Consider the following 144,179-nt stretch of genomic DNA (forward strand, 5'->3'; position numbering starts at 1 on the left):
CTCCATCACAAAGACCACCGGCTTCCATATCCGTAACATAGCCTGCCTCTGCCTCAGCCCATCTGCCACTGAAACCCTCATCTGTGCCTTTGTAACTTCCAGACTCTACTATTCCTATGCTGCCCTGGATGACCTCCCATTCTCCACCCTCTGTAAACTACAGCTCATCCAAAACTCTGCCTATCCTGCACCAAGTCCTGCTCACCCATCAGCGTCAACAGGAGTTGTATATCCACCATGGGAAGTAAGGGTAAATATATTGTTTTAAGTCATGCAAATATCTGAGAAAAGGGAAGGTTTTAAAGAGGGAGGAAAGAACAATAGAAGAACTTGCATCTTAAACAATTATTGCAAATCCATGGGAAGTGAAGTAAAAAAAATGTAAATAACTGGGAATAAGAGGTTTTGGGGAGGGAAGAACACATTTGCTTACCTGTTAACTAAATTTGTTACGTGCTGGGAAATCATACCATAAATATATCTGCATGGCCTGTATCTTTCAGTATCAGTGAGATATACGATAGTTTACCTTCAGCCCTTTGTGTCATAGATTGTTGCAGTAAATTTGCTGCATTGGATGGGCAAACACTTGTCGCATTTAGGCTGCTGCAGGACCACAGTAAATGGCCAAAAAACTACTCGTCCTGCACTATCGGCGAGCGATGCCACAGGATATCTAACAGTGGATGTAATTTTATTCTGCAATGGACAACTAGACAGTCCCATGTTCTTCTCACAGAATTGCTGGCTTGAGTGTCACTTCTGAACAGTGGCTGTTGTCTTTGAGCACTGCGATTGGCTCAGGCTCAATCAACCAGAAGGACTAACAATTGTGCTGCAATTGAATGGCATCACAAAGAGGCCTCAAAGCCACTGTTTTTGTCCCGTTAAATACTTACCAGTTCTCCCCAAGTTTGACAACAAAAATCTAAAGTAAGCAGTGTGCCAATCTGTTTCTGACAAACTTCACAAAATATTTCACTCTTGCTCAGCATAGTGATACCAGAAAGATTTTATTTTAATTTATTTACCTTTTTACTGCCATTCCCATGTCCTTGTGGGTTCGAGGCCCCAGAGTAGAGATTTTATTTTATTGAAATTGAAAGAAAGAATAGAAGAACTTGCATTTAAGTGGTGTCTTTCATGGCCTCAGGATGCCCTAAAGTGTTTCACAGTCAATGAATTACTTTTGAAGTGTAGTCACTGTTGTTTTGTAGACTAATGTGACAACCACAAACAGCAATGAGATGAATATCCAGTTAAATTGTTTTTGGTGGTGGTGTTGGGAGAGGACACCATGACAACATCCGGTTCTCCATCAAATAGTGCCATGAGATCTTTAACATCCACCTGACCAGGCAGACGGGGCCTCAGTTTTACGCCTCATCTGGAAGTACTTTTTAAACACTTCGGGGCCGAGTTTCCCCTCCTTTACGCCAGTAATATCAGCGCAGATCCGGGCGGAATCGGCCGAACCAGCGCAAAAAGATCGGGGAATTTTAAACGTGAGTGAGTTACGCCCAGAACCACTTGCATTCGTGCTTTCCGCGATCTTTAACGTTGGTTTAAGATTCAATTCGCCGGATCAGGCCCCGCCCCCAAAACTGGCCACGCCCCCAGGTTGACATTGCGAGTTTCCGGGAAGTCTCTTCAAATTGCACTCATTTTATTAGGCACTTAGGCAGTAAATGTTGGCACATTTTTAAAAAGTTTTTTCATACCAAAAAATATTTAATTTACTAAGAAACCAACTAGTGTACACCAACGAAAGTAGTAAATACTTCAGTATAGTTTTTTTAAGTCATTTTAAATCAGGTTACTCACGTGGAGGACTGTACACTTATTAAAAATGCTTATTTTGTGATTAACCCATTTTCAGCTGTATTAATAAAAGTGGACCAGGTCACCACTCTTAATTACATAATGAATAATTTTTAATAGAAAGGAGAAAAAAAGAAACAGTTACGTTCTGTTACGCTGCCCAATTTACGCTGGATCATGGAAAATTTTACGTTTGTGATTATGCAAATAATTTTTGTCGGAAACTTGAGCTGTACCCTAACCAGTGTAATTTAGAGCGCATTTTGGACAAAATTTCCCGGTTGTGCGCAAAGTGGAATCTCCACCCCCGGTCTTTCTAATTATCTAAACTGAAGGTTCACCATCCTGACTTGGAAATATATCACCGTTCCTTCATCGTCGCTGGGTCAAAATCCTGGAACTCCCTACCTAACAGCACTGTGGGAGAACCTTCACCACGCGGACTGCAGCGGTTCAAGAAGGCGGCTCACCACCACCTTCTCAAGGGCAATTAGGAATGGGCAATAAATGCTGGCCTTGCCAGCGGCGCCCACATCCCATGAATGAATAAAAAAAAAGGTTGTGTACTCCAAGCCGCTTTTTCTCATTTTTTTCTGTGTGAGGAAGCCTTGGGAGATCAACCAATGAGAATACGAAAAGCAAGAATGCAGATCAACATAACTGTCGGCTACTTCGATAGGTCAGCAAGTTGATCCATTGATCAGGTAAGCCATACAGACCCAGGTTCAATCCCCTGCCTATAGCTGAATTAATGGATCTTAACCAAAGTGGTAATAGGGAAAATCAACCAGGGTTCTCACTCCTGAGCAATCCCTGCCTGCTGAAAGAGCATCTATGTGCACATTCGATGAGGGCAGTTTGGGTTGCCTGTAATGCCCCCAAGGGTCAAATACCCTGTTAACACTCACTGTCGACACTCATACATGTAAGGTCCTGAGGGGACTAGAAGGGGTAGATGTTGAAGGGATGTTTCCCCTTGTGGGAGAGACTAGAACTAGGGGCCACAGTTTAAAAATAAGGGGTCTACCATTTAATGTAAGGAATCTTACAACACCAGGTTATAGTCCAACAATTTTATTTTAAAATCACAAGCTTTTGGAGATTATCTTCTTCGTCAGGTGAGTGAGTGAGTGAAAGGTTCTCAAATCGCATATCTTATATTAGGCTGGGACACGCTCACACCAATCAAAGGTGTTGTTGGTGTTCAGACAGGTTAGCCACAGAAAACAGTTATCTGAATACACAATGGGTCAGGTTGGTGACCTGGTGTTGTAAGATTCCTTACATTTGTCCACCCCAGTCCATCAACTGCATCTCCACATCATGTCTCCCATTTAAGACAGAGATGAGAAGAATTTTTTTCTCTCAGAAGGTTGTGAGTCTGTGGAACTCCCTTCCCAGAGAGCGGTGGAGGCAGGGTCATTGAATATTTTTAAGGCTGAATTAGATAGATTCCTCATTAACAAAGGAGTCAAAGGTTATAGTAGGTAGACTGGAAAGTAGGGTTGAGATCACAATCAGATCAGCCATGAGCTTATCAAATGGTAGAGCAGGCTCGAGGGGCCAAATGGCCTACTCCGGCTGTTAATTCGTATGTTTGTATGTACACGAAAAATAGCCAGTTGAGAAATGTAGCAGACGGTGGCCATTGCCCACAGAACCAGCACGGAGTCAATGCCTTCAGGAAAGCAGGGGAGAAAATCGTCAAGAGAAAAAAATTAACTATAGGAAATAATGACCAAGTCCAATTCATTATTTAATATTTAACCAGACTGCACAATGCATGTTTACTGCTGAGCTAAAGTACAGTACTGTTCACATTCCTGCATACAGATTTATTGCTGATGCAAAATGAAGGTGATAAATCAAAATGCAATTTCCAATAATTGATTTACGATGCGGTTTGTACTGCCAGTTTCAAATCGATGTTTTTGATTCCAAACCAATGCTAAAGTAGCACTGTTATGAATTTGGGTCTGCTACAGATATCTACTCAGGTTCAGTGGTGACAATCGGACCGTTAAACGGTCTTTTCTTTTACAGAAATTGACTCCTACTACCCTGCATCTAGGTGTGGTGTTCTTTGGTTTGGTTTGTAGGCTGCTTTATTCCATGGTAGACAAAACACTGAACATGATGAGGGTCACTTGTTTTTTTTTATTCGTTCACGGGATGTGGGCGTCGCTGGCAAGGCCAGCATTTATTGCCCATCCCTAATTGCCCTTGAGAAGGTGGTGGTGAGCCGCCTTCTTGAACCGCTGCAGTCCATGTGGTGAAGGTTCTCTCACAGTGCTGTTAGGTAGGGAGTTCCAGGATTTTGACCCAGCGACAATGAAGGAACGGCGATATATTTCCAAGTCAGGATGGCGTGTGACTTGGAGGGGAACGTGCAGGTGGTGGTGTTCCCATGTGCCTGCTGCCCTTGACCTTCTAGGTGGTAGAGGTCGCTGGTTTGGGAGGTGCTGTCGAAGAAGCCTTGGCGAGTTGCTGCAGTGTATCCTGTAGACGGTACACACTGCGCCGGTGGTGAAGGGAATTAACGTTTAGGGTAGTGGATGGGGTGCCAATCAAGTGGGCTGCTTTGTCCTGGATGGTGTCGAGCTTCTTGAGTGTTGATGGAGCTGCACTCATCCAGGCAAGTGGCGAGTATTCCATCACACTCCTGACTTGTGCCTTGTAGATGGTGGAAAGGCTTTGGGGAGTCAAGAAGTGAGTCACTCGCCACAGAATACCCAGCCTCTGACCTGCTTTTGTAGCCACTGTATTTATGTGGCTGGTCCAATTAAGTTTCTGGTCAATGGTGACCCCCAGGATGTTGATGGTGGGGGATCATCAGTTCAACTTCTGTTCATTGTACTGTTACAAAATAAATAAAGAACACGTGTATGCTAGCCCACTTTGGTAGGTCCTTTACTTAACATGAAAAATCGAACAGTCCTTGAACAGGGCTGAGGTTCTACACTTGCTCTCTGCTGCCTCTTTTGCAACCTTTCTGCTGCATCTGTTCCAATGTTAATAAGGAGCATGAAACATTTATTCAGAGGAGCTGACCTCAGGATTTATGGTGAGATCAGTTCTCCATTGAACAAGAGTGTGGAGCGCACGCTCAAATTCCAACTCGCTGGAAGTGCACTCGGTCCAGAATTTTTATCCTATGGTCAATATGAAATTGAGATGTAGACACATCATGTGGAAAACTCCCTAATAGACTTGGTGCATTGGAATCACATTTGGCAGGGATTCAGTCCACTCTGCAAGTTACTGCAGTAGTCCAATCAATTATTCAAGTTAATTCAGATGACATGGTAATGGTTTTCAAGCTACTCTCACTGTTGGTTTTAGCAGTCTAAATGCTGCAGTGCAATTTGATCTGCAATTTGGCTTTGCTGACAAGAGCTGTAATATATTCAGCTCAGAGCTGGTTTGGTTAAGATCAGAGATGGCTCACAGTGGGGGTGTAGGTCCTACATCACAACAGTGACTACGCTACAAAAAGTACTTAATTGGCTGTAAAATGCTTTGGGGCGTCCCGAGGTTGGCAAAGGCGCTATATAAATGTATGTTCTTTCTAGTGGATGGTAGACTGCGGGATACCTAGTTTACCCACTTTTCATATTCAGAGTCTAAGGTATGAATGAGGATTAAACCTAGCACTTTACAGTTAGTTCTCATGCACATATCTTCCATATACATCACTAGGGCTGATCTTACAAATTCACCTTTCCGGCATACAGCTTTGCATTCCTAGTGTGAAGCTTTCTGTGCTACAAATACATATCAGTAGGCCCCACAGGATTAACTGTCTATTCATAAGGCTCTAGGCAGATTCTGTAACAAAGAGGGTTTTTTATTCCATAACTGTTATATCATCATTGATTCATTATGTAATGAAAGCATAGATGCTATTATTAAGAAATCACCTGCTTTACAATAGCAGTCAGAGGAATGATACACACATATTAAGCGTTTGTCTGCTAATATCGTCCAGTCATTTTTAGGTTCAAAACAGTTACTGGTAATAGTAAGAATAAATCTGAAAGGAGAGTCAAGAAGCATTAATTTTACTAACAGTGGATTACCACTGTGCATTATTCACAATTTTAGTTGTTTTTGTCTGTCTTAATGGGATAAATTTTCTCATATCAAATAGTATGTATACACGACAGAACATAAAGTCTACACCAAAATGCTGATAAACGTACCAAATAAAGTTTCAAAAATCAAACTTTTCTTGTGGGCACTCACTCAGACCCTTAGAAAATAAATGCCATACATGACGTGCAGTGTACTCACTTGTAAAATTGCTGCTGCACTACTGCTTGCAGTCTACACTGTGTGGAGGATCAATAGGCATTTGGAGTATTAAGCACAGTTAGATAACCACTTGGCTACTCAGCAAAATGCTGCACAATTTGATTTGAAACGCTTAGGGTGAGACTGGTCAATGCTGTGCCTGTGTTGGCATCAAATCTATGCCTTTATCAGAAGTCTTTCTGGTCTCCAGTGAGATGAAAGCAGCAACAGTTGAATGGGACATTGTCACTAACTACCTCAGTTCATAGTATCATTCTCCATATAGTTGTGTCTATTCCCTCTAGTAATAAACACAGCCCACAAACAATATACATTCAGGAAGCAATACATGGACCTCACAGGGTAGGCATAGCAATACAACAGACAGGGTACAAGCCACAACATATTTCACAATACCAATGCTCTTCCAATATTTAAAGGTAATTAATGCAGATGTTGTGGTTCTTGAAACCAGAATCATAGTTCCTAAAACCCATCTATTCATCAGTTCCCTGTTGTTCAAAGAGCCCAGGCCAGAACTGATTTAAAGTGAAAGCATTTATTTCAGTTAAGGATATTTACATTCACCAGAAGGAATCTCAGGTTCTGCATTTGAAACTACCTGTATTTAAAATGAGTGGTATCCCTTGCAGTTGATGCAGATTGTGGAGCGATGCCTTGATGCTGTTATTTCCATGTGGGTGTAGCCCACTATTCTAAGAATATAATGCAACCAGCAAATCTGTAAGTGGATTGGTCAGTGTCAACTGATACCTCTGGTGAACTGGGGAAGTGGAGTTATCTCCCTCCTCCACCAATGAAAATGTATTACCTCCTCAATATTGTGTAATGACACAAACATTCCTCCCTGGTGAGCGGAAGAATACAGTTGCAGTAGTCTCTATATAGTTCTCTCTCTCTCTCTCTCTCTCTCTCGCTTTCTCACATTCTCTCCACTACCTCTCTCTCTCTACTCTCCCCTCTCTCTCTCTCCACCCCTCCTTGTCTCTATTATATATGGCAGATGTTTTCTTTGATTTAAAAAAGAAAACTGCAAATATTGTTAGCCACTCAGAAATCAAGAAATTGCTTATTGGTCCCTCTACCCTCCTTCCTAATTCCCTGCGATGGATAAAACCAGCAACCAATCTAAACACTCACGCAAGACATATGTGAAAACGCAAGGTAGATACGGATGAGGAGGCCCATTCAAGCTCATCTATTCAGAAAGAAAACTTACAGTCCCCCATATTCTCACAGCATTCAACTGTTTGTAAAATTATTCCAGAGGTTTTGTCTCACGACCCTACTCAGAAGTCCATTTGTGTGAAAAAGAACTTTGAGACATCGGTCCTAAATTTGCCTTTGCCACTTTGAATCTGTGTTCACTTTTCCTAGTGTCATGGGTTAACCTGAAATAGTATTTAATTCTACTTCAATTATGATGATAACATATGGAATTTGAGGTTATTTCACACAGACAACACATTTAATTATTGTATTTTAGTCAGATCTGCAACTTAATTCATGTTAGATAGACCAGTTAAGCAACACAGTTGTTTTCAAAGTTGAAACTGCTACACAACCATGCAAACTATTATGTAACTAATGAAGGTGTTACATAGCCCATATCAAATTTAGGCAAGCAAGTTGAAAAAGTCTTAAATGTTAGCAGAGAACCATCAGCTCTGTAACCTTTAAATTTTAACTGGCATTTGCATACGAACACAAATGCACAAACCTGATTGCCGTGGCCACAGTGATCCAAAGCCAGTAATAGAACTTGGGTCAGAATTTTTAAGTGTGGGTCTCAAACCAATATCTGCAGTGCAACAAAACCCCAAGGGTGTATTAACACTGCAAGTTTGGTATTGATGAGAAGCAATTTCCAGTTTACACTGATACCAATTTTTCAGTGTAAGTCCAGAGTCAGGGTGCAACTGTGGAATGAAGCGGAATGAGTGTACCAGGAAGTGTGTAGCCTTACTCCAATTTGGTTTGACACCACATGGAGTGCATATCTAGTGAGGTGCCAAACCTGGTTTACAAAATGCCCAGGCATTCTACTGGGATTCCTGAGCAATCTTTCATACTTCTTTGAGCTGAATTTAAGTGTTTGGAGAGCAAGGGTTCTCCCCTCTGTAAACATTTAAATTTTTAATATTGGGAGAGTGTTCTGCACATGGGTGCATCCAGGCGAGCACACAGCTCTCACCCAAGGACGGTTAGAACTCCAGCGATATAAAACAGGGTACTGTGTGATTGGAACCTGAACTGCAACTACCAGTTCAGATCAGCAGCTGCAATATAAATACACCCTACATTGTATTCTAATAATATTTATAGACAGTAACTATAATTACCCTGTTGTACTACTGTGAATGGTAACAGAAACATTCAGTGGTAAAATTACCCACACAAGGCAATCTAGATTTTATCACCACAAACAAAAAGTACCCATTTAAAAAATTGGGAAAATACCATATAAATTGCCCAATTACATGTGGTGTACAAACACAGACCAAAAGCAGTTGCAACAGCTATTTGCACTATGCTTAGGATATTTTATTAAAATTTTGAGGCACAGGACAAATCATTTTTTTTCCTACCCTCAAACTACTAGTGAAGAATACATCAGGGGCACGGAGTCAATTTAGTGATACAAAAACATACATGTTCTGAATAAAAGGTAAAAACAGAAAATTCTGGAAATACACAGTAGGTCCTTCAACATCTATAAGGAGCAAAGACAGGTTAACATTTCAGGTGTGGACCCTTCATCGGAACTGAAAACTGATAGTTAAGCAAGCTGCTTAGTTGGGTTGAGAAAGGGAGGAAGGACAAACAGATCACAGAAGGTTAATGGGTTGAATATCCTGCAAACTGCTTAAATCAAAAACCAGGAAACTATTAGATGATATAAAAGATTATCTCAGTGTGGTAGTGAAAAGGCAACAAAAGAACAAAACAGCGTGCAAGTAGCTAAGATGATGAAAAGGCATGGGAAACATCCACACAGGGAAAACGGTAAGAGAGTGGGAACATGGAAAAAACAACTGCACACGCAGGAGGTCTCAAGTGAAAGCACAAGATTTTGTAAACATACAGTATGTGCGTCTGTCCCAAAAAAGGCCACCACCCCTGAGCAGACCCCCTTGACAGAACTGGGGTCTATCTCTCCTCCCCCTGACACTGACATATTCTACTCAACACCCCCTGCTGTGAGGAAAATTAAGGATTATAGCCAAGGTCTGAAATTACTGAAGTCAAAATTCAGACCAGAGGACTGCAGAATATGCAAAAGAGGAAACAGATACTGTTCCTGTAGAACACTTTAAATATTATTCATATTTGAAAACATTGATTTGCATGCTAACACTGCATTTTTTCACAATGTGTTGAAAATTAGTGTAACAATATTTCTGTACTATTTCAAATTTAAATTTTAAATGTTGCCATGAACTCAAATTCAAGTTTGCAACTCATTTAAAAAAAAGCATTTCACATAATGTCTGGTATTTTTGCTCTCAGTATCTGGTTAGTTTTATTGTCCATTATTATTAGTGCTGATCTTTATAACTGAGTCGAATCACAGAAACAACAAAGATCGCCCAGACAGTATTCACACAGTGAATAACCGGTCTCAAAAAGGAGTAAGAATATTTTAAAATCCACAGAGGCGTTGTATAAAGATGTTCTAATCATCCGAACTTTAAACGGATTAACTTTCTGAAAAGAGTACCGAAAATGCACGTTTAGGTTATATTGGCCAAAGTTGAATAATCTTTCATCTTTGTGATCCGGTCAACCACATCTGCTTCTGATAATAATCACGTACCTTCTAAACGTACAGGACAGATATTATCAAACCAGTTTATTATTATTATTCTCGTTAATTCCTTTTCGAATTTACATCAAAAAAGAAACACAACAGTGATCCTAATCCGGTGTTCCGCCCAAACTCCAGCTACTTAGTGAAAGTATATGCGTGACAGATTTGAATGAACATCATTCTGCAGCGATTCTTCCGCGTATGTCAAAAACGTAACAGGGCTTTCCCCGAATAGACCATTTGAAAAAGGGAAAACACGTTTCGGGGAAAAAAAAAATCACTAAAATGATATTAAAACGTACCAAAATCTGGAGGACAGATTGTTAAAATGATTTTAGGAATGACTTTTGTTTTTTTTTTAAAAATATGCACTTAGGATTATACATATATGACCAAGTCCCAGTTAAATACAGTCCATATGGTGCCTGGGTTTCAGTCTATTATTTATCAGTGGAGCTTGAGCGTACGGTCAACCTCTTCGCTTCTCCTCCTCCACCAGTAGGACAGTTTAAACAGTCTGTGTAGTGAGGCCACTCTGGACAATTTCGCTGGACCGTCCACTTGATCGTCCGCCGCCGGGAGCCCAGCCTGTCTCTGGGGGTGTCGGACTGTCCTCCTCCCCCTCCTCCTCTTGTCCTCCCCCTCGGGCACAGCCTGGGTCTCCTGCTGTTCCTCCTGAGCCCCGGCCAGCTGCCTGAGCTGACTGGGCACGTTGCCGCCCAGGTACTGCCAGGCTTTCCTGCCGCCGTAATCACGGGCGTCCACGTCGGCGCTGTAGGCGCCCACCAGCAGCTTGATGACCATCTGGTGCCCCTGCATGGCGGCCAGGTGGAGGGCCGTGTAGCCCCCGCCGCTCGCCCGGGCGTTGATGTCGACGGGCCAGCCCCGTCTTTGCGCCAAATCCACCAGCCTGGCGAGCGTCTCGTCCTTGCCCTGCTTGGCCAGCCAGTGGGCGGCCGTCAGCCCCGTCACGAAGTCCTTCTTGTTGAGCAGGCCGGGGTCCGAGAGCAGCAGCGACGCCATCTTCTCCCAGTCGCCCCCCGCCACGGCCAACATCCACGCGTGCTCCCCGGGGTCCAGAGCCGCGCAGCCCGGGGGGCCGCTCGACTCGTCGGTGCCCGCGGAGGGCAAGGACGCCGCCGCCGCCTCCTCCTCCTCCGGCTCCGGCTCCCCGGCGCTGTCGGTCTTTCTGGTGCCCAAGGCGCTCCACATGCCGCTGAAACCGTCCCAGCCATTGCCGATCATCAGCTCCTTCAGGCATTTCTTCCTCGTGTTGGGCGAGGGGTCCGAGGCCGGGTCCGGGGCACTTTCCCCGCCGTCTCCCCGCAAACTCTCCCGCTTTCTCACGGCCGAGCGACCTCCAGCGTCTCGGCTCCTGCCCGATGAGGTCCACCGCCGACCCACTCCCCCCTCGCCCCGCCCCGCCCGCGGGCTGGTGCCGACTGTCGCCGGGCGGCCGGCCTCGAGTCTCTCGGAGATCTCCGCCGTTTCCAGGAACCGGCCCAACAGGTGGGAGAGGCGGTTCACGTCCCCCAGCACCTCGCCGTAGCTGAGAGGCTTGCAGCCTGGCGACGGCGTGAGGCTCCGGTCGCGCTCGGAGGCGGGCAGCGCATCTCCCACCGGGCGGTAAGGGGCACCCGGACCGGCCGCCGCCAGGAACCGGCTGTGGCTCATCTCACCGACCTTCTCAAACATCCTCAGCCTTCTCTCCCCAGTTTACCCCCTCTCTCTCTCCCCAGTTTACCCTCTCTCTCTCTCCCCAGTTTACCCCCTCTCTCTCTCTCCCCAGTTTACCCCCTCTCTCTCTCCCCAGTTTACCCCCCTCTCTCTCTCCCCAGTTTACCCCCCTCTCTCTCTCCCCAGTTTACCCCCCTCTCTCTCTCCCCAGTTTACCCCCTCTCTCTCTCCCCAGTTTACCCCCTCTCTCTCTCCCCAGTTTACCCTCTCTCTCTCTCCCCAGTTTACCCTCTCTCTCTCCCCAGTTTACCCCCCTCTCTCTCTCCCCAGTTTACCCCCTCTCTCTCTCTCTAGTTTACCCTCTCTCTCTCTCCCCAGTTTACCCCCTCTCTCTCTCCCCAGTTTACCCCCCTCTCTCTCTCCCTAGTTTACCCCCTCTCTCTCTCCCCAGTTTACCCCCCTCTCTCTCTCCCTAGTTTACCCCCCTCTCTCTCTCCCCAGTTTACCCCCCTCTCTCTCTCTCCCCAGTTTACCCCCCTCTCTCTCTCCCCAGTTTACCCCCTCTCTCTCTCTCCCCAGTTTACCCCCCTCTCTCTCTCCCCAGTTTACCCCCTCTCTCTCTCTCCCCAGTTTACCCCCCTCTCTCTCTCTCCCCAGTTTACCCCCTCTCTCTCTCTCTCTCTTCCTCGAGTCCTGGCCCCGATCCTGGTTGGAAGGACCAAGGTCCGTTTCAGAGCTGTACCGAGATTAACTGATACACAAATCAACTCTCTTGCTCTCCTCCTCACGCCCCTTTATAAACCACGCCCCGTGGAATTTCCTCGCGTATCTATAAAAATAATCATTTTGTTCACACCCATTGGTCATTGACTTGTTTTTTTTAATAAAAATCTATCTTTTTAAAATAAAAATAATCATTTTGTTCACACCCATTGGTCATTGACTTGTTTTTTTAATAAAAATATATATTTTTAAAAATAAAAATAATCATTTTATTCACAGTCAGTAGTCATTGACTTGTTTTTTTAATAAAAATCTATCTTTTAAAAATAAAAATAATCATTTTGTTCACACCCATTGGTTATTGACTTGTTCTTTTTAATAATATATATTTTAAAAATAAAAATTATCATTTTATTCACAGCCAGTGGTCATTGACTTGTTTTTTTAATAAATATATATATTAAATAAAAATAATCATTTTGTTCACACCCAGTGGTCATTGACTTGTTCTTTTTAATAAAAATATATATTTTAAAATAAAAATAATCATTTTGTTCACACCCAGTGGTCATTGCACCACTGGGTGTGAACAAAATGATTATTTTTATTTTTAAAAATATATATTTTTATTGAAAAAAAACTTTAGCCCGACATTTGGAGTGTCCCTTTTTGCCCTGTTTTCTTCTCCTCTGTGTTTCTAAGTTAGACGTACAGCGGCTGGAGCAGCCTGACCTTTGCCTTCTAATTCAGGGAGTGTTTCATTGCTCGTTGCCCCTTCTGCTACACGTCATCATAACTCTATTCATTTGCTGCTGACTTGCTGTCAAAACTTCCCCATGTCAATAAATATGTTTAAAATAATCTGCTGCGTCGACCCTTAAAGTGGAACTCAGTCACGTGTTTTTGTTCTCGTTAGTTGCAAAAGCAGAATAGAAATGTCACCAAAAAAACCCCACAAGCTCAGATCAGGAAGAAACATTAAAATAAATCTCCACTGTTAATAAAGCTATCAGAATCTCTCTTCTATTTTTAAATAAAAACAAATCTAAAATTCAAAGACTAGCTTTGAGTTGATTAAACAAATATTGTTCTGATTAAATTATCCGTGAATTAAGCAAGAAGGGGTATCTGGTTTGAAATAAAATAAATGGGAAATTACAGAATCGATCTTGGATGTGTCGCTCACGTCCAAGCTTTGCTCCTACAATCAGTTACGGCGCATTTACCTGTTATTATTTAGCATATGCAGGTCCTTGAAGTTCATAAGATACTGGAAGTATTTGCAAGGATTAAGAAAGTTTAAACATTAAAATTAGGTTACTGGAAACAATTAGTTTCTTTTTATTTTCATTGAAACCATTGACACAAATTGAAAGCCCTTTGGGAACCCAAAACACGTCCTATGTCCTTAAAGGTAGTAATCTCTGGATTACCCCCAGTACCACACGCTAATGAGTATAGGAATAGTAGAATAAGACAGGTTAATGCGTGGCTGGAGAAATGGTGCAGGATGGAGGGCTTCCGATTGCTGGGGCATTGGGACCAGTTCTGGGACAGGAGGGATCTGTTCAAGATGGACAGGTTGCACCTCAACAGAGCTGGGACCAATGTCCTCATGGGGAGGTTAACTAGTGCAGTAGCGGAACATTTAAGCTAATTTGGCAGGGGTTGGGCACCAGGATGAAACATTAGTGAGGAGAAACAAGGTGCGCAGAGGACTGAAAGGGACAATTAACACAAGAGTAGGGAATAGTTCAGAATTAGGATGGATCAGACAGGGGGCAAATGTGAGGCAGTCTAAGATGAGTTTGGAGTGTATATGCATAAATGAACATAGCATGGTGAATACGGTTGGTGAACTGCAAACTCAAGTCGCCACATGGAACTATGATATAATGGCAATAACAGAGACCTGGCTCAAAGAAGGAGAGGATTGGGAACCTAATATTCCTGGCTACAAGTTATTCAGGAAAGATAGAGAAGGAAAGGAAGACTGGGGGGAGGTGGGGCAGTATTGATCAAAGAAACTATTATAGCATTGGAAAGGGATGATGTAGTTGAGGGGTCAAAGACAGAATCTATGGACCTGATTTTAGCAGGCCTGCGGGTTTCGGGAGCGTGGTCAACACGCTCGGTGAAATTAGTGGGTTGCCCGCGCGATCGTAGCAGGCAAACCACCAATGGGATCCAATTACCTGCTCCTCCGGGCTCCGTGCTGCTGGTCTGCGCGTCGGGCGGGCTGCGCATGCGCAGTACGATCTGTCAGCTGGAGGCTCTCTGGTTAAAGGGGCAGTCCTCCACTGGCAGATGCTGCAACCAATAGAACACATTACAGCATGGAGCAGCCCAGGGGGAAGGCTGCTCCCAGTTTAATGATGCCTCACCCCAGGTATCACCAGATGGGGTGAGGAGGGGGAGGACAGAGATCTTCCACCCGGCGGGCGGGAGGAAGCGGCCTGCCTCTGCCACCAAGAAGGCCTGGCTCGAGGTGGCAGAGGAGGTCACCTGCACCACCAACATATCGCCCACCTGCATACAGTGCAGGAGGCGCTCCAATGACCGCAGTAGGTCAGCCACAGTGAGAACACGTAGTCTTTCCCCTACACTCCGTCTGCCACAACACTGCCCCCACCCCACATCTCCTTCGGCACCGCCAACACCACTGTCATATCACCCCTCATACCCACTCAAACCCCATCCTCATCTTACCTCCACCTACTCACCTCGCGAGTACTCACCCCGCCACTAACACGCAACCCAATCCTCATATAATCTCATGGCTCTATCCCATATGCACCCTCTCGTGCATCTCTCTCATGGCCAGCCTCACTCAACCTGCCACCACCTGTGCTGCAGCCACAGGGCATACATCACATATGTGCAGTAGGCAGCGTAAGGCAAACGTGTCGTGAGCATGAAGGGGATGCACAAGGGTGTTTGAGAGTTTGTCATGGGTGTTACCTATATTGAATTTCAGAACAACTCACATCACACATTATATTGGCACCACCACTGCCATGTCTCCACGAATCCTGTCTGTTTTGTGCAATAATGCCCGCTCCTGGGTATCACTATGAGGACCCACCACTGATGCCACCCATTGTGTCACTGCAGAGTAGGTGCAGGTGTATTTGCAGGGCTCTTCCGCGCAGACGACTGAGAGACATCGGCGGTGTACCCGGCTGCACCCTGGAAGGATGCGGAGGAGAAGTTGTGGAGGGCAGTGGTGACTTTGGCAGCGACAGGTAAGCAGATGGTGCTGGGGCCAGCCAGGAGCAGCTCGGCATGAAAGAGGCTGCAGATGTCCACGACTACATGTCAAGTGAATCTGCGCCTCCGTATGCACTGCTGCTCAGAGAGGTCCGGGGAGCTGCGCCTCGGTCTGTGGACCCTGTGGCGAGGGTAGTGCCCTCTGCGACGCGTCTCTCTCTGCGGTAGCCCTCCCTCCTGCTGTACAGGTGGATGTGTCACAGCACTCTGTTGTGGAGCTCCACGTGTCAGAGGTGGATGGCGTGGATGGCGAGGCTGGTGATGCTGTTCGCCCTCCGAGGGGGTCATGACTGCAGCTACGGTGGCCCCCATCCGCAATATGTACATCTGAGGGGGTCCGCAAGGTAGGCACATGTCTCCGGACCCCGGGGTGAGTGTGCAGGTTGGTGACTTTGACCGTCAGGAGGGGGGTGGTGGAGGCCACACTTTGTCCCAAGTGACAGAGCGGCCTCCTGCAATGGCTGAGGGTCTCCCCCCCCCCCACCTGTCAAATGGACCTTTGCAGCTGCCACAGGCTGACGGCTGCAACACGTCCAGTTCAACTAGGACTGTTTCCCCCAGTGTGTGAAACAGTCCTATGTTTCTCCAAAATCACACACAGTCCCTTAATCAGGTCAGTTAATGACCTGAACAAGCGAAATAAATACTGTCAAGTGGCATCCCGCTGGCTTTAATTGCCTGCGGGATTCCCACCAGCGGGGGCTACGCACGCACCCCCGCACCCCCGCACGTCATCAGGGAACCCGGAAGTGGGCGGGATCGTGGCGCGATCCAGTCACGTGCCTGGAGATCGGGATTTTCGGGGCCCCCCCCCGCTGGAAACGCACAGGAAACCCGCCGGTAAAATCGAGCCCTATTTGTTTAGAATTACGAAACAACAGAGGATCTATTATGCTTCTGGGTGTATACTACAGGCCACCAAATAATGGAAAGAAAATAGAGAAGCAAATTTGCAGGCGTTACACAAAGATGCAAGAACTATAGAGTCATGATAATGGGGGACTTCAATTATCCCAATATAGGATGGGACAGTAACAGCGTAAAGGGCAAAGAGGGGAGGAATTCCTGAAATGTGTACAAGAGAACTTTCTGGAACAGTGTGTTTCCAGCCAACGAGGAAGGAAGCAGTGCTGGATTTAGTTCTGGGGAATGAGGTGGGGCAAGTGGAGCATGTTTTAGTGAGGGAGCATTTGGGGAACAGTGATCATAATATTAGTAGGTTTAGAATAGTTACGGAAAAGGTCAAGGAACAATCAAATGTGAAAATACTTAACTGGATGAGGGCTAATTTCAGAGAGTTAAAAAGGGATCTTATGGTGGATTGGAATCAAAAATTGGTAGGCAAAACAGTAATTGAACAATGGGAGGCCTTCAAGGAGATGGTTTGGGTACAGAGTAGACACATTCCCACGAGGGGGAAAGGAAGGGCATCCAAAGCTAGAGCTCCCTGGATGACTAAAGGTATAGAGATTAAAATGAAACAAAAAAAGGAGGCTTATGACAATGGAAGGCTCATAATACAGTAGAGAACCAGGCTGAATAGAGAAAGTACAGAGGAGAACTAAAAAAGGGGAATAAGAGGGGCAAAGAGAGAGTATGACAATAGATTAGTAGCTAACATAAAAGGGAACCCAAAAGTCTTTTATAAACATTTAAATAGTAAAAGGGTAGTCAAAGGAAGAGTAAGACTGAATAGGAGCAAAAAAGGAGATCTTTTTGTGAAGGCAGAGGGCATGGCTGAGGTACTAAATGAATACTTCGCATCGGTCTTCACTAGAGAAGAGGATGTTGTCAATGTAGCAGTTAAAGGAGAAGATAGTAGCGATATTGGATAGGATAAAAATGATAGAGGAGGTACTTAAAAGATTGGCTGTACTCAACATAGAAAAGCCACCCAGTCCAGATGGGATGCATCCTAGGTTGTTGAGGGAAGTAAGGGTAGAAATTGCGGAGACTCTGGCCACAATCTTCCAATCCTCCATTGATATGGGGACAGTGTTAGAGGATTGAAGGATTGCAAATGTTCTACCCCTGTTCAAGAAAGAGGAAAGGGATAAACCCGGCAACTACAGAGCAGTCAGCGTAACATTGGTGGTGGGCAAACTTTTAGAGACAATAATCCGGGACAAAATTAGCACTTGGAAAGGTATAGGCTAATAAATGAAAATCAGCACGGATTTGTTATAGGAAAGTGATGTTTGACTAACTTGATTGAGCTCTTTGATGAAATAACAGAAAGGGTTGATGAGGGTAGTGCAGTTGATGTCATGTATATGGACTTTCAAAAGGCATTTGATAAAGTACCACATAATGGACTTGTGAGCAAAATTAAAACCCATAGGAATAAAGGGACAGTGGCAGTGTGAATACAAAATTGGCTAAGGAACAGAAAGGAGAGTGTAGTGGTGAACATTTGTTTTTCAGACGGGAAGGAAGTATACAGTGGTGTTCCCCAGGGGTCAGTATTAGGACCACTGCTCTTTTTGACATACATTAATGACCTGATCTGGAGTATACAGGGTATAATTTCAAAGTTTGTAGATGACACAAAAGCAAGGATGTTATGCCAAACTCTTATAAAACAGTGGTTAGGCCTCAGCTCCGAGTATTATGCTCAATTCTGAGCACCGCATTTTAGGAAGGATGTCAAGGCCTTAGAAGGGGTGCAGAAGAGAGTTACTAGAATGGTATCAGGGATGAGGGACTTCAGTTATGTGGACAGACTGGAGAAGCTGGGGTTGTTCTCCTTAGAACAGAGAAGGTTAAGGGGAGATTTGATAGAGGTGTTCAAAATCATGAATGGTTTTGATAGAGTAAATAAAGTGAAACTGTCTCCAGTGGCAGAAGGGTCGGTAACCAGAGGACACAGATTTAAGGTGATTGGCAAAGAGCCAGAGGCGACATGAGGAAATATTTTTTTACGCAGTGAGTTGTAATGATCTGGAATGCACGGCCTGAAAGGGTGGTGGAAGCAGATTCAATAACAACTTTCAAAAGGAAATTGATAAATACTTGAAGGGAAAAAATTTACAGCACTATGGGAAAAGAGCAGGGGTATAGGACTAATTGGATAGCTCTTTCAAAGAGCCGGCACAGGCATGATGGGCCAAATGGCCTCCTCCTGTGCTGTACCGTACTATGATACTATGAAATGAATGTTTTTGTGCCAGCTTTTTCCCTGCATTCCTAAAGGTTTTTATTCCTCTGCTACAGTGCTACAGGTGCCAGCACCGGATGTCAATCGGCTATTCGACTGTGGAGGGCATCATTGTTGAATCAAATTCATACCTGATACAACATTCACCTCTCCTGATGGTGCTTGTTCATGGTACCTTTAAATGTGCTGTCCCTGCATCTCTATGTAAATGTTCTGCCTAACCTTGGTGGAACTATTGATCACTGCAGAATAATCTTTTTGTAAGTACACTTTACAAACTCATTGGTATACACTCTGCACCAAATTCACATCCAAATCTAGAAGTGGAACATCTGATGCTGAAGTGGCGCTTTGTCAGATCAGCACTCAAAACCGATGAGTGTCATGATATTACGACATGCTTTGAGAGAAGTGTATTTGCTTCCTGGTGCAAGATTGGTGGACTCAAGGGTCATGTGCAGCTGTATGCAACAGGCCTCACACATTATTAAGCACAGCTGTGCATGTCATCACCGTATATACATATATTTTAATGTAAATTGTGACTTCAGGTTTTGGAGGAAACCAGAGTGCCACCACTATGAGAATTCATAACCATGTATGTGTGAAAAAGATGGCACTGTTTAAACATGCCACATTCACACAGCAGCCTGAGGCAATTGCTGCGTAATAGCAACTTGCTTTTCAATTTTCTCCCTGCCTCTGCTGATGGTGCTGACCTGCCGGGGGACAGTTCCAGTACCTCAACCAAATGACCACCCTTTAGGTGTGAGAGTAGACAGTCCATGTCAGCAGGCTATTCAACTCTGCCAGGCATTGTGGCTAAACCCAATCCTCTCATTTACAACTAACAACACGTGGGTGATCGGATAGCCAACCTGGAAGGGGAAATCTCCCTTTCTCAGCTACAACCCAGGCCAATCTGAGTTATAGCTGAGAAAGAGGGATTCTCCTTTCAGATTGGCTATCTAACCTTCCCCCCTCCCCCACTAGCTGCTCCCCTGGCTGGCAACAGCTAACTCAGTACAGATTGGAGTTTGAATCTGGTACCTTCCCGATCTGTATTACTCCAGGTAGTGCCTTTGGCCACTGGGAGAATTATTATAATAGCAACATTTAACTCTAAGCGTTCAATTTATAATTTAAACTCTGTTGGCTGCTACCACAAGGAGTAGTTGCAGCGACGAGCATAGATGCATTTAAGGGGAAGCTAGATAAACACATGAGGGAGAAAGGAATAGAAGGATATGCTGATAGGGTTAGATGAAGTATGGAGGGAGGAGGCTCGTGTGGAGTGCAAATACCGGCATGGACCAGTTGGGCCGAATGGCTTGTTTTGGTTCTGTACATTCTATGTAAGGTAACGTGCAGTTGAGGCATACAGTCTTAAATAAAAACAGAAAATGCTGGAGAAGCTCAGCAAGTCAGGCAGCATCTGTGGAGAATAGCTCAGCACTGTGTCGATACAGTCTTAAGTTTGATTGTGGTTGGTGTTGAGTTAGCTGACCTCACCTAGGCTGGCAGTAGGGGTTTGGCACAAGTGCCCTGAGCTACGGAGGAGAAAATCAGACAGTTACAACTCACTACCCAGTGAACAGTGCTTGAAAGTTCAATTGTAATGCCTCCTGGAGTTGAATAGTCTTTCAATGTCCACTGATTAGGCACACAGGAAAGAATGGCCATTTGGCAAGGTACTGGAGAGCATCTCGTGTCAATGGAATGATATCCCTGTATGAGTGGATGCCTTCAGGAGTGGACCCGGGAAAATAACAAGGAGAAAATTGTTTTAAATCCAGTCAGAATAGTATGCATGTGTTACCAGCCAACGAAAAAGTAGTTTACAGCTTTACCAGCAGAGCGGTGTGGGTGGTACTCCCCACACACGATATTTAGTTTGAACTGGAACCTCATGGAAATTACAACCGTTCACATTTGTGGCCGCAATTTAAAAATAAATGAAACCAAATACTTGGGTCATTTGTATACAGTAGGATTAGTCGCTGTGTACGGTATGGGGTTAGTCATTGTTTACAGTAGGAGGTACACCCAGTCGCATATAACACTACATACTGCAGTTTGCGTCAATCCAGTCAGACACCTAAAGGTTATCTACCTTAGAAATAAATGTGGGTGCTCTCTGCTCCATTGCCGCCTGCAGGTAGCACCCACCGGTTCAGTGGGAGGGGAAAAGACAACTTTGACACACTTAGTTGCAATGACGCAACCAATATGGCATTAAAATGCCGAAATTTCCGCACCTGCTATACAGCAACAATAGACTCAAGCGGTTGCACGGTAATTTCTGAAAACAAAACGCAGCAATAGTTAAAAAACATGCGCCAATCGAACGTTTCCTTGCAAATATTTTCTAGTTTGAAATTAGTTTGCGACTTTATAAAATATATATAAATACCGAAAATGCTGAAAGTTTTAAGGCGTTGGGGAAATAATTAATTTACTGCAATTAAAGAAATGCATTCACACAAAACTGCAAGAGTTTGTTGTTAATGAGCGAACTGCACGCAATCCCTCAGGGCCGATGAGGGAATATTTGTGAAAATCGATCAGAAGAAAAAAAAGACACTTTTCGTTTCCGCTGCTCGCATGGGAGATCCTACCATTATGAAAAGAGGGGCTACCACTCACGAGACGGTGAAGGATTGTCTACACAGGGGAAAGCAACGGGTAGTCAGCATCCCAGATTAACATTTGACAATGCATAATAATCGCGTACGGACTGGGAAAGAATAACTACCGAAATCTCTGAGGGAGGAGGGGAACGGTTGTAGTTGCTTCACCCCCCCCCCCCCCCATCCTCCTCTTGGTAGCGGCGAATATGTATCTAGTGCCTGTGGCCGGATCCCGGGACTTTCTTGTCACCAGCGGATCGACAATGGCGGCGGCTGAAATAGCTCGGCAGATGGTGAGCAGCTACACACAAACACACTCACACACAGCTTCTTATCCTCCCTCATTTACTATTTCATTTACCGGAAAAATGCACTCGGTTCTTTCGTTTGCCAGTCGCCCCCCGCTGCATTTCTCCTTTTTTTTTTGCAAACGAGGAGCCGCTGGTCCGCTCCGCTATTGTTTGCTGAGGGTGGGTGGATGCGAAGACGCTGGGCGTTGGCTTCTGAACGGAATCTTTGAAATTGTAATTACATTAAATCTTTTTTTAAAAAAAACCATAAGGGGTGGAGACAAATCTGCTCAATGCCTCCCTCCCGCCATTTTCAGCACCGGTAGCTCAGAGCCATTGTAAGGGGGAGAGGGAACCGTGCATATACACACAGGTGTGCACTGGCTCCGTTATGTACGTGCCACCTGCAACCTCCGCTTATATATATATTTTTTAAAAGGGTTATGGCTTTAAATTCAAATCTCCGCTGGTTATGAGCAGCCCAGGGTGAGCATGACGTGCAGTGTAGTGAAGCGAGTCCTGTCCTAACAGTTCACAGTGCTGTAACGGTTTCATTTATTGTATTTTACCTAAATGTTAAAGGGGAAACGATCTAAACCCATGTCCTGTGCATTATTTCACCGTTATGGTTAGCATTGTATTGATTCATTAAAATACAGCTTTGCGTACTGCTAATGCAGCACACCAGAGATGCTTCACTGAGATTCACGATGACAGCTGGGAGTGTGTTACATGTCGGATAATGTGTGCTACAGTACTAGAAAATATTGTATGAAGAGCTTCAACGGTTGATAAACCTGTCGAGGCATTGCTTTTGCAGTTTAAGGCGTTATCCGGATTCCGAGATATTGTATTACCAATTTTGCTGTTTGACTAGTGCTTTTCGTTGTCGCCAGAGGTTTTTTTTCTGTGCACATCTGGCATATTTTGGTGGTTGGGTTGTGATGAAAGTTCCTCTCTGCTATGAGATTGGAAGGCCCAGTGAACTCCTTTTCATGTGATATTTTTCAGCTTCTTATGAAGAGAATAGCAGATGGCTGTCAGTAAGGTGCAAGAGGTGGTGTGAGTGATGTGATAAACTTGTGAGGTTCTCTAGCTGTTAATGTTTTGGTGACATTTTAGTGCTCATCAAGGTGAGGGATGTTAATGTTGAGAAATGTAATATCGCTGCACGTTTCCTTTGTTCTTGGGATGTGGGTGATTCTGACAAGGCTCCATTTATTGCCCATCTCTAGTTGCCTACGGAAGTTGGTGGTAGGCCTTCTCTTTAAACTGCTGCAGTCCCTTTTGATGATGCCCCAATGATGGTCAATGCCCTGGAATTCCCTATCTGACACCAAGTGATAATGCAGGGATATGCGTCCAGGTCACGACGATGTGTGAATTGGTGATCATAGTGTTCCCACAACATTGTTGCTGTCGTCCTTCTCAGTGATAAAGATCGTGGGGGAGTGAGGTGCTGACGAACTAGGCTGATGAGTTGCTGCAGTGCTTCCTGTAGACTACACCAGTGACGGAGGGAGTGGAAATTGAGTTCAGGGGCACTGATCAAGTGAACTGCTCTGCCCTGGATGGTGTTGAGCTTCTTGAGTGTTGTTGCGGCTGCACCTATCCAGGCAGTGATGAGCATTCCATTACATTCCTGACGAGCCTTGTAGGTGGTGGAGAGGCTTGTCAGTCATTGTCAGCATTACGCTAAGTCAGATATAGTCGAGCCAAATGCACAGCAAAACCTCTTGTCTGTCCCAACATGCTTCATTCCCAATTGCAGAAGTGCACCTCTCATTACACTAGTGCCAATTTTATTCTGCTATCCATTTATTTTATCTCTAATTGGGGTTGTATTCTGTAGAGTTTAGAATGTTAAGGGGTGATCTGATCGAAGTTTATAAGATATTAAGGGGAACAGATAGGGTGGATAGAGAGAAACTATTTCCGCTGGTTGGGGATTCTAGGAGTAGGGGGCACAGTCTAAAAATTAGAGCCAGACCTTTCATGAGCGAGATTAGAAAACACACATTTCTACACAAAGGGTGGTAGAAGTTTGGAACTCTCTTCTGCAAACGGCAATTTATACTAGCTCAATTGCTAAATTTAAATCTGAGGTAGCTAGTTTTTTGGCAACCAAAGGTATTAAGGGATATGGGCCAAAGGCAGGTATATGGAGTTAGATCACAGATCAGCCGTGATCTTATCAAATGGCGGAGCAGGCACGAGGGGCTGAATGGCCTACTCCTGTTCCTATGTTTCTATGGCCATTCTGGGTGAGACTGCCGATCCAGTATCAAAATATTACTGTAGTATGAATCATTTTGTAGTGTGAGTTTATACTGACAAGGTGCTCAGTTGAGACTGCCAAGTTTATTTCACATAGCGCCAGGAAAAGTGTAGACTTTCATTCCATCACTCTAGGCTGCATTAAGATTTGGGTCACAGATGCTAAACCCATTGTGTTGCCCAGTCCCTCTTGCTCAAGCAGTTTCTGTATGTCATCTGAACTCCAGGGATGTGTTGCAGCCTTGTAACAGACTCCTAGATAATCATTTTTACCATTAGTTCATGAGATTTATTTTAATTTTATCATTAATATTTGACTCTTCTGTTGGTTCTGCCAAGTTTTCCATTACAACCACTAATCCTTTGCCTTTAAAGTATTGGTAAGTGATTTTGCATTATATAACAGGAAGAGCATGGTTGTAATGGCATCAGCTGACAGGGATAGCTCACTTGGAAAGAACGCTTACTGAGTTATGCTTTTGTATGTATTGTATTAAAATATTCACTGTCCTCAATTTATTATTTTAATCTTTCACAATACTGTGGACCTTTGACTGGCTGTGGGTTTCCAATGTGACATAATTAAATTAATAAGTCATTGTACCCCTTAAGTTGCTTAATTGGGTACACTTCTTAATGTGTTGAAGTTTGCATCGCTGTCTTTGGAGGGGTGAAGATGATATTGGACGTGTTGAAATAGCAGAGCCATACAGGAGATTCCCAAGTTTGGTGGTTTCCCTAGTCTGTTCTGAGTGAGCAAATTTGAGCTGTGGCAGCTATACGGGAACTACTTTTGGCCCATACACCCTCCAGTAAAGGAGTGAAAAATTGGCTTCATTGCTATCATGTGATTCCTGCTGGAAGTGTGTGTGTATATGTGGATGTTTGGTCAGAACAGGATTGGGTTCTGTTGTTTTGTCCCATGTATTGAATAGTCTGCTGTTGTGTTAATTTCCCACATGATTGCCCCCTTGGTTAAGCTACTAGAGTGCTCCCATTGCCACACACTGCACCCTGCAAGGAGCCAAAACCTTTGAAAAAGGAGGGGGAGGGAATGGAAAAAAGTACTTTTAGAAAAGAAAAATTCAAGATGATGTGTCTGGATATCCTATACCACAATTTTAATGGCTGTTAAGTAGAGTGGGATTAAATGGTTTCCTCCATCAAGGAGGTAAATGCAATTCTCAAAGTGACTCTTGCAGTCACTCATAGGAATTGCACATACCTTTTAACTTGATAAACGCCCAAGCATGTCAGAAATATATAGTTGGACATAAAGATGCTTCAGAAATATCGAGTTGAAATCTAATCTCTGGTAGTTCGTGTATTTTCTGTTACCAGTGAGGAACATGTTTAAGCTATTGTTTTTAACTCCATCGTATAGTAGTTTGTTCATTAAGCTAAAGTTCTATTCATCTGCTGCCAAGTATCCTGTTTTCAGTTCTCTTCCCACATTTAATTAACAATAATTACATACGTGTATTGTTTCAATCAACAGTTTTGTTTTTGTTGCTGTGTACAGTACTTAATGCCGTCTCCCTCCCTCGTGCAGTATTACACAATCCCATTTCACAAAATAGGGTGATCAATCAGCACATTAGCCTAAACAACATGGTTACAGAGGCAGTGGAAAAACACATATAACCTTTATGAATAATGTAAGAGGAGTTTTACTCTAATAGCACCATGTTTCAGTGCTTTAACATTCTTTTGCTTTTGCACTGGTATACCTAATGTGTGCATAAGGATGCCACTTTTTCCCCCAATACAGTTGTGTATTCAGCCTTCTACAGTATAAGGTTTATTAGAACATTGACTAGCTCCTAATACAAAGAACATGCTATGATGGCTAGCTGATTTTCTTCCCACTTAAAAAAAACTGGTCTGCAAGCAACACTTAATCACCCTTCCTGCCTCTAATCTAAGTTTACAGTTTTCTCTCTGTCTCCAGATTATGCTGATTTCTTGAATTTGTTTGCTTTTGCATTTGCATCACTCTCTCAGTCCCACTTTGCACCCATCCCACTTTCTCCTATCTCTTTCTGGCCAGCTGTTAGATCCATTCTAGTCTCCCTATGATCTCTTGCAACAAAATCAGAAGCCAACACAATACATTTATTTTCATGTCCAAGATCTTGATACATGTGATGGGACTGTAGTGATGGATACCTACTGTGCATGTAAACCTGGTTACTTGTAACTGTTAAATGGCTTGTGCTGTGCTCTTTTAACCACTCCTATGTACATCTAACGACTCATTCACGCTGTGTCACTGGAAGAAGACCTTTATTCACCCTATGCTGACTTTGGCTTCGCCCTTGTCCAGCATTAGCATCTAAGGTGATCCAGATGTGAGTATTTTAGCACAAATGCACTGAGCCATACAAGCATATCTATTTCTTGGTTTCAGATGAACAAAATTACTCATGAGTACTTGGCTGAGAAATTCTGTTTTCTCCTTTTTAAAAAAAAACAGGTTATGGTACCTGCATTTTGCCAAATTCTGGAATAAACTTGGAAGATATTTGTATTGGAAGTTTGCACTGGCTGATGATTCATTCAGTCTTATTTCAGACTAGAATAAACATTACTGCATTTGTGAAAATTCTCAATCTTGACAGCACGCAGTTTCTGTGTAAAGAACAACATTTCCAAAGTACAGTAGAACTGTTGAGAAGCTGGTTCTGGGCAGAATACAAAGTGCATGTTGTTCGTCCATAGAAAACCACATAGGGTAGGGAACTGGGTACACAGAGTTGGATACCTTAGCTTTTCTCATCTGGAAGCCGGCTGTAAGGGTCCTTACACGAAGTGAGTTTGGGCAGTCCTGATTTGGTAAACTTGACGTGGGGGTGCTTGATGCTGACGCTGGGTGCCTGAATTGGAAAGTGTTCCATTTTCCAACACTGACATCCCTCGCCTTAATGAGTATAAAACAAAATTAAATACATGTGCTAACTTATCTGAATTTTGAAAGGTGGCTTCATAAATCAAATATAATACAAAAGTTTTGAGTGTATTCATCAGTCTACAGACTTCATGCTTCTAAGTATCAAAGCTGGAAATTTACAAGCACCTGGCAATCTGCAAAGTTCTTTCACCAAACAGCAATCAAACTTACTGACCTCATGGTTTGTTTGGACCACTTCCTCCAGAGGGCACAACTGAGCACTGGCCTTAAAGGGGCAGTCATGGTTAGCAGTTAAACTCAGTAATGCCAGGGATAATCAGCCAATGAATATATAGTGCTCGTTACTTTTGAAAGTCATACATGCAAAGTATGTGTTACACTTGCACGTGATTGTCTCAAATGTCATGAATAAAATGGCAACAAATCGCAACTTAGCTGTCATTTTTGGAAAAACAGAAAGCCAGTGATTTCCTGCATGCTTTACTAACCTTGCTGTAAGTTGGCCTTTCTCCAAGAGAAAGAGAGCAGAATTTACAAGTGGCTGCCAATTTGCAGAACCTCACCCAGCAATCAGCCTCTAATAGACCTCAGAATGTGATTATTCAGACTACTTCCCAGAGCAAATACCTGAGCAATAGCCCTAGAAACAGGCTGGGTTACATACAGTTCCACTTTAGCAGCTTAAAAACCTCGCTCCAGATAAACCATGGGCAATGCCATGGGAGAGTATCTGATGAAACCAAAATGTAATTTTCAGATTTTCCATGCTATATAAATTCAGGTCTACTGCTTAAGGAAATAGCTTTGTATGGAAATTTAGCTTTTTCTTAAGTCGGAAGCAAATTGTAATGACGAATACTGTTTAAATCAGAAACTGAAGGAGTGAAGAAAGGAAACAGGAAACCACATACAAACTGTCTTTCTGTCTAGTCTGCTCCTACTCTAATTCTGCTTTGAAACCACCTTGTATAAAGTCTTGTGGTACAATGTTTGCAAATCTATTTTGCATGTAAAACTTATACTGAGTGAAATTTTGTGCTCGTGTAATGGAAGATTGCTGCTTCCAGTACCAGCCTAACACCAAGGCTAGTAAAGGTACCTGCAGAATCACACTTTTATTTTTTAAATTGATTTCGATCCCACTGGGTGGAATGGACTGGGAGATAGAGTTCTACATTGCTTCAGATTGGCTCAAAAGGAGTTACACCTCCCAATATAGGATAGTATTCTCTCTGGGCCAGTGGAGGGTTCTGCTACCACAACGCATTCCACGTAGTGACACTGCTGAGGGATTTCAAAATGCACCAATCTGGGTCAACTGAAGTTAAATAGCCACAGGGGATGGTCTTTCTGATTAGGAGAGAGAGGTTATACTTTGTTGATGATCTGTAGTACATGATGCTGATTAACGTTTCAGTCTCGTCAATCGTCCATTGGTAAAGTTTGTAATTCAACTTGGCTGTTTGTATATTTAATTCTCATATATATTCCATAGTGTTTCCAATTACAGAACATAAGAGCAGACCTTACGGTTCCTCGAGTCTGCTCTGCCATTCAATACGATCATAGCTGATCATCTACCTCACCTCCACTTACCCACCCTATCCCTATATCTCTTGATTACCTTAGTGTACAAATATCTATCATCTCAGTTTTGAATATACTCAATGACTTGGCATCCACAGCCTTCCAGGGTAGAGAATTCCAAAGATCCACAACTGAGTGAAGAAATTTTTCCCCATCTCAGTTCTAAATGGCCAACCCCTTATGCTGAGACCATGAGCCCTAGTTCTAGATTCTCCCGCCTGAGGAAACAGCATCTCAGCATCAACCCTGTCAAGCCCTGTAAGAATTTTATGTTTCAATGAGATCACCGCTCAGTCTTCTAAACTCCAGAGACTATAAACCCATTCTTTTTTTTTTACTCGTTCATGGGATGTGGGCGTCGCTGGCGAGGCCGGCATTTACTGCCCATCCCTAATTGCCCTTAAGAAGGTGGTGGTGAGCCGCCTTCTTGAACCGCTGCAGTCCGTGTGGTGAAGATTCTCCTACAGTGCTTTTAGGAAGGGAGTTCCAGGATTTTAACCCAGTGACGATGAAGGAACGGCGATATATTTCCAAGTTGGGATGGTGTGTGACTTGGAGGGGAACGTGCAGGTGGTGTTGTTCCCATGTACCTGCTGCTCTTGTCCTTCTAGGTGGTAGAGGTCGCGGGTTTGGGAGGTGCTGTCGAAGAAGCCTTGGCGAGTTGCTGCAGTGCATCCTGTGGACGGTACACACTGCAGCCACTGCGCTGGTGGTGGATGGGGTGCCAATCAAGTGGGCTGCTTTGTCCTGGATGGTGTCGAGCTTCATGAGTGCTGTTGGAGCTGCACTCATCCAGGCAAGTGGAGAGTATTCCATTACACTCCTGACTTGTGCCTTGTAGATGGTGGAAAGGATTTGGGGAGTCAGGAGGTGAGTCACTCGCCGCAGAATACCCAGCCTCTGACCTGCTCTTGTAGCCACAGTATTTATGTGGCTGGTCCAGTTAAGTTTCTGGTTAATGGTGACCCCCAGGATGTTGATGGTGGGGGATTCGGCGATGTTAATGCCGTTGAATGTCGAGGGGCGGTGGTTAGACTCTCTTGTTGGAGATGGTAATTGCCTGGCACTTGTCTGGCGCGAATGTTACTTGCCACTTATGAGCTCAAGTCTGGATGTTGTCCAGGTCTTGCTGCATGGAGGCTCGGACTGCTTCATTATCTGAGGGGTTGCAAATGGAACTGAGCACAGTGCAATCATCAGCGAACATCCCCATTTCTGACCTTATGATGGAGGGAAGGTCATTGATGAAGCAGCTGAAGATGGTTGGGCCTCGGACACTGCCTTGAGGAATTCCTGCTGCAATGTCCTGGGGCTGAGATGATTGACCTCCAACAGCCACTACCATCTTCCTCAATCTCACCTCATAGGACAACCCTCTCATCCCAGGAATCAATCTAGTGACCCTTCATTGCACCCCCTCTAAGGCAAGTATATCCTTCCTTGGGTAAGGAGACCAAAACTGTACACAGTACTCCAGGTGTGGCCTCACCAAAGCCCTATATAATTGCAGCAAGACTTCCTTACTCGTATACTCCAACCTCCTTGCAATAAAGGCTAACACACCATTTGCTTTTCCAATTGGTTCCTGTACCTGCATGTTAACTGTGTTTCTGAATACCAACATTTACTAGTCTCCTTTTAAAAAATATTCTGCTTTTGTATTCTTCCTACCAAAGTGGATAATTTGACATTTCCCTGCTTTATACTCCATCTGCCACCTTCTTGCCCACTCATTTAACCTGTCTATATCCCTTTGTAGCCTCTTTGCATCCTCCTCACAACTTACTTTCCCACCTAGCTTTGTTATCAGCAAACCTGGATACGTTACACTCGGTCCCCTCATCTATGTCATTGATATAGATTGTAAATAGCTGAGGCCCAAGCACTGATCCTTGCGGCACCCCACTAGTTACAACCTGCCAACCCGAAAATGACCCGTTTATTCCTACTCCATTTTCTCTGTCTGTCAACCAATCCTCAATTCATGCTAATATATTACTCCCAATCCCATGAGTCCTAATCTTGCGTAATAACCTCTTGTGTGGCACCTTATCGAATGCCTTTTGAAAATCCAAATATACTACATCCGTTGGTTCCCCTTATCTACCCTGCTAGTCACACCCTCAAAAAAAAACCCTAATAGAATTGTCAAACACGATTTCCCTTTTATAAAACCATGTTGACTCCGCCTAATCGTATTGTGATTTTCTAAGTGCCCTGTTCCTATGTCCTTGATAGATTCTAGCATTTTCTCCACTACTGATGTCAGGCTAACTGTGCCAGTTTCACACGGTGCCAGTTTTATTCTTGCCATGCTAGCTTCTGCTTTCCTATCAGATTGATATTCTACAGGTCATACCTTAATGTATAACTGTGCCAGTGCTGCTAGTCACCGTGATGTGTGTTCTAAGTTGCTGCTGAAGTCAGTCTACACTCAATCATCAGCAAAGTGATGGAAGGTGTCGTCGACAGTGCTATTAAGCGGCACTTACTCACCAATAACCTGCTCAGTTCAGGTTCTGCCAGGACCACTTGGCTCCAGACTCCATTACAGCCTTGGCCCAAACATGGACAAAAGAGCTGAATTCCAGAGGTGAGGTGAGAGTGACTGCCCTTGACATCAAGGCAGCATTTGACCGAATGTGGCACCAAGGAGCCCTAGTAAAATTGAAGTCAATGGGATTCGGGGGGAAAACTCTCCTGTAGCTGGAGTCATACCTAGCACAAAGGAAGATGGTAGTGGTTGTTGGAGGCCAACCATCTCTGCCCCAGGACATTGCAGCAGGAGTTCCTCAGGGCAGTGTCCTAGGCCCAGTCGTCTTCAGCTGCTTCATCAATGACCTTCCCTCCATCATAAGGTCAGAAATGGGGATTTTCGCTGATGATTGCACGGTGTTCAGTTCCATTTGCAACCCTTCAGATAATGAAACGGTCCGTGCCCGCATGCAGCAAGACCTGGACAACATCCAGGCTTAGGTTGATAAGTGGCAAGTAACATTCGCGCCAGACAAGTGCCAGGCAATTACCATCTCCAACAAGAGAGAGTCTAACCACCTTCCCTCGACATTCAACGACATTAACATCGCCGAATCCCCCACCATCAACATCCTGGGGGTCACCATTGACCAGAAACTTAACTGGACCAGCCACATAAATACAATTGCTACAAGAGCAGGTCAGAGGCTGGGTATTCTGCGGCGAGTGGCTCACCTCCTGACTTCCCAAAGCCTTTCCACCATCTACAAGGCACAAGTCAGGAGTGTGATGGAATACTCTCCACTTGCCTGGATGATGCAGCTCCAACAACACTCAAGAAGCTTGACACCATCCAGGACAAAGCAGCCTGCTTAATTGGCACCCCATCCACACCCTAAACATTCACTCCCTTCACCACCGGCGCACCGTGGCTGCAGTGTGTACCATCCATAGGATGCACTGCAGCAACTCGCCAAGGCTTCTTCGACAGCATCTCCCAAACCCGCGACCTCTACCACCTAGAAGGACAAGGGCAGCAGGCACATGGGAACAACACCACCTGCACGTTCCCCTCCAAGTCACACACCATCCCAACTTGGAAATATATCGCCGTTCCTTCATCGTCGCTGGGTCAAAATCCTGGAACTCCCTTCCTAACAGCACTGTGGAGAACCTTCACCACACGGACTGCAGTGGTTCAAGAAGGTGGCTCACCACCACCTTCTCAAGGTCAATTGGGGATGGGCAATAAATGCTGGCCTCGCCAGCGACGCCCACGTCCCATGAACGAATTTTTTAAAAAGTTCTTTTTTTTTCTTTCAGTTTTGTGTTGGCTGTAGCTGCTGTATTTCTCAGTCGATCATGGAGCCAGGAGGCCTTGTTCTAGATTGACGTCTCCTGTGATGACACTCTACTGAAAGGCACTTGTTGTGAAAAGTTGAAATATTTTGAATACAAAATACAGCTATTTTGTTGCAAACAGCCAAGTGCTGAATGTTAAAATGCTCAAAAATAGCTACATTAAAATGGCTTAAAAGTAAGAGTAAAGAACAGCGTGAATTCGGAATCACTGCGCCAGTGGCTGTGCTTTTATATGTGTTGGTCTGTGCTGTAAAAAGCTAATTCAAGAGTCAACAGGTGTTAAATTTGAAATATTCATCACACCATTTGCACTCCCATAGACCCCAGTCGTTACCAAATTTATTGATCCTTCTCTTGTCGATCAATATGGTTCTGTAAATACTTTGCTAGTGACAGGAGGACATTTTTTTTCAGTACTGGATGTGTGTGTAATTGATTTAATTGTAGTTGATTGCAGGGCATTAGTCAGTCAGCTAGGTGCTACAGTTTGGCATGACTTGGCAACAAGGCATCCCCGGCCATTTGTAAGAAGTAGTAGTCAAAGTCTTTGCAGTAAGGTTTGGACTAAATGACACAATGTTAAACCACTGATGTGGGGTTGCACTCCAGAACCAGTCACGCTGACTAAGTAGTGAACCTAATGGTTTCCTATGAAAATTTGCATTTATTTAAAATTCTAGGATAGGGGAGGATGGTGGGAATTGGGCAGATGTGCAGTAATAGTGTTGCTCTACATTGGATATTGCGATTGCTGTCCACAGGAGTTGCCACATATTCACGCCATTTAGAGAAGGAAATATTTTAAATTGCCTTGGGTAGGATGAAGGCTGGGCCTTGGCTCTTAGCTAGGCCACTGTGGAAGTCAGCGAGAGGAAGCCAGATGCTGTCCCATAGGATGGAGAGTTGTCCTGCAAAGAGGAAGAGATCTGCCTAAACTTCCCTTTTGGGTTTGACTTTGACTAGCTTTTTAGAACACTTTTACTTTCAATAAAGAGCAACTCCTGTAGTCTTTCAGTGGCAGCCCTTACTAGATCAGGCAAGGATGTAAAGCACGTATAATATATTTATGCGTATAGGCTGGAAATGAGGCAAGAAAACACAATTCAGACGATTTACAGTGAAAAACAAAAATCAAATTGCCTTAACAGAGTGATCCAAAATGTTTTGTCGCATCTGGGCAATGCATTCCAGTTTTATTCAGTTGATGAATGCTGCTGGATACCACAGTGTATCGTAATCTGAACTGACTGACATGATATCAACTTTTCATTTTGCTGTATGATATGTGGTTATGGCAAACCTTGTGTATGATATCAATATCAATCTGAGGGGCTAGCACTCCACTCTGATCCTTGAAGCCCATTCTAACTTCCTGTTGTGATGTAATGAATTGTTACAGTTCTAACTGCGTGATGCTGTAACAGTTCAGATTCCTAACTGACCCGCCAGCTGAGTAATCGATGTAACCATAACGACAGAATATGCTTGATTTAAACCACACTCCTTCAAACTGTAATAGTTCCTTTTTTATACACCCCGAGGGGACCGAGTCATCTGGTTGTGAAAACATCCGTCTTTCAATAGGCCACGCCATTAAAGGTATCGTGTTCAGCACAAGAACATTATTATTCTGTGGTAGTAATATGACAAATTTTATTTATAATCACTAGAGTAAACTATATTTTTGAATGTAATAGTATGAATCCTGGAAAGTAGTGAAATTGGTCTTGTCTCAAAGTATATTTAAAGGACCCGTTTTAAATGGCATTCCTTGATGTTGAGCGTCTTCTGACTGCCACGTGATGGTTAAATGGTCAGTTTTAAGAAATTGTTATGCTAACCTGTTAGCTGATGAAAATCAGTTTTTAAAGTCACTAAATAGATTTAAAAACAAAATTATTGCTGTATGTTAGTGGAGGAGATGTCATAATATGTTAATTATCTGCAGTACCAAGGACTATGACGTGATGTAACTTGGACATTCTGATTGGCTGGCTTACTTCTGGGGATATCCAGTTAGAGCCAATAACCTCCAGTCATGTGTTATACGTAACTTCTGTCTGGACAGTCGTTATAAGATTAATAAACTATCGTCACTAATTATGTCCTTATGATAATGTGCCTTCACTTTTATCCTTTGAAGTACTATATTGGTAAATAATTAGCAATAAACCTCTAAATATGACTAATAACATTTTAGCTCAATACAACTTGTGTGACCCCCTCTCCTAATTTTGTTTTTTCTATTTTCCAGACCGAAGGTGCCCGCAACCTTTCGCTGTCTGGGCACGTTGGCTTTGACGGTATGCCAGACCAGTTAGTCAACAAGTCAGTATGTCAGGGCTTCTGCTTCAACATCTTGTGTGTGGGTGAGTACTTAACAGGTGGAATTCCCACATAAGCATCTCTTATTAAAGGCTGACTGACTCCATGGTGTATGTCTTAATGACTTTTATGCTCATCAAGGTGATGTGGTAGACATTTGCTTTTTTTCTGCCCAGTATTGAACATTTTCCCAGGTATGTATGCTGATGGGTCGGATGCATTAGAGAACACTCTTCACTGCCACAACAGTAACTATTGAAAGGTCACTCTACCACCCTTCAGCCAATGGCATTGTATGTTTGCATTGTTCTTGTCTTATTATTGGACTCACTGACCACTGTTTATAAAGAATGGAAACGTTAACAGTTCTGTGCCCTGGACTTGCATCCACTGAAAATGGAGTAAGACTGAACTGTGCTTGGCTTTCAGGGCAATCATGAAGGAAATCCCTTGTCTCACTGATTGAAACCCTAACGCTAATAAGACTGTTTTTCATTTCACTACCATCTAAGCCCTTGCCCCATAGGGAGTTTCAATTACAATACTTTTTCCCCTTGGGGTCTTTATAATTCCAAACATTCTGAAAATAATTATACTTCTGAATTTCTGTAATTATTCTTCAGTTAAGCTATGCAAATGTAGGTTAACTCTAATTACTGTCTGCCATCTTCCATATCCCGGCTACATAGTATTTATAGCACCAGAAACAGGCCATTCAGCCCAACTGGTCTATGCCAGTGTTTATACTCCAAACGAGCCTCCTCCCTCCCTATTTCATCTAACCCTCTCTACATGTCCTTCTATTCCTTTCTCCCTCATGTACTTGTCTAGCTTCTCCTTAAAGGCATCTATGCTATTCGCCTCAACTACTCCATGTGATAGCAAGTTCCATAGTATGGGTAAAGAAGTTTCTCCTGAATTCTTTATTGGATTTATTAGTGACTATCTTATGTTTATAGCCCCTAGTTTTGGACTCCCACAAGTAGAAACATCATCTCTACTTCTACACTATGAAAACCCTTTATAATTTTAAAGACTTCTATTAGATCGCTCCTCAGCCTAATCTTTCCTGAGAAAAGAGCCCCTGTTGAGTGTTTGCCTCTCAGTTCTGGTAATATTCTTGTAAATCTTTTTTGCACCTTCTCTAGTGCCTCTATCTACTTTTTGAAATATGGAGACCAGAAGTGTGCACAGTATTCTAAGTGACTGGGACCGTGGTAAATTATCCCTCCTCATCCTTCTCGACATGTGTGCAGCCTTGACACGGTTGATCACACCATCCTCCTCCAATGCCTCTCCTCCGTCGTCCAGCTGTGTAGGACTGCCCTCGCCTGGTTCCATTCCTATCTATCCAGTTATGTGGCTTCTCTTCCCGCTCTCACACAGTTGCCTCTGGAGTCCCCTAAGGATCTATCCTTAGCCCCCTCTATTTCTCATCTACATGCTGTCCCTCGGTGACATCATCCGAAAACAAGTCAGGTTCCACGTGTATGCTGATGACACCCAGCTCTACCTCACCACCACCTCTCTCGACCGCTCCCATTGCTTTTGATTTCTCACACTGCTTGTCTGACATCCAGTACTGAATGAACGGAAATTTCCTCTAACTAAATATTGGGAAGACCAAAGCCATTGTCTTCGGTCCCTGCCACAAGCTCCGTTCCCCAGCCACCGACTCCATCCCTCTCCCTGGCTACAGTCTGAGTCTGAACCAGACTATTTGCAACCTTGACATCCTACTTGACCCTGAGATGAGCTTCCGACCCCTTATCCGCTCCATCACCAAGACCGCCTACTTCCACCTCCGTAACATCGTCCATCTCCGCCCCTGCCTCAGCTCAACTGCTGCTGAAACCCTCATCCGTGCCTTTGTCACCTCCAGACTTGACTATTCTATTGCGCTCCTGGCTGGCCACCCATCTTCCACCCTCCATAAACTTGAGCTCATCCAAAACTTTTGCCCATATCCTAACTGGCACCAAGTCCCATTCACCCATCACCCCCGTGCTCACTGACGTACATTGGCTTCTGGTCCAGCAACGCCTCCATTTTAAAATCCCTCCATGGCCTTGTCCCTCCCTATCTCTGTAACCTCCAGTTCTACAACCCTCTGAGATCTCTGCTTCTCCAATTCTGGCCTCTTGCGCATTCCCGATTTTAATCGCTCCACCATTGGCAGCCGTGCCTTCAGCTGCCTAGGCCCTAAGCTCTGGAATTCCCTCCCTAAACCCCTCTGCCCCCTTCTCCTTTTTAAGACTCTTCTGAAAGCCTGCCTCTTTGAGCAAGCTTTTGGTCATCTGTCCTAATATCTCCTTTTGTGGCTCGGGCGCACCTGTGAAGCACCTTGGAGGGGGAGGGGGGGTGGTTTTACTATGTTAAAGGTGCTATATAAATACAAGTTGTCGTCGTCTAACCAAGGTTCTATACAAGTTTGACATAACTTTTCTGCTTTTCAATTCTATCCCTGTAGAAATGAATCCCATTGCTTTTTGTTTTTTGTTTTGGCCTTATTAACCCGCATTGCTACTTTGTGATTTGTGTATCTGTACCCTTAGATTCCTCTACCCCATTTGGACTTGTGTATAAATTGGCTGCCACATTTCCCTACATTACGAAAAGATTTGCATTTATATAGCGCCTTTCACGACCTCGGGATGTCCCAAAGCACTTTACAGCCAATGAAGTACTTTTGAAGTCTAATCACTTATGTTATGTGGGAAACACAGTAGCCAAATTGCGCACAGCAATGTCCCACAAACAGCAATGTCCCACAAACAGCAATGTGATAACCAGATAATCTGTTTTAGTGGTTATTGGTTGAGGGATAAATATTGGTCAGGACACCGGGAAGAACTCCCCGCTCTTCAAAATAGAGCCATGGGGTCTTTGACATCCACGTGAGAGGGCAGACGGGCCTCAGTTTAACATCTCATCCGAAAGACGAGGTCTTTTGGATACTATAGTGACTACACTTTAAAATTCTTAATTGGCTGTGAAACGTTTTGGAATTTTCTGATGCCGTGAACAGTGCTATATAAATTCATCTTTTGTTCTGAAGCATTGAATAACATAGCAGTAAAGGTGCCTAGCTTGAGTGAAAGGCCTTCAGTGATACTCCTGATTGTGCATCTTTCACCATTAATGTTGTTTGCAAGGTAAAACATTCAAAGTTTCCACTATTCTTGTCTTTATGTAAATTGAATTTTTCGGAGAATGGTCTCTGTGGTATTACCTCACTACCAATTTTGGGGATGGTTTCCACTATCTCTCTACTAAACCTCGAGATGTTGCCATCGAAAGTGCAAAATAATGTTGTTAGAACTGATAGTATTGATAGATGGCACTGATAGATGTTACAGTTAATGGCTTAAACGGATAGCATTGTGGAGAGGTGCCAGTTCAATGGACTTTACAGTTTTGCAGAATGCCTCCATTAAAGCTGACGGTGTAAGAAATTTTTGCAAGGCATTTTTGCTTCTGCTAATGCAGTCCAGAAATATCTTGAATTTATTATAATCCACATGGGCCAAAATCTGATTTAGTTTTCCATGCCACCATCATCACAGTGTATTAACTTCTCATTGTTAGATCACTGAAGGACACACACTTAAATTTAAAGTACTATAACTCTCTCAAAGAATTATAGTAATCCTATTGCACAATTAGGATTAAAGTTGATACATTCTCTGCATTAAGCGTGATCTACAATCGGATAAAATAGAATAGTTGTGGTGGTTTGATCTTGCAAATGACAGCACCGAGTCTTGTTTGTTTTATATAAATGAGCAAGTTCAAATATTTGCAGTGCAAAGAAAGAATTGGGTCTCCGAGAAAGGGAGAGTGTTACATTTGCATGGATCTGCCTAACCACTCTGGCTTATTGAGGTAAGGTACCCAAGAAAAGTCCAACCACGCTGCAGTGATCCTTCAGGGAAAGAAGGTTCAAATGCTTAGGTTATTTTTGACTTTGTATGAAACGTAAGTAACTTATTAAATGGTAAGTGGAATCCTGCTGCCTATATTTGTTTTAATACACTTGCCATTTTAGCTTCAAAAATGAGGACAGGAGATTGGAAGTTCCCTTTGATCCAGTACAATAGAGCGGATGTGACCGTTCATTTTGATTTCCTGGATGATTGATTTACTGGAATTTTAGCTATTAGCATTCATTTACTTTTACTTTTCTTACCTGGGTTGTCAGCAGGTCATAAGGCTGCTGGGCTGGTAATCGAAGCCACTGGCTGCGTATACCGACCGTGACTGAGTCCTGAGCTGAGCCGGGCCATCTAAAAGAAGGCACGGGCATTTTCTGGGTGGGAGAGAAAGGCAAAAGAGTGTTTCAATATGTAGGGTGGTCTGGTGCCCCCTAATGGCTTGCTAGATGATGTTGATATTGTCATGGCAACAACCTACTTGTCTGCCCACTTAGACTAGGAACAATGAGTTGAGGGGAGGAAACCTAATCAGTATCTATCAAGATATTTAACCTATTGGTACTAGTACATTGTAAGCAAAACTGCATTTTAAACTGATGGACTTTAATGTGTCATAGGCTTGTTGTGTGACTCTTAACTTCACCTGAAATTGTACCCATCACTAGCACCATTAATGCTTCACCCTAACATTGCATACTGGTTTTTCCAGATCAAAAAAAGTAACTAAGCTAGCCCCAAAAGTCACAGACTCATTAATCTTGCATCAGTAATTAATTGGTAAAATAGTGGAATTGTTCATTGGGAACAAACTTGAGGATTAGCTGTACGAACATAACCACAGAACTAGCAGCCATTCTAGTTTCAGATGGGGGAGATCCTGCCTGACCAACCTCCACAACTTTTTTGTTGAGGAAGTGACATCCTAAGTGGAATTGGAAACCCCTATGATGTAGTATGCAAGCTTTCCAGAATGCCTTCAATTTAGTGTTTAATAAAGTTCTACATGCAAGGCTGCTTCATAAGTATAGGACTTGGACATGGATAAGGAATTAACTGAGAGTGTAAACCTCGGGTACTAATTATGGGAGTGACAGCAGACTGGGAAATTGTACTGAGTGGCGTGTCCCAGAGATCGGTGCTGGGGCCCTACTGTTTCTAATCTACATAAACAACCTGATTCAGAAACTCATGCAAGTTGGTGACATTTGCAGATAATACTAAACTGGGGAAGGCAATTTGATGAAGCAGCCATGGAACTAAAGAAGGACCTTGACGACATCTGTACGTAGATAACATTCAGTACAGATAAGTGCTGGGTATCAGCCTTGTGTCTCTTACCTGCACCACTTCCAGAGCTGCTTTTATTTATTCTTGGGATGTAGGCAACGCAGCATTTATTGACCATCCCTAGTTGCCTGGAGATCATTGAGTTAACCATGTGGGCGGAAGTAATATATAGGGATAGCAGGTTCCCTTCCTTGAAAGAATTATTCAGCTAGGCTTTCATGACAATCTGGCAGCTTTCATGGTCATATTTTCTAGTGCCAGCTCTCAAACTTACAGAATTAATTTTCCCAATTTGCCACAGTGGGATTTGAACTCGAGACCTCTGGATTGCTAGTCCAGTACCAGAGCCACTACAATACCATACTCCATTGATGTTTTCCTTGTACTTTGGTCACCAGAACTGAATGCAGTATTCCAGGTGTAGCCTGACTAGCTTCAGCATGGTGGCTGAAAGAAAAAAGTGATGTACTTAATGAATCATGTAAAATCAACTTTGGGGGTGGGGTGGGGTGGGGAGGGGGGTGCTGCTGCTGCATGAGATCAGAGGGTGATAAACCCATAGGAAGATGGGAACAGGAGTAAGTAATTCAGCCCTTCTAGCCTGTTCTGCCATTCAGTTAGATCATGACAGATCTGCACCTCAACTCAGTTTACCTGCCGTCTAAGTTGATCCAGCATCCACAGCTTTTTGGAGGACAGAGTTCCAGATTCCCACTACCCTCTGTGCTTCCTGATTTTGCTCCTAAGTGGCTTTTTGTCCTGGATTCCCCCACCAGAGGAAATAGTTTATCTGTATCTACCCTATCGAATCCCTTTATCATTTTAAACATCTCTATTAGATCACCCCTCAACCTTCTAAGCTCAAGGGAATACAAACCAGATTTATGCAACCTGGCCTCATAAGTTAACCCTTTTAATCCCTGGTATAATTCTGGTGAATTTGCACTGTATACCCTTCGAGGCCAATACATCTTTTGTAAGGTTCACTGTCCAACATTGAACGCAGTACTGCAGATGGGGTCTGACTAAGGCTTTGTACAACTGAAGCATCACTTTTTTTTTAATTTTTGTGTTCCAGCCCTCTTGAGATAAAGGCCAACGTTCCATTTGCCTTTTTGTACTTGTGCACCAGCTATTAGTGATTTGTATGCCTGGACACCCAAACCCTTTTGCTCCTCCTCAGCTCCTAGTGTCTCTCCATTTAAAAAAAAATTTGGAATTGTCTTTCTCTCTCCGATCCAAAGTGGATGACCTCACACTTCCACACATTAAACTCCATCGACTCAAAACTTTACTACTCTGCAACAAACCAGCATAAATCAACAAAGCAAACTGAATGCTAAGATACATTTGTCAAATATATTAGATCTGAAGTCACTGTGCTGAAGCTGTGGCATGCTCTTGCCAGATTGCGTCTTGAGTACTGTGTTTGATTCTGGTCACCAAGATCATCCAATCCCTGGAAGCAGTGCAGAGAAGAGCAACAAAACTGATCCCCACTGTTAGGAGACTGAGTTATTGAGAAATGGGAGGATTGTTAAGATATAATCCGTATCAATAGAGTTAAGGAACAGGATGGGAAAATGGTGCACTACTTGCGGTGTATTATAAGCCACCAAACCATGGAGATAAGATAGAAGGGAGATTTGTAGACTGTTCAGCGATATATGCAAGAACAGCAGGGTAATTATATTTGATTTCAAATATCCCAAATTACGAACATACGAAATTGATGGGCAGGAAAAGACCAGCTGGTCCATCAAGCCTGGCCCACATCATGATGGCCAGATTACCAAGACGAGACACTTCCTCTCTCCTCAACCCCCCCCACCCCCCTTTTTTACAGCCATGTAATCTCCTGGGACAGGCAAAAAATTAGACTGGGATAAAGGTAATTTATGTGGTCAAAGTGGAGAATTCATTTTAGAACGCTCAGGGCCGCTTCCTAGATTAGTATGTTTCTAGTCTGATAAGGATATAAATCTTGCTTCTTCTAGTTTGGGGAAAATGGAAGTGGAACAAATAACTGATGAGAGTAGCCAAATAATTGGGAAATAGCGACTGCAATAAAGTATGTTAAAATAGAACAGAATAATGAGGAGTTATAGATAAGGATGCTGGACTGGAAAAAGGCAAACTTCAATGAGCTACGGTGGGATTTGGCCCAAATTAACTGGGCAAAAAAGTTGAGTTTTCAAATACGAGTTAAGAATACAAAATATATATATTCCCACAAGACAAAAAGGGGCTCCGTCAAACAGAGTACTGGTGATCAATAGAATGATCAAAACTAAAATAAAACTTAAAAGGTAGGCATATGATAAAATTAGGGTTAAACATACTAAAGAAAGTAATGAGGAATATAGAAAGTGGAGAAGTGACAAGAGATGAGATGGGTTAAAAGGAAATATCTTTTTTTAAAAATAAAGCCCCTCATAATGTAAAAGGAATAATAAGGGCTTTATAAACATTAAAAGTAATAGAATAAGTAGAGAGCCACTCAAGGATGAAGAGGGCGGGGGTGGGATCTGGTGGAGGATGGTGTCGTCATCGAGATAATCACAAACGATGGCAGAAGTGAAAATGTAGGTGTATCAAAGGAGGATGTGAAAAAACTGAAGAGATAACTATAGAAAAGCAGAACTCAAAGTGGATATGTCACGAGCCCTGATGGCGTGCACTCCAGGCTGTTGAAGGAAATCGGAAGAGAGGGAGCCGAGGCTCTAACCACAAATATTAGATAGGCAAGTTGTGTTGGCCTGAAGAGCAGTGAATACAACATCTCTGTTCAAGAAGGGAGAGAAAGATAAATAGGGTAACAGTAGTTAGTCTAACATGATTTGTGGTCAAACTCTTGGAATCCTTTTTTTGAGATTATTGAAGATGCAAGGAATAGTCAAAGAACCCACTATGGATTTATTAAAGGCAAGTCATATTTGACATGAGTTATTTTTTGAAGAAGTGACTGACCGTATAAATGAAGAGATTGGAGGAGAAGTATCTATATTTGCAATGTCTTGTTACATAAATTCAGTGATGGTACAAGACGAAATGCAGCGGTATGAGTAAAAAGTTGGTCGTAGGACAGGAAACGGAGGGTTAGGGTTAATCATTGCTCGATTTGAAGAAGAGATGGAACTGGTTGGTTTGGACCTGGGCATTGGGAGCCTGATATTGAAATTTACTGACTTAAAAGTAGGGGGTTTGGCAAGCAGTAAGGAGTATTTTTTTAAAAAAAACTTTGAGGTGTAGCACAGCAACCGAGGGCCCAGATCCCTGAGCACGGGTGTGGCCCTTTTTAAGAAACTTCTCCTTTTAAGAGGAGGCGTATGGCCCCTTTTAAGAGACCTCACCTTTTTAAGAAGTAATTAAGACCGGAGGGAGTGGAGACCTTCCCCAGTCAGGTGAGAGTTAAAAGGGCAAGGCACAAGAGAAACTGGGCTGTTGCTGAGACCGAGCCCTCTGAACACAGCCCAAAGAGGAAGCTGGAAAGCAACTGGGGCTGGCCTGGCTTCTGAGACCTGTGAGGAAGCTGATGAGCTGAAAGGCAACTGCAGACAGCTGAAAGAGCCTGGGACTGGGAAAGTCACACTACAGTACTAGGCATTGCTAAACAATTGAAGGACAAGGAAATATCGGTGCAAACTGGGAAAAGGTAAGTTTGGGGACTGATGTCATGAAGTGCTTTATCACGCAGAGTGATTTATTATGTGGAATGGCTTTCTGAGTAGAGTAGTGGAGACAAAAGCTCTGGTATCATTTAGGAGGCAGTTGCTGGGATGAAGGAGCTATACATGTCTCTGTAAAATTTAGATAGATGGGTTAAATTGGCTCTCATCTGTACTTTGACTCAAAATGCTCTCTTCAGACAATTCAAATTTGAAAACCAAAATCTGTAATGTTCTTCTGGATGTGTTTTTTTAAAAGTACATTTGGCTTGTTTGCTCGCACACCATTATGCTTCATTGAAGTTCTAATTAACACACTATAAAGGTAAAAACGGATTCAGTGTTTAAAATGCTGCAGGCTGATCGCACGGCAGTGACCTTTTACAGTAATAGCTGCGGAAATGAGAACGATTCCAAGCCCGTGTCCAGTTTCACTTGTATGATTTGTTGCGCAAGTCATTTGTGTTTTTTTTTAGAAAAGGGTAACTGGTTGGGACTGTGTGGGAGGCAGAAAAATAATCCATTCCAATCCTGGGGATTTCCATGAGTCCGACTTCTCTTTAGACTTTAAGCCACAAATCTGATGTGACGTACTTCAGCTTGACTGAAAATAAATCAACCTAAAGAATTACCTCATTTAGGAAAACATTTAAAGAAACTGTTTTTGTTTGACACTGGTGGTGTATCTTGTATATCATGATTCTACCACCAACAGTTTGCCAAATGAATATGTAATTAGATCGCTGCCTCCTTACGAGCAGCGATCCCAATTACCCCATCCTCCCCTCTTGCTGCCTGCCTTGCTCGGCACTAATTTCACCAGCGGCCTCCCTGTCCCACTCATCCATCTCACGCTGCCGCGCCCTTGGGCTCTTCACCGGATCAGCAATCGCTGCCCTATGCTGCATTTCCCTCCAGAATGTCCATTCGTTGGCGAACGAGGTCCTCGCCATCCACAACCTTATCGTGAATGATTGCATTTGACATCCTAGCTTTGACTGAAACGTGGCTCAGGGGTGACGACGTCTTGCCCCTTACTGAAGCCTCCTCACCTGGCTCTGCTTTTCACCACCTGCCCTGCCCAAATCACTGTGGTGGCGGTGTGGCCTTTATTGCCAAAACAAACTGTGGTCTCTTTCCTTACTCCTTTTAGTACCCTCTCCTCCTTCAAGCATCTCCCTTTGTTCCACCCCTCTCACCTCTTCTTTAAAATCATAGATTATTTACTGCCCTCAGTGATATCCTCCTTCAGTGTCTGCACTGAATGAAATCTCAGAGCATGAGAGTCAAATTCTCTCCTGGCTGGCCTTCCATCCGTTGGCAACTTCATGTCATCCAAAACTCCAAGTCCTGCTCAGCCATCACTGCTGTCATCTTCACTGGCCTGTATTGGCTCCTGGTCCCCTAACACCTGCAATTTAAAATTCTCTTCCTCGTGTTTAAGTCCATTTATGGCCTTGCCTCCTTGTCTCTGTAACCTCCTCCAGTCCTACAATCCCTCCCAAACTCTGTTCCTCCGACACTGACCTCGCTCACCTTTTGGCCATCCATACCTTCAGCTGCCTCTGGCCTCACAAAGGGGGTCCTGAATGAACGTGGGGGTATTGCTGGAGGTTAACCAAACACTGCTGTGCAGCTGCTTCTCTGGCCCGGACCACCTTGCTTGTTAGGGCTTTGGCTTGGAGGCTTATCCGTAGCTGAATGCGCCGAGTTCCAGCCTCGAGTGACTCTGTTGGTAGAGTTGCTAAAATTACTTTTTTTTTTAACTAGTTTCAACCAATTTTTAAAAAAAAGAATCTTTTACAGTGAATTGGTGATGAGATTTCCTCCCCAATCTGAGAACCTTCCCTCCCCGCACTCCCTCCCCTTCCCCCCCCCCCCTCCCCCCCTCCCCCCCGAGATTTCCCATTGTTTCCTTACCCTGAAATTGGGCCCGGAGACGTGGCTGCATCTCATCTATGATGTCATCATACATGTGATACTTCACATGCCGTGCTGATGTCATGGGTCCAATGCATGTGCACCTCTGGACCTGTGGGAAAATAAACTATTTGGATTTGATACTGCAGTGAGGGCTGTATTCTTACTGTAGCAAAAGCCATGTCTTTCATTCCCAGTTAGGTATAGAGCAAGCACAGGGTGCATTGATACTTACCACACAGATAATCCCCTGAAGACTCGGGTCAGTGATCAAAGTCTGACTTGTGTGTCACATGCCAAGTCTTTTTTTAAAACTAAAACCAATGTTGCAATAGCTCCCCTGTGCATAATCTCTAACCATTTTTATTACTCCACCATCATATGGCAGTTAAGTTGTTAGAGCTGCAATAATAAACATAAGTTCTTTCACTTCAGTTTTTGTTTCAAAAAAAGGATTTAGGAGTTAAATGAGAGTCTGATGGTGAATGAGTGGTGCCCATGAACTGTGAGATTAATTGTGAGTTGTCATTTAGCTTGACTGTATTTCTTTTTAAAAGTCCCGTGCCTATTATCTTGAGTTTTAACAATGTTCAAAATAAAAAGTGATTTTTTTTTGGAGCCTGAATTTTCCCACTGATTTTTCTCCCTTTTTTTTTGTTTGACACAAAAAAATAAAAATGGAAAAAGAAAGTGCTTTTTAAAAAAATGTTCTTTTAATGATCTTTTAGCTATTGGATGTAACTCCTGAATTGCTACTTTGCCATATAGTAGTTACAATGTCAGTGTGCCCCATGGGAAATCAGTTAAAAATGGAGCAGTGACCAGTAAAATGGCCAGAAATGCCAAATATTTCTTTAGAGCAACTACTGCCGTTTACACATTTTATGAATTGACAGTTCAAATAGACTGAGCCTTACAAAGGCTGCTTTTGCCAACTGTTTCTAAACGGTTAGTCATACTAAAATCCAATTGATATTTGAATGTGTTGGCCCTCATAGCACTAGTTAATGCGCACAGAGGGGACTAGCTTTTAGTTGCAGTAAAATGCACTTTAAATGAGGTGTAGGGAAAATGGAACTGTTTGAAGCTCCCTGCTATTACAAGTTCACACCTTGCTGTGTGTTTGACAAACCACCAGGTGGTATTTTTAGACCTTGAGATTGCTTCAGTCTCTACATTCTCCACTCCATAGCCCACTCTATTCCTATCTCAGCCACCCACCTCTCTAGTATGGTTTCTACGACGATGGGGTCTTGCTTCTGCCTACTTACGTTCCCTTATTTCAGTTTTTTTTAAACTTGACACATGTTTTGAAATTCATAACTTCATTTTGATTTCTTAATTTTGAAACTAATTGCTAAGATCAACGTTGGTCTGAATCGAGACTACAAAATTTAGTAACAGATGTGATAAAAACAGAAAATGCTGGACGTACTCAGCAAGTCAGGCAGCATCTGTGGAGATAGAATCAGTGTTAAATGTTTCAGGTCAATGACCTTTCTGCCTGACTTGCTGAGTATTTCCAACATTTTTTATTTCAGATTTCCAGCATCCGCAGTATTTTGCTTTTTTATTTAGTAACAGATGAGTGTCATTGATCCAATCAGGCCAGTGAATGCACTTGAACACCAACAGCTGCCCACTGCACTGTACTGAGGAAGCTTCTTAATCCCTGTCCCACAATGAGAAATGTGGTTGAAATATGGGCAACATTTATAGAATGAAAGACTTACCAATTCTGGGGCGAACAAGGTCTTTTTTTCATGAACATTTGAACCTACGTCATCACATGGTGCGATACTTGGTTCATTCTGTAGGTCTTGTTAGGCTTAAGTTTCCAGTTATTCCTGACCCCTGTTTGTGGCTATGGAGACTCTTCGATGACCTTTGTACTTGTGTGTAATACATAATTAGTGGATAGTTGGGCATAGGTATGATTGAGTTCTGACAGTGCTGGAGTCTGGAGGAGGGGGGGGGGGGTTAATGGATAACCAGTAAATCCAGAGATTAAATTAATGCCTTATACTTGCATACAAACATTTCTTATAACTTGTAGAAGAATCCACTTAACTATGTTTTACTGACACTGGAAGGATTGTGGAGGTTCAATGTTTGGGGGTTCATTTATTGAAGAATAACTGCATCATCATTAATGGGAGAGTTTACCAGGAAACAAATTTGTGTGTGTGTATATGTAGTAAGGTTAATCTCAGTTCCTGATGTTATTAAGGATTGTGTGAGACTCAGTTTTCATAAACATTCCCTGAACTCTGAGATTAAAGGGCGTCTTTGTGTTCACTCTCTCCCATCCTTTTGGTCTCAATGGAATGAAGCCTGTGCTTGTGAATTAATGCTGGATCACATTGATTGGAATCTGAGAGCCTACCTCTGATCTCATCACTACAGATCAATCATAATCTGTGATTCACTGGTGAGCCTAGTGGATTTATTTAGCACTGAAAGCACAAATATAAATATAAGCCGAATGTACATTTTTTTTTATCTTCACCGGTGTAGGACTGTAGATGGAAACTGCAGCTCTAAAACAAATGAAGGCTTCACCATATCAGAATTGTAGGAGATTTTTTTAAATCCAATTAATTCTTAAAAGTGTAAAGATGCTATTTTAATGTAAATTCTACCCTTTAAAATTAGAATACAGCAGCTAGAAACCTCAGCTCCTTTGAACGTGACTGAGCTGTTGCAGAAACTTGGATATATTTTAATTCATAAACATGCTGGCTTATTCATACCTAGTAATAACCCCAATTTTCAGGAATTCAGCAGGCGAATTGTACCATTCTCTCTGCAGATTGTGCTGAGTGACGACTATGAAAATCTTTAGGCTTTTAAACAAATGCGGCTCTGTGCACTGCAACAACATGGTGGTGAATGCACAAGGTTTGGCAGCGTGCGCGTAGCTGGAGCCTGCGAACAAACTCCCGCACTGTCCGATCGCCATTCACTCACAGCGCTGCATTCATTGGATGTCACTACCACTCACTCTGGCTCTTGGTCTGAAATGTGTCTTTGTTGGGCAACCCATTAAAAATCAAAGGCAACAAATCTGTCCCAGTATGAACAAAATCTGAGTCTTGGGTAGAAAACGCAGACTTTTTAAAAAAAAAAAAAAAAAATTTTTGCTCCTGTTATGTTTAGAGTTTCGGTCCAACACAGTTGGATGAATGCTCTTGTCCTCTCAGCTGTGAATAGAGGCCTGTGAAATAAATGGAGGACTCCTTGACGATAAGTGATCACAGGCTTTCATTCATGTGTGCCAGCGGCTCCTAACCTACAAGCCCTCCAATAGCGACACATCTGTTTGCAAGTTAAAGAACACCAGTGACAGCTTTAGATTAAGAACAGAAATTGCTGGAAATAGACAGCATCTGTAAAAAGAAAAGACAAGTCCACACTTTGGGAGTATATCCTTCAGAACTGGTAGCTACTTCAGTTTTGAAGGACACCCGAAATATTAACCTGTCTTTACAGATGGTGACTGACCTACTGTGTTGTTTCTAGCAGTTCTTTTTTCCTGTTTTTATTTCAGACTTTTAGCATTTGCTGTTTTTTTTTTCCCCTCGTTTTAGCATTAATGGCTTGTTCCCTAGAGATTTTTCCTCAAATTCACTTGGTGTGTTTCCTATTTAAATTGTCAGCTAGTTCTGATAGTTCGGTGAGAATGTGCTTGCTGGGTGCTGAGGAGGGGGTGGGGGTGGGAGGAGGATTGGTGGTGGCGGGGGGCATTGCTGTTCCTTCAAGTAGTGTATTCTGGACACAGTGACCTAAGATCACCTCATTTTAGCTTGCTTGTGTTCTGCAGCTCTGTTACAAATTTTTCCACAGAACTTTGGCTCCTAAACAAAAGCTATTCAGTTTTTTTTTAAAGCGCTAATTTCTGTGGAAAGATTTCCAGCCACATTCCCAGAACATGCTTCATGGAGGAGAAATCCCTCCAGATTCACTGAACTTGTGGTTAACACACATTCACAATTCACAGAAAGGCAGTTACTATTCTGATCCAAGCACAAACAAAAAAAAAAAAAAAAATTCTGGCCTGAATGGACGGAAAACTCGGAGTTTGTATCTTTTCCTGTCATCGCTGCTTTTTGCCATTTGTACCGTTGAAAGGAATAACGAGAGGTCTTGGCTTAGGGGTTAGAGGCCTGGCCTGGTGTAGGACTCGGCCATACAGATCAGCAGGTTCCCAGGTTCTATCCTGACCTGCGCTGAGTTAGCTCAGGAACTGGGGTGCTATCATTGTCTTAAATTCCCAGCAAGAGACATCGCTTTCAGGAGAAGAGGGAAAACTGGCAAAGAAGGAAGTACATGGTCCAAAGGGCAGACTTATTTCCCCCCCCCCCACCTCCCCTCCAAGTATGTTAGCAGAATATTGGAAACAGAAACGGCAAATGCTATAAATACACAGCAGGGCGGTCAGCACCTACAGGGAGAAAAGACAAATTAATGTTTTGGGCAGAAGAACCCTTCAGGATAAGCGAGCACTTTAATTGAATTGGGCGGGTGGGGGAGTGGATGATTTTTTAAAAAAAAACATGCTCTGGTCACAAAGCATGTTAATGGGTTAGAATGAAATCTTTTTTTTAAAAAAAAAGCAGGAACTTTTTAAAAATATAAGATATTCTCAGTGAGCCGATGAAAAGACATTTGTAAAAGGAAAAGAAAATAAAAGCATGCAAATAGTTTATGCTGAAAGAGGCCCATCCCAGGGGAGGAGAGGAGGAGATGCCTGAGAGAGCCTGCAGATACAGGCCTGAAATGCACAAAACACACTGGAAAGGAGTTTTTTGGACCCTGGACAATGGCGTTGGAGGAGGTGAATGGGCAGATATTGTCGTTGGACAGGAAGATGCTGGGGAATGGGAATGGAAATTGGGGTGGTGAACAAGGGTATCTTGGATGGAACTGTCCTTCTGAAAAGTGAAGAGGGGAGGGGAAGATATGAATGTTGGTGGGATCATGTGGATGATCTTATGAATGCAGATGCTGATGGGATGGGGGTGGGGGGGTAGGAGGACCTGTCATTGTTGAAGACAGCTGAGAACAGCCTCAGGAAATAGCACAGACGTGGTCAAAAGATCCTGTTGACCACTGTTGAAATAAAACCTTAGTTGAGAAGAGAGACTTCAGAAGTTCTGGAGAGGAAAATGGAATCATTGGTGCCGATGCCACAGATGTAGAAACTATGTGGGAGTCGTTGCAGGAAGCAGAATTAGAGGCAGCGTACTTCAGGTAGCTGTTGGGGTGGGGGGTGCTTGTAGTGGCTGTCTGTGGGATGGGGGTGTCCAGGAAGGGAAGAGTTATATAGATGGACCACGTGAAAGTATGGGATGGGTGAAAATTGGAAGCACAGTAAATGAAATGCTTGTGATCAGGAAGCTGCGCGAATATTTTCAGTCCTACGTAAAGGTGATTACAGGTGACTGAAGAGCGGCCTTTACAGAAACAGTGACGGCAGCAGTCCTGTGAATCTTTCATGGGGGTGAGGTGAGGAAGAACATTTGTAGATGAGCAACTTAAAATTCAGCCACTTCAAAGCTAAACCGCAAATGCTACCAACCCAAGCAAAGGGTTTGCTGTTTCAGTTTATATCCTGTCGCTAATTAAATTTAGTAAGTGTTCCATCTCAAATGCTGGCTGCATATTCTCTCTCTGCCAGAAATGGCCATTTTATTACAAGTTTTCTTTTCAATGGAGTTGTTAATTTATTTTTCTCTTTGAGGAGTCACGATGTGCATAACCAATCAATAAAGGTTCTTCTGTCAACAAAGCAACAGCCAGACAGTGTATTACCAGTCCAGGAACATAACCACTACACCACTGTGCCCCAGTGTATAACTCATTCAAACATGCTGTTTGACATCAGCACCATTAACATCAGGTCATTGCTTGAATGATTGGAAAGGAATGTAAACATTCTGCAAGGGTGATCAAATTATACCTGAAAACAGTTGGGAACTGCAGCTTTACCAGTTCACTCGCGGAGAGTGGTTCAGGCCAGGTGACTGGGCTTATTCAAGAAATGGCTAGATGATCTACTGGGAAGGCAGTAGGATTTGTATTCTGGAAAGATAACAACAACTTGCATTTATATAGCACCTTTTAACATAGTAAAACGTCCCACGGTGCTACACAGGAGCGATTATCAAATAAAATTTCACACCGAGCCGCATAAGGAGATATTAGGATAGGTGACCAAAAGCTTGTCAGAGGTAGGTTTTAAGGAGCGTCTTAAAGGAGGAGAGAGAGGCGGAGAAGTTTAGGGAGGGAATTCCAGTGCTTAGTGCCTAGGCAGCTGAAGGCATGGCCACCAATGATGGGGCAATTGAAATTGGGGATGCGCAAGAGGCAAGAATTGGAGGAGCACAGAGACCTCTGAGTTGTAGGGCTGGAGGAGTTTGCACAGATAGGGAGGGACGAGGGCATGGAGGGATTTGAAAACTAGGATGAGAATTTTAAAATCAAGGCGTTCCCGGACCGGGAGCCAATGTAGTTCAGTGAGCACAGGGGTGATGGGTGATCGGGACTTGGTGTGAGTTAGGGTATGGGCAGCATAGTTTTGGATGAGCTCAAGTTCAAATGGACTAAAAGGCCATCTTCATCTGAATTTAAACTTGTGAAATAACAAGTTTCTGAGAGCAGCAGCAGTCATTTCAGGTACCTGAGAGGTTATACCAATCAGGAAAGATTGAACAGGCTGGGGTCTTTAGAATAGAGAAGACTGAGGGGTAACCCGATAGAGGTCTTTAAGATTGAGAGGGTTTAACAGGGTAGACGTAGAGAAGATGTTTCAACTTGCAAGGGAGACCAGGACTAGGGGGTATAAATATAAGATAGTCACTAATAAATCCACTAGGGAAACTTCTTTATCCAGAGAGTTGTTAGAATGTGGAACTCGCTACCACAATGAGTAGTTGAGGCGACTAGCATAGACTTATTTAAGGGGAAGCTCGATAAACACATGAGGGAGAAAGGAATAGAAGGATATGTCGATGGGGTTAGATGAAGGGTGGGAGGAGGCTTGTGTTCAGCATAAATACTGGCATGGACCTGTTGGGCTGAATGGTGTTTTTTTTGTGCTGTACATTCTGTGTAATTTTATGTAGATTGGAGAATAATTGGGATAAATAGGCCAAACACAGCTTGAGTTGTAATGAGAAAGGAGGGGAGAGGTTGACTTCAGAGAACATTATAGTGCAGCTGCAGTTGGTTTTTTCATCTTCTGAAGACTTGATTTGGATTTAATTTTGTATGTAAGGGATTATCCAAATGAGTAAATTAGCCCTTCTGATATGAGGTCAGAATTGTAGTAAAAAGCAGCTTTAGTCCAATTGCAACTCTCTAATAAGCAGCAGATTAATCTCTTTGTGCAGTGATGTGTAAACTCTGCCCACTTTTTTGTGTGCCTGCTTTATCAGGGCTATATTTCCTTTGTTGACAAATTATTCCCTGTTTTTTTGAGACTCCGTGTTCTGCAAAATGCCCATTTGTGTGTCCTTGTTTGTAACAATAAGCTGATAATTGTTGAATTGGTAATTATGACCCCATTGCAGGATTATTGAGAAGTCCCTTCCACATGACTTAGTCTATATATGCTGCAGCTGTATATCAGATACAATGAGTGTCAGACATGACTGCAGTAAACTGGACACCTTCAAACTACTAAACATGTTCATGTTTAATAACAAATATACAGGTGACATAATTTGCACTGGCTAGGGGTTTTTGGTTCTAACTCCACAAAAGTTCAAATGCTGTAGTTGTTTGCCCATTTTCCCTCCCATTCTTTCATGATGTAATTAGTGTCGTAGTGAAAAGCATAAAAATGACATTTTCTTCCTAACATGGGATGGCCTTTGTCATGGATGAGCTCGATCCTTTCCCTAGCTCAACAGGCATCTTGTTCTGTTCCATCCAGAAACTCCACACCATAACCAGTAACGCCATCCCCCTGTTCTGTCAGGCTGAACCTGTTGGCATGTACCCTCGGTGTCCTATTTTAACCCTGAGCTAAGCTTCATACCCTGCATCTGGTCCATCACCAGAATGGCCCACTTCCACCTTCGTGCCATCAGATACACCTTCCCCCCCCCCCCCCATCTCACCCCACCACTGTTGAAACTTCATCCGTGCCTTTGATGTCTTCAGACTCTTTCTTCAAGCTTCTCCTCAACAATCTCCAGAGCTCCACCCTACACAAACGGTAACTTGTCCAGAACTTCGCCCATGTCGTATCATGTGGTAAGTCCCATTTGTGTATCATTGTCCTTATTGACTTTGTCGTCTCCTCCTTTTTCCACCTCCACCACCCCCCCCACCCACCCCCCAACCCCAAACAAGTGTGTTCAAAGTCCTCATAATTGGCAACTCCCTCCATGGTCTCGCATCACCCTAGCTCTGCAACCTCCTCCAGTTCTGTGCCCCAGCACACATCCGCCACTCTTCTGATCTGTGGCTCTTTACCTTTTGGAGGCGGAGCTTCAGAATCACAGCTGTGCTCTCTGAAGTTCCTTTTCTAAACCTCTCTGCCATTGCTGCACTCTTCCAACTTCAAAAGCCTTCTGAAAGCCCACTTCTTTGAACCCCCAAACTCGCGCTCAGTGCCCGAACCGCTGCCCCTTTTATGAAATACCTCAGGACATTTCACTACATAAAAGAAAGAACCTGCATTTATTTACATAGTCAAAAGCAAAGTACTGCGGATGCTGGGAATCTGAAATAAAAACAGAAAATACTGGAGATACTCAGCAAGTCAGGCAGCATCTGTGGAGAAAGAAACAGAGTTCACGTTTATCTACATAGTGTCTGATCGTGCTGTCAAGATATCGTAAAGCATTTTAGAGGCAGTGGATTATTTTTGAAGTGCAGTCACTGTTGTGTGGGCAAATGCGGCAGCCAATTTGCACGCAGCAAGGTCCCACGAGCAGCAAATGAACGATCAGATCATTTTCTTTTTCTTAGCAGTTGAGGGAGGAATATTGGCCAGGTCGCTGTGAGAGCGCCTTATTCCTCTTCAAAGTGTGCTGTGGGATCCTTTATGTCCACCTGTGCAGGCAGGCAGAGTCTTTGTTCCCTTTCTCATCTGAAAGATGCTGCCTCTAACACCGTGACACGTGCTCAACACGGTACTGAAATGTCGGCCCAGATTGTGTGCTTAAGCCCACAGTGGAGCTTGAACCCGTAACCTTCTGATGCTGGGGTGAGATTGCTACCAACTGAGCCAGGCTGGCACTTATAAGTATATTCTTTTGGAGCTGCTGCAACAGTAACAGTGTGACAGCATGCAGTCACTGCAATAAATGATCCACATTACATTACACCTCAGCGAGCTAGCATTGGGCCAGTTTTTTTGATTCCTCCACACAGTTAGCAGTACGGGGACCCGTGTTAACGCTGTCTCCTCTCATTCCGTGAAGTTTCATCTCTCACCTCAGCGTCGTCAGACGACTCGGTTGTCCTCACTGTGCGCACACGGGCACTTGCCAGCAGGACCCTCTGAATAGCAATCGTGCACAGAAGCTCTTGCTGATTTCCCCCCGCCCAGTGCGTTCAATTGTAGTATCTCCACTGCCACTTCAGCTTAATCGTATTGCTGTTGGGAAGCGAGCAATGGAGATGATTCTGGTTTCAGTAATTTTTAATTTGAAGAAAAGTTAAAGTTTAGCTCATTTTCTTTGGAAAAGTTGGACCGTTTGAGGTGGGCCAAAAGGAAGTTGATCCGATCAAATTGTGTTCGCCAGTGAAATGTTCAAAGAGCTGGGACCCAAATTTTAAAATGAGGACGTTGGGAGTAAGAAGAAAGCTTTTTCACTTAAAAGGCAAATGGTGTTTAGGAACAACTTACCTGGGAAGGTCATTGAAGTGGATTGTGAAAATTGTTTCAAGACAATTAAATTCACTTTTGTTAAGAGAAGGGAATGAAGGATAAGGTGGGAAGGTGGATGGGTAGAGTTGAGCTATGAAAAAGGAATGGGCTTCATTGCCTTTTCCTGTTCCTTTTTAAAAATTCTTGTGTTCTTGAAATCGGCTGACAGGCCAGGATAGCACTGGGGGCGTTCTGCTCACTGCGAGATGCACTTACTCACTGCCCCCCTGTTATGGAACCATTTATAGTTACTTGTAAATTGGTAGGGGCTCAGACTATAGCAGCCTGATGTTTAAAGTGAAGTAAAGAGCAATGAATTACCACTAGTGAGTAAGCAGCCACATTCCCTTTGTACTTGGTGAAACCAGTTTCACTAATTGGCATTGGTGCCTCCAAATGCAGCTCTGGGCATAAACAAGATATGAATGCAGATCTAATAATGTGGGCACCGACCGAATCCTTTGCCCAGAGTTCTGAACAGCATGCAGTTAAATTGTGGAGAAGTTTAGTTCGTCGGTTAGTGACACTAAATTTTGACACTTCTCTTGTGTGCGAGTGTTCACTTTGTCATAGCACAGTTTCACAGTAAACCTCGTCACAAATGGGATCCAGTGCACTGGGTGGCATGAAAGTATTGTCGCTCTCAACTAATTTGCTCCAAGATTGGCCCTCCTAGTATTTATTAGTCGGCCGTTAAAAACACACAGGGCGTTAAAACGGGCTATGTAGCGCTCGTTGTTTCGGCGCTGCGCGGCCTCTCAAACATCGCAGGGCAATGTGCGTGCGGGCAATGTGCGTGCAGTCAATGGCACCCTGCACCATGGGGAAGCCAGAAATGCGAGCGAACCCCTGTGCTCGCTCGTTCTGCTTGTCTCTGTCAAGAGGGAAGGTGACCGAGCGTGCCCCGCACATCAACTCGGCCGTCTTCGTCAACCGACAGTCCACTCCCTGAACGTGCAGTTAGTGTGCGACCACACGCATCAAATCATGGAGGCCCATGCTCTGGGAGCAGTCACTACACCTTCGTCACGCGGCAGTCCAACATGCCAGATATCTTTCACCCAACTCGGCAAGTCAAAGGCTGGCTACTGGACGACAAAGGCTATCTCCTCACGCCATGGCTCATGAGTCCAGTCAGGAACTCATGCACACAGCAGGTCTATAAGACCCACACTGGCACACACCATAGGCCTCCTCAAACAACGCTTCTGCTGCCTGGACCGGTCTGGAGGAGCCCTCCTGTACTCCCCGGAGCAGATGGGCAGATTTGTGGTGATATGCTGCACAATCGCACCATCATGACCGATCAGCCTTTGCCACCAATGATCGGAGAAGACCCTGAGCCAGAGTCTGAGGTGGGGGGGGGGGGGGCGCGGGAAATGGAGAGGAAGCTTCTGAGGTGGCGGGGGGGGGGAAGGGAGAAAGAGTCAAGGGTGCAACAGGGGCGACACGTCTTGTCTGCAAGGGCTCTGCATGCTCGCCTGATCCGTATCCGGTATCAGTAATGTCAACTACATCCCCCAACTCACCAACAGTCCTACACTCCCCACCTTTCCGCTCCCACAAGACAATCAAATCACCCTCCATCTGATTGTACATTGGTGTCCCCCTCAGCTCATCACACAAATAAAAACCACCATCAAATGCAAATTCAAAGTCACGTTTATCAATGAATAAATGAAATTATAGTAACAGAACAGAACTATTCACCCTTGTGCATTCCCTTAGTGCCTGTTGTCCGTGTGCCTTTACCTATCCCAGTGCTCCTACGAGGCGCTTCCCCAGTGGCTGGAGCATGGGTGGTGGGAGGCTGCTGGCTTTCAATGGAGGAGCGTGCAGATGGCCTTGGAGGATGACCTCGAGCAACTGTGGGCCAGGAGGGCCCGGCTTCAGACTGCACCATCTCAGTATGGGCTGCAGCAGTCTGGCCTGGCTGGCCGATGGGCATCAACAAGGGCACTGTCGGGGTGTCTGGGTGGGAGCAGGAATGCTGTCCTCCTGAGAGAGGACAGTAGGTCCGCCTGCCATGGTGCCACTGCCACACTCCCGGGGGAGGTGGGGGGGGGCGGGTGTCTCTGTAATCCTGGTGATCAGCTGGAGAATGGATTGCTGGAGTGCTGTGATGCCCTAGAAGCCCCGTTCCACAGTGGTCCTCCGAGCCACATAAGCAGCAGTCTGAGCAGGATCTGTAGTTTGCAGACCTTTTGACGTCTGTTTGTGCTGCAATGGAACCGTGACATCGGCCATCAGACGCTGCTTCATGGTGGGTTCCACAGGTATGCTGATGGAACGGGTGGTCACCTCCATGTTGGAAAGGATGGGCCCCAAGCTCTGCGTAAAGCCCTGTGCCAAATTGGAGCTGGACTCCTCTATGCCCCTTGTCATTGTGCGCAGACTTTCCAGTGCCCCAAGCATTTGGTGGGGAACGCCCATCAGCCGTCTTCTGTAGCCTGGCCCGTCAAAGTCCTCATCTGACTCCTCTTCAGCAGAACTAGTGAACGACCTCGCCCTCCGGCTGGCACCTGCGTTATCCGTTCCCTCCGCCCCGGCTCCTGCGCACTTGTACCCGATGTCTGACCACGTGCAGATCCCTCCTCGAAAGTAACTTCTAAACGACACGCAGTGTCAGTCTCTGAGCTGGTGGAAGCAAGTATCAGATCGAGTGACGGGGTGGCTTCAGTATCCCCCTCCTCCTCCTCGGGTGCCGCCACATGTTCTTGGGTATCTGCAATGACAAAGGGAAACAGGTTGAGTTGTGGAGTGGGGAGAGGAGCAAGTAATACGTGCGTGCTGACCGCATCTACGGCACGTGAGTGAGAAAAGATTATGGGAGGAGGGAGATGCGGGAAACGAAAAGGAGTATTAAAAATGCAGAGACCCCCTTCATCGGGACATCCAGCGCAGCATGTTGTCACGGCTGCAGCGACGGCCTGCCCAATGATCCGAAGCACCGTCTCCTCCATGGGGGTGAGGACGTGTAGGCATCCCTGTCCACCCTCGAGTGTCTCCTGCCAGCTGTTATGCGCCACCTTCTGCAAAACAGAGGACAGTGTGTCAGTGAGTATCCTGCAAGGTGTATGGATGATGTGCCTGTCGTGGTCGAATAGCTGCCAGTGTGTGTGACCTGTGAGTGGTGGTTGTGTGGCCTGCAAGTGTGGTACGATGTGCGGGCGAGATGCGGTGTGCCAAGTGCAGCATTGCGTATGGATGGGCAGTGTTTGTTGGTGGGTGTGATGTGTGGAGCAGTGGTGCAGTTGTTTGGATGTGGCACTTGATGCTTGCATTCACTCACCTTGACCACTTGTAACAAAGCATTGAACTTCTTTCAGCATTGCACCCACGTGTGTGGTGTCATGCTCCTGGCGTTCACTTCCTGCACCACAGCCTGCCAATGCCTGCGGAGCTGCAGTCTGGAGGGTCTGCTGCCACCCTGTGGGTACATGTTGGCCCTCCTTTCATTCGCCCCTTTCACCAGTGTCTCCAGTGCATCACCTGAGAAGCGTGGGGCCCTCTCTCATGTCGTGCCGGATCTGCCATCCTTACGGCCATCTCTCCTCATGGACTGTGTATGTCCCATTTAAAATGTGCACTTGCAGGCTGCTGATGACGTGCGCTGTGCACGCCCCATTTTCAACTTCCTCATTCTCCATGCAGCCTCTCAGCAGTGCAGGTAGTGCTGGCTGCACTGAGATATCATGGTAAGTAGCAGGCAGCTCGAAATTCACGTGCTGCCTGCATACAGGCCATCAGGCATGGGGTAATAGTAGAGGCGGGTACAATTTTGTCTTTTAAAAAGCATTTGGACAGTTACATGGGTAAGATGGGTATAGAGGGATATGGGCCAAGCGCAGGCAATTGGGACTAGCTTAGTGGTATAAACTGGGCGACATGGACATGTTGGGCCGAAGGGCCTGTTTCCATGTTGTAAACTTCTATGATTCTATAATAGCAGATCACGCTACCCCCGCCCGAAAATGGGCCCTATCGAATTTTTTTTCCCCCACAAGGTTAGAAAACTGAGCCAAATATTCTGTTTGAGAGTTGTTTGTTTCATTATTATTTTAGATATGGAACGAGTTTCCCTTTAAGTGCCCAAAGGACTTTTGTTCGTTCCTCTTGTAAAGGGAATTGGGGGGAGGGAATAAGAGGAGGGAGCAAAAAACATGCACGTGGGTGCTGGGTGAGGACAGGGTCAGGCTCTGCTGTGATGCCTTCTATGGTTGAATACCTCAACTCATGAATGATGGCCTCTTGGACAAGGATTGTCCATGGTTGTTTTTTTTTTTAAACACAAAAATTGAAATGTGCTGGTGTGAGTACAGACCTAGTGCCACATGCAGCTTCCCAGGTCTGTCTTACACATGCTCCGTGGAGTCCTTAAGGGGGGGGGGGAACACTGCACTCTTTCAAAGAGCAGGCACGATGAGCCAAATGGCGTCCTTCTGTGCTGTACCATTCTATGGTACTATGAGTGTGGTCGCACGCAATAAATGTTTATTGTTTTATTTGTTCTGTCTTGGCCAAATAAGCGATATTGGAGCACCAACTGGTACCCTGACCACATCCTCTTGTAGCACATGGAATCGTACTGCACGGAAGGTGGCCATTCCGCCTATTGTGCATGTGCAGGATTTTTGAAAGACATATCCCATTAGCCTCACTCCACTGCTCTTTTCCCCCATAGCCCTGCAAATTTTTCCTTTTTCAAGTATATATCCAAATCGCTTTTGAAAGTTACTATGGAATCTGCTTCCACCGCCCTTTCATGTCCCAGTCTCCTTCAGCTGGCACTTTCCTTAATGTAATTTATCATTACCCAATTGGGGATTTGTTTCTTTCTCTCAGTACACACACACGGCAGAGGAAGGCTGCATTGTAGTAATGAGATTTTCCGTAAGATTAGCAGAGAAAGGTGCACCATTATGTTGTAAATACAGTTCCCTTAAATGATCATTTCTCTTAATTTTCATAATATCAGGATCTAATGGAGAATTACTGACCAGTTAAAAGATTTTGGGCAAATAGTCCCTTTTCACCACTTTCATCCCGTCGCATTCCAAGTCCAAAAGGCTCACGTGCAGGACTGACTGAGACAGTTTTTGTCTTCACTTTTTGCCTTGGTACATGGCCTGTATCTTTATAGGAACAACTGCAATAACTCAATGTGGGTCTTTTTCGAATGTCTCAAACAAGCCTCCGTTCACCATGCTAGATGGTAACCACTTCATAATCCAGCAGTTTTTGAATGTGAGTAGTTATCTTCTGCTTGTGAATTCATAATCCTGTCTTTAGCTGTCTTGGTTCTGTGCAAAGGACATCATTCACCCCACCCCACTCTTTATGACTTTGAAACCCCCCCCCCCCCATACTCAATTGATGAAAGCAGCGTGTAATTGGAAGGTCTTGGGTTCACTTCCCTAGTCAGTGCTGGATTAGCTGATCTTACGACACACAACCAGCCCTGGGTTAAGGTTGCTAATTTATTTGACTCCTGCTTAAAAAAAAAAGTGCATGAGGATAGGATTGGTCTCAGCTAAGATCCTCCTCCTCCAACCTCCCTTTCTTCCTCTTTTCTTCCTCCATTCTTTCCTCTGCTCCTCCTCCTCCTTTCTTCCTGCCCCACCAGTGTTGAGTAACTGCTTGGGTGAGATACCAGAGAGTTGACTAATCAGTGCCTAGGGAACCACACCCCAGCATGAATTGGGACCTGGCAGGAGAGGAGATGGGAGCTTGACCCCCTGCGTAAGTCACTTCTTTGCTTGCTGCGCTCTCTGTCTCTCGGACACACGCACAAGGTCTGCTCACCGCCTCCACCCCAACTGTGTCATTTAATGATTAGCTTGACAAATGTTTTCAATCAGTTCATTTTGATTATTAAAATGTGAAAGGTGGGTTGCCAGGTGGCCTTGGCCATATTGCCCCCTGTGTTTCTGCCTCAACCGGAAATGGACATAATGTCAACATTCAAGACTAAATTGGATAGGTGAATGAAGGAAAAAGAGTTGAAGGGATATGGGAGCAGGGTGGGTAAATGTGATTAGAACTACTTGCTCGTGTGGCGGGTAAACACTGACACGGACTGATTCAGCCGAATGGCCTGTTTCAGTGTTGTAACTTCTTTGTGTTTCTCGTGTCCCTTTTTGTAAGTGCAGTGAGCAAAACAACAAATGGGTCATCCTACCAGTGTTACATCTGTCGTTTTGTTGCCTAGTGCTCTGTGCGTGTTACTTATTATGCATGTTCTGTATTGTTTGCTTTGGCAACTAATGCCAACATTTAGCCCGCTTACACACCCTACCTAACCTTGGTGGCCAATACTGCCCTCTGTCCTGACTCGAGTCAGTAATTCTTTGTCCGTTACTAGCAGGGGTAAAGCTCTTCAAAGAAAATTTGATGTAAACTGAACAGCTGTTCACCATGTTGGGGCAAGTCACAACTAATTGTTGGACTCTGCCCAGTTTTGGACACCATAATTGTAGTGTGGTTGGTAGGTAGATTGGAGTGCTGGTTTCTAAGGATTCATAAAAGATCATTGACAGTATCTTGCTTTGGGCTATTGCTTATTTCACAATTTGAACCTGCTTTGATTTTAGGTGAAACTGGTCTTGGAAAGTCCACTTTAATGGACACCCTGTTCAACACCAGGTTCGAAGGCGATCCATCACCTCACAATCAGCCGGGAGTCCATATAAAGTCTAGCAGCTACGAACTACAGGAAAGTAGTGTCCGCCTGAAGCTGTCCATCGTAAACAGTGTGGGATTTGGGGACCAGATTAACAAGGAAGAAAGGTCAGAAACAACTTTCTCACATTTTTGTAATTTCTGTGCCTTGCTCTGCTGGGTTGAATCTTTGCGCTGGTGTGGTTTGCGCTGGTGTGGTTTGAACCAGGCCCCACTTCAGGACCTCGGCACACAATCTAGGCTGATACGCAAGTGCAGGACTGTGGGAGTGCTGGGTTGGCGGAGGGTGCTGTCTTTTGAATGCAATGTTTAACCGAGGCCCTGTCTGCCTGTTCTGGTAGATGTAAAAGACCATTGGTGATTTGCGTATAGGACTTGTGGGAATTTGCAGATGATGCTAGAATGGGAGGCGTAGTAAATAATTCTGAGGACCAAAGGAAACTGCAAGGGGATATTGATAAAATCATGAAATGGGCAATAAAGTGGCAGATGGAATTCAATGTCAGTAAATGTGAGGTGGTGCGTTTTTGGCAAAAGAATAAACAATGGAATACTGGATTTTATAGCATGAGGTATAGAATGTAAAAGTTAAGATATAATGGTGAATCTGTATAAAACTGTACCAAGATCATAGATGGGAGTATTCTGTGCAGTTTTGGGCTCCACACTAGATGAAGGATGTTGAGACAATAGAGAGGATGTTGCCCAGATTCACCAGGGTGCTGCCTGACAGGAGAAAACACAAATATGAAGAAAGACTTTGAAAAATCGAGATTGTTTTCATTTAGAACAGAGGAGATTAAGGGCTGATTTGATGGAGGTGTTTAAAATTAAAAACGGATGGGACAGAGTAGATGGAAACAGATTGTTTCCAGTGATTGAGGGGTTGTCGAGAACCACATACGAGATTTAAAAATAAGAGATTAGGACAGTGAGCAGGAAAGACACAGATGTTTGAGGCTGTGGATTGCACAGAGTTAGTGATCAAAGCAGAGACCATGTCAACATTTAAGAATGGGTTAGATAGGTGTTTGAAGGAAAGGGGAATAAAGAAATATGGGAACAGAGGGCAATTGGGATTAGGATTGCTGCTCGACCGAAGGATAAACAGCACGTACTGGTAGTTGTTAGAACTACATAGAAATTACATGTAAAAAAAAATCCTGTGGCACCATTCAAAGAGCAGGAAGGTTCTCCTGGTGTCCTGACCAATATTTATTCCTCAATCAACACTGAGAGGTTATAACTATCAGGAAAGACTGAACAGGCTGGGACTCTTTTCTCAAGAAAACAGAAGGCCATTGGGTGACCTGATAGAGGTCTCTAAGATTAAGAAAAGGTTTGATAGCGTAGACTTGGAGATGATGTTTCCACTTGTGGGGGAATCCAAAACTAGAGGTCGTAAATATAAGACAGTCACTAGTAAATCCAATGGAGAATTCAGGAGAAACTTCACTACTCAGGTAGTGGTTAGAATGTGGAACTTGCTACCACAAGAAGTAGTTGAGGTGGATAGCATGGATACATTTAAGGGGAAGCTAGATGAGTACATGCGGGAGAAAGGAATAGAAGGGTATGTTGATAGGATTAGATGAAATAGGAAGGGAGGAGGCTCACATGGAGCGTAAACACGGGCATAGACCTGTTGGGCCGAATGGCCAATGCTCTGTGCTGTAAATTCTATGTAATATGTAACACCACCAAAAACAAACTGGTCCTTTGTTTCATTCCTATTTGTGGGACCTTGCTGTGTGCTAATTGGCTGCATTTGCCTGCATAATTCTGGACACTCGGAATGTGTAAGAGTCACTCGGTTGTAGGTATCGGCACTGCATTCATTGCCTGTCTGTGGAGGATCCAAAACTCTCAAGCACCTGTGGACTTCACATGATGAAAGAATGCCCAGAACTGGCTGTCACATACAAGATGCTCTGGGCCGCCAAGTGTTCTGCAGCTGTTGAATTTTTCTCCTGTTTTTTTTTTCCTCCCCCAATTAGTATCTCCTATTATAATTGCGTTGGAACAAATTCCCGATGTTCCGAATCCGAGTGGTCCTTTGACACCAACTTTCTAATGCCATGCATTTCACCCGTTGCACACTGGCCTGGTGAAGTGTGCAAATTGTGAAGTACTTGGGAATTAATCCCATTGACCTCAGCTTTGTGCAAAACCTGCTGATTTAAGGTGCAGAGTTCAGCCTTTAACGTCGACCTGAGCCACTACAATAGGAGATCCAATGTTGTAAACACCGAAGGCCATAATTTGCTGTAGCAGGGCATCTGACGGCATCTGCCGTTAGTTAGACTTGCCCTTGCATGTATAGGTTATTAAGTTTTTTGCGTGGCAAGTTGCTGAAAGTGCGAGCTGATAACGTCGCAGCGAGGGAAACAGGGCATCTGGGACCTGAGTGAACAGGGCAAGCAACTGTGTATCTCCTTGACCAATCAGATTGAAGGATTGTGAAATTAACAGCGCAAGGACTGAGAAGGAAGTGTAAGTTAGAGAGGGTGAATTCAGTGTCAAATCAGGTACAGAAAAAGGTCTAAAAACTCAAACCCAAAAGGACTCCAGTTCCCATCACTATTTCCTGGGTTTGTGTGGCATTTTGGCAGCTCAAGACTGGTCTGCATGTCAGCCCATGAGACCCCTTGTGGAGCTCTGAGTTATCTGTAAGTGGAATAGTTCCTAACTGTGGATGAAGACCCAAAGTAGATAATCTGCATGGCAAAGGAAAAGCAGATTTAAAACTGCAAATATCTCCTTCCAGGATTTCATCAGTGTCTGGTTTGGGGGAGGGGGCGGGAATAACTCACATTGAAAGTATTATCCACTACAGTAATGGTTCCCTGGCATTTATGGACATGTGGACCCCTGCTGATGGCTTAGTGGGTAAAGACACCAGCAAGTGTAGAACGGGACTGTACAGACCAGAAGGAACTAAGTGGTTAATCACTGCTCTCTGCAGAGTTAGCTGATCTTATCCAGGCAGCAGTTGGGGTGCTATTATCGTATCAGACAATGGTTATAGCACGGAAGGCAGCCATTCGGTCCGTCAAGCCCGTGCCGGTTTTCTGCAAGAGCGATCCAGCTAGTCCCACTCTCCCACCCTTTCCCCGTAGCCCTGCAAATTTTTTTCCTTCGAGCACTATCCAGTTCTCTTTTGAAAGCCATGATTGAATTCGCTTCCACCATCCCCTCAGGCAGCGCATTCCAAATCCTAAGCACTCGCTGCGTATAAAAGTTTTTCCTCATGTCGCTTTTGGTTCTTTTGCCAATTACCTTAAATTTATGTCCTCGGGTTTTTGACCCTTCCGCCAATGGGAACAGTTTCTCTCTATCTACTGTCTGGACCCTTCATGATTTTGAACACCTCTATCAAATCTCTCCTCAGCCTTCTCTGCTCTAAGGAGATCAATCCCAGCTTCTCCAGTCTCTCCACATGACTGAAGTCCCTCATCCCTGGAACCATTCTAGTAAATCTTTTCTGCACCCTCCCCAAGGCCTTCACATCCTTGCACCTTAGTGGGCAGGATTCCTGATCTTCACTGTTCAGTAATGTGTGCGTCCGTCACTCTCTGAATTACTTCATTGACCCAGTCAGCAAAACAAACAGGAAACTGGTCACGTTCGCTGATGAGACAAAATAATTAAATAACCGTGGAGATGGATGATGCAGTCATAATTCACAAAATGGTTTACCTCAGTTATACAATTGGGCAGGCACATCAAATTAAATTGGACACTGATGCATAGTAATTCACTTATACAGTACTGTACCATATTCAAATGTCTCGGTGCATCATATAGCAAATTGCTTTTCAAGTGCAGTGACTTTTTTTTGTAGAGGATTGTAAATATCGTAAAGATGTGTGCCATAAGCGTACAATAAATGGAAATAAGTTATTAGTGCAGGGAGATTTAGGAAGAGACCTGGGAGTAATGGTAGCCTTATCACATCAGTGTCCAAGCTGCATGGTGAAATAATTAAAGCTAATGGAATGTTAGAATATTTGTAGCCAGAGCAGTGAATGCTCGATGTATCGCTAGAGCAATAGTCTATACGTCTATGCAAGTTGTACTAAGGCTGTGTAATGCCTTGGTCCTACCTCACGTATTACTCAGTTTTAGACACCGCACCGCAAAAAAAGATACACTTAGGGTATAAAGAACAATAAGACCAATTCCCAAGTGTAAAGGAATGAGTTATGAGGAAAGATTGGACAAGTTTGAGCTTTACAGGCTGCGAAGTTATGGTAATATAGTGTTATGTTACTGGACTATCAATCCGGAGGCCTGGACTAATAATAGAGAATGAGAGTTCAAAGCCCACCATGGCAGTTTGAGAATTTGAATTCAATTTATATATTAAAAAAAATAACATCTGGAAATAGAATCACATAGAATGTACAGCACAGCAACAGGCCATTCGGCCCAACAGGTCCATGACTGTATTTATGCTCCACACGAGCCTCCTCCCTCCCCACTTCATCTAACCCTATCAGCATATCCTTCTATTCCTTTCTCCCTCATGTGTTTATCTAGTTTCCCCTTAGATGCATCTATGCTAGTCGCCTCAACTACTCCTTGTAGTAGCAAGTTCCACATTCTAGCCACTCTCTGGGTTTAAAAAAAAGTTTCTCCTGAATTCCCAATTTGATTTACTAGTGACTATCTCATATTTATGTCTCCTAGTTTTGGTCTCCCCCACAAGTGAAAACATCTTCTCTACATCTACCCTATCAAAAACTTTTGTAATCTTAAAGACCTCTATCAGGTCACCCCTCAGTCTTCTGTTTTCTAGAGAAGAGCCCCAGCCTGCTCAATCTTTCCTGATAGGTATAACCTCTCAGTTCTAGTATCATCCTAATAAATCTTTTTTGCACCTTCTCCAGTGCCTCTATATCCTTTTTATAATATGGAGACCAGAACTGTGCGCAGTACTCCAAGTGTGGTCTAACTAAGGTTCTATACCAGTTTAACATGACTTCTCTTTCTCAATTCTGTTGCTCTAGAAATGAACCCCGGTGCTTGGTTTTCTTATTTTATGGCCTTAATAACCTGCATTAATACTTTGTGATTTGTGTATCTGTACCACCCAAATCCCCCTGCTCCTCCACCCTATTTAGACTCGTTATCCAAGCAGTATGTGACCCCCTTATTCTTCCTACCAAAATGTAATACCTCACATGTATCCAAATTGAAATTCATTTGCCAATTACACACCCATTCTGCAAGTTTATTAATGTCCTCCTGTATTTTGTTGCACTCCTGCAGTATTAATTATACCCCCAATTTGGTGTCATCTGCAAATTTTGAAATTGTACTTCTGATTCCCGAGCCTGAATTATTTATGTAAATTGTAAATAACAGTGGTCCCGGCACCGATCCCTGTGGAACACCACTTCCCACCTTTTGCCAGTTTGAGTAACTACCTTTAACCCTTACTGTTTTCTGTTTTGTAGCCAGCTTGCTATCCATTCTGCTACCTGTCCCCTGACTCCACATGCTCTGACCTTAGTCACAAGTCGACTATGCGATACCTTATCAAAGGCCTTTTGACAATCCAAATATGTTACATCTACTACATTACCCTTGTCTAGCCTTTCTGTCACTTCTTCAAAGAATTCAGTAAGATTGGTCAAGCATGACCTTCCCTTTTGAAATCCGTGCTGACTATTCTTTCATATTTTCGTTCTCTAGATATTTTTCGATGACATCTTTGAGTAAGGATTCCATTATTGTTCCTACCACCGATGTTAGGCTAATTAGTCTACAGTTCTCTGGACTGGCGCTATCTCTCTTTTTAAATATAGGAATCACATTCACTGTCCACCAGTCCTCTGGCACTGATCCCTTTTCTAATGAATTTTTATTTATATGTAATAATGCCTCTGCTATCTCTTCCCTAACTTTTAATATATGCGGATGCAGTCCGTCTGGACCAGGGGTTTTATCCTCTCTAAGTTTGTTTGGTTTATCAATTATCTCCCCCCTTTCTATCTCAAATTCAATTATCTCTTTTCTCTCCCCCAACCCCCCCCCCCACTTTCTATCTTAAATAAAAAGCTGGTATCAGTAAAAGTGACCATGTAACTGTCTGATTGTCATATAAACCCAACTGGTTCACTTAGTGTCCTTTTAGGGGAGGAAACCTGCCATCCTTACCCAACCTGGTATATATGTGATTCCAGTCCCACACCAGCGTGGTTGACTCTTAGCTGCCTAGCAAGCCACTCAGTTTGCAGCGGTTTAATACGACTATCATTGTGGGCGCCCCTTCACCACAAGGACTGCAGTGGTTCAAGAAGGCCCACCACCACCTTCTTGGGGCAACTAGGGATATTCAATAAATGCCACCTTGCCAGCCATGACCACATCTCCAGAATGAATAAAAAGATGATGGATAAGGGGGACTTAAATGATGTATATTAAATAGGACAAACCCAGAATATTACTTCAAAGTACACAAAGAAAGTTGGACCAGAGGATAGAAATTAATGAAAAGTAAATTTAGAACAAATTATCAGGAATTACTACCTTACTCTGAGTTTAAAAAATGTTTAAAGTAATCCACCAAGCACGATGATGAAGGCAAGAAGATTGGGGTAGTTCCAGATACAATTAAGGTGGCATGATTGGAGAGCTAGAGGGATGAGCTTCATGAGATCAAACAGCCTCTTCTCATGCTTGAGTTTTCTTACACTCTTATAAATGGCTGTTAAGTGCCCGGGAGGATCTTTGCTGCCTTCCTCCAGGAAAACATCCCCATTCCTCCCTCATAATTTAGCTAATATCGGCAGCTTGGAGTATGGAAAACTTGGGCCCACCTCTACCCCTGCCATTGAGGAATTGAGCACACGCTACTTCCCAGCTTGTGCCAGTACCCCACACTCATTGACCGAAACATGACAGTCGGACGGGGGTGATTCTGACGCAGTATCCACTTCCTCTCTGGTAGACTCTTTTGTAGGTTGTCTTTCTGTTTGGCCCAGCTGGTTCTTTGGGTCAATTTATTCAGATGATATTCTTTTTGCAATGTTCTTTGTGTTGTGTCATAATTTCCTTCTGCTCGGCAGCAAAATTAAATATTGTGATCTCTTGTTCTGCAGCTACAAGTCTCTCGTGGAGTTTATTGATGCTCAGTTCGAAGCCTACCTGCAGGAGGAGCTGAAGATAAAGCGCACGCTGCACAACTACCACGACAGCCGAATCCACGCCTGCTTGTACTTCATCGCCCCCACTGGCCATTCATTAAAGTCTCTCGATTTGGTGACCATGAAAAAATTGGACAGCAAGGTGAGGAGCCACCCTCGTCACGTTTACAGTATGACATATCACCAATCCATCGCGGTGTTTAGAAATGGGTAACAGCCAAGCCCCTTGTCCCCTTCCCATGGATTTGCCCTGTTGTGTTCAGATCCCTCCATGGCCTCGCCCCTCTCTGTCTCTGTCTCTGTGACCTCCTGCAGCCCTACAACCCTCCGAGATCTCTGCGCTCCTCCAATTCTGGCCTCTTGCGCATCCCTGATTTTAATCACTCCACCGTTGGCGGCCGTGCCTTCCATCCCTTAGGCCCTAAGCTCTGGAATTCCCTCCCTAAACCTCTCTGCCTCTCTACCTCTCTCACTCCTCCTTTAAGACGCTCTTTTAAAACTTACCTTTTTGACCAAGGTCACCTGTCCTAATATCTCCTCATGTGGCTCGTTGTCAAATTTTATCTGATTATGCCCTTCTGAAGCGTCCTGGGACGCCTTGCTACATTAAAGGCACTAAATGAATGCAAGTTGTTGTCTTGCCACATCCCTCAATCAGTTCTTTCTCCAGAAGATGCTCTAACTTTTGCTGTCTGCTTCAGCGGCCTTTCCAGATACCATATTCTGCAAATGTATTGCTCTTGAGGTGTGAACAAATTCTGCCTGACTTTCTTTTTTGCCCCATACTTCCTGATTTTTAACTCGTGACCCCTGGTGTTTCAACAAATTTACCCGGATCAACTTTTATCAATTTCCTTTGTAATCTTAAACTTCAGTGAAGTCGCACACAAGTCTCTCTTTGAGAAAACCAGCCTGCTCTCCTTAATCATTTATCATAATTTAAATTCCTGATCCCCATTGTTGCCCTGCACAATCTCCAGGGCAATAGAATCCATGCAAATAGCAGATACATGTTGGCTCCAATGGGCCCATAGCTCTACCAGAAGACCAATGACATCAGTGGTGGCACACTTCGCCTCAGTCAGAAGGCTGTGGGCTCGAGCACCACATCAGGACCTGAGCACGAAATCTAGGCTGACACTTCAGTGAGGTATTGAGGGTGCACTGCCAGAATTGCCATCTTTCTGATGTTCAAACCGAGGACCTGTCTGCCCTCTCAGGTGAACGTAAAAGATCCCATGGCACTATTTTGAAGAAGAGCAGGGGAGGTCTTCTGGTGTCCTGGCCAATATTTATCCCTCATCCAAAACCACCAAAACAAAATCTGGTCATTTATTTCATTGTTGTTTGTGGGACCTTGCTGATCTCAAACTGTCTGCCGCCTTTCCCTACGTTACAACAGTGACTACACTTCAAAAGTACTTCATTGTCAATGAAGAGCTTTGGGACATCCTGAGGTCGTGAAAGGCACTGTATAAATTACAGTTTGTTTTTTTTTGTTCCTTTTCTTTCGAACGACAGTCTCAGTTCTCATTCACTGGAGGTGATGCCCTTCCTCCCCTCTGCTCACATACTGAAGGGTGATTTGATTGACTTGCTCCTGTGCTCTTCGTGACTGCCGGTTACTAAGTGGTCTTGTCAGAGGTCTTGGGAAAGTTTGGGGAATGATATCTATCATGAAAGGGACTCGTAAGAGGATAGAAAATAAATAAATAAAATTTGGGTGTGGGAAGAAATTATCTGTCTCTCATGGCTGATTACACTTGTGAGTTTACCAAATACTTAGGAGGTCAGATGCAGGTGCTTCCTGTTTGCTTCTTGTGCTGATGCTCAATAATCTGCAATTCGAGAGGAAGTACAAACAATAACAATTTGGTTTTATGTCCTAATTTCTCACTTTTCCCTTGGGTATTTTGTTTCTCAGAAGGTTGTGTCCAAGAGTTCCGTGATTGTGAAAGAATGCAAGCCAATTAATTAAAATGTCTAAATTGTGAGAAATGAGCACTAGCTTATAGCTTACATTTTAATCTTCTGGCCTCACGGTCCTGCATTAGAGCTGTTGCTGTGAAGTCAAGAGAATCATTTAAAAAAAAAATTTGAATGCTTGCGTTCTTGCAGCGATGGATGTCGGTGCTGGGGAATGTAATACCAGGGGTGACCCACACTTCTAGCAAGAAGCCACACTCACTGGGAATGCTGGATGGGCAACTTAGGGCTACAATTTTTGGCGCCCTATCCCTGACCTGTGCTCCCTGCAAGCGTAAAATTAGACAATCAGCCCATCTTTTCTTTTTAAACACCCACTGTCGGTACTAAATATTCCCAGATCAGATACACTTGGCACCTATTTTAGGAGCGTATTCGCTACTGCAGTGCGAATGTTTCTGTTTCCCACACTAGCTATCTTTTTCTGGCTTCTTGGAGAGAGACTACTAAATCAGTGCCGATTTGGTCCTGAGTTACAGGCTGTGCTGTGCCAGGCAGTACCGGATGGCTGCGCATTATACAGTTATAACACCCCTGTCAAAGTAGAAAGTTCTATCCTAAGAATTAAGAAAAAAGACCCAGGTTTGTTTATCGAAATACCTCCGTACTACACCAGGCAGTATCTTCACCCACTAGGCTATCAGGAATTGCCTTAGCTAAGGAGAAGGCAAATGCTCATCTGAATCACTCTTATCTACTTCCTAGTAGCAGGCAAAGATTGGCATTGGTCTTAGTCCAGGAGCAGGCTGCCCATCTCACCACCTCAACCATAAGGGGCAGGGGACCAGCCATAGAATCATATAAAATTTACGGCACAGAAGGAGGCCATTCGGCCCATCATGTCCGCACCGGCCGAAAATGAACCACCCAGCCTAATCCCACTTTCCAGCATTTGGTCCGTAGCCTTGTAGGTTGTGGGACTTCAGGTACCTTTTTAAATGATTTGAGGGCTTCTGCCTCTACCACCCTTTCAGGCAGTGAGTTCCAGACCCCTACCATGCTCTGGGTGAAAACATTTTTCCTCAGCTCCCCTCTAATCCTTCTACCAATCACTTTAAATCTATGCCCCCTCTGGTCATTGACCTCTCTGCTAAGGGAAATAGGTCCTTCCTATCCACTCTATCTCGACCCTTCATAATTTTGTGCACCTCAATTAAATCAATCCTCAGCCTCCTCTGTTCCAAAGAAAACAACCCCAGCCTATCCAATCTTTCCTCACAGCTAAAATTCTCCAGTCCTGGCAACATCCTCGTAAATCTCCTTTGTACCCTCTCTAGTGCAATCACATCTTTCCTGTAATGTGGTGACCAGAACTGTACTCAGTGGCCAAACTAGTGTTTTATACAGTTGTAGCATAACCTCCCTGCTCTTATATTCTATGCCTCAGCTAATAAAGGAAAGTATCCCATATACCTTCTTAACCACCTTATCTACCTGTCCTGCTACCTTCACGGATCTGTAGACATGCACTCCAAGGTCCCTCTGTTCCTCTACACCTCTCAGTACCCTCCCATTTATTGTGTATTCCCTCCCCTTGTTTGCCTTGGAGGAGTAATGGGGGGGGGATGCTTGCATATGCTGCTCGTTAGCATCACATGCCCTTAAAAAAAAATTAATTGGACTCTTGCCTTTACTGTCATTATGGTGATAAGGAAGCTTTTACCCTTGGAATAGGAGGCATGAGAGCTTAGCTTGTTTTAGGAATGCAGGCTTCTATCAAACATTAACAGCTAGTACCAGGATTAATTGTCTCGCTCATTTTATTTGATCCGCCTACCAGTAATCAATGCAACTGCTGATTATCAATATCTAGCCTCTGAAGCTCAAAGAGTTAACCAACTCTTAGACTATCGTTCACAGATGTATGTGACGTACAAACTGCCTTGTGTAAACCTACACTCAGCATAAACATTTAAACCCTTTCCTTTCTGATTATCCATCAGGTCAACATCATCCCAATCATTGCCAAAGCAGATTCCATCTCCAAGAATGAGCTCCAGAAATTCAAGATCAAGATAATGAGCGAATTGGTCAGCAACGGAGTACAGATCTACCAGTTCCCAACAGATGATGAGACTGTGGCAGAGATTAATGGGACTATGAATGTGAGTGTGCTGTTTTTCTTTACTTCAGACTGAACCAGAAATGATGGTCTGCCAAATCAATGCACTGTGCACTAGGTGTAAGTTAACAACTAACTAACTACCAGGCACACATTATCTGGTTCAAGAGAAGTATATGGGCAGAATATAAAGGTGGCATTGCATTGCAGATTTGGCACAGAGCGCATAAACTGGCATGAACCCAAATCAGTATCCTGTATGTTGTTTGGCAGATCATAGTTTTAAAAAAATTGGCAGGCTAACTGGGGGGGAAAAATGATTTTGTGGCCAGTGTATTATACAAGAAGCTATTTTTGGCTGAGATCTGACTTTGGCAGCTTTGAAGGTGTATCATAAATGCTGCAAGTTAATTTATGTTATGCTGTTAGCTTTAATTTTTTTTTTAACTTGTTCTTGGGATGTGGGAGATGCTGGCAAGGCTGGAGTTATTGTGCATCCCTAGTTGCTAGGGAACATCAGAGAGTCAGCCATTTAGTATGGGGCTGGGTTTGCATTTGGTCCAAACTGGGTAGGGATAGCAGGTTTCCTTCCCTGATGGACAGTGACCCGGTTGGATTTTCGGGACAATCGATGAGGGTTTTTTTTTTCTGGTTCCCGTCCTCAAATTACCAAATTTATTGAATTAAATGTCACTGCTTGCTATGGTGAGATTTGAACCCTTGGCCTCCGGGTTGCTTGGCTGAGCTGGTACCATAACCATTACATTACTGTACCTCTTAATCCATGGAGTTGTTCACTAAAATTGACTGCTCTGTCCATACCAGCCTATGGTCTGTCGGTAGTTCCACAACTTTCACTGTTTCACAATACGGAAGTCACAAGAAGTTGCATACACTGGGTGGGTACTGCAGCTGACGGAAATTATAATAGCTGTTCCTTTATTTTATTTTTTAGAAAGAACTTATTTTCATGAGTTGCGGAAAGTTCTGACTAATTTACCCTGCATTTTGATAGGTCAGGTAAACCGTTAAAGGCACAGAACTAAGAACAGGGCTGGGCCAAGCAGCCCATTGATCAACCAAATCATTGCTCCGCCATTTTCACAAGCCATTACAGCTCTTGTCTTTTTAATCCCGAGTCCTAGGCTTTTTTCCATATCTGTGTCATTTAATCTGCTCGGTTGACTCTGTGTCAATGACCTGCTGGGGCAGTGTGTCTCGGGTTCGCGACACTTTTTATATGAGGAATTTTTACCTGGAGTACAGTTCTTTCATCTGGAGTATAATTACTCATGCGGTACTCCTGTTTCTATATTTGCCTAAAATCTAGCGAGCCGTGACCCCAGACTGTGTAAAGTTTGGAGCAGCCATTTTATATGGATGTAAATTAGCAGAATTTGTTAAAGAGCTTTGACTGTGAAATTACTGTGCTAAATTGACATTGTTACAGAAAAATTGCCCTTGTTTAAGCTATGCTATGTAGACCCGATTTCTTCTTTTCGTTAACTTCCTGACCAGACTGCACTGTCACAATATTTAAACTGATGGTGCATCGCAACACGGGGAAATGTTATGGACATGGTGTCACACGGCAACTCTGAAAGCAGTTGTTTTTGACAACAAAGAGTGGATAAAAGCTTAATGCGAGGTACCTGTCTACTATTTGAACAGAGCCATTAACCTGTCATCCAAAAGCAGTATTCGTCTGCTAATATCGCCAGCTGCAATTGCTAGGCTGAGGTGTCATTCTGTAGAATAAACTTCTTGTTAAATGGCATGAACTTTGGGCACTCTTTAACAGGGGATAAAAGTGACTTTATGTGGATACAGTGAAAACCAGGGTCGTTCTTGACTGACCCCTGGAGCAAAATTAAAATGTGGCACTAAGATCACGGAGAAACTGAGAGTGAACGTTGAGCGATTTTTTGGATATGTGATGTATGTCGCAGGGGTCATGACCTGCGTCACCTTTGATGAATAACTGGCTTTGCTCCTTATCGGTACCACATTGCATGTCGTGCATGTGATGATAACGCAGTGTGCATGTCATGCGCGCGGCGACGGTGGGGGTGCAGGGTGCGCGCGGCGACGGTGGGGGTGCAGGGTGCGCGCGGCGACGGTGGGGGTGCAGGGTGCGCGCGGCGACGGTGGGGGTGCAGGGTGCGCGCGGCGACGGTGGGGGTGCAGGGTGCGCGCGGCGACGGTGGGGGTGCAGGGTGCGCGCGGCGACGGTGGGGGTGCAGGGTGCGCGCGGCGACGGTGGGGGTGCAGGGTGCGCGCGGCGACGGTGGGGGTGCAGGGTGCGCGCGGCGACGGTGGGGGTGCAGGGTGCGCGCGGCGACGGTGGGGGTGCAGGGTGCGCGCGGCGACGGTGGGGGTGCAGGGTGCGCGCGGCGACGGTGGGGGTGCAGGGTGCGCGCGGCGACGGTGGGGGTGCAGGGTGCGCGCGGCGACGGTGGGGGTGCAGGGTGCGCGCGGCGACGGTGGGGGTGCAGGGTGCGCGCGGCGACGGTGGGGGTGCAGGGTGCGCGCGGCGACGGTGGGGGTGCAGGGTGCGCGCGGCGACGGTGGGGGTGCAGGGTGCGCGCGGCGACGGTGGGGGTGCAGGGTGCGCGCGGCGACGGTGGGGGTGCAGGGTGCGCGCGGCGACGGTGGGGGTGCAGGGTGCGCGCGGCGACGGTGGGGGTGCAGGGTGCGCGCGGCGACGGTGGGGGTGCAGGGTGCGCGCGGCGACGGTGGGGGTGCAGGGTGCGCGCGGCGACGGTGGGGGTGCAGGGTGCGCGCGGCGACGGTGGGGGTGCAGGGTGCGCGCGGCGACGGTGGGGGTGCAGGGTGCGCGCGGCGACGGTGGGGGTGCAGGGTGCGCGCGGCGACGGTGGGGGTGCAGGGTGCGCGCGGCGACGGTGGGGGTGCAGGGTGCGCGCGGCGACGGTGGGGGTGCAGGGTGCGCGCGGCGACGGTGGGGGTGCAGGGTGCGCGCGGCGACGGTGGGGGTGCAGGGTGCGCGCGGCGACGGTGGGGGTGCAGGGTGCGCGCGGCGACGGTGGGGGTGCAGGGTGCGCGCGGCGACGGTGGGGGTGCAGGGTGCGCGCGGCGACGGTGGGGGTGCAGGGTGCGCGCGGCGACGGTGGGGGTGCAGGGTGCGCGCGGCGACGGTGGGGGTGCAGGGTGCGCGCGGCGACGGTGGGGGTGCAGGGTGCGCGCGGCGACGGTGGGGGTGCTAGTCAGTCAGTGAGCCCTCGAGTGGCAAAGTCGGCCGTGTGGCTTTGTGTTGATGTACGTGCCTGATATTTGAGCTGGACTCTACACTCATGTGTATGGGTGAATGTATTCCTTATACTTACCACATCCGTAATGTGAGAATAAAACTCGTGAACACTCCGCAAACATGGATACCGTTGCTGTAGGACAAGGTTTCTATCTCCCTTTTAAAGCTTCGTTTAATTTCGATCAGTGTAAACTCATTGGGGCAGGAATCACTCGCAAAATAACTGTGAGCTCAACAGCACTCTCCGTTGTCTGTGGCGAAATAGAGGAGCAAGTTCCCGCGTTTGCACGAACGCAGTGAAGTGCGGAAATCCGGAACTTGCTCCTAGTGGTTCGCCGGCGATATGACAGCTTCGAATTAAAGGGACATTGCACGCTGTAATCAGAGAAATCATTGAAAAAGTACCAATTTGCTTATCTGCCCAGCTGGAAAGTAACTAATTATGCCACCAAACAGGTATGCTTATAAATACGGGTCTAAGCTAAGTTATAACTGCGTGGTAAGAGTTAATGACTGCCAAACAACTAAAAATTAACTTTTAAAAATGTGGAGTCTCATTACTACTTATTTTAATAGTTTTTGGTCATTTAAATAAAAGTCAAAAACTTTTTTTAAATTATTTCTTACCCTCTCTTTCGCTGTCTATAACTGTTTTTACATTGATTTAAGATGTTGTGCCTTTCACTTCCTGGTTTAACATTCCAAGTCTGCAGAGAAAGTGAACGCAGCTGTCAAAAAATGCTGCGACCTGTTTGGTCAAGGGGAGAGATAGATCTTCTCGTTTCCCCAGGGTCCTAGCTTTGCCTGAACTGATGCTGGGCTCTTCTCCGCTTCCTATTCGAGGAAGTCAAATAGGAAGCAGAGAAAAGACCGTGGTAAGTTTGTGGGTTAGTATAAATCTATGGACCGGCGAGCAGTGTTGTTTCACCGCTCCAAGCAGTTTCTACCCCATAGCGTGATAGTGCACTGTGACCTCAAGTGCTGCTATCAGAAAGTTTGTTGTGTTATGCCCATAATGTTGCAGTGCCTCTGAATGTAAAACACAAGTGCAGTATCCCTACTTTGTGATTGTTCCATTCTGATAGTTCTCCCATGCTTAATAATCATGGGTTCGCATACACAAATCTTTGAAAGTGGCAGGACAAGTTGATAAGACTGTTTGTTTTTTTTAAAAAAAAAGCATACAGGATCCTTGGCTTTACAAATAGAGGCATAGAGTACAAAAGCAAGGAAGTTATGCTAATCCTTTATAAATCACTGGTTAGGCCTCAGCTGGAGTATTGTGTCCCATTCCGGGCACCAAACTTTAGGAAGGATGTCAAGGCCATAGAGAGGGTGCAGAGGAGATTTCCTAGAATGGTACCAGGGATGAGGGACTTCAGTTATGTGGAGAGACTGGAGAAGTTGGGATTATTCTGTGAGCAGAGAAAGTTAAGGGGAGATTTAATAGAGGTGTTCAAAATTGTGAAGGGTTTTGATAGAGTAGATAGGGAGAAACTGTTTCAACTGGCAGCAGGGTCAGTAAACCAGAGGACACAGATTTAAGGTAATTGGCAAAAAAGTCAGGAGGGAGGTGATTTTTTTTTTAACACTGTGAGTTATGATCTAAAATGCACTGTCTGAAAGTGAGGTGGAAGCAGATTCAATAGTAACTTTTTCAGAAGGAAATTGAATGGATACATGAAAGGGAAAAATATGCAGGGCTATGGGGAAAGAGCAGGCAAGTAGGACTAATTGGATAGCTCTTTCAAAGAGTTGGCACAGGCACGATGGGCTGAATGGCCGCCTGTGCTGTATGATTTAAGATTAAAGCCAATTTGCCAGTAGGTTTTGTATTGCAAATTAGTGGCTCAAAAAGTTTTTTTTTTTTTTCCTCCTCCACATTTTATCAATGCAGTTAATATATTCACTCACTGATTTATGTATTTCAGGCACACTTGCCTTTTGCAGTAGTTGGAAGCACAGAGGAAATTAAGATTGGGAACAAGATGATGAAAGCACGCCAGTATCCCTGGGGCACTGTGCAGGGTAAGCAGGTTATATTGCATATGGGGAAGCGACAGGAGAAATCTTCACTAACCCACTAACAGACCTCCGTGACATTGCTTACAATTGAGTTATTTAGTTTTTTGCTGCCAACCAGTAATACATGTTGATGGCTTCCTCTAAATATCTAGCACAATGCAGTGCAATCAGAATCACCTTACAAAAAAAAAACTTGTGAATCCACTTTCTCATTTTGTTCTTCCCCATCTCTGACAAAAGAAAAAACATTTTGCTGAATATTAACTATAGTACATTGCATGGACAGAGGATGCACTGTTTAATAATGTGACTGGGAAGTTATTACAGGATGCAAGTGTGACACTTGTAGGAAGTACATGCCACACACAAGACTTTTAATGTACTCTAGATCTAGCCACTTCACTTTTGCTAAGATTGTGAATGTTATTTCACTGGTTGTTTATCCAGCTGCAGTGAGATTTTATGCAGCAACTCTGCAGGTTGTTTTTATGTTAAGGGTAAGTAACTCGAACATAAGAAATAGGAGCAGGAGCAGGAGTAGGCCAATCAGCCCCTCGAGCCTGCTCCGCCATTCAATAAGATCATGGCTGATCTGATCCTAACCTCAAATTTAAATTCATGTCCAATTTCCTGCCCGCTCCCCGTAACCCCTAATTCCCTTTACTGCTAGGAAACTCTTACCTGAGGAAGGAGGAAGCCTCCGAAAGCTTGTGAATTTAAAATAAAATTGCTGGACTATAACTTGGTGTTGTAAAATTGTTTACAATTCTAGGAAACTGTCTATTTCTGTTTTAAATTTATTTAATGATGTAGCTTCCTGGGGCAGCAAATTCCACAGACCTACTACCCTCTGAGTGAAGAAGTTTCTCCTCATCTCAGTTTTGAAAGAGCAGCCCCTTATTCTAAGATTATGCCCCCTAGTTCTAGTTTCACCCATCCTTGGGAACATCCTTACCGCATCCAACTCTCCTTTATTTGGTAATGTTCTCTAAGTGTCACAAAAGGGTCACTGATCCGTTGAAAAGGTTCCGCTCCCTATGGCTTGGCTATCTCCATTGGATGTGTTTAGTTGGTGATTAAGCAGTGTCTATGCTCTGATGGCTGATCTTGGCCAGGCAGTAATGGCACTACAGTTGGGCTCTTGTGTTAGAGAGAGCTAATTGTCCAGGATTCCTGCTCCAGATTGTTATCTGGCAGCCCCCTGCTGAAAGCACGTGTAAGTGAATGTTGGGTGAGGCTTTGCTGTGATGGTCCACTCACTCTGTAGGCTCACATATGAAAAAGTAGGACTTGGTTGAGGGTCTAGTGGGTACCTGGTGCCCTTAGAATGGTAGCCTACCAAGGGAGGGGGGATTTAAATAACAAATATACTTCAGAACATGATGAGTTAATGGAAGAGGCAGCATGAAGAGCATCGGGTTTCTTTGTGTTCGATACTGGCCTGTTATCATTAGGGAGTAGACTGATCTCTGAGAGAAATCCTAATTCCACCCTCTATCCATAGCATTCACCAAATCTATTGCTCGGAAAGCACAAGGAAGTGGTGCTACTTTATGGAGGGACACAGAGGGCCTTGGTAAAGGACTCCCATTAGACACGTACTGCCAATTCTTTGGAAGTATCATCTGAGCAGAATTTCAAGCCTGTTCATCCAATCTGCCAGTCTGTAGTGTCACTAATGCCAGTTTTAACCTGAGCTTTGATTTCAGCTTCCCTCATTCTGCCACTTTATGCCTTCAGCTAGAAGTGTAGGTTATTGGATGTATTCCTCTAACATGTAGATACAGTTGAGCAGGACTGTAATGGAGCATCTCTGGGCATAATGCCACACCCCACCTCCCCCAGCCCCAATACCCTCTCCCCAGCGAACATGGGGTGCTACAGCAATGGAATAAACCTGAATGAATGAATATAGGGCAGCTGCGTGGTAGCTGTTTGTTTTGCTCCACGGGAAAATGCATCTAAAGTTGTTTTATGAATTTTTTTTTTTTTTTTACAACCCTGAAACATTAAATTTGTGTTGCAGTGGAGAACGAAAACCACTGTGACTTTGTGAAACTGCGAGAGATGCTAATTCGAGTCAACATGGAGGACCTTCGGGAGCAGACCCACACCCGTCACTACGAGCTGTACCGACGCTGCAAGCTGGAGGAGATGGGATTCAAGGACACGGACCCCGATAACAAACCCTTCAGGTACAGTGCCAAGGGCGTGGTCACGAGTTTGGAGCCTCTGTACTACTTTCTGCACAAACAAGACTTCACGTAGTCCCCCTATCTCCTTCTAGAAATGTGAAGGTTGGGATTGGCATCTTAATAACCCGGAATGCTGGAAAAGTTCACCGTTCTCGAGTTAGTGCATGGACATAACTTCGGGAGACTTGACCTTCTTGAAAATTGGAGCTTTTTTTTTTCAGCCTTGTTACTGTTCCATGTAATGTTCCATTTGAGTAGAATTGCTCATGATTTTCCCCTTTTTTTTCCCCCTTCCCTCCACTGCATTTCTAGTGGGGGAAACCGGAGGTTAAATGCAGTGCTGTGTGTAGGAAATTCTAAGGCGACGAATTTAATTTCTCAAACAGAAGCAAAATACTGTGTGGAATGCTAGAAATCTGAAATAAAAACAGAAAAAAGCTGGAAAACACTCAGCAGGTCAGGCAGCATCTGTGGGGAGAGAAACAGAGTTATTAACGTTTCAGGTTGATGACTTTTCATCAGAACTGGAAGTTGGTCGGGATTAACAGTTTTCAAGCAAGTACAGAGCCAAGGAAAAGAGGGGTGAAGGAACCTCTGTGGAGGGCAGGAATGACTTTAATTTCTTGTTGGAAGCATACCAGCTAATGTTAAATTATATTCAACACTTCAGGTAGACCCATTATTCAAGGCTAAAATTCATACTTGATTGCCAAGAAATGTTAGAAAACTGCAAGAGTCACAACAGCTTGTTTGGCAGGGGGGAAACTAGTGAGCTGTGTATACTAGTGCACAAAACACAGTTTGTTTGACTTGCTCTTCTCGGATTCACGTTCTTTCTCTTTTTTTAATTCTTCTCTGTCTCTCTGCATGTTTTTTTTAACTGCTTAAAGTAAAATATTTCTTTTTTGACTGTGTTTTGGTGTTTAGCGGTGTTAAACGGCCCATGGGAACTCTGGTGTCTGATTTTGTGATATTCCCTTTGTAGCTTGCAGGAAACGTATGAAGCAAAGAGGAATGAGTTTCTCGGAGAGCTCCAGAAAAAAGAGGAGGAGATGAGACAGATGTTTGTCATGAGGGTGAAGGAGAAAGAGTCCGAATTGAAGGAAGCGGAGAAGGAGGTAAATTTTCTTGTCCTTTTTCAAAAAAAATAGCAAAATCCTCATCACGGAACACATTGTGGGAATGAAGCTGTTTCAGTGTTGGACACCTGTGGCTACAAAAAAAAACTTTACACCTTTCGCATTCTTAGGATATCCCAAAGCACTTTACAGCCAACAAATTACTTTCAAAGTGTTTTCACTGTTGTTTCGTAAGGAAACACAGCAGCTAGTTTGCACACAGCAACGAGATAAATGACTAGATAAACTGTTTTTGGTGGTGCAGGTTGAGGGATAAATGTCGAGCAGAACACAGAGAATTCCCCTGCTTCCCTTCAAAATAGTCCCCCGGGATCTTTTACCTCCACCTGAGCAGGCCGTCGTAGCCTCAGTTTAATGCCTCATCCAAATGACGGCACCTCCGACAGTGCAGCACTCCCTCAGTACTGCCCTGGAGTGTCAGCCCGGATTATGTACTCGAGTCCTGGAGTGGGGCTTGAACCCACAACCTTCTGACTGAGGCAAGAGCGCTACCCCCGGAGCCAAGGCTATACTAAAACTCTAATGCAAGTCAGGGTTACCAACAGGTCAATACTGCAGCTGCCCCTTTTGATCAGGCCCACGATGCATCTTTTAATAGAAAGAGTCTCCATCTTGATATCCATTTTAGATTTTTATATTAGGATTACAAGTGTAACTCGTTAAGTACAAAATTAATGTGCGATTTTAGTGTTTCAGGTTTTCCTTTGTATAATGTGGGCACATTATCGCAATTGATTGTAGGATCAAAAATGGTGGCAGCTCCCCCATGGTTGATTGGGTAAAAGCACCAGGTTATACAGCACCTGGGATGAGAGGGTTGTCCTATGAGGAGAGGTTGAGTAGAATGGGCTTATACTCTCTCTGGAGTTTGGAAGAATGAGAGGTGATCTCATTGAAACATAAAAGATTCTGAGGGGGTTTGACAGGGTAGATGCTGAGATGCTGTTTCCTCTGGCTGGAGTGTCCAGAACTAGAGGGCATAGTCTCAGGATAAGGGGTCGGCCATTTAAGTTTGAGATGAGGAGGAATTTCTTTGCTCAGAGGGTTGTGAATCTTAGCAATTTTCTACCCCAGAGGGCTGTGGATGCTGAGTCATTGAGTATATTCAAAGCTGAGATAGATAGATTTTTGGACTCTAGGGGAATCAAGGGATATGGGGATCGGGCGAGAAAATGGTCGAAGATCAGCCATGATCTTATTAAATGGCAGAGCAGGCTCGAGGGGCCGTATGGCCGACTTCTCCTATTTCTTATCTTCCTACAGACCACAGGTTTGCTCTGTGCTGATTCAGCTGGGGCAGCAGTTGGGGTGCTATTATTGGCTTCAAAGCCCCTGGATATGGAGGGGGACAAAAATCAGTCACGGTTTCTGCTCCTGATCACTATCAGGAGGGTAAGATCAGAGTCAACAGTGAGGCTTTCTATGGTAGAATAGCCCGGCAGCAATTGGGCTCAGGTCACCACCGGGGCGAGGTACTGGAGAGCTTCATCCATTGTGCATGCATGTATCTTAAGTTGGAATCCTTCTAACGCCTAAAGCCTGCAGTGCATCTCCTGAGTCTGAAGAGGTTTGTATAATACACATGTAGTATTAGAGTTTATCAGTAGGGCTAACTAACTTGTTGAAGGGTCCTATGTTGGGCACATCAGGATGAAAAAAAGAAACTAGAAGATAAGAGCGAGCCTGGATGATGAGATTAATGCCTTTAAACAAAGACTGCTGCTGGATTGCTTCAGTCACAGGGCCAGCATTCGGGAAGCTTATTGTATTCTTGCGTCTCTCTATCATCGCAACTTTTAAGAAGCGTATTGTTTCAGTGGATTAGCAATTTCTATTATAAATTTAATTGATTTCACTCCCAGATCGGGAACTCATTGACCACTTCAATCCCTGCCCAGCTCTCAAACACTCCTATTGCCGCCTCCTCTTCTCCCCTCCACATACTGTTCGGTCCTTGCCTTGTTCATGCTGCTTGCTCCATCCTCCCTCATTCAACCCTCGGCTCATGTGGAGCACAAACAATTGCATGGACCATTTGGGCCGAATGGCCTGTTTCTGTGCGTTACGTTCTATGTAATCCTATGTATGTAACACTTGATCTTCCCCCTCCCTTCTCCTCTCCCCATTCAGACCTTTTCTGACGCTCGACACTGGTTTTTCATTATCTCCCCTGTTCAGACTTCGTCCTACTCTGTACCAAATCTTTGATTTTTTTTTTCCTCTCTCTTTAGTTGCATGATAAGTTTGATCGTTTAAAGAAACTTCATCAGGATGAAAAAAAGAAACTAGAAGATAAGAAAAAGAGCCTGGATGACGAGATTAATGCCTTTAAACAAAGAAAGACTGCAGCTGAATTGCTTCAGTCACAAGCCCAGCAGTCGGGAAGCCAGCAAACTCTCAAGCGGGAGAAGGAGCGGAAAAAGTAAGCACTTTTTTATATTTAAAAAAAAACTTAATTTTTTTACACTTTATTTCTCCATTATTTTTGATGTCCAGAGTCCGATCACCACCACTTTATTTTATTTATATCTATTTTTGACATGTTCAGCAGATAGTTTAACCTATTGAGAACAGTTAGGTTTCCATTCTGTGTTCCACATCAAACTAAGCATGTATTTGTGTGTTACTGAAATGCGCCGTTATCCATAAAGGGTCTCTCTCTGGTGGTGGATGAAATTACATGTATGTATCTATCTATCTGCGGTATCGCATTGGTGCAGCTCACCAATAGGAAAAAAGTTTGCATAATTCTCTCTCCCAATTATTTCATAAGAAATAGGAGCAGGAGTAGGCCATACGGCCCCTCGAGCCTGCTGTGCCATTCGATAAGATCATGGCTGATCTTCTACCTCAACTCCACTTTCCCGCTCGATCCCCATATCCCTTGGTTCCCTTAGAGTCCAAAAATCTATCCATCTCAGCCTTGAATATATTCAATGACTCCGCATCCATAGCCCTCTGGGGTAGAGAATTCCAAAGATTCACAACCCTCTGAGTGAAGAAATTTCTCTTCATCTCAGTCTTAAATGACTGACACCTTATCCTGAGACTATGCCGCCTAGTTCTAGACTCTCCAGCCAGGGGAAACAACCTCTCAGCATATACCCTGTCAAGCTCTCCCGGAATCTTTTATGTTTCAATGAGATCACCTCTCATTCATCTGAACTCGAGAGTATAGGCCCATTCTACTCAATCTCTCCTCAAAGGACAACCCTCTCATCCCAGGAATTAATCTAGTGAACCTTTGTTCCATCCCCTCTAAGGTATATCCTTCCTTAGATCAGGAGACCAAAACTGTACACAGTATTCCAGGTGTGGTCTCACCAAAGCCCTGTACAATTGCAGCAAGACTTCCTTACTCTTGTACTCCAACTCCCTTGCAATAAAAACCAACATACCATTTGCCTTCCTAATTGCTTGCTAACTACTTATGTTTCTTGTAAGAGGACACTCAAACCCCTCTGAACACCAACATTTAATAGTTTCTCGCAATTTAAAAGATATTCTGTTTTTCTATTCTTCCTACCAAAGTGAATAACCTCACATTTCACATTATACTCCATCTGCCATCTTCTTGCTCACTCACGTAACCTATCCATATCCGTTTGCAGACTCTTTGTGTCCTCCTCACAGTTTACGTTCCCACCTAGCTTTGTATCGTCAGCAAACTTGGATACATTACACCCGGTCCCTTCATCTAAGTCATTAATATAGATTGTAAATAGCTGAGCCCAAGCACTGATCCTTGCAGCACCCCACTAGTTACAGCCAGCCAACCTGAGAATGACCCGTTTATTCCTACTCTCTGTTTTCTGTCCATTGACCAATCCTCTATCCATGCTAATATATTACCCCCAACCCCATGAGCCCTGATCTTGCATGATAACCTTTTGCATGGCAACTTATCGAATGCCTTTTGAAAATCCAAATATATTTCATCCACTGGTTCCCCTTTATCTATCTTGCTAGTTACATCCTCAAAAAGAACTCCAGTAGATTTGTCAAACACAATTTCCCTTTCATAAAACTGTGTTGACTCTGCCTAATTATATTATGATTTTCCAAGTGCCCTGTTACCACTTCCTTAATAATGGATTCCGGCATTTTCCTGACGATTGATGTCTTGGCCTGCAGTTCCCTGTTTTCTCTCTCCCTCCTTTCTTGAATAGCGGTGTTACATTTGCTACCTTCCAATCCACTGGGACTGTTCTAGAATCTAGGGAATTTTGGAAGATCACAACCAATGTATCCACTATCTCTGCAGCCACCTCTTTTAGAACCCTGGGATGTAAGCCATCAGGCTCAGGGGATTTATCGTCTTTTAGTCCCCTTAATTTCTCCAGTACTTTTTCTCTACTGATATTAATTACTTTAAGTTCCTCACTCTCATTAGCCCCTAGGTTCCCCACTATTTCCGGTATGTTTTTTTGTGTCTTCTACTGTGAAGACAGATACAAAATATTTGTTTAATTATGTCTGCCATTTCCTTATTCCCCATTATAATTTCTCCTGTCTCGGCCACTAAGACACCCACATTTTCTTGCGCTACTGTCTTCCTTTTTACATACTTATAGAAGCTCTTACAATCTGTTTTTACATTTCTTGCTAGTTTACTGTCATATTCTATTTTCTCCCTCAATCAATGTTTTGGTCATCCTTTGCTGGTTTCTAAAGCTCTCCCAATCCTCAGGCTTACTACTATCCTTGGCAGCATTATAAGCCTCTTCTTTTAATCTGATGCTATCCTTAACTACTGTTAGGGGGTCTCTAAACTACTCCCACCAGTGTTCTCTGCCCCTTGTTATTTCCTAGCTCCACCCATTGTGATTCTACTTCCTGATCTTCTGAGCTAAGATCCTTTCTCACTACTGTCTATCTCATCCTTTATTATCAGGGCTACCCCCACCCCCTCACTTTTCCATTTTGCCTATCTTTTTGAACAGTCAAGAACCCTGGAATATTTAGTTCCCAACCCTGGTCACCCTGCAACCACGTCTCAGTGACAGCTACTAGATCAAACCCATCTATCTCTATTTTTGCCATTAATTTGTCTATCTTGTTATGAATGCTTTGTGCATTCAGATAAAACACTTTTAATTTTAACTTTTACTATTTTATCCTGATTTGACCTTATTCACTGATGCACTGTCAGCGCTGAACTCTCTGTCCCTTCCTGTCACACTCTGCTTATCTTTACCCAGACTGCTACACTGCTCTATGGCCTTGACTTTTCTCTTTTTAGATTTATAAATTTCCCTTTACCTGAACCGCACCCCTATCTACAGCCCTAGTTACTTGATTCGCCAGGACACTGGTCCCAGCCCGGTTTAAGTGGAGCCTGTCCCAACGGAACAGCTCCCTCTTCTCAGTACTGGTGCTAATGCCCCATGAATCGAAACCCCTGTCTCCCACACCACTCTGAGTCATGCATTTAACTCTCTGATCTGCTTGACCCTATGCCAATTTGTGTGTGGTTCAGGTAGTAATCCAGAGATTATTGCCTTTGTGGCTGCTTATTAATTTAGACCTAGCTCCTCAAACTGTCTCAGCAGAACCTTATTCTTAGTTCTACCTATGTCGTCGCTTCCTCCGTGGACCATGACAACTGGATCCTCATGCTCCAAGTTCTTTTCCAGCTGCAAGGAGATATCCTTAACCCTGGCACCGGGCAGACAACACAGCCTTCGGGACACCCAGTCATGGCTGCAGAGAACAGTACCTAGCCCCCTGACTATACTCTCCCCTACCACTATCGCATTCCTTTTTACTCCCTCCACTGGAATGGCCTCCTATACCATGGTGCTGTGGTCAGTTTGCCCATCCTCCCTGCAGTCTTTGTTCTCATCCACACAGGTAGCAAGTACCTCGTACCTGTTGGACAAGGTCAAAGGGCAGAGGCTCCTCCATCATAGCACCCTGGGTCCCCATACCGGCCTGACTCAGTCACATCCTCCTGTCCCTGACCAAATCGAAACAACTACCTAACTTAAAGGGTGTGACTGCCTCCTGGATCAAAGTGTCCAGATAACTCTTCCCCCTCCCTGATGCATCGCAATGTCTGCAGCTCGGACTCCAGCTCAACAACTCTGAGCCGAAGTTCCTCGAGTTGCAGACACTTACTGCAGATGGGATTGTCTGGGATCACACTGCTCTCTACAAACTCCCACAGTTACGACACACCACCTGCACTGCCGTCACTATCTAATCTTGTTTTATTTAATTAGTCAAAGTTTTTATTCATTCGATATTTTTAGTTTTATTAACTAATTTATTTAGTTTGCTATTAATTTAATAAAGTAATAGTTTTAGTTTCCCAGCTCTTACTTTAAATCACTGTCCCAGCTTAGAGAACAAAATCCCCTTTTATGTTTTCACAGCTTTATCTCAGAACAGTGCATTTCAGATAGAGTGGGCTCCTGATAATTGGGTGATTTCGTTTCTTAGTTAGTTAGTGAGGGCACCTGTAGTCAATTTTGACTCTGTGTTCAGTGTTCGAGACTGACACCACATTAGTTAATAGCTATGTGACTTTATTTAGCACAAGTAAGAATCAATACCTTACAGTATTTAAGCAGCAGTTTACAAAGTACAATTGAGAATTATATTGCCCCGTCGTCCTTTGGGTAGAAGGCGCGACCTTGTTCCCTGTTCCTTCATGCACGTGTTCTCGTTTACCTGCCTGGTACTTTTTTCTTTTGTCCTCTACCCCGAGTCTGAGTAGGAGCTGGCTACTTATACACTGAGTTAACCCCTAGCCTCCCTTTTCACTGCAGCAAACCACTTATAGATGGTTCCCTTATCAGCACTTTTAGGGGACAATCAATCGTTCTTCCATGATTCTAGAATGTAGTTGCTTAGCGACATGTTCGGACATACAGGCCCATCCTTTGTTTCACTGTTTTTTGCCTCGGATAGCATGGTTGTACGTTTTTAACCACTAGTATTATTGCACTATGGCTGGTTCCTGTTGTTCCTCACCCACAATCCCGTTAGGTCTAACCCTTTGAATTCCTCATACGTTTGTGTGAAAACTATATTTCCTTACAGTCCCCACCTTGAGGCAGAGAAGGTCCGGCTCTTGAGTCCTCACACCAATCCTATTTTCCTCTGAGCAAAGCTGTGGTTTCTATACAAAAGCAAGGAAGTCATGATTAACCTTTATAAAACACTAGTTCGGCCACAACTGGAGTATTGTGTCCATTTCTGGGCACCGCACTTTAGGAAAGATGTGAAGGCCTTAGAGCGGATTTACTAGAATGACTCCAGGATGAGGGACTTTAGTTACGTGGATAGACTGGAGAAGCTGGGGTTGTTTTCCTTGGAACAGAGAAGGTTGAGAGGAGACTTGATGGAGGTATTTAAAATCATGAAGGGTCTAGACAAAGTAAATAGAGAGAAACTGTTCATATTGGCGAAAGGGTCAAGAACCTGAGAACATAGATTTAAGGTGATTAGAACATAAGAACATAAGAAATTGGAGCAGGAGTAGGCCAATCGGCCCCTCGAGCCTGCTCCGCCATTCAATAAGATCATGGCTGATCTGATCCCAACCACAAATCTAAAGAACACAAGAAGTCGGAGCAGGACCCGGCCACACAGCCCCTGGGCCCTCTCCGCCACCCACAGGGCATTGACCGATCCGAACTCAGCTTCATGTCCAATTTCCTGCCCGCTCCCCATAACCCCTAATTCCCTTTACTTCTAGGAAACTGTCTATTTCTGTTTTAAATTTATCTAATGATGTAGCTTCCACAGCTTCCTGGGGCAGCAAATTCCACAGACCTACCACCCTCTGAGTGAAGAAGTTTCTCCTCATCTCAGTTTTGAAAGAGCAGCCCCTTATTCTAAGATTATGCCCCCTAGTTCTAGTTTCACCCATCTTTGGGAACATCCTTACTGCATCCACCCGATCAAGACCCTTCACAATCTTATATGTTTCAATAAGATCGCCTCTCATTCTTCTGAACTCCAATGAGTAGAGTCCCAATCTACTCAACCTCTCCTCATATGTCCGCCCCCTCATCCCCGGGATTAACCGAGTGAACCTTCTTTGTACTGCCTCGAGAGCAAGTATGTCTTTTCTTAAGTATGGAGACCAAAACTGTATGCAGTATTCCAGGTGCGGTCTCACCAATACCTTATATAACTGCAATTATGTCATGTCACCTTTGGCAAAAGAACCAAAGGTGACATGAGGAAAAACTTCTTTACGCAGTGAGCGGTTAGGATCTGGAATGCACTGCCCAAGGGGGTGGTGGAGGCAGATTAATCGTGGCTTTCAAAAGGGAACTGTATAAGCATTTGAAAGGAAAAAAATTGCAGGGCTACGGGGATAGGGCGGGGCAGGGGGACTAGCTGGATTGCTCTTGCACAGAGCCGGCACGGACTCGATGGGCCGCATGGCCTCCTTCCGTGCTGTAACCTTTCTATGATTTCTGAAGTCTGCTGTCTACAGTTGACTTTCGGCAGGGTCCGCTTCACACATGTTAGTAGTATGATTAAAACAATTATCATGATCCCCTGGACGAGCACAAAGCCATGAGAGTAATCTTAACCATGGATTCTGCCCGACATTATACACTATTTCCCATGATTCGTGACTCGAAAGGGCAGATGTCCCCTTTTCAATGTTAACGTTTTGTTTCAGTCTCTCAATCGTAATCTCCAACAGCCACATGGCCTTATCTAACGTTCTCATCTTGTCAGTGTTACATACCTATCTGAGCTATTTGTTCTTCTGATCTAAGTGGGCTGTGGGCTTCCAACTGTCCCAAGAGCTGTTGAAGTTGCACATACGCATCTCTGGTCTTATCTCCTAGTCGTAAATTATCCCACTCCCATGCTGGCTCTGTGTTAAACATCTTCAGATGAACCGTACCACATAGCGTGACTACCTCATCCTTTATCTCCTGACTTACAAGCTGCTTTTGTTCACACCGAGACAGCAACTTTGTCTCCCCCAGCACCGCCGTCTTGCCCTAGACATTATGTGAGATGGGATACTTGACTATACTCAATTTAAACCATATTCTTACATCTCTCATCCTTTGAACCTGAATGGAAACCTCGCTGGGTCAATTTTCACCTTACCCCCTAACTTACTTCTCTGATCACCTTGAGTTACATTTTATTACATAAACACACATAGAAATATATATGTTGCTTCTAAATTTCATTTAAGAGCATAAGAGATAGGAGCAGGAGTGGGCCATTCGGCCCCTCGAGCCTGCTCCGCCATTTAATGAGATCATGGCTGATCTGATTTTTACCTGAACTCCACTTTCCTGCCCTTTCCCCATACCCTTTGACCCCCTTGCTGATCAAAAATTTGTCTAACTCCGCCTTGAATGTATTCAATGACTCAGCCTCCACAGCTTTTTGGGGTAAAGAATTCCAAAGATTCACGACCCTCTGGGAGAAGAAATTCCTCCTTATTTCTGTCTTAAACGGGCGACCCTTTATTCTGAGACTGTGCCCCCTAGTTTTAGAATCCCCCCATGAGGGGTAACATCCTCTCAGCATCTACCTCAGAATCTTGTACGTTTCAATAAGGTCTCCTCTCATTCTTCTAAACTCCAATGAGTATAGACCCAACCTGTTCAATCTTTCCTCATAAGACAACCCTTCCATAGGAATCAACCTAGTGAACCTTCTCTGAACTGCCTCCATTTGGTTAATATTACGCATTGTGATGTAGACAAAGAAAATCATAATACACTGCACAAAAAAATTTACAGTGTACCATATTATCAAGAAATCAAGGACTTAAAATATTTGCCAGCTCTCTTACTAATATCCATCTTGCAGATATTTTTCATCAGTTGTCCCAATTTCATTGTTAACTCAAAGGAAGCTAACCCTGAATTTTGGAAGTCCAAATTTTTATGTCCCTCTTTATTTTAATTTCAATCCCTCTTCTAGGTACCAATGTTTGACTCTATCCTGATTGTTTCATTAAGTAATCGGTTTCCCTATGGAGCATGAGTCAGTGCCTTGCTTAAAAGATTTTCTCACTCTCCTGGGCCACGTTAACCATTTCATGTCGTGCTGTTGTCAAGTAACTGAGCATGTCTGAGATCTGTTCTTCAGTGCATCTTCATGTATTTCCACATACCGGTTGCCTCACACGCAACATATCATAACTTTTTTTTGGCCAGTTTCTTTTTCCCCATGGTATTGGCGAACGTGTTTTCCATGGCACACGTCATATGTCCAGTAAGATTCAATCCTGTAAGAGCAGCTGCTCTGTTTTTAAAAAGTGGTTCCAATAGCTCACCAGGCCATAGGCCTTTGTAATCATGTTCTTCATCCTAGTCTCTGTTTCCAATTGATGGCAACGTACATTTGTATCTTTCATGTCCACTGTAGCCATTCTTGGGTTTTCAGGTTATCTTATCAAAAGATCGGGGGTTGTCTGGAGGTCTTTGCTTATCTCCCCCTGCAGGGTCCTGATGTCTCCGGTTGGCTATCAGATGCAGTTTTCTCATTGTTCAGTATAGGCAAGGACACAAATATCTCCACAAGAAAGCTATCAATTTACTATTCTCAACTACACTTTCCTGACTTTCACATGATTGTACATTTATACCAGATTGATATCTTTTGGTAAATCAAGCCCAGGTTAATGACTTTAGAGAAATTCCCATTTGGTGGTGTAATTTCTCTGTTTCTATCTTATATTCTCAATCACTTCCTCTCTCCAGTTTTACACATCCCATTATATTACCTTTTCATCTCATTCATGAGCCCTGGAGGAACTTTATTGTCCAATACAGTATTTACAGTCTGGTCCAGTATCTTAATACATTTTTGTTTTTTATTTAAATTCTTCTTGAATCGCGTTTCATTATCCCAATTTGAGAGCAGTATTGTTGGACTGACAGGACTTGTCAATGTACAATTTTATTTCCCCCCAAAATACTTTGTTCCTTGATACACAGCATTGGTTGGGAACCATTTAGACTGGACGCATTTTATTTTAAAATATAATTTGATTATCCCCTTTAAACTACAGGTAAATTTTCCCCTCGAGTGCTTGAACAGCAGCTCATATCAATTTAATCTTATCAATTCCAATTTCAGAAGTCAGTTATGTCCAGGTTTTGTGATTTTTACGGTAGAGACAGAAGTGCTTATAATTACTTTTGGATGTAACTCCCATATCTACCCCCTCCTCGAGCACTCTGTCTCGGAAAATAACAAATAATCCTGAATTGGTTAAAACCAAGCCTTTGAGAGGCAAGCTGTCAGTCCAAATCGTCACCACGTTGTGATAGTGGATATCTGCCGATGTCTGCAGATAAGATCTTAAATTCTTCACACCACTGGATGTTTCCTTCAACATTTCTCCAACGAAGGTAGCTCTGTGACTTTGTGAAGCCACTTTTATGACAAAGAGCTACTCTTGGTAATCCTGCACCATCAACGCTCGTGCGGGCCTGAAACCATAGTCCCCTGTGTAAAAGAAAATAACAGGAAATCCATTGTGGCTCTTCTTGAGAGCCCATGGAGTTAATTTGTCAATTCATGATTTCCTGTGGTCATTGTGGGCAAATATCCACTTAGTTTAAGAAACTTAAAAATCTAAAGCGCTACGAAAATAACACTAAATGATCTATTTTGAGAAATAATCCCTTTTAAACTGAAACCAACCTAGAAAAATGTCCAGAGGAACATTGGGGAGACTGACCAGCTTTTCTGTCTATCTCCCAAAGTTTCTCTCTCTCTTGGAACTCACTAAGGGATAATAAAACTGCTTGAGTCAGTAAATGGACATGCTGGAAGCTGAGGGTGGGGAGGAGTCAATCACACAGCAGTTTTTTTTTAACTGTAATGTCATTACTACAAAAATGCTTTCAAGTAGTTTAAATTGATCTTTTTTGAAAAAGTCTGTTTTTGTAACAGTGGTAACTTGCACAAAGATTCTAATACACTTAAACTCTGAATAATACATTTCAGCTTCTCTGATTTCCAGTTTTCAAAACATGAGCCATGCAGGCACAAAAGGTTTACCAATTTTTAATCCATCCTTAGTAATTGAAAATCTGTTTTTTTTAAAAACAGCAAAAATCAATAGTATGTTTAAAGTTAATAGAAGGAAATACTATGAAACAATTCTGCAGGACAATCTAACTACTCCAGATTGATCTCTGAGATCCTTTAACCATTTTCTTCCCTTCATGGTCACTTTGTTACTCTCAGCTTCCACCACAATCTTTCTGTTTTCTTCCACTTCCACAACATTGCGAGCCTCTGCCCCATCTCTCCTCTTGTGCCATTTGAAATCCCACTGCATGCCTTCGTCTCCTGCAGGCTTGACTTCTCCAATACCATTCTAGCTGACCCCCACAAACTGGAACTCCTTCCAGAGCCCCAGACCCCATCCCACATTCCCGTCACCTCCAAGCACCTGGCTCCCCATTCTTCAGCACTTTGATTTTCAAAATGCTTGCTTTCAAGTCTCTACATAGCCTCACCGCACTCTACCGTAATGCGCTGCTCCTGCCTTAACATCTCTGCAGGCACCTCATGCTCCTTTAAACTTGACTTCTACTTGCCCCTCGCTCCCTCCACTTTATCATTGTTCAGTCACTACGCTTCTCGACTTCCCTATTCACTTCTCCCCTCGCTCTCGTGCACTCTCATGCGCTCGCGCTGGCTCGCCGCCTCCCCCTTGCGCGCGATCGTAGAAATCTCAGCTGTGTCCGTAGAATTAATTCAATTGCAAGTTCCAGTAGTGTTTTTCTCAATAACTTGGGACGTTTATGAAGCCAGTAGAATCTGGTATTTAGAACAGCCCAACAAAGAGAATTTTCCAATGACAAGGCTTTAGATAACCTAATGATTTGAGGAAGGAGGTCTATTAATCTCAAAGTAACTCACATGCTTCACCTATACTTAGACTCCACTGATTGCTGAAGGTGACTGCACTGTGGGCTGTGGTACTAATCCAGGACAGGGCCAAGTTTGATCCCTGGCCTGTGCAGTATTAAGGTGTGTGATGGAAAATTCACTGAAAAATACCATTCTTGATCTTCATGCGAGGCTCATGAGCGTAATTGTAACAGAATCTAATTTTATGGGTTAATAAGAAAGTTGTTTGCATGAAGCACAACATGGTAAAGTCTCTAGGGTGTGTATTGCCACATCATCGATAGTTGTATTGGGACATACTTTTAATAGTTTTATACGATGCATAGTATTTGACTGCTGACCTTCGGAAAAGCTCACTGTTGCAGTGGCACAGTGTCCTTTTATTTGTCAGGCTAACTTTTAATTTGGACCAGTTTTCAATATTGAACGTGTGACACCAGTCCTTGGTTTAGCTTTGCAGTGTAGCTGGATGTGCTTTGGGCAATGGGGAACGCAGACACTAACTCCACTTGAGCCACATGACAGGCTTGTGGAGGAGAACTGTTATTTGTCGGAATTGCAGTGTCATTTCATCTCATTTAAAATGACACTTCTGCACAGTTGCCGGCGGTGTCTGTTAATCCTCATTTCCCATACGTTCTGTTTTAACACTGTTCAGATGGAGTCTAGGACCAGAGCATCACCGTGGAGTTATGCTTTGATGTTAAATGGGAATCTCGGTGTCCCCTTGATTTGCAATTATTGCGGGTGAAATCTGCACAAAATGTTAGCTGCAATCTGCTTCTAACCAGCAGTTCGAAAGCACAGAACAGGAATGACTGAGGTATCACCTGATTTCTGATCTTGGTCTAAATGTGGCAATGCACATGAAGAGAGTTCCTTTGAGAGCCTGTGGCAAAATGCTAGCAAGTGTGCAAACGTCCAAAAATGATAAAAATGCTTAAGCATTTTTATAATGGTGCTACACAAGTTATCGAACTGAAGTCTCTGTGCTTCCAGTAATTGTTGCCCTTTTGAATAAAAACAGTGTGGTTGGTAAGTCGTGACAAGGTCTTTAAAGGTTCAGCCTGTTTCTGTTCACCAGACTCTGTCACCATAAAAGACCTTTTTTTTTGAGCAGAGCAGATTCTTTTGTAAACGGAAGGGCTATAAACAACAAGCGAGTGTTTTGTGTGTACATTTTAACATTGTCAGTTCATTCACATTAGCTTATGCATGTGTACTGTTTTACAGTTAACGCTGTTCACTGCATGCTGCATGAGACCCATAACATCTGGTAAGCTTGATTGATACTAACCTCAACCATAGCAGTGGAATCAGTTATCTCACACACTGTTCACTGTACGCTCCAATACAGTTTTTTGGTGGTCGGTTGTATAGGTTAATAGATGTCCGGACCAAAAATTAAGCTGTCCTGACTTTTTAAAGAGTGGCTGATTTCAGGCATCACACTGCACGCGCTAACCTGTAGTGGAGTGTCTTTGTTCTGGTATTAAAACAATCTATATATAGCTTTTTAACAAAAAATTATATTGAGGAATGTATTTATGAAGTGACCCAAACCCTACTGTTGGGTAGTACAACCAAGATGGTTGCTAGTGGATTTGGTGATTATAAATTTCCCCATATTTTCTACATACTTTGCGTTCAAAAAGTGTTTTGCTTCCACCTGAAGAAAAGAACTTGCATTTATATAACTCCTTTCACAACCTCAGGCTGTCCCAATGTGCTTAACAGCCAATTAAGTAATTTTGAAGTGTGGTCACGCTGGTAATGTAGGGAAACATGGCAGCCAGTTTGTGCACAGCAAGGTCCCACGAGTAGCAGTGAGATTATTGACCAGGTAATCTCTCTTGGTGGTATTGATTGAGGGATAAATATTGGCCAGGACACCAGGAGAACTCCAATGCTCTTCGAATAATGCCGTGGGATCTTTTGCATCTACCCGATTTAACGTCTCATCTGAAGGATAGCACCTCAGTACTGCACTGGAGTGTCAGCCTGGATTATGTGCTCAAGACCTGGCATAGGGCTTGAAACCATGACCTTGTGACTCGGAGATGAGTGCTATCAACTGAGCCAAGGCTGACAGCCAGTGGTTAATCTGAAGGACAATGGGCCATGAAGGAACAGAGCCTAAGGGCTACTGGCTGGTACTTAGCATTCTTTGGTGTGGAATGATTTGATTCAAAATTAAGTGTTGAACCTTTGAGCATTTTATAGGATTGCGAAACATTCAAGGAGTGCACCAGACTGCACTCTAAAGTTAAAGTAACCAGCACCTTCTAGCACTGCGGCAGAATCGGCCAGGGCCCCCATGTGCTTACTTTTCTGTTTGGCTGGTATGATGCACTTTGTGTTGATTATGTCTACACTTGGTGTTGTTGGATTGCTGCTCCCAAATTGCTTGTCTCAAAAAGTCCATTGAACAACGTACCCATTTCTTGGACTTGCCTTTCATTGAGAAACCAGATATCTTAGTAATGGTGGCTTTCCAGTTAGCTTTAGAATTAGAGTAAAAATCTCATAATTTTGAACATCTCTTTCAGGTCTTCTAAATTTCTCTGATATGGTGAAAGAGCTCCAGTTTCCTGCCCTCTCAGCACTGAACCAGCATTTTAGCTTTGGGATAGCTTTCCATACCACTTTTGCAAGTCCCTGGATGGTCATTTTTAAAAATAATGTATTAGGCACAGGAGTAGGCCATTCAGCTCCAGATCATGGCTGATCTGCACCTCAACTGCATTTTCCTGCCTTTGTTCCCTATCCCCTGATACCCTCACCTAACAAAAATCTATCGATCTCTGTTTTGAAAGGTCCAATTTTCCCAGCCTCAACGGCCTTTTGGAGGAAGAGTTCCAAATTTCTACCATCCTTTGTGTGAAAAAATGCTTCCTGATTTCGCTCCTGATTGGTCTAGCTCTAATTTTAAGATTATGTCCCCTTGTTATTGATTTCCCCCACCAGAGGAAATAATTTCTCCATATCTACCCTGTCGAATCCTTTTTAACATTTTAAACACTTTGATCAGATCACCCCTCAATCTTGTATATCCTCAAGGGAATACAAGCCAAGTTTATGCAACCTGTCCTCATAATTTAACCCTCTAAGCCCCAGTATCATTCTGTGAATCTGCGCTGCACCCCCTCTAAGGCCGATATATCCTTCCCGAGGTGTGTTGCCCAAAACTGAACACAATACCCCAGATGGGTCTGACCAAGGATCTACACAACTGAAGCATATCTCTTGCATCCACCTGAGAGGGCAGGCAGGGCCTAGGTTTAACGTCTCATCTGAAAGACGTCACTTCTGACGATGCAGCACTCCCTCGGTGCTGCACCGAAGTGTCAGCCTATGTTATGTACTCAAGTCTCTGGAGTCGGGCTTGAACTCGCAACATTCTGACCTCGGGCGAGGTGAAGACCCCCTACCTGTTTCTACATGTCAGGGCAGGACAAAGGCAAAGTCACATCAGGCGGACTTCCCCCTCACCCCTCTCAACCCCCCACCTCTGCCCCTTTTCACCCAAGGTTCATTTTGTTGTTAGACCTAAAACAACTGAGAAGCTTAAGTAAATGTGTGTATAACTGAAGAGCTTTCTTTGTTCAACTACAAGCTTAGTTCCACTGCTGTGTGTATTGGAATGTTTGCTTTGTGAGTTTTTTTTAGTTAAATGGAACATTTTCATATTTAACATGTAGAACTATATTCATTCATTATTTACTATTTAAACAGTACTTGGCTGAACATTCATCTAGCTTAAAGTAACTCATGAAAAATTAATCCTGCTTTTCTTTCATTTTCAGTTCAGGCTTCCTGTAGAATCCTTCCCTCAGCAAGTCGGGAATGAACTCCCTTTTTGTTCCCAATTATATTGCGGCGCTTGTTCCCTTCCGTTCCCATCTTCTCTCCCTCTCTCCTTCCCTCTCCTTCCCCTTCCATGTAAACATACATGTACAAACTTGATACTGTGGCTGTGCTGAATGGAGGAATCCAGCAATAAATAGTATGGAACTGACACAAGGACTCGCAGTTTACCACTTCAGTACTTGCATGGTACCACACGAACGGCCAAATGAGCATCAGAGACTGTGTGCAACTCAGTAATCCCAATATAAGACCTTGTGGTTCTATGTGCATTAGAATACTCAGGAAGCATTTGCATGAAATTGTCATCATTTATGTCTCATCACCTTTGCTGCCTGTTTGCTGCTCCTGTTTCAGGCTATTGAACCATGTAATAATAATAGTTCCTAACAGATGTGAGTTTAATTTCAGGCACGTCACAAAAATGCATGTTAACATCAGGGGGGGATAAAGTACAATACTGAGCAAAATAAAGGATTTTTTTAAAATCCAAGGAAGGAGAATCTGCCAAATTATGAATTTGTAGGTCAAACAAAAAGTGCAATAAGTGAACGTTTGTAGGATTTACCAGTTATTACTAACAGCACGACGTGGTATTTTTGTTGGCTAATTTCTCAAGCAGAAGGTTTTTTTTAAACTCTCATTTTGATATCTTGTTTATGAAATACTGAAATGTGAAGCTGTTTTGTAACTGCACCTGGCTGTGTTTGAGGCAGCGCGTGGCACTGATGTGTAGTTTTTATTTGTTCAAGTCTACTTTTTAAAAAAAAAAATGGGTCCAAACATTTAGACACCGGAGGGATTAGTTTAAAAGGGCATTGATTATGTGTATGTGCTTGTTTTTATAAAATGACTTTTATTCCACTCTTATTGCACATCTGATGTGAAGGGATGCTAATATTGTGCAAAAATAACCGTTTGAGCCAAACAGACTTTGAATGCTAATAAATGTGAATTGAATCGTATGAGTTTCTCAGCCTTGCCATTCATGTTTGTCTATATTTTGTGCACTCTTTCTTTACAGTAACCCTTGGCTCTGCACTGAATAATTAGAGGTCCTCAGTGATTTTGGAACATGTTTTCATTTTTTTTTTCTCTTGTAAGCAGTGGTCAATATTAGATGGGCAGCTTCTGATAACGGCACACCGGCTGTGACCTAGTCATTTTAAACATGAAGCCAGACTTGTGCTTTATCTTTTTGTGATCAAAAAGCTTGTTTTGTATTGTATTGCTCGAAGTGAGAAGAAAAAAAATAAAAATTCTACGGAATTTAAACGATTAACAACATTGTACACCAAAAAAAGTGCATGTTTTTTAGGCGCATGTGACTTGCGTTAGGTGCATCGTTTGGGTATTGTGTTTTTTAAAAAATAAATTGCACAATATTTATTTTGTAAATGTGGCAAAGTTGGATGTTCTGAGCATTCCGTTCAAACCTCGCGAACGCGTTTTAATAGTGAGACATTTGTATTTCCTCAGGTCAGTCATTTTAGTCAAATGGAACCCAAGATGGTTCTGTACTGTTTAGAGACTCCACGGAAGGATGCCATGTACAATATTTTATACATTTTGTTCTTGGTCCATTTGTGCAAGTTTTTGCACTGATTTTGTAATTTTCACTTATTTAGGGTTTTTTTTTGCTGCTTCTTGCATGTGGCTCCACAGATTGTTCTGGATGTCTTACAATATCTTTAAGCTATTAAAAGCTGTTACACCTCAGTCATACGGTGTCTTCGTTTATTTGAAAATGTGACCCTCGAGAAATGATTCCTCACTAAGGGACCCTTTATGGCAATCGGAGACACTGCATGTTTTCATCTTTCAAAGTCCATCATCATCTTCCCCCACCCATTTTTTTTTTTCCTCGGTGGGGGTTTCTGTTCAGTATCCGTTTCTGTTTGTGTCTGAAATATCTTCCTGTGTTGATGATCTATCTCATTGTGTTTTTCTCTCTGTAGCTTCTTTTAATGTGTCTGCACGGGCTGCTCTCTGGAGGAGGAGACTGCGACTTGTAGAAGAGTTAGAGACTCTTGTGCTGTGGCAGAGATCTGTTCTTTAACTGTGAAAACTAACTCTGTACTTTTAAGAGGGCAATGGTCAACTTGTGTGGGATTTTATTTTTAACCCCCTTTCACAGGCCCATTTTGTGTCTGCAAGGTGTCTTATTAATGGGGCTAATCGATGTAAAGTTCTGTTTTTGAATTACGTTTATGAATTGTGAAATTTGTTTCATGGTTTAAGACTGCAATTTTTCCCCCTTTTTAAAATATTTTGAAACTCCTGTTTTAAATGTACCCCCATTCCCAGTACGCTGCACAGATGTACCATTTACCACCCAAGAATATAGCTGTTCAGATTAATTTTGATATAGTTGTACTGTCTAGCTGAATATTTTATGTAAATTGATGCTGATGAGGTGGTGTTTTGTTGTGCTCTCTTTAATTTAACAGTACAGTTTTAGTTTTGAAAATTGTAGCCCAGACATTTTACATTCACTCTGGGAGTGGGGGGAGAGAAAGAGAGAGAATTGAAGTTCAACTAATTGGACTCAAAATCTTCTAGCTGCTATCTTAAGCATGGATCAAAGGGGTGAGAAATGCACAATGGTCTTATGAAAATAAAGTGCAGGAAAATATAACTAACTTTAAACAGGAGCGGTCTGAAATTTTGTATTAAACAGAAACGTTAAAAAAAAAAATGATGAAGCTGGGGTAAAGCTGCTGTAAATAAGTGTGTGGTGTGGTACCGAGCCATTTGGTACCAAAATGGCCCCAAATTCAATCCCTGGTCTGTGGTGAGTTGATTGAGGCATTACAATTGGACTCCCTGCCCTTGGCTTGGAAGGAAAGACTGCTGCCTGCTGTCCAGTGAAGACTTGTGTGTGGTTGTCCGGTGAGGACAGCATCAAACTTGTCTGTTACGCCCTAGGTTCTCGGGTGAAGTGGTTCATGGAGGTTGGCAACTTGGGTGAGGTACATTGGAGGTGTATCCCAACCATGAGTCAGCACCTCCAGGAGAGGGGACCAGGGAGAACATGGGAAAAATTAAAATGAGAACACTTTGGACCCCAGGCTGATCTTGAGTTCATGATGTTTTCAGCTAACGTTGACTTCTACACAGCTTTAGTGGGGCACTGTTGAGGTTTCTGAGGATCGAATATGTGCACCCAAGTCACTGGTAGTTTATCTTTCAGTAAAGGATAGTATGGGTTTGTACCATATCTTGACTAATTTTACCATTTATCAAAAACTGAGACAGTATTGGCTTTATTCTATGGAAGGCCGCTGCATGCAAAAGGAAATTGGATAAATACACGAAGGGGAAAAGTTTGCAGGGCTACGGAGAAAGAGCAGAGAAGTGGGACTAATTAGATACCTCGTTCAAGGAGCAGGCACGATGGGCCGAATGGCCTCCTACACGAAAGAATACATTGCTACTGTAGTGAGATGCAGTCCCCACAGTGGGTAAAATCAATCTGAGGCAAAAAGAAAAGCCAATAATAAAAAAAAGTACAAATCTCTTGGCTTTTAAGAACTCCAAAGCAATCCAATTTCATCTCTCTTCAATGGGTGAATGGTCAGTCAATGAATACGGAGTCCAGGACATCCAGCTGTAACTGCGGTATTCTTGGTGATTCATTCCCGTGGCAGTGGGCTTCTTACACGGGCATGAATCACGTTAATTTGCTGAGGGGTGGGGAAGAGAAATGCAATAATGTTTGCACAGGAGGGGAGGAGAATAGAGGATGTTTTGCTCCCCTCCCAATTCTCCATGTTTACCAGGAGTACACTGATTTCACTGTGTGTGTAGCTATGGCAACTTCACCTACAGCAAACACTAAGCAGTTTAATAACTTCAAGGTCCTTCCTTGGATTTTTTTACATGGGTTATATTTTACCTGTGATTTCTCTAAACTTTCTGTAAAAAAAAAAAAAAGTTTTTTAAAATGAATATGGAAACTAAACCGATTTCACTGGAGCATTTTTAGATTATTTAATTTTGGCACAATAAAGTATGTTAAGTATATTGTGGCACATTTTCTTTTGATAAACTAGGATATTATTGCAATGTGCACTGATTGTGGCTGTACTGTGATTAAAGATAGCAATTGAAAGTGGAAATGCTGCAGAAGTTGGACCTTGCCTTGTTAACATTCCTGAAATTACTGTCTTTTAATCCTTCGTCTTTCTTGCTCGCTCTTGTGGAAATTGTGCACTTGTCTAAACTCCATTTGCTTTGAGCTGCTTTTGCTATTTATTTCTCCGCTTCCTGCCTCACTTCAGTGAGGAACCGCATGGGCAACGTACGTTCCAAGGCAAGATTTTTGTTTATAGGTCTTTTCTCGTTGACCCATTATAAGATGATTTTTGACTTTGCTACCATTGCTGTAACTTTTCAATAAAAGTTTGGGAAAAAAAAATATTTATTCACTTTTCATTTGGATTTCTTGCTGGTCATAGCATTCTCTACACAAATAAATATCCTTGAAGTAAAATTGCAGCCTTAAGGGATGGAAGAAAATTAATTCCTGGACTGAACAAGTTGGGTTTAAAAGAAACCACTCGGATTGTGTTAATTGCATGCTGAGTTAACGTAGCTCTAACCAATCACCCGATTTGTGAGCAAACACGTTAGGAGTCCCCACACTGTCTCGTGTCAATTTGGAAACTGGAAAAAAAAATATCACTTGAATTTACCCCATCTTGTACAGGTTAAACTACTGATCAAATTTGCTTTCTAACTTAAAATGATTCACATGAGCAAAAACAGAATAGAGGTGAAAATATTAAGGGCACAATAATTGTATGAGAGAAACCGAGACAGTCCAACAAAAACAAACAGCCTTTCTTGCATTTCCTGCAGTGGAAGATTCTTTAGACGAATCAACTGAGTCTTTTTAGAGAAGCGAGCAAGTTGCAATCTCTAAGTGTACTTTTGGGATGAGATGTTACATGTCATCTGCAAACACACTGTACCAGAATTATTAGCTTCTCCAAGGATATTTTTACTCCAGTACTGGTGATTTTTTTTTTCAAAGGAGGACCATTAATAAAATGTTGCCTCTTCACCCCCTGGTAATGAGGTAATAAATAGCAATAGTCGCTATCTCCCAAGTATTTTAACAAGGATAGCAATTGGAAATTACATAACGGACTGGACAATGCCGCATAAGGTAACATTTTATTCATGCTGCCTCCCATCAAAGGGAATTTTTTATTTGCTAATTCATGATGAAAGGCCTTGCCTGATGCACAATTTTGCAAGTAAGGGAGCAGCCTTCATTTTAAATTCCTGGTGCTCAAGCTAATCCAGTTCAAATCCTGTCACGGCAGCTGGGGAATTTAAATTCAATTAATTAAATAAAAATCTGGAATAAAATAAAACTAGCATCAGTAATTGTGGGGTGGCCATGAAACTACCAGATTGTCGGGAAAAACCCATCTGGTTCACTAATGTCCTTTAGGAAGGAAACCTGCCGTCCTTACCCGGTCTGGCCTATATGCGACTCTAGACCCACAGCAATGTGGTTGATTCTTAATTGCCCTCTGAAATGGACGAGCAAGCCACTCAGTTGTACAATCTCGCTACAAAAAGTCATAAGAATAAAACTGAATGGACCACCCGGCATCAGACCACTAGGCACCGGACACGACAAAGGCAAACCAAGCCCAGTCGACCCTGCAAAGTCCTCCTCACTAACATCTGGGGACTTGTGCCAAAATTGGGAGAGCTGTCCCACAGACTAGTCAAGCAACAGCCTGACACAGCTATACTCACAGAATCATACCTTTCAGCCAACGTCCCAGCACTCCCTTCACCACTTGCGAACCGTGGCTGCAGTGTGTACCATCCATCCACAGGATGCACTGCAGTAACTCGCTAAAGCTCCTTCGACAGCACCTCCCAAACCTGTGACCTTTACCACCTAGAAGGACAGGGGCAGCAGACACATGGGAACACCACCACCTGTACGTTCCCCTCTAAGTCACACACCATCCCGACTTGGAAATATATCGCCGTTCCTTCATCGTCGCTGGGTCAAAATCCTGGAATTCCCTACCTAACAGCACTGTGGGAGAACCGTCACCACACGGACTGCAGCGGTTCAAGAAGGCGGCTCACCACCACCTCAAGGGCAATTAGGGATGGGCAATAAATGCTGGCTTTGCTAGCGCCACCTACATCCCATGAGCGAATAAAAAAAATACACAAAACCAAAAGACACATTCCTATTTTGACTGGTAGACATGTGTTCTCGATCTCTCTCACACACTCGCCCACCCACACACCCCTCAGAGTTATCAGCATATGAGTGAGTGTGTAAATCTGACTTGCAACTTCTATGGTGGCCAGCATGTAGTTTCTCTATCACTCCTCCCACAACTTGGAGCTAGGACCAGCTGCACTGAGGTGGCACAAGCTGAACCCAATTAAGAATGTTTTTGTTCTAATTCTACCATCATGAGGGATTAGGGAAGCTTACGGATTAGGAAAAAAAATGAGAGATTGAGATTGATTTCATTTTGTAGTGACAACATAGAAAATTGTCACTTTCCCAGGAATACATTGCTACTGCACTGAGAAAGACTTGCATTTATATAGCACCTTTCACGACCTCAGGATGTCCCAAAGCGCTTTACAGCCAATGAAGTACTTTTGAAGTGAAGTCACTGTTGTAGGAAAGCAAGTACATGGCAGTTGGTAAAATCAGTTTGAAGAAATCAGCCAAAAAGAATCAAATCAAATCAAATCTGGATTTTAAGAATTCCAGAGCAATCAGATTATTTATTTTATATGATATATTAATCCCTTTTAAACTGGGGCCACCTGCTGTAGTAAGGTAGTAGTAACTACATCTACAAGATAACCTTTCATGAGAGTGCTTGGATTCTGCACATGTCAAGGCAGAGATGGCTGGCTTTATACACCGACTACATTCTTCTGGGATTGTTTGGGAAGCGCACCCAGCACTGTAACTATTCCGAGTCTACAGTTCTAACATTTACAGGCTTGGGATCAATTCTGAAACGGTTGGTTAGATTTTTTTTTTTATTTTGGTAATTATAATCCATCCACTTCATTGAATGTAATGCTGGTCCTAATTGGCCACAGGCTCCAGGTAGCAGATTTAAGCAAGGTGGGATTGGGTTACATTGCCAACTTATCTGCATTTCTGATGACTTGTTTTTCTAATTTTCTCCCCTCTTTTTTTATTCACTGAGGATGTGGGTGTCGCTGGCAAGGTTGGCATTTATTGCCCCGAGAAGGTGGTGGTGGGCCACCTTCTTGATCTGCTGTAGTGGTTTTTGATACAACTGAGTGACTCAGAAAAGTGTACAGTTTTATGGGGGCCACCAGCCGATACTGTAGATACGTTTTTTTTTTAGCAGATCCCACCGACCTCACGGTGAGGTAATAATGTGTGGGGTTTTTTGTGTATGAGGAGTACACCCCAGTTTACTAAGTCGGTTTGTGGTGCCACGTGTATAGTAGTGAGCTGATGTAGTTGAGCTCTAGTTTTTAGCATCAGGTACACAAGTCACCAAATTTTCCCCTTCATTCTACGATTGTCACCACCAACTGAAACTTGGTCAAACCAGTGAGTGAAAAATGCAGAACTGGAGACAATGGCCTATGTTTTCCAACACTCCCTGCCCTGCCCGATTCTATTTGGCAGAGCTGGGGCACGCAGAGGTGGAAAGTTACTCAGGAACATGTTGGACCATGTCCCTGTGCCCTACTGTTTTCCATTGTAAACAATTTTACAACACCAAGTTATAGTCCAACAAATTTATTTTAAATTCCACAAGCTTTCAGAGGCTTCCTCCTTCCTCCGTCCTCATGGGTGCGGAACTTGGCTATCAATTTCTAGCCAAATTGATAGCCAAGTTCCGCACCCATGAGGACGGCCTCAACCGGGATCTTGGGTTCATGTCACACTACACGTAACCCCACCAGCGAACAAATGTTATCTGTTTTTAATATAACGGGTCATTGACTGTCTTCCTTCTCTCTTTTTTGGGAGGTTTGTATATTCGGTGGCCTTTTAGGTGACACCTTTCTGTCTGCTCACTGTGATTGCCTTGGCAACGGGCAGTAATCACCAGGCATTGTTCTGTGATTTTCAAATGCGAAGGATTCGAAAATTTCATTTCCACACCGTTCACCTGACAAAGGAGGAAGCCTCCGAAAGCTTGTGGAATTTAAAATAAATTTGTTGGACTATAACTTGGTGTTGTAAAATTGTTTACAATTGTCAACCCCAGTCCATCACCGGCATCTCCACATCATGGCTACTGTTTTCCAGCAGCCAGTCCAGTCGGTGCAGCACAATATATCTGCCCATCCGTGGGTAGCAGCATAACAACAACATGCAACTAAGGGAAATATGGCCTGCACTATGTTTCCTGCCATTTGCATTTTGGATTATGCGGCTAACTGTTAGGGCCCAGAGTTCAGAGATTGATGAAGGGGACCTCGGGGCAAAAAGTGGACTCTGCAAACCCTCTCGGGATAAGTGCCACGTACAGGCCTCATCGTTCAACTGAAAGATTTCCCTTTTTATTTTCACATGCAGCTCAGGCCACCTCTTCCACTGTGATAAGCCGAGGTCTGTCACAGCAAGTCACCATCCCCAGACCAGCATTACTCCCTGATGGAGGCTGGTGACCTGCTTTGTGCACGTGCGTGATCCCAGGGCCAGAAATACAGTCGGAGTCAGTGGTGGGTATCTTTGCGTGAACCCATCAAAAACACTGAGTTGCCTCAGTGTCATGAACCCCAATAAACTAGCAAAGTAGCACCGTTAAATTCGCAGTCAGTAGGACATCAGTACAGGCAGATGTCTCTTTCCCTCCACCCCACTGGAGAGATGATGTGGAGATGGGGTTAACAATTGTAAACAATTTTACAACACCAAGTTATAGTCCAACGATTTTATTTTTAATCCCACAAGCTTTCGGGGGCTTTCCCCTTCCTCCACACCACTGGAGAGAGTGAGGGGTGGGAGGGGGTGGGGTGGGGGGAGAAAGCACAGGCTATGGTCCACATATAGGATGGAGCTTTGTAATCCGATTGTATGGATTGTCCCCTGCTACAAATGAAGATCTCCATCAGAAACACTTGCACCTCCAAATGTAAATCGTGACCCACCAGCAAGTCAATCAGCAGTGAGCTGTTCAGGTACATAATGATACTGAACTACAGTTGAGGCAAGTTTTTTTTAACACTGCCTTATCTGCCCAGTATGTGCGTTACTTGCAACAGCCTGAAAAAAATTGGTTTTCGCAACAGATTGTGAGGAGTAAAAGTGGAGCTTGATAACACTTTGTGCATGAGATCGGAAGGATTCCACATAAGAGTAGATTTGAATGCAGACTGTTTTCTGAAAATATCAATGTGTGTATATATATATATAATTTCAGAGTTATTCACAGGAAAAACAGGTAAGGCAAATAAAGGAAAGATTTCACACTTATCACAATGAGTCTGTGAAAGTGTAAATAACCCCAGCAAGTGAATGAATAAAAGCAAGAACTAAAAGCAGTCTATCACATCCTTCAGGACATCCCAAAGGGCTTCACATCTGATTAACTACTATTGAGATGTAATCACTCAATCACTCTTATGATGACAAACACAGCACGAACATGTTGAGTTCTTTGATCTCAGCCAGTGCGATGGCAAGGGAGCTACTGGATTAAGTGAGGGGGGGGGGAGGTCAGTATGGTCCTGATCCGGTGACCCATGCTGGAAATACCTTAGTGACAGGTCTACCCCTTCGGGTTCCAATAGTGAGCCAGGCTTGCTGGTCAATCCTCAACAGTGCACTGGAATGCTCCGGACTACCTGACCCAAGTATTGGATTGCCAAGTTTGCTGTAGAGGGTTAACTTGGTTCCAAACTTTCATCTTGGAGCTACCTTGACCCCAAAGGACACTCGTACTTTCCCATCCCCTTCCCCCGGAAGATATTTACTAGTTGGACCTTATACAGCTGACAAGCGTGGGTTTGCACCCTCACGAGATGGACAGCAGGCACTGGGAGCTCATTCTATGCAGCAGAGCGCACCTTAAAATGCATGAATGCATTGCTACCATCCTCCTAACCACACCATGTCCTGTTGAGCGATGGTTCCACCAGCTGGAGATGTGGATCTTCAACAGCAGCTGTTCCCCTCTCTGCAACCCATTTAATGGATATACAGATTAGGCGAGGGTATTAAGGTATACGGAGCCAGGGCGGGTAGATGGTGTTGAGATACAGATCAGCCATGATCTAATTGAATGGCAGAACAGGCTCGAGGGGCTGAATGGCCAACTCCTGTTCCTAGATACAGAGGTGTTTCGTGTTCTCTTTAACCAAAACGTTAAAATAATACAGTTCAGACACACTTACCCTGTGTCAACATACGGTGCAAATCAGGGTCATTTTAATTATCTGCATTGTTGATCTGCAGGCTGAGATAGAAAGCTGCAATTTGCCGTGTGCCTAGAAAGCATTAGACAGTGGTGTGTAAAGGGTTAAATGACAAAAAGCAAGGTCATTGTAAAGTTAAGCTGCGTTAAATATTGAAGAGCTGGAACAATGTTTTCAAAAAGACTGGTGGTGAGGCCTGAGGACAGAATACGGATGGAGAAATGCTCTTATGCCAAGCTTCTGCCTGGAGAAGGCTGGGTGAAACAGCCTATGAGAGACGCAACACAATGCCACAACTCTCGATCAATGGGCAATGAAATGCTGAATGAGCTGAACTAGACTGACATAAGAAATAGGAGCAGGAGTCGGCCATACAGCCCCTCGAGCCTGCTCCGCCATTCAATAAGATCATGGCTGATCTTCGACCTCAACTCCACTTTCCCGCCCGATCCCCATATCCTTTGATTCCCCTAGAGTCCAAAAGTCTATCAGTCTCAATCTTGAATATATTCAATGACTCAGCATCCACAGCCCTCTGGGGTAGAGAATTCCAAAGATTCACAACCCTCTGCGCGAAGAAATTCGTGAAAAGCTAGTTACTTCTTTCCCTAATTTTAATAGTAAAACTTCAGAGATATTGTATTGTCAAAATATTGTTGTAGTGATCAGAAATAAATGACTGGGTCAGCGTGCAAACTTTAGCAGCTGTTTTAAAGCTGTCCTGTTACTGAAGGTCAAACTTCTGAAGCAAGTATGTTTTCTCATTAAAGGAATATTGTTCAAATTTTCTTTACTGATCACCAAAAGCAAAAAAAAACCTGCAGAAACAAAAGCATAAAATGTTGGACACACTCAGCAGGTCAGTCAGTGCCTGTGGAGGCAGCTGACAAGTTAATGTTTCAGGTGTGGACCTTGGATCAGAACTGATCACGTTAGATTTCGCTTTAATCACATGGAGTCTCTTATCCCCTCGCAGTGATTTCACCTTCTCACTTAAGAACCAGCTAAACAAGGGAAGAGTAAAGAACCCAGGATTTGCTAAATGTGCTGTGACTATTAAAAGGTCATGCCTGAGGTCATGCTTGAACTACAATTTTTGGACAGCAGGATCTCGTTATATGCATTAGTTAGACAGAGAAGGTATGTTGCACGTAACCAGGCTCGCATGTGCAGGCTTCCTCTTCCCAAGTAAGCATTTAACCGCAGACAGTACAAATGAAACAGGGAAACGGCAAATGGTGGAAATATACAGCATCAGCACCGGTAAAAGTAAAAGATAGGTTAAAATTCTGGTTGTGTGTACCCCTTCATCAGAACTGGAAACTGGATGAGAAACGGGTCCCTAAATGGGGAAGAAAAATAAAGGAGCTGGGTAGAGAACAACAGATAGGAGTCACAAATGAGGAATGTTGGCTGCTGTGACAGAGAGGAGATGTCACAGCACAGAAGTGGCAGGAAGCTTAAACTATATACCCTCAAAATACAATAAAGCATTAATCTGTCTGAATGAGATGTGAGGAATAAAACAAATGAAGTACATTAGAGACTGAAATGTGCTTAATTTAGATTTGGATTTGTGGAAATAATAATTAATTAAACTCACTAGAAGCAAATAGTACAAAAATGAACACACTGGTTTAATTGAACGTTATGGAACAATTAAAAGGGTCCCTGATTTTGACGATTTACTCCCCAATTTTAGAGTCTGTGACCCTGATTGTTATTTGCAAGTTGAGAGGTAGGTTTCTAATGGTAAATTTTACGAATCTGCAGTCTTGGCGTGAGGTCAATGGAATGTCCTGTGGGAACCATCGATCTGTGCCACAAATTCTCGATATGCAAGCCAGGAGCACAAATTGGTACAATTAACCTCTGAAGCCTTCTTTATAATAGCTACAAATTTGAGCTGGTTCTAAATTGAGAGCTTTTTTATGTTCAAATTGCAAGTGTTAAGTTTTTTGCTGCAATCTTAGCTCCATTTAAAAGTTACCAACTTCTGATGTTTATATTTTCTTTAACGATTAGAGGTTAGGGGGCTTCATCACTTCACCATCTTCATTTATTTTTACAAAACTCCCCCTGAACACACACACCTGCACTCTTCCCCACCCCTCCCTCTCCTTTCCTGAAGGTACTGACTCTTGCTAGAATACAGGTACATGGGCACCCTCCAGTACCTAGCCCAAGTAGCTAGTCCACATGTTCCCATGACTTTGCTGCTCTTGCCCTTCTTGGTGGTGGAGGTCATGGGGTGGGGAGAGGCTGCTGAAGTAAGCTTAGTGAGTTCTTGCAGTGCATTCTGTAGATGGTTACATGCTGCTGCACAGTGCATCTCTGGTGATAAGGGGTGGATATTGGTGCACCAATCAACATCAACAAAAACAACTTGCATTTATATAGCACCTATAACGTAGTAAAACGTCCCAAGGTGCTTCACAGGAGCGTTATCAAATAAAATTTGACACTGAGCTACATAAGGAGATATTAGGACAGGTAACCAAAAGCTTGGTCAAAGTGGTAGGTTTTAAAGGAGAGAGGTAGACAGGCAGAGGGATTTAGGGAGGGAATTCCAGAGCTTAGGGGCTAGGCAGCTGAAGGCATGGCCGCCAATGGTAGAGCGATTAAAATCGGGGATGCACAAGAGGCAAGAATTGGAGGAGCGCAGAGATCTGGGAGGGTTGTAGGGCTAGAGATAGGGAGGGGCGAGGGCATGGAGGGATTTGAAAACAAGGATGAGAATTTTAAAATTGAGGCGTTCCCGGACCAGGAGCCAATGTAGGTCAGTGAGCACAGGGGTGATGGGAGAATGGGACTTGGTGCGAGTTAGGATACGGGCAGCAGAGTTTTGGATGAGCTCAAGTTTGTGGATGTTGGAAGGTGGGAGGCCGGCCAGGAGAGCATTGGAATAGTCGAGTCTAGAGGTAATAAACGCAGGGATGGGGGTTTCAGCAGGAGATGAGCTGAGGCAGGGGCGGAGACCGGCGATATTACGGAGGTGGAAGTAGGCGTTCTTGGTGATGGAGCGGATATGTGGACAGGAGGTAGTGATCATGGGGTTGGAAGGTGCTGTCGATCAAGTGGATTACTTTGTGCGGGTCTGTATGGCTTAGCACCACACTGAAGTACACATTCACCCACTAAGCACCAAGCTTTTTGTCATTGTGGGCCACTTAGGTGCATACAATGGAGCATCGTGAGTCACACATAAAGTTTAGATCAATACTTCCATTAGCTCGCAGCACAACACAGCCCGGATGATGAGATCATTTTGAATAATGCAATTTTTATTCTCTCTGCTCAGAAGGTGGACTACCTCCCTGCTCCCAGGTTTCCACAAATTCCACTCTCCTATTTCTCTATCCTTTAAAGAACTTGTATTTATACAGCGCCTTTCACGACCTCAGGGCATCCCAGAGTGCTTTCCAGCCAATAAAGTATTTTTGAAACATAGTCGCTGTTGTATTGTAGAAAACACAGCAGCCAATTTGCGCACAGCAAGGTCCCACAAACAGCAATGTGATAATGACCAGATGATCTGTTTTTGTTGTTGGTTGAGGGATAAATGTTAGCCAGGACACCGGGGAGAACTCCCCTTCTTCGAAGAGTGCCATGGGATCTTTTACGTCCACCTGAGAGGGTAGGTAGGGCCGTAGTTTAATGCCTCATTTGAAAGACGGCACCTCCGACAGTGCAGCATAGAATCATAGAATCATAGAAGTTACAACATGGAAACAGGCCCTTCGGCCCAACATGTCCATGTCGCCCAGTTTATACCACTAAGCTAGTCCCAATTGCCTGCACTTGGCCCATATCCCTCTATACCCATCTTACCCATGTAACTGTCCAAATGCTTTTTAAAAGACAAAATTGTACCCGCCTCTACTACTGCCTCTGGCAGCTCGTTCCAGACACTCACCACCCTTTGAGTGAAAAAATTGCCACTCTGGACACTTTTGTATCTCTCCCCTCTCACCTTAAATCTGTGCCCCCTCGTTATAGACTCCCCTACCTTTGGGAAAAGATTTTGACTATCTACCTTATCTATGCCCCTCATTATTTTATAGACTTCTATAAGATCACCCCTTAACCTCCTACTCTCCAGGGAAAAAAGTCCCAGTCTGTCTAACCTCTCCCTATAAGTCAAACCATCAAGTCCCGGTAGCATCCTAGTAAATCTTTTCTGCACTCTTTCTAGTTTAATAATATCCTTTCTATAATAGGGTGACCAGAACTGTACACAGTACTCCAAGTGTGGCCTCACCAATGCCCTGTACAACTTCAACAAGACATCCCAACTCCTGCATTCAATGTTCTGACCAATGAAACCAAGCATGCCGAATGCCTTCTTCACCACCCTATCCACCTGTGACTCCACTTTCAAGGAGCTATGAACCTGTACTCCTAGATCTCTTTGTTCTATAACTCTCCCCAACGCCCTACCATTAACGGAGTAGGTCCTGGCCCGATTCGATCTACCAAAATGCATCACCTCACATTTATCTAAATTAAACTCCATCTGCCATTCATCGGCCCACTGGCCCAATTTATCAAGATCCCGTTGCAATCCCAGATAACCTTCTTCACTGTCCACAATGCCACCAATCTTGGTGTCATCTGCAAACTTACTAACCATGCCTCCTAAATTCTCATCCAAATCATTAATATAAATAACAAATAACAGCGGACCCAGCACCGATCCCTGAGGCACACCGCTGGACACAGGCATCCAGTTTGAAAAACAACCCTCGACAACCACCCTCTGTCTTCTGTCGTCAAGCCAATTTTGTATCCAATTGGCTACCTCACCTTGGATCCCATGAGATTTAACCTTATGCAACAACCTACCATGCGGTACCTTGTCAAAGGCTTTGCTGAAGTCCATGTAGACCACGTCTACTGCACAGCCCTCATCTATCTTCTTGGTTACCCCTTCAAAAAACTCAATCAAATTCGTGAGACATGATTTTCCTCTCACAAAACCATGCTGACTGTTCCTAATTAGTCCCTGCCTCTCCAAATGCCTGTAGATCCTGTCCCTCAGAATACCCTCTAACAACTTACCCACTACAGATGTCAGGCTCACCGGTCTGTAGTTCGCAGGCTTTTCCCTGCCGCCCTTCTTAAACAAAGGCACAACATTTGCTACCCTCCAATCTTCAGGCACCTCACCTGTAGCGGTGGATGATTGAAATATCTCTGCTAGGGGACCCGCAATTTCCTCCCTAACCTCCCATAACGTCCTGGGATACATTTCATCAGGTCCCTAAGTGTATAATTATTAAGTAGGTACTTTGATTTTTACAAGCATTAAATTTCACATTTTTAAATAAATTTGTGACCTTTGCCTTTGATTAAAATCATAAACTTGCAGTACCATTACACTCCTCCTGGTGGGGTTACTAAACTGTTCTGCATTCTCTTCTCAATACTGCCACCTGCAGGTGATTCAATGATACTGAAGCCCCGACTACAATTACTCAGGAGGTAAAGCCGCTCACTCAGACTGCACAAGAACAACAACTTGCATTTATATAGCACCTTTAACGTAGTAAAATGTCCCAAGGTGTAATCAGACAGAAACTGACACCGAGCCAAATAAGGAGACATTAGGACAAGTGACTAAAAGCTTGATCAAGGAGGTAGGATTTAAGGAGTGTCTTTAATGAGAGAGGGGAGAGGCGGGGTGATTTAGGGAGGGAGTTCCAGAGCTGAGGGCCTAAACGTCTGAAGGCACCGCTGCCAATGGTGAGGCAAAGGAAGTGGGGGATGCACAAGAGGCCAGAGTTAGGGCAAAGCAGAGTTCACGGAGGATTGTAGGCCTGGGGGAGGTTACAGAGATGGAGAGGGGTGAGGCCATGGAGGGATTTGAACACAAGAATGAGAATTTTTAAATCGAGGCGTTGGTGGATTGGGAACCAGTGTAGGTCATTGAAGAATATGGCAGCAGAGTTTTGGATGAGCTCAAGTTTATGGAGGGTGCAAGATGAGATGCTGGCCAGGAGATCATTCCAATAGTCAAATTTAGAGGTAACCAAAGCATGGATAAGGGTTTCAGCAGCAGATGGGCAGAGGCAGAGACAGGCGATATTACGGAGGTGGAAGTAGGCGGTCTTTATTATGGAGAGGATATGGGGTTCAGGGTCAAATAGGACGCCGAGGTTGAACGAGGCAAAGGGAACGGAGATCGTGGCGGGGCTGAAGACAATGGCTTCGGACTGTAGTGCTGAAGACTTGTGCTCCAGAACTAGCGGCGTCTCTAGCCAAACTGTTCCAGTACAGCTACAACACTGGCATCTACCCGACAATGTGGAAAATTGACCAGGTATGTCCTGTCCACAAAAAGCAGGACAAATCCAATCCGGCCAATTACCGCCCCATCAGTCTACTCTCAATCGTCAGCAAAGAGATGGAAGGTGTCGTCGACAGTGCTATCAAGCGGTACTTACTCACCAATAACCTGCTCACCGATGCTCAGTTTGGGTTCCGCCAGGACCACTTGGCTCCAGACCTCATTACAACCTTGGTCCAAACATGGACAAAAGAGCTGAATTCCAGAGATGAGGTGAGAGTATCTGCACTTGACATCAAGGCAGCACCTGACCAAGTGTGGCACCAAGAAGCCCCAGTAAAATTGAAGTCAATGGGAATCAGGGGGAAAACTCTCCACTGGCTGAAGTCATACCTAGCACAAAGGAAAATGGTAGTGGTTGTTGGAGACCAATCATCTCAGCCCCAGGACATTGCTGCAGGAGTTCCTCAGGGCAGTGTTCGAGGCCCCACCATCTTCAGCTGCTTCATCAATGACCTGCCCTCCATCATAAGGTCAGAAATGGGGATGTTCGCTGATGATTGCACAGTGTTCAGTTCCATTCGCAACCTCTCAGATAATGAATCAGTCCGCGCCCGCAAGCAGCAAGATCTGGACAACATCCAGGCTTAGGCTGATAAGTGGCAAGTAACATTCACACCAGACAAATGCCAGGCAATGACCATCTCCAACAAGAGAGAGTCTAACCACCTCCCCTTGACATTCAACGGCATTACCATCACCAAATCCCCCACCATCAACATCCTGGAGGTCACCATTGACCAGAAACTTAACTGGACCAGCCATATAAATACTGTGGCTACAAGAGCAGGTCAGAGGCTGGGTATTTTACAGCGAGTGACTCACCTCCTGACTCCCCAAAGCCTTTCCACCATCTACAAGGCACAAGTCAGGAGTGTGATGAAATATTCTCGACTTGCCTGGATGAGTACAGCTACAACAACACTCAAGAAGCTCAACACCATCCAGGACAAAGCAGCACGCTTGATTGGCACCCCATCCACCTCTCTAAACATTCACTCCCTTCACCACCGGCACACAGTGGCTGCAGTGTGTACCATCCATAGGATGCACTGCAGCAACTCGCCAAGGCTTCTTCAACAGCACCTCCCAAACCCGCGACCTCTACCACCTAGAAGGACAAGGGCAGCAGGCACATGGGAACACCACCACCTGCACGTTCCCCTCCAAGTCACACACCATCCCGACTTGGAAATATATCACCGTTCCTTCATCGTCGCTGGGTCAAAATCCTGGAACTTCTTACCTAACAGCACTGTGGGAGAACCTTCACCACACGGACTGCAGCGGTTCAAGAAGACGCCTCACCACCACCTTCTCAAGGGCAGTTAGGGATGGGCAATAAATGCTGGGTCTTGCCAGTGACACCCACATCCCATGAACGAATAAAAAAAAACTTCCCAATATTTAATTGGAGGAAATTTTGGCTCATCCAGGACTGGATGTCAGACAAGCAGTCTGACAACACAGAGGCAGTGGAGGGGTTGAGAGAGGTGGTGGTGTCGTCAGCCTACACGTGGAACCTGACATTGTGTCTTCGGATGGTGTCGCCGAGGGGCAGCATGTAGGTGAGAAGTAGGAGGGGGCCAAGGATAGATCCTTGGGGGACTCCAGAGCTAACGATGTGGGAGTGGAAAGAAAAGCCATTGCAGGTGATTCTCCAGGTGATGGCAATCCCATTCTTCCACACAATGGAGGATAGGTGTGAGAGAACAGATAATAAGTCATTCCACCCATTTTAAACCATCAATCTGGAAAGAAAAAGAACAATAGTCGTCTAATCACAGCCACCCAGCAGGCTTTTGAATGACTAAGATTTTCACCTCTACTGTTCTTCCCAGACATCCATTCCAAGTGCGGATTGCTCTTCGCATGAAGAAATTCTCCCTGACATCAGTCTTAATTGGCCTGCCACTAGTTTGAACCTATCCCTTTGTTCTACCCTCATGACTTAATTTGAAGTTGTGCATTGGATTTTATATCAAGGCACCGAGGTCAAATAACACAATTCCGGGGGACTTGGATATGCTGGAGTAATTTCTGGTGATACCCAGATACCCAGGGAGCAAGTCCAGAGTGCATAAAAAAGTTAAGTATCAAGTGTTAGCTTGGCTCACTTCTTAGCATTCTCACTTAAGTCAGAAGGTTTTGGATGTGAGCCCCACTATGGACTTGCCCAAATCATCTAGTCTGACATTTCAGTACAGTACTGGAAGAGTGCTGCATTGTCAGAGGTGCTGCCTTTCGAATAAGATCTTAAACTGAGGTCCCATCTGCTTTTTGGGTGGATGTAAAATATTCCATGGCACTATTCAAAGAAGAGCAGCAAGATGTCCTGGCCAACATTCCTCCCTCAACCAACACCTCAAAAAGACAATTTTTCTGGTCATTCATTCATTCATTTGCTTGATCTGGGATCTTGCTGTGTGCAAAATACCTGCCACATTTGTGTAGATAACAACAGTGAAGTGACTGTAGTTCAAAAGCAATCCATTGATTGCGAAATGCTTTGGGACATCCTGAGGATGAGAGAAGATCTTGTCTTAACTTAGTGCTTTCCCTTTTTAGAGCCCATTACGTTCATTTAAAATACTATTAAACAAGTACATACTAAACAAGACAATGAATAATTTCAATTATATGTGAAAACTATCTCAGCAAAACATATAAAACAGTGCTCAAATTGCATTCTAGGTAAACTTCCACAGTAATGAATAATATGCTAATAAAAAAAAAATTGCATTTATACAGCACCTTGCATGACCTCAGGACATCCCAAAGGGCTTTACAGCCAATGAAGTACTTTTGAAGTGACATCACCGTTGTAATATAGGAAACACAGCAGCCAATTTGTTCACAGTAAGGTCTCACAAACATTAATGAGATAATGACCAAATAGTCTGTTTTTAGTGATATTGATTGCGGGATAAATATTGGGCAGGACACCAGGGTAGAGCTCCCTTGCTCTTCTTTGAAATGTTGCCATGGGATATTTTACAATCACCCGAGAGGGAAGATGGGGCCTTGGTTTAATATCTCATCCCAAAGACAGCACCTCCAACAACACAGTGCTGCACTGAAATATCAGCCTAGATTACACGTTCAAATCTCTGGAGCAGGACTTAAACCCACAACCTTTATGAATCAGAGGCGAGAACTGCTACCACTAAACCAAGGCTGATACCTTTGCACAGCATGTTTTATGCCAATGTAAACTGCAAGTTAAAGTGAAACTATGAAATGTACAAATCAATGAGCTATCATAGAGCTGTTAAGCTTGTTGGTGCTGTTTCTTGTTATAGTTTTTGTTTTTTAAAGGATATTAAGTTATGTTATTTTCAAATGTGGAAGTTGGAATTGAGACTCAGGTTACGAGCGTATGGATTCACACAGCTACAGTGCTGTTGGCATACATCCTGTAACCGGCACTTAACAGAATGAAGAAACCGAAGCCTAGAAATCAATATTGGCAATGTTGGCTGGATGAACATTTAATGTGATTTTCTGATGTTCCTTCCTCTGCTATTTTAATAGAAAATTGAAAATAAAAACATGCTAAACATTTGTCGACTAATATCAACAGCAGCAATTCCTAGGTATTGTACAAGTCATTTTGCAAGGCTCTGCTCCCAGTGCGGAGTCTCGCTATCAGCGAGCGGAGTAGAAGAGATGGGCTACAACATTTTCCTAAGTGTGCTCACCGCTAGTGAGGCTCTGAGCTAGGGTTAGAGTCTCACAAAATTACCCAATGACACCAGAAGCTGCAGATTTCTCAAATAATCTATTTCAAAACAAAATTTGATGTATAGCAAGATGGGTGAAAAATGGGTGGGAGCATTTTTTCACACAAAGGATAGTGGAAATCTGGAACGCTCTTCCCCCAAAAGGCTGCGGAATTTGGGTCAATTGAAATTTTCAAGACCGAGATTGATAGATTTTGTTGGGTAGGGGTTAAGGGTATCAAGGGATATAGAGCAAAGGAAGGTAAATGGAATTGAGTTACAGATTAACCATGATCCAATTGAATGGCGGAACAGGCTGGAGGGGCTGAATGGCCTAATCCTGTTCCCATTTTCCTATAAACTGACAACTATAAAGTAAATGGATGGGTGAGGCCGGGTGACAAAAGCCCATTTCTTCTACTCCACTCAGTGCAGCCTTCACTGTAAACCTGAAGGAATTCCATTCAGTTCAACTCATTACATTGCTGTTGCCTATATTAGCTCTTAGTACATGCATATGACATGGCGCTATCCTTTGTTTTAATGCAGATGTTACCTTGTTTATTTTAAGTAGGTTGATGCCACTGTTAAAATAGTAAACACAGGAATGTCATTTAAACACATTAAGTGTTTGTCTGCTAATATTTAAAATAGTAATTTCCACCCTTATGCTGGCGTGTGTATACAGCCAGTGTTGTAAAGTAATACCGACTCTTCAAATCATTCAAAGGACAGCAAATTCTTTAATGGGTCTTGTTGGCAATAGAATCACTAACAATGAGTTTCCACCATCGTATACGCTAAATAAAAATATACATAGGGATCATTTTCCATGCTTGCCCTGCCAGCACTGTATATCGTAAAGTTGGAGGTGCGCTGCCCATAATTTTCCATCCATTAAAACGATGTGCTTTAAAGTAGGCAAGGCACCACAGCTCGGAATATGTAAAAAAAAATGATTTACGGAGAGAAAAAAAGAAAATTGAAGTCGTGCTTGAGTTAGGCCACCAATTCCAATCTAAGCTCTCTGAGCAGGCTGTTGCTGTGGGTTTCTACCCACCTGAAGCCTGACCCATTTCTAAGGCAGTATGTGGAACAGTGACAGACGTGGAGGTCACAGTCCGCCACTCTGGCTAGTCTAGAGGGGTCATGATGTGGAGATGCCGGTGATGGACTGGGGTTGACAATTGTAAACAATTTTACAACACCAAGTTATAGTCCAGCAATTTTATTTTAAATTCACAAGCTTTCGGAGGCTTCCCCCTTCGTCAGGTGAACGATGTGAAATGAAGTCTAGAGGGAGCTGGGGACAAATGGGACAGGGATGCAGTGGATTCATTATTGAAAAGTGTCCTCGACCGAGTGTTGCAGACTGGCACATTCCAAGGTCCAGGACTACGTGCTCAGGGACGCAGTGAAGCTGGGTGCGGCCGCCGCAAAGGCTCTGTGGGGAAAGGCAACCATTTAGAGCCTTCCCGCCATTGTATACCGAGGGGCTGCAATCAGGGAAAAACCCCTCGGGCAGAATGTAAAATTCAAATTCATGTAATGAATCTGTAATGTACCTGTAATGAATCTGTAATCAATAATCTGTATTGAGTATAATGCAATGAGATACCTCAGAGTGTCATGAACTGTAATTATGTACAATGTGTTCATTGAACTGTACTTGATGTAACCTGCAAATTGTATAATCTGTATTGTGTACATTTGGAATGTGATATGACAACTGTATTGTATGTATTGCTGCAAATTTTATGAACAAAGTATATTTTATGAAAAAAATAAGGATATAGAGGCACTAAAGAAGGTGCAAAAAAAAAAGATTTACAAGGATGATACCAAATCCAAGAGGTTATACATATCAGGAAAGATTGAACAGGCTGGGGCTCTTTTCTTTAGAAAAGAGAAGGCTGAGGGGTGATCTGATAGAGATCTTTAGGATTATGAAGTGGTTTGATAGGGTAGACATAGAGAAGATGTTTCCACTTGTGGGGGAGACCAGAACTAGGATTCATAAATATAAGATAGTCACTAATAAATCCAATAGGGAATTCAGGAGAAACTTCTTTACCCAGACAATGGTTAGAATGTGGAACTTGCTACCACAAGGAGTAGTTGAGGCCTCGAGCATAGATGCATTTAAGGGGAAGCTCGATAAACACATGAGGGAGAAAGGGATAGAAGGATATGCCGATAGGGCTGGATGAAGTAGGGGTGGGAGAAGGCTTGTGTTCAGCATAAACACCGGCATGGACCAGTTGGGCCGAACGGCCTGTTTCTGTGCTGTACATTCTATGTAATTCTATGTAATTTTTTAAAAAATAGTGCACTCTAGAAAGGATAGGGGTACATTGTACTTTCGATATTAAAAAAATCAAAATATTAGTGGGTGCTCGTTTAATTACCAAACAATCTATTTCAGAGGCCAGTCTCATTCCTTTAAACTGAGGTCACTTTGTACTTGCACACCCAGCTGAGAATGAACGTGATTCACATCAGTCTATTGTAAATAACGTGACTCAAACCCTCGGCCGCTTGCTCACGGCTAATGTGGCTGGCTGGTAATTTGACACCAGCTGCACATAAAATGTCAACAGTGCAGTAACGTGTGCAAGCACAGGGATGATCCAAAGGTGATGGCACAAAGGTGACATTGCCAGACTAGTCTATCACAAGTGGGGATAGAGATATAGATTTAAAGGACCATATTTTGGGAATCGGTATAATTACAGGTCAAGGTTATATGTTTGAGACAACCTCTGGGGCCATGCTTTACCTAACTTAAAGCAATTATAAGGCTCCTGAGGTACCTAAGGGAATAAATGCATGGTCTAATATGACACTGTTTGAGATACAGTACAATATAATGCAGGCCAGACAGTTATGTCCTTCAAGACTCGGCCAGCTCCATCAGTGGTGGTACTATCGAGTCACTCTTGGTGGTGGCCATTGAAGTCATCCACCTAGCGTACATTCTGTGTCCTTGCTTCCCTCACTGCTTCCTCCGAGTGCTGTGCGACAAGTGAATCACAGGCAGTAAATGTTCGTCACTGCAAAGCCATGGTGCAGTCGTCACAAAGAAAGAATTTGCATTTATTTAGCATATCCTCAGGACATCCCGAAGCACTTCATAACCAACAAGTTACTTTTTGAATTGCAGTCACTGTTGCTATGTAGGTGAAGAATCCCAGCATTCAATGATACAATTGTGGAGACGCTCCTTCAAGAGAGGGGTGCCTCTTTTGGTATCGAAAAGTAATTTTTAAAAACCTTTTCCTTCTGTCTCTTTTATTAAATTTGATTATTTCTTACCGTCTCTTTTTTTGCCGTCTATAACTGTTTTTACAAATGGTTTTAATGTTGCAGCTTTCACTTCTTGGACTTTACGTTGCAGCCTGCAGAAACTGTTCACAACGTGTCAAAAATGCTGCAATCCAATTGTTGGATGGGAGAGAGCGATCCTCCCGCTTCTCCCATGGGTCCTAGCTTCGCGGGAGCTAACGCTGGGCTCTGCTCCGCTTCCTATTAGAGGAAGTGCACCCAGTAAGGATCGCGGTAAGTTTGTGGGTTAGTATAAATCCATGGAGCGGCGAGCACTGTCTGTTCGCCGCTCGGGGCAATTTCTGGGCCGTTGAATCTAGTAATACTATACTGCTGCTCAATGACCTCAGGGCAATGGCAAAAAGGTAGAGATGAGGACAACTAATGGTCTTTACCTTCACAATAACATGAAGAAAATACCAACTAGTGGACTTTCAGTTTTTATTCTTTCCCCAAAAGTCCTTCTATTGTGTAACAGGAACAGGAGTAGGCCATTCAGCCCATTGAGCCTATTCCTCCATTCAATTAAACCATGACTGATCTATACCTCCACTCCATTTACCCTACCTTCACCCAACAAAAATCGATTGATCTCAGTCTTTTGGGGGGAGCAAATTCCAAATTTCCTCGACTGTTTGTGTGAAAAAGTGCTTCCTGATTTCACTCTTAAGTGGCCTAGTTCTAATTTTATTATGCTCTATCGTTCTGGATTCCCCCAACAGAGGAAATAGTTTCTCTGTATCTACCCTTTTTAATGTCTTTATTATTTTAAAGACTTAGATTAGATCACCACACAACATTCTAAACTCAAGGAAATACAAGCCGGGTTTATGCAACTTGTCCTCATAATTTAACCCTTTAAGCCCTGGTATCCAAATGGTTAATCTGCACTGTACCCCTTCCAAGGCTAATCAAACCTTCCTGAAGATCAATGCCCAAAACTGAATGCAGTACTCCAGATGGGGTCTGACCAAGGCTTTGTACAACTGAAGCATCACTTCCTCACTTTTGAATTCAAGTACCATTGAGATAAAGGCCAACATTCCATTAGCCTTTTTAGCTCCTCTGAAATGGCCAAGCAAGCCACACAGTTGTAAAATCTGGCTAAAAAAAGTCATAATAAGAATAAAACCGGATGGACCACCCGGCATTGGACCATTAGGCACTGGACACGACAAAGGCAAACCAAGCCATGTCAGCCCTACAAAGTCCTCCTCACTAACATCTGGGGACTTGTGCCAAAATTGGAAGAGCTGTCCTAAGACTAGTCAAGCAACAGCCTGACATAGCCATACTCACAGAAACATACCTTTCAGCCAACATCCCAGATTCTTCCATCACCATCCCTGGGTATGTCCTGTCCCACCGGCAGGACAGACCGACCAGAGGTGGCGGTAGAGTGATATACAGTCAGGAGGGAGTGGACCTGGGAGTCCTCAACAATGACTCTGGACCTCATGAAATCTCATGGCATCAGGTCAAACATAGGCAAGGAAACCTCCTGCTGATTACCACCTACCGCCCTCCCTCTGCTGATGAATCAGTCCTCCTCCATGTTGAGCACCACTTGGAGGTAGCACTGAGGGTAGCAAAGGCACAGATTGTACTCTGGGTGGGTGACTTCAATGTCCATCACCAAAAGTGGCTCGGTAGCATCACTACTGACCGAGCTGGCTGAGTCCTGAAGGTACATAGCTGCCAGACTGGGCGTGCGGCAGGTGGTGAGCAAACCAATACGAGGGAAAAACCGACTTGACCTTGTCTCACCAATCTACCTGTCGCAGATGCATCTGTCCATGACAGTATTGGCAGGAGTGACCACCGCACAGTCCTCTTGGAGATGAAGTCCCGTCTTCGCACTGAGAACACCATCCAACGTGTTGTGTGGCACTATCACCGTGCTAAATGGGATAGACTCAGAACAGATCTAGCAGCTCAAAACTGGGCATCCATGAGGTGCTGTGGGCCGTCAGCAGCAGCAGAATTGTATTCCAGCACAATCTGTAACCTCATGGCCCGGCACATTCCTCATTCTACCATTACCAACAAGCCAGGGGATCAACCCTGGTTCAATGAGGAGTGTAGAAGAGCGTGCCAGGAGCAGCACCAGGCGTAACTAAAAATGAGGTGCCAACCTGGTGAAGCTACAACGCAGGACTACTTGCATGCTAAACAGCGGAAGCAACATGCTATAGACAGAACTAAGCGATTCCACAACCAACGGATCAGATCAAAGCTCTGCAGTCCTGCCACATCCAGTCGTGAATGGTGGTGGACAATTAAACAACTAACGGGAGGAGGAGGCTCTGTAAACATCCCCATCCTCAATGATGGCGGAGTCCAGCATGTGAGTGCAAAAGACAAGGCTGAAGCGTTTGCAACCATCTTCAGCCAGAAGTGCCGAGTGGATGATCCATCTCAGCCTCCTCCCGATATCCCCACCATCACAGAAGTCAGTCTTCAGCCAATTCGATTCACTTCATGTGATATCAAGAAACGGCTGAGTGCACCGGATACAGCAAAGGCTATGGGCCCCGACAACATCCCGCTGTAGTGCTGAAGATTTGTGCTCCAGAAATAGCTGCGCCTCTAGCCAAACTGTTCCAGTACAGCTACAACACTGGCATCTACCCGACAATGTGGAAAATTGCCCAGGTATGTCCTGTCCACAAAAAGCAGGACAAATCCAATCCGGCCAATTACCGCCCCATCAGTCTACTCTCAATCATCAGCAAAGTGATGGAAGGTGTCTTCGACAGTGCGATCAAGCTGTACTTACTCACAAATAACCTGCTCACCGATGCTCAGTTTGGATTCCGCAAGGACCACTCGGCTCCAGACCTCATTACAGCCTTGGTCCAAACATGGACAAAAGAGCTGAATTCCAGAGGTGAGGTGAGAGTGACTGCCCTTGACATCAAGGCAGCATTTGACTGAGTGTGGCACCAAGGAGCCCTAGTTAAATTGAAGTCATTGGGAATCAGGGGGAAAACTCTCCACTGGCTGAAGTCATACCTAGCACAAAGGAAGATGGTAGTGGTTATTGGATGTCAATCATCTCAGCCCCAGGACATTGCTGCAGGAGTTCCTCAGGGCAGTGTCCTTGGCCCAACCATCTTCAGCTGCTTCATCAATGACCTTCCCTCCATCATAAGGTCAGAAATGGGGATGTTCGCTGATGATTGCATAGTGTTCAGTTCCATTCGCAACCCCTCAGACAATGAAGCAGTCCGTGCCCGCATGCAGCAAGACCTGGACAACATCTAGGCTTGGGCTGATAAGTGGCAAGTAACATTCGCTCCAGACAAGTGCCAGGCAATGACCATCTCCAACAAGAGAAAGTCTAACCACCACCCCTTGACATTCAACGGCATTACCATCGCCGAATCCCCCACCATCAACATTCTGAGGGTCATCATTGACCAGAAACTTATCTGGACCAGCCACATAAACACTGTGGCTACAAGAGCAGGTCAGAGGCTAGGTATTCTCAGGCGAGTGACTCATCTCCTGACTCGCCAAAGCCTTTCGATCATCTACAAGGCACAAATCAGGAGTGTGATGGAATACTCTCCACTTGCCTGGATGAGTGCAGCTCCAACAACACTCAAGAACCTGAACACCATCCAGGGCAAAGCAGCCCGCTGGATTGGCAACCCATCCACCACATTTAACATTATCTCCCTTCACCACCGGTGCACCGTGGCTGCAGTGTGTACCATCCACAGGATGCACTGCAGCAACTCGCCAAGGCTTCTTCAACAGCACCTCCCAAACCCGCGACCTCTACCACCTAGAAGGACAAGGGCAGCAGGCACATGGGAACAACACCACCTGCACGTTCCCCTCCAAGTCACACACCATCCCAACTTGGAAATATATCGCCGTTCCTTCATCGTCGCTGGGTCAAAATTCTGGAACTCCCTTCCTAACAGCACTGTGGGTGAACCTTCACCACACGGACTGCAGCGGTTCAAGAAGGCGGCTCACCACCACCTTCTCAGGGCAATTAGGGATGGGTAATAAATGCTGGCCTTGCCAGTAACGCCAACATCCCATGAATGAACAAAAAAAAATTAACCTTTATGATTACTTTTTGTATCTGTGCATTAGCTTTCAGTGAGTTTTGTACAAGGATGCCCAAATCCCTTTGATCCTCCACAGCTCCTAGTCTCTCACCGTTAAGAAAATTTTCTGGTTTGTCTTTCTCAGATCCAAAGTAGATGGCCTCACACTTCCCCACATTGAACTCTATCTGCCATAGTTTTGCCCACTCATTTAGTCTGTCTATGTCCCTTTGTAACTTCCTGCACCCATCTGCACAACTTACTGTGTCTCCTAACTTTGGATATACAACTCTCTATTCCTTCAACCATGTCATTATTATATATGGCAAAACAATCAAGAAGATGGTTTGCAGGAAATGTGGTTTAGCCTCAGTGACCGAAACTAATGTTAACTAGCCTTCCATCTATCCACGTTTGTTTTCTGCTTACCGAATAGCGCAAGACAGCTGGCCTTGTGAATTAAACCCATTAAAAGCACATTTATAATAAATTATATTCACAAGTATGTCATCCTTTGACACTACAAAACATGAACATTTGAATGAAAATATGGGCAACACTTTCTTCTTAACATAGCCTGAAAATCTTGAAACATTTTACTAAATAGATTAACTTGACAATTGTCTGCTTCATGTTTGCTTCACAATTATCAGCTTCATTAAGTGAATGGGTGAACAAATATAGTACACATGCATGAAAAGCTCTTTATGCTGTATTTATTGTGCCTGGGCCTGATAGGTGGTTAACTGTTGTTGCGGAAAAAGGGACAGTAGATAGATGCCTGCGTATTTTGGCGAAGCTCGAGGGTACCAAGCCACTGTTGCCTTTTTTTCCATATCCCACCTCCCCTCACTGCACCAAATCGCCCAAGAATTTTGACATAGTAGTCCCAACAGCTCTGGTTGCCACAGTACAAAGAGGATATTGCAGCAATTGAAACGATACAGAAGAGGGCAAATAGAATGTTTAAGGGGATGCCTTGCACCATCATTCTTTTGTCGTTTAATTACTCCTGCCCTGCTCCCTATCATGGCCCTTTCCCTTCTCTTCTTTCCACCTCCCCACCATCCCCCTCCCCCCAGCTTTTCCCTGGCCCTGTGGCTTAAACACTGTTAATCTCTAACACCTTCCAGTTCTGATGAAAGGTCATTGACTTGAAACGCTAACTCTGTTTCTCTCTCCAGAGATGCTGCCTGACCTGCTGAGTGTTTTCCAGCATTTTCTGTTTTTATTCCATGTCTGCATTTCCCACGTGAGCCATGGTCAGGGTGGGGCTGGGGCACCCCCCTCTTCATTGGTCAGAAGCTTCAGAGCAGAACGCAACATATAGAAACATAGAAACATAGAAAATAGGAGCAAGAGTAGGCCACTTGGCTCTTTGGGCCTGCTCCGCTATTCAAAAAGATCATGGCAGATCGTCCAACTCAGTACCCTGTTCCCGCTTTTTCCCCATATCCCTTGATCCCTTTAGCATTAAGAAATATATCTATCTCCTTCTTGAATACATCTAAAGACTTGGCCTCCACTGCCTTCTGTGGTAGAGAATTCCACAGGTTCACCACTCTCTGAGTGAAGAAATTTCTCCTCATTTCGGTTCTAAATGGCATACCCCGTATCCTGAGACTGTGACCCCTGGTTCTGGACTCCCCAGATGGGTAAGTATTCCCAACATTCTGCCACCAATGTGTTGGGCCCCCATAATCTCGTGAGCCCACCCTGACATGACTGCAACACTTGCGCCAATGCGGTTACATCACTGGTGCACATGACTATTTGTGCACTGGGTAGCTTAGGTGGATATCTCGTCTATGAGAGTTATGATTCTTGCTATCAGCAAAAATGTTTCAATGGAGATCGCTTCTGGGCAATAGTCAGTGTCCTTTTCTGCCCTTGGTTGCTGCTGGGCAATCTCTTCCACCTCCCCCATCATTAGGCCTCCCTTGATAAAAAAGTTGTGGAGCCTGCAGTAGATAATGATGATTTTGGGCATAGTGAAGGGCCTAGTGAAGTGGTGTATTCTTAGATGCCCCTGATTTGTCCAAGCTTTGGAAGTGCTATGTCAAATGCCTAGAGTATGTTCAATAATGCTTTCATGGGTCCCGTTGTATCTGTGTTCACTTGCATTTCCTACAACGATGGATGTAGATGCATGCCATGCACTGGGGTTGCCTACTCTGATTGGGCCTATTCCTGGAGGTTTCATCACATGACCTCCTACCTCCAACCACCCCGCCCAGTCAAACAGCCTTTTCCCCAAAAAAATTTTTATAACTAAATAAACAAAAGTGTTCAAAGCAAATGAAAAAAAACACACAATCGTCTATGACGTCCCTATGATTTTTCTCCCAGGTTGCTCACAACAGGAGATTAATCTCAAATTCCTGGAGACTCCAGGACAATCCTGGAAGGTTGGCAACCGTACCATGGACTGAAGTCCTATTTTTGAGATGCTGTACCAAAGACGATAGAGAAGAGCAACAATAGGCTCAGTTGCTAAATGCATTGGTTCATGTGGAACTGAACTGTGCAGACCAGGAAATCCCAGCTTCAGTCCTCAGTCTGTGCTGTTTAGCTAATCTCAGCCAGTGGTATGGGCTCTAGAATTTACCTCAGTGCCCCATCACCAAGGCTTTTCCACTTCCATTCCATGACTCCTGATGGAAAGCGTGCAAGTGTGATAATTAGCAGGACAATGATGGCATCAAGTTCAGTTGTGATGCCCTCTGTAGTGGTATAGCCTGATGACACATTACCTGCCAAGCTCATTAAGATTGGTCACTTGAGAGCGGTAACGGAGGACAGCTCATGCCTGTGGAACCATACCCCTCCGAGAAGTCAGCCCTTTCAGGAGAGGCACGCATTAAAATAAATACATAAAAGAGCAACATTAAAAATAAAAGAGCAACATTGGAGCACAGTGCAGCCTTGTAAAGATATTTCACAGGATCTACACCCGGAGGAATGGCTATTGACATAATTAACAACACATTGATTTCAGTGTTACATACTTGCTATAAGATTTGCCTTCAGTTAAATATAAAAATAGAAGAAACCATTTAAAAAGTTTATTCAGGGGTCTGCTGCATTGCAAACGATATGGTTTCCAGAATGGACTCTTCTTCACTCTGACAGGAAATTAATCTGACAGGCAATTCCCAGAAATCGGAATTCTCATCATGAGTGCTTGATCCCAGTATTGCTGTTACTGTTGCTTTGCAGTAGAGTATTTTAAAAGTAATCAGTTGGAGAGAGCAAAATAATGCAACGGATTATAACAATACCCTCCAGTGAGCTGCTTTGTACAGTCTTTGCAATCTGTGACACAACAACAACAGCAACTTGCATTTATACGTAGCCTTTAACGTAGTAAAACGTCCCAAGGCGCTTCACAGGAGCGTTATCAGGCAAAAATTGACAGCGAGCCACATAGAGAGATATTAGGACAGGTGACCAAAAGCTTGGTCAAAGAGGTAGGTTTAAGAAGCGACTTAAAGGAGGAGAGAGAGAGGTAGAGAGGCGGAGAGGTTTAGGGAGGGAATTCGAGAGGTTAGGGCCTAGGCAGCTGAAGGCACGGCCGCCAATGGTGGAGCAAAGGAAATCGGGAACACCCTCAATATCTGCTGGCAATTTTATCATCAATTGATTGAATAACTGAAAAATGAAATTATCTACAAATTCTGACATCTCATTTGGGATTGGGGGAGGAACTACATAATAAGACATGAAGTTGTACTTTTAATGGCTGGTGAGAATTTTGTGGAACATGAGATCAATCATATCAGGAAGTTGTGAAAGGCAGACAAACCCAATCTGAGTTAACATTGTGTCAAATATAAATTTTATAATTTTTTCCCCCAAATTTAAGATTAATGTGTCTTTTTTATTGTAGAGAACAAAACATAAAACAAAACAAAGTACAGCTATAAAATGCTGCCCTTTGTAATCTGTCCATGTTACAATGCTTCCCTATTTTATTATCCACTAGAAAAAAGATCTAAACGGAATTCCAGGAAAAGAGAGATTGCAACTTTTAAGTTAGATGTACTGTCATGTTTTAGTCCTATTCCTAATGCCTCTTTATACCTGGAAAAATACCAGATGGTGGTGAGGGGAGTGGAAGGGAAGTTTCATGCCATAGGGTTGTGTGTAACTAGTGGTCCAGCAAAGGGTGGACAGGACTATTGGGGCTCTTGTCTCCAAGCAAACATGCTGGGGGTTATATTGGATAACCCCCGAAAATGGGCGTTGGGATTGCAGTGTGCAATTAACCCGCGCCTGGTCTTTGGGACGCAGGCAGCACGTAACATTCATGCAGCCTGATGATTTAAATGATTGCTGCGTGCAGCCAGTGCTGTCTGTGCTGTTGATTGGCTGCACGCACCAGCAGGGGGTCCCGATATTGGGAGTAGCTAGCTCTACTTAAAGGCAGCCTCCACCTCTTAATGGGGAGGTGCACTGTGGCTGCAGGAAGTTCTTTGGGAAGTGCTGGAAGATATTGAAGAATAGCTGCCCTGGGAGAGAGTGTGCAGCAAGGTTCTCGGAAGGTGCACTAGAGACCTTGGTGGATGAGATGGACAGATGGAGGGCCATCCTATATCCACAGGGGGACAGGTGGCCCTCCAGAAAAATGCTGAAGAGGCAGTGGGAGGCTGGGGCGGACGAGGTAAATGCCATGAGCATCGCACCACGAACATGGATATGGTGGAGGAAGAAGTTCAATGATTTGACACGAGTGGTCAAGGTGAATGAGTTCAATTATCACGTGGCATATCCTATCAACTGCACCACTAGCCTCATCCACTGCTCCATGCACTATACCCCCCCGTCACCCACCTACCTACAAACTCGATTAGTACGCAACCCTGCGAATCAGATGCTGCATCTCACCCACACACATTACCACTCTTGCAAGCTGCACACCCACAGCTTACAGGTCACACATACTGGTAGCCACATCACCCAAACATCTTGCTGGACACTCACTGACACAATTCCCTCTTTCTTGCAGGAGAAGGTGGCACACAACACTAAGCAGCAGAAAAGAACTGGGGGAGGACAGGCACGCCTACACATTCTCACCCCTGTGGAGAAGACAGTACTGTCCATCATTGGATGGGTCATCACTGAGGGAGATATTGATGATGGGGGTCTCTGCATACCTAATCCTCCTTCTCGCTTCCCACTTCTCCCTCAGCCCACAATCTTTTCTGACTCACGTGCTGCAGATGGTGTCTTACTTTCTCTTCTCCCTGCACCATAACTCAGCTCATGTCCCTTTGTCATTTCCGATACCCAAGAACTTGAACCGGCAGAGTCAGAGGAGGCAGAGGAAGAAGACAGTGATGATGAAGACACAACATTGCTCAATCTTACACCTGCTCAGATACTGACACTGCGCATACCTTAGAGGCAAGGATAGAGGAGGGATCTGCACATGGTGAGACACCGGGCACAGGTGCGCAGGAGCTGGGGCAGGGGGGAATGGATACCGCAGGTGTCAGCTCGCCGGAGGGTGAGGTTGCACACTAGTTCTGCTGCAGAGGAGTCAGATGATGACTTCGATGGGCCAGGCTACAGAAGAAGGCTGATGGGCGTACACCACCAAATTCTCGGTGCACTGGAAAGTCTGCCAGAAAGCCTGTGCACAATGTCAAGGGGCATGGAGGAGTCCAGCTCCAACTTGGCACAGGGCTTTGCGCAAAGCTTGGAGCTCATGTCCTTTCTCACATGGAACGGGTGGTCACTTCCATCAGCACACCATGATGCAGCTTCTGATGATCGAAGCCACAGCCTCCATTGCAGCGCAAACATCTGCCATCCAAGCTGCCTTGGAAGCTCAGACTGTTGCTATTGTGACTTTGGGTTCCACTGTGGAACGGGGCTTCCAGGGCATCACAGCAGCCCAGCAATTTATTCTCCAGCAGATCACCAGGATTGCTGAGGCGCTGCCCTGGGAGACTGGCAGTAGCACCATGGCAGTCGGACCTGCTGTCCTCTCTCTCAGGATGACAGCATTCCTGCTCCCACCCCTGCCACTCCGCCAGTGCCCCTGTTGTTGCCTGTCAGCCAGCCAGGCCAGACTGCTGCAGCTCAGGCCGAGATGGTGCAGTCTCAAGCCGGGCCCTCCTGGCCCAGAGCTGCTCGAGGTCGTCCTCCAAGGCCATCTGCACTCTTCTCAATTGAAGGTCAGCAACCTCCCACCACCCATGCTCCAGAGACTAAGGATGCACCTCATAGGAGCACTAGGAAAGGTAAAGACACACGAACGACAGGAACTGAGGGAATGCACAAGGGTGAAGAGTATCAGTTTGTTTGAATCATTTCATGCGAAATCTATAAATGTGGTTATGAGTTTGTATTTGGTGTTGGATTTTATTTCTGCGATGAGCTGAGGGAGGAAGCAATGTGTAATCACAAGGAGGATGATTTGATGGTCATGTGAGAGAGGAAAGGTAAGGAGTGTGGGGCAGTTGGAGAATGGGGAGGTGTCGTTGAGGTTACTGGTGTCGTTCATTAATCATCTGATCACACAGAGCCTTGGCAGACAGGGCCTGCCTACCTTGTTGCCTCCCTGCCTCTTCCTCCACTTCCTCCTCCTCCTCCGTCTTCTGGCAGCTTGTCCTGCTCTACGAGGCCTCTCTGCATGCTCCCAGTCATGTTCAATTCCCAGAGGAAGCCCTAGCAGGCCACCCATGTTTGGAAGCAGCTATGGTCAACACACGATTTTAAATGCCACTGACAGTACTGCAAGACCAGCCAGACCACTCTCTACTTACAATATTGTAACGTTCTCCAAGTATAAGAAACTTCCACAAAGACCCACAATTGTACCAGCAGCCAGAATAACTAATCCAGCAACTAACCTGTAACTCCTACACTCTCCCTTTAAATAGCACTGGTGCTGGGTGGGGGGTGGGGGGTCCTTCATGTCGTTTAAGTCCTGTTCAGCTGTGCGAGGTTAGGACAGTGTGTTGGCTGGAGCATGGATTTCCAAAATGCTGCCGACAGCTTCAAATCAGCATTGCACAGTGATTTCCGTCATAATCTCCCTACTCTACGTGCTGCCGGCGTTCGTTAGGTGCTGCACCCACCTTTACCAAGATGGCGTCCTATGCACGTCACGCCGGATGTGTGCGCGTGCATTTCAGACGCCATTTTCAGGGCTTAGGGGTCTGCATAGCACCTGCACAACAGGTGGCACACAGCCTAATTTCGCCCCTGCTAACTTTCAATGAAGGCTTATCTTTTTGATTGCTGTGTTTAAAATGCTATTTAAATCGAATCAAAAACAAGAGAAACCATGAAAAAAAATCTATTTTTGGGTCATACATACATCCTCAAACAGATGGTGTCCTGCATAATCCAGCAAAACTCCGGGTAGACAGAAAGGTTGCATGTAGCCAGACTTGCACACTCTGGTACTAGTACTGAGCAGGTAACTGGGACTTGGTAGCAATTTCAATTGTCTTCTGAATTTAGATACTGTATGTGTAGTTATCCCCACTAGATTTCTTACCTTTGTGTTTGGATTTTAATGATCAGGTTTTGTCATGTAAGTTTGCATCACTTACTAAGCTTTGCTATACCAGGGGTCAGTATTAGGACCACTGCTCTTTTTGATATATATTAATGACCTGGACTTGGGTATACAGGGTTTAATTTGAAAGTTTGCAGATGACTCGAAACTTGGAAATGTAGTAAACAATGTGGAGGATAGTAACTGACTTCAGGAGGACATAGGCAGACTGATGAAATGGGCAGACACATGGCAGATGAAATTTAATGCAGAGAAGTGTGAAGTGATACATTTTGGTAGGAAGAATGAGAAGCAATCTAAGCTAAATGGTACAATTTTAAAGGGGGTGCAGGAACAGGGAGACCTGAGTTGCACATACACAAATCTTTGAAGGTGGCAGGACGAGTTGAGAAAGCTGTTAAAAAAGCATATGGGATTCTGGGCTTTATTACTGTGGCATAGAGTACAAAAGCAAGGAAATTATACTAAACCTTTATAAAACACAGGTTATGTATCAACTGGACTATTGAGTTCAATTCTGGGCAAACTTTAGGAAGGATGTGAATGCCTTAGAGAGGGTGCAGAAGAGATTTACTAGAATGGTTCCAGGGATGAGGGACTTCAGTTATGTGGAGAGACTGGTGAAGCTGGGGTTGTTCTCCTTAGAACAGAGAAAGTTAAGGGGAGATTTAATAGAGGTGTTCAAAATCATGAACAGTTTTGATAGAGTAAATAAGGGTCCAGTGGCATAAGGGTCAGTAACCAGTGGACACAGATTTAAGGTGATTGGCAAAAGAGCCAGAGGTGGCATGAGGAAACATTTTTTATGCAGCATGTTACAATGATCTGGAATGCACTGCCTGAAAGAGCGGCTGAAGCAGATTCAATAGTAACTTTCGAAAGGGAATTGGATAAATACTTGAAGGCAAAAAATGTACAGGGATTTGGTGAAAGAGAAAGGAAATGGGACTAATTAGATAGTTCTTTCAAAGAGCTGGTACAGGCAGGATGGGCCGAATGGCCTCCTCCTGTGCTGTACCTACTATGATACTATGAATTAATTTCTTCTGGTCCCTATGTTGAATTTCACTCCTGAGGATCTCCCACTCCAGACACCCTTCTAGTGTATATTTCCCATCTTTGATACACACCAGTGGGTATTTGACAACAAGAGGAAAGGGAGAGCTGAGGATCGTGATGTAGGTAATCCTTCCTCAATCTGCTTTTGGAGTCTCGAGCATTAAACCAAGGAGATCCCTAGCAAACCAACGAGAGTTTCGGTCCAGACTCTGAGATAATCCAAGCCAGAATGCCCAGGGTTCCAGTCGCAGGGCAGGAGGCCGTTATTGTTGCCCCTGCTCCACCACACCCCTTCCACCATCCACTATACCATCACGATAGACAGTCACAGAAATAACTAATCAGAAGAAAGAGGTGCTCTTCAGCAATCCAAAAGAAAACTTGGTGGGGAAGGGGTAATAAATCTTTTAGACCATTCTGCCGCTACATGCATCACTTCAGTAAGTGGTTACCTTCCTTCATTTGTTTTCTATTTTTGTATAAACATTATTATCTCTTTATCCAAGTGTCAGCCTTGGCTCAGTGGTAGCATTCCTGCCTCTCTATCAGAAGGTCAAGGGAGTTGTCCTGGGCAACATTTATCCCTCAGCCAACGCGAGTGTACCGAGTAGAAGGATATGCCCGTGCATGGTCAACCGTGTAAGATGAAAAATTCTCACTGCGATATTCGTAGTAAGTTTTCAGTGGAAACAGAAAAGAATTTAAATACTTTTTTGTACTCCAAAAAAAATCAATTACAGTTACTTAGGACACTGATCCAAACTCCAGGCGAATCTGATTCTATTGCCACAATGGCTTTTTCAGCCTGCTCACTGAACATGACGGATCAACTTCTACTCAAGGACTTTATTCATCCATTGCCTGTATTTTTGATACATTGTTTTGCTGTGATTCCATCTTCATGTTACATCATTACTGTAACATCATTGTTACTGTAAGTACTAATCTTATTGTTATTTATGGAATCCTATGTTTTTCCTAAAAGTTTATTTTAAATTATTTTTAAAAATATGTTGCTTAGAGTATAATTTGTCATTGTGAGGTCACCGTTGTGATTTTTGATATATAGTTATTAGAAAAACGTGACTTTGATTCATGCTGAAGATGCCCCCCAGGCAACAACCATAAACACTTACAGCACAGGAGTAGGCTATACAGCTAAACGTGTCTGCCAGCCTTGTGCTAGAGCAATCCAAAACTAATCCCACTGCCCTGCTCTCTACCCACAGCCCTGTACCTTGCTCTGCTTCAAGCATATATCCAATTTTCCACTAAAAGTTGCAATGGTCTCAACCTCAAACAATTCTCTGTGTAAACTAATTTCTCCTAAACTTTCTCTTAGGGACAATTTTAAATTGATGACCCTTTTCGTCACTGCCTACTGACTCCCAATCAGAAGAAATAGTCTTTTCCCATTCACTCTATCAAAACATTGTTATAATTTTTTTAAATCTAGATTAAATCTCCTCTTAGCCTTCTTTGTCCAGTGAAAATAGTCCTAGTATTTCAAGTATCTCCTCATAATCTTAGTTTCCCATCCTTGGCATCATCCTAGTCAATCTATGTTGAACGCTCTCTATGGCTTTAATGTCCTTTCTATAATGAGGATTCTAAAACTGCACACACTACTCTAACTGTGGCCTAACCAATGTTATGTACAAATGTTATTATTTCTTTACTCTTGTATTCTATGCCCCTATTTATGAAACCAAAACATGCTGTTGACCTTGTTTACGGCTTTATCTACTTGCACTCACACTTTCAGAGAATTATGTATTTAACTCCCTAGGTCTCTCTATTCATCCACACCCTTCGGCATCTTTCCATTGAGTATATACCCATATTTCTGTTTTTCCTCCCAAAATGTATTACCTCACATTAAATTGCATCTTGCACGTGTTTGCCTATTCTGCTAGCCTATGTCTTCCTGAAGTCTTTTACAGTCCTCCTGGCTGTTTGTTAAATGTCTACTTTTGGGTAATCAGCAAATTTACAGATTGTATTCCCTATATCCAATTCCAAATCGTCCATATATATCAAGAATAGTGGACCCACAACTGACCCATGGGGTATAACATTTGCAATCTGAGCAACAACCATTTACCTTAACACTTTGTTTCCTGTCTATCAACCAACTTTCTATCCATGCTGCTACATTTTCTCTCTGATGTGCCCACATTTTTCTAACAAGGCTCTTGAGATACCATATCGAACACCTACTGAAAATTAATATTCAACAATAACAACTTGTATTTATATCGCACTATAAGATACAACCAAACATCCCAAGGCACTCCACGGAGGACGTAGTCAGACAGAAATGGATGCCGAGCCAAAGAAGGAGACATTAGGGGAGGTGTCCAAAAGCTTGGTAAAAGAAATGGGTTTTAAGGAGGGACATAAAGGAGAAGAGGAAGATGGAGGCAAAAGGGATTAGGAAAGGAATTCCAGAATGTGGAGCCTAATTGGCAGAAGGCTAGGTTCAAATAGTGGGGAAGAGCACAAAAGGCCAGAATCAGAAAAATTGAGAATTCAGGGCAGCAGGGTGGTTGTAGGGCTGGAGGAGATTACAAAGAGAGGGAGGGCTGAAGCCAAGAAAGGATTTAAGCATGAGAATTTTAAATTGGAGGTGTTGGGGGAACCAATGTAGGTCAGCAAGGACAGGTGTGAAATGTGAGTGGGACCTAGTGTGGGATAAGATATGGGCAGCAGAGTTTTGGATCAGCTGAAGTTTTCGGAGGATTTAGTCTGAGTCACAGGCCGGGGAGGGGGATGGAATCAGTAGGGAGGGTACGGAGTTTGTGGCAGGGACTGAAGACGATCGCTTCAGTCTTCCCAATGTTTAACTGGAGAAAATTGCGGCTCATCCACTACTGGATATCGGACATGCAGCCTGACAACACAGAGACAGTGGAGGGATTGGGAGAAGTGGTGGAGAGGTAGAGCTGAGTGTTCTCAGCGTACATGTGAAAGCTGACCTCATTTCAACAACTTGCATTTATATAGCGCCTTTAATATAGTAAAACGTCCCAAGACGCTTCACAAGAGCGTTATCAAACAAAATTTGATACCAAGGCCACATAAGGAGTGATTAGTAATGGTGACCAAAGTTTGCTTGAAGAAGTAGGTTTTAAGGAATGCCTTAAAGAAGAGAGAGCTAGAGAGGCGGAGAGGCTTAGGGAGGGAATTCCAGAGCTTGGGGCACAGATAACCGAAGGCACGGCAGCCAATGGTGGAGCGATTAAAATCAGGGATTCGCAAGAGGCAAAAATTGGAAGAGTGCAGAGTTCTCGGAGGGTTGTTGGGCTGAACGAGGTTACAGATAAAGGGAGGGGCGAGGGCATGGAGGGATTTGAAAACAAGGATAAGAATTTTAAAATCGAGGTGTTCCCGGACCAGCAGCCAATGTAGGTCAGTGAGCACCGGAGTGATGGGTGAACAGGACTTGGTGCAAGTTAGGATATGGGCAGCAGAGTTTTGGATGAGATCAAGTTTATGGAGGGTGGAAGATGGGAGGCCGGCCAGGAGAGCATTGAAAGAGTCAAGTCTAGAGGTAACAAAGGCATGGATGAGGGTTTCAGCAGCTGATGAGCTGAGGCAGGGGTGGAGATGGATGATGTTACGGAGGTGGAGTAGGCAGTCTAGTTGATGGAGTGGATAAGGGGTCAGAAGCTCATCTCATGGTCAAATAGGATGTCAAGGTTGCGACGGTCTGGTTCAGCCTCAGACAGTGGCCAGAGAGAGGGATGGAGTCGGTGACTAGGGAACGGAGTTTGCGGCGGGGACCGAAGACAGTGGCTTCAGTCTTCCCAATATTTAGTTGGAGGAAATTTCTGCTCATCCAGGACTGGATGTCGGACAAGCAGTGTGACAAATCAGAGGCAGTGGAGGGATCGAGAGAGGTGATGGTGAGGTAGAGCTGGATGTCGTCAGTGTACATGTGGAACCTGATGTTGTGTTTTCAGATGATGTCGCCGAGGGGCAGCATGTAGATGAGAAATAGGAGGGGGCCGAGGATAGATCCTTGGGCCACTCCAGAGGTAACGGTGCGAGAGCAGGAAGAGAAGCCAATGAAGGTGATTCTCTGGCTTCGACTGTGGATGATGTCGTCAAAGGGCTGCATGTAGATGAGCAAGATGAACGGTTAAGGATAGTTCCTTGGGGGAGTCCGGAAGCAATGGCCCAGGACAGTAGGAGAAGCCATTTATGGAGATGCTCTGGCTACAATCGGATACATAAGAGTGGAACCAAGTAAGGTCAATTCCACTCAGCTGGACAATGGAGGAAAGGCATCGGAGGAGGATGATTTGTTCGGCTGTGTCAAACGCTAGAGAAAGGTCACGGAAGACGAGGAGGAATAATGCACCACAGTCACAGATTATGTCATTTGTGACTTTGGTGAGACCTATGGCACTTCACAATCTAATCCGTTGCTGCCGACGGAGATCTGATTGGAGAGATTCAAACATGGAGTTGTGGGAAAGATGGGAACTGTTTTAGGAAGCGACATCATGTGTAAACTACATCCACTGCATTCAATTAATCCAATCGATCACTGTGTCAAAAAACTCTATGAAATTTATCAAACTTGACTTGCCTTTAAACTATTCGAAGCTGGCTGTCGTTGATTAACCCATGCATTTCTCAATGCTTACTAATTTTATCTGAATTAAGGGTTCTACTCTTTTAATTGAACGATAAGGAGGCATTGGGTTGCTGCAGTGTCATTAAACAAAAAATCTAACGAAAGTGCTCCCTTTTTAGAGGACACAACTCATAAACACCCAAATTATACAAAACAAAATGGAAACTTATTATATTAAATAATATTATTTTCTGTATCGACTATACACTCCAGTCCCTATAAATGGCTACCTGGTCAGGATCAGACCCACTAGGTCCTCTAACTTGCACACACCCCTCTGCACCGGGTGGCCAAAGATCAGAAGCGTGGGACTGAAGTGCAGCTAGAAGTTGAGGAGCAGCCCCTTCAAATAATGGAACAAGGGTTGCAACCTCTCACACTCCATGTAATTGTGAAACACAGACTCATCCAGGCCGCAAAAGTTACATCCGGCCTGGGAGTCCGTGAAGTGACTTGAAAACCTGTTAGACGGAGCTGCTCCATACAACACTCTCCACCCCAAATCCCTAATGGTGCAGTGGAGGACTCCCGCATACAGAGCCCTCCATTGGGGCACCCCCCGTCTCCGCCGGATGGCACGTCTGGATGTAAGACAAGGGCGAAGAGGTGGAGAGTGCGCAGGGGCAGCCCATACAGAAAACCCCTCCGCGCAGAGTGAAATGACACGGAAGGAATTTCCGAGAGGCGGCTCAAGTTGTGAGGCGCAGGTTCCCGAGGGAGGTTTCGGGGTCTCGCGCCGATGATAGATTCTATAAATTTGCCCACAACCGACAGTTGACTAAGCACACTCATCCCTTTATTCAATTTCAGGGAGGGTGGTGGTGGCGGTGGCGGCGGCGGCGGCGGGAGCCACCTTTTTAAGACCCTTGCCGCACACATACCTGGCAAAACCTGGTGCCAATGTCGCTGGTTTGGGTTTTAAACCCCGAAACCTATTTTGATGTAAAAAAAATATATATATGATGCAAATGCAAAAATGATGTTTTGCAATCAGACGTGATGTTGCTAAATCTCACTGCTGCCGCTAACAGCTGTGTTGTTGTTGTCAGGGCGGCGTGTGATGATGGAAATGCGTTTGTGACACCAGAGCAGATGCATTGTGTGGGGGAGGGGACCGGGGACCGGGGACCGGGAGCAGCTCCCTGGCGCCTCCTTATACCCAACACTAGGGGCGCTGGTGGTTTCAGGCTGGCAGTTGGAGCGGCGCCGGGCGGAAGGCAGGAGGCGTCTCTCAGCCGCTGCCGCGATCAGCACCGGGGCCTACTTGCTTGCGCGCTGTGATGATCGGTGGTCGCGGGCTCCGCCGCCGCTAAATTGTTGGTCCGTTTCGGCAATCGAGTTTCTCCCCTCCAACAACCTCTTCTTTACCCCCTCCCGCCCCATAACTAATACTCTATCCCCCCCCACCACCACCACCCCCACCCCCACCGGTAGGGCGCACGCCGCCTGGGCCTGGGCTGTAAGATGGCGGCCGGCGTGGACTCGCTCCTCCGGCAGAAGCGGCACCTGGCCGATTCGGCGGAGCAGTACCGCGGCCTGTCGGAGAGCGACAAGCACTGGCGGATCCGCAGGCAGTTCATCGTCCGCCACACCCAGGACTACCCGGGCAACAGGATGGACCAGCTGCTCGCCCTCTCCATGGTGTGGACTAACCACGTCTTCCTGGGCTGTAGGTGAGTGAATGAGTGAGCGGAGAGCAGGCCGCGGCCTCGGCTTTTGTTACACAACCGACTCCCGCATGCCGCCGCCGCCGTCGGCATCGGCACCGAGCGGGCTCCTCGACCACATGTGGTCGCTGTGTGATGGGAGCTGGGAGAAGGCCCCTGGTTTTTGCAGGGATTTTAACAGGAAGGGGAGACCGGGAGCTCTCTCTTTCCCCCCCCCCCCCTCCTCCTCCAGACTGGGATGTTGTCTTCCCTCGATCATTATTGTACTAGTTGGACAGCGTCTCCCAACTTCCAGCAGTAACTTCGCTCCTGTTTCTCAGCACTCTGCATCCGCTGGACATCTTTCCCATGTCTGTGCCACAGGGGCAGTTGTACCGAAAGCCTGGTTTCCAAGATCTTCACTTTTTTTTTCAGGGGAGGGGGATTCAACAAAAACAGATTGCATTCATATTAATCAGGATAGGCTCTCCGTTCTGAAGTCGAATTTAGTTTGATGGGGCGGCAGACGTTGCCTCTTGAATTTCAGCACTTTCAGCCCAATAAGCAGAGAGGGAGAGGTTTGCAGTTGCCTGTTTACTGTTATATAATGTTATCATTTTGGTCTGAGGAACTAATAGCTTTGTCTTACACGAATGGAATGGAAGTGCTGCTCCATGGTTGAAATGTCATTGGTGGTGCCACTAATCGAGGGTCAGGTGTTACTTGCTGAGCAAGTCAGTCTTAAATGACAGTGGAGGATGGGATTTGTCTCTCCAAAGACCCTTGTGCTTTTTTGCTGCAATTATTGGTTCCCAGTGGGTTATGGGGATATATGCTGCAGTTATTGAATGGAGACCATAAATTTAGAGGAATAAAGAAATCTAATCCAAGTAGAATATTTAAGATCCTAAAGCTATTAAGGTGCTTCATATGTGGAAGAGGAATTGATTATAAACACAACTTTTTGTCGATCAGGTGTGTGACACACACATCCTTCACCACATTTGAGTCTCCAAACCAGGCTACTGTGAAATCCACAGAAGCAGAGTTTCTGTTGGCTAATGCATTGCACACGCACTTCCCTGTAAGGACACCCCCCCACTTAACTAGTTCAGAGATCTTAGCCCAAGTTAACAGAACCACAGTTTAGGTACCCTCAAGAGTGTGCAGGGGTACTGGCGAAATTAGCCAACTAAAATCATACAGCCTACCAGCACAAAATATTGATAAGTTTCTCAAAAGTTTGTCCAGCTTTACTCATTACGGTCGTTAGGTCATTAAACAACTGTAGATTTGAGCCTTCAGTTGGTGTGAGGCCAGAGGTCAGGAGCTCCACACAAGTACCATGGTGAGCAGAACAACTTAACCATAACATTTGTGAGTGGTTTGCAACTGTCCTGATCACAGCATGGATGCATGACCAAATGTCATTGGACAGTGTTATGCACTGCATCTCCAACTGGTAGGACCATTATCTGTTTGATGCTCTGCAGGCTAATCAAGGTAGGCACTAAACCGTAGATATGAGTGTGTGCTATTATACCAGGCCACCAAGTAATTTGTTCCCGCAGCTATTGTTTCAAGTCAGAACTTCTTTATCAGCTGTTGGCAGTCCGCTTGATCGGCACCCTCTCCACCACCGGCGTACCGTGGCTGCAGTGTGTATTATCTACAGGATGCACTGCAGCAACTTGACAAGACTTTGACAGTATCTCCCAAACACGTGACCTCGTCACCTAGAAGGACAAGAGCAGCAGGTGCATGGGAACACCATCACTTCTAAGTTCCCCTCCAAGTCACATACCAACCCTATTTGGGCATGTCTTGTCATTCCTTCATTGTCGCCGGGTCAAAATCCTGGAACTACGTAGAAAACAGTATTGTGAGAATACCTCCTTCACGTGGACTGCAGCGGTTCGAGAAGAAGGCCCACCTTCTCAAGCGCGTTTCCTCCAGGGCCTTATAATCCTCTGAGATCACACAGAGAGCAGCAACATGACGTGCGCTTTCCTCACAAGATTGAAATCCAGACTTTTCCTTTCTTATTACTACATGGACTGTCAAAGCATCCAATGTGTTTGCTGTTAGCAACCTGAAAAGCCATTAGTGTTGGTGTGATTCCTTAGTAGTTTCCAGCTCACCAGGATTTCCCCTTGTGGATAAGAAACCACAACTACAGCTTCTGAAATGACATGGTATTTGTGCTTCAAACAGAATCTTATTCACCAGCTTAAGTTGGGCAGCTCCAAGGTGAGTTGACGGTTCCTTACACTATTCACCATGACCATTTTTAATTTCCTTTCCTGTCGGCGTACAGCTTTTAGGAATACGGCATGAGTACCATCTGGGCCTGCAACCAAACCATTAGCAAGGTGATGCAATGTGAAGTCCTCTTCCTTCTATTGAACAAGTTCATTATGTCTTCTATCTGTGCAGCACACTCCACTGGCTTTCCAAACCTCTATGCAGAAGGATTCTTACCACAGCCTGTTGAGTCAGATGCTGACCCTAAGGATGCTCCCATCGAGTTTTTGAGAGCACTGGATTTGTATGCCATTGGCCCTAGCCCAGAAGAACTCTTGAACATGATTGACAGCAGACTTTAGCCAACAAGAAAACATTTTTTGCATAATTATAAGCCAACGGTAATGTTCAATGCAAATTAAGAAGTATGCTTGCCAACATATGGAATAAGCTGCCAGAGTAAAATAAATGTCAACCCCCTATGAAACATGTGGAGTTAGGAGGCAATAAAATGGTTAGCTTGAGTCTATGAAATTGACTGTATAGAGTGACTGAGGTGTATGTCCTTGTTTTTCAAGCTTTCTTCCTATA

General features: G+C 44.2%; 3 protein-coding genes across 6 annotated transcripts in view; 2 read left to right on the top strand and 1 right to left on the bottom strand.

The window, feature by feature from the left end:
- Window positions 1-8,649: 8,649 nt before the first annotated feature.
- On the bottom strand, window positions 8,650-11,705 carry sowahd (sosondowah ankyrin repeat domain family d). The gene has a single exon (XM_067997250.1). The coding sequence runs from the start codon at window positions 11,639-11,641 to the stop codon at window positions 10,394-10,396; it is 1,248 nt and encodes a 415-aa protein (XP_067853351.1). The 5' UTR covers window positions 11,642-11,705; the 3' UTR covers window positions 8,650-10,393.
- Window positions 11,706-21,609: 9,904 nt separating this feature from the next.
- LOC137333108 (septin-6) lies at window positions 21,610-102,996 on the top strand. 4 transcript variants are annotated; one of them, XM_067997254.1, is made up of 11 exons: window positions 21,610-21,696; window positions 34,560-34,674; window positions 61,920-62,115; window positions 69,117-69,303; window positions 73,091-73,252; window positions 78,409-78,505; window positions 80,529-80,697; window positions 81,683-81,815; window positions 84,068-84,258; window positions 95,943-95,985; window positions 98,516-100,295. In XM_067997254.1, the coding sequence occupies exons 1-10, from the start codon at window positions 21,610-21,612 to the stop codon at window positions 95,944-95,946; spliced, it is 1,341 nt and encodes a 446-aa protein (XP_067853355.1). In that variant the 3' UTR covers window positions 95,947-95,985; window positions 98,516-100,295. The 4 variants fall into 4 exon arrangements, with proteins under 4 accessions (XP_067853355.1, XP_067853354.1, XP_067853353.1 ...); XM_067997253.1 differs by lacking the exons at window positions 95,943-95,985; window positions 98,516-100,295 and adding an exon at window positions 100,535-102,996; XM_067997252.1 differs by lacking the exon at window positions 95,943-95,985.
- Window positions 102,997-140,880: 37,884 nt separating this feature from the next.
- nkrf (NFKB repressing factor) overlaps window positions 140,881-144,179 on the top strand; it is a 12,560-nt gene continuing 9,261 nt past the window's right edge. Inside the window, exon 1 of the mRNA XM_067997255.1 lies at window positions 140,881-141,371. Within this exon, the coding sequence (XP_067853356.1) occupies window positions 141,163-141,371 (209 nt within the window). The 5' untranslated portion in view covers window positions 140,881-141,162. The remainder of the gene's footprint in view (window positions 141,372-144,179) is intronic.

Source organism: Heptranchias perlo, chromosome 15 (genome assembly GCF_035084215.1).
Source record: "Heptranchias perlo isolate sHepPer1 chromosome 15, sHepPer1.hap1, whole genome shotgun sequence".
Taxonomy (NCBI): Eukaryota; Metazoa; Chordata; class Chondrichthyes; order Hexanchiformes; family Hexanchidae; genus Heptranchias; species Heptranchias perlo.

Bases quoted from the DNA above. Each gene is read 5' to 3' on its own strand.
- sowahd (XM_067997250.1), bottom strand. From the start codon at position 11,641: ATGTTTGAGAAGGTCGGTGAGATGAGCCACAGCCGGTTCCTGGCGGCG.
- LOC137333108 (XM_067997251.1), top strand. From the start codon at position 21,610: ATGTATCTAGTGCCTGTGGCCGGATCCCGGGACTTTCTTGTCACCAGC. The intron at 34,675-61,919 runs GTGAGTACTTAA...CTTTGATTTTAG, and splicing joins CTTCAACATCTTGTGTGTGG to GTGAAACTGGTCTTGGAAAG. The intron at 69,304-73,090 runs GTGAGGAGCCAC...ATTATCCATCAG, and splicing joins TGAAAAAATTGGACAGCAAG to GTCAACATCATCCCAATCAT.